This window comes from Nicotiana sylvestris, chromosome 4 (assembly GCF_000393655.2).
Source record: "Nicotiana sylvestris chromosome 4, ASM39365v2, whole genome shotgun sequence".
In the NCBI taxonomy this organism is placed as follows: Eukaryota; Viridiplantae; Streptophyta; class Magnoliopsida; order Solanales; family Solanaceae; genus Nicotiana; species Nicotiana sylvestris.
In genome coordinates this window covers 38,474,469-38,618,647 of record NC_091060.1, presented here as the reverse complement: position 1 = coordinate 38,618,647, position 144,179 = coordinate 38,474,469, and the positions used below count along the sequence as shown (strand labels likewise).

The 144,179-nt window shown below is 39.1% G+C and overlaps 5 protein-coding genes across 14 annotated transcripts; 3 read left to right on the top strand and 2 right to left on the bottom strand.

The window, feature by feature from the left end:
- Positions 1–2,957: 2,957 nt before the first annotated feature.
- Positions 2,958–6,499, bottom strand: LOC138889444 (uncharacterized). Its single transcript, XM_070172753.1, has 8 exons — positions 6,023–6,499; positions 5,146–5,485; positions 4,824–5,016; positions 4,284–4,757; positions 3,981–4,147; positions 3,650–3,857; positions 3,375–3,468; positions 2,958–3,242 (listed from the first exon to the last, which is right to left on the bottom strand). The coding sequence occupies exons 1-8, from the start codon at positions 6,497–6,499 to the stop codon at positions 2,958–2,960; spliced, it is 2,238 nt and encodes a 745-aa protein (XP_070028854.1).
- A 56,060-nt stretch (positions 6,500–62,559) lies between these two features.
- On the top strand, positions 62,560–89,920 carry LOC104228914 (DExH-box ATP-dependent RNA helicase DExH5, mitochondrial). The gene is made up of 19 exons (XM_009781468.2): positions 62,560–63,095; positions 67,616–67,770; positions 67,847–67,934; positions 68,187–68,417; positions 70,279–70,374; positions 73,542–73,730; positions 73,849–74,008; positions 74,084–74,214; positions 76,825–76,992; positions 77,067–77,339; positions 77,718–77,912; positions 86,126–86,329; positions 86,504–86,573; positions 86,669–86,817; positions 86,940–87,245; positions 87,534–87,593; positions 87,675–87,827; positions 87,964–88,074; positions 88,248–89,920. Exons 1-19 carry the CDS (start codon positions 62,745–62,747, stop codon positions 88,701–88,703), a joined length of 3,546 nt encoding a protein of 1,181 aa, XP_009779770.1. The 5' UTR covers positions 62,560–62,744; the 3' UTR covers positions 88,704–89,920.
- A 9,196-nt stretch (positions 89,921–99,116) lies between these two features.
- LOC138889443 (uncharacterized) lies at positions 99,117–99,548 on the bottom strand. The gene has a single exon (XM_070172752.1). It carries the CDS (start codon positions 99,546–99,548, stop codon positions 99,117–99,119), a length of 432 nt encoding a protein of 143 aa, XP_070028853.1.
- Positions 99,549–100,425: 877 nt separating this feature from the next.
- LOC104228931 (CDP-diacylglycerol--serine O-phosphatidyltransferase 1-like) lies at positions 100,426–109,612 on the top strand. 10 transcript variants are annotated; one of them, XM_070171897.1, is made up of 16 exons: positions 100,437–100,808; positions 102,420–102,620; positions 104,149–104,214; positions 104,308–104,367; positions 104,601–104,639; positions 104,864–104,954; positions 105,116–105,170; positions 105,291–105,370; positions 105,511–105,627; positions 105,758–105,842; positions 106,451–106,542; positions 107,128–107,381; positions 107,499–107,587; positions 107,681–107,852; positions 108,056–108,105; positions 109,380–109,612. In XM_070171897.1, exons 2-14 carry the CDS (start codon positions 102,460–102,462, stop codon positions 107,806–107,808), a joined length of 1,317 nt encoding a protein of 438 aa, XP_070027998.1. In that variant the 5' UTR covers positions 100,437–100,808; positions 102,420–102,459; the 3' UTR covers positions 107,809–107,852; positions 108,056–108,105; positions 109,380–109,612. The 10 variants fall into 10 exon arrangements, with proteins under 10 accessions (XP_070028000.1, XP_070027998.1, XP_070027997.1 ...); XM_070171896.1 differs by having other exon boundaries at positions 109,365–109,612; XM_070171895.1 differs by having other exon boundaries at positions 108,364–109,612.
- Positions 109,613–115,003: 5,391 nt separating this feature from the next.
- LOC138889442 (uncharacterized) lies at positions 115,004–125,374 on the top strand. The gene is made up of 3 exons (XM_070172751.1): positions 115,004–115,022; positions 123,353–124,307; positions 124,735–125,374. Exons 1-3 carry the CDS (start codon positions 115,004–115,006, stop codon positions 125,372–125,374), a joined length of 1,614 nt encoding a protein of 537 aa, XP_070028852.1.
- The last annotated feature ends 18,805 nt before the right edge of the window (positions 125,375–144,179 follow it).

Below are 144,179 nucleotides of genomic sequence, written 5' to 3'. Positions count from 1 at the left end.
GAATCATACATAGTACCTCTTAATTGCACCAGAATTGATAGCAATATCTACACATTTGCCTTCTATGTCTGTTAAATACAAAGCACCATGGGGCAACACTCTTGTCACTATGAACGGCCCCTGCCAGTTTGGGGCAAACTTGCCTTTAGCTTCAGCCTGATGAGGGAGGATGCGTTTTAATACCTTCTGGCCTACTTCGAATTTCCGAGGACGCACCTTTTTGTTGTATGCTCTTGCCATTATCTTCTAATACAATTGACCATGACATACTGCAGCCAATCTTTTCTCATTAATCAAACTCAACTGCTCGAGCTGGGTTTTGACCTACTCATCATCATCAATTTCAGCTTCTGCAACGATCCAAAGGGATGGAATCTCAACTTCTACAGGTGTAACTGCCTCAGTTCCATATACTAGTAAATAAGGAGTTGCACCTACTGAAGTGTGAACAGTAGTGCGATAACCCAGTAAGGCAAAAGGCAACTTTTCATGCCATTGCCTAGAACCTTGCACCATCTTATGAAGTATCTTCTTTATGTTCTTGTTAGCAGCCTCAACAACTCAATTTACCTTGGGGCAATACGGAGTGGAGTTCCGATGCATGATCTTGAACTGTTGGCATACCTCTTTCATCAAATGACTGTTGAGATTAGCAGCATTTTCTGTGATGATCACCTTGGTAATTCCAAACAGACAAATGATATTTGAATGAACAAAATCCACCACTGCCTTCTTGGTCATGGACTTGAAAGTTACAGCTTCGACCTACTTGGTAAAGTAATCAATGGCCACCAGAATAAACCTATGCCCGTTTGACGCTGCCGGCTCAATTGTTCCAATAACATTCATGCCCCAAACAACAAAGGGCCAAGGTGCAGACATTGTGTGTAAATCAGATGGGGGAGAATGAATCAAATCACCGTGTACCTGGCATTGATGACACTTGCGAACAAAACTGATACAATCCCGTTCCATGGTGAGCCAATAATAACCTGCTCGAAGTATCTTCTTTGACAAGACATACCCATTCATATGCGGCCCGCAAACTCCAGAATATACTTCGGCCATGATAGTTGAAGCCTCTTTAGCATCTATGCACCTTAGCAGTCCTAAATTTGGAGTCCTCTTGTACAAGATTCCTCCACTTAAGAAAACTCCACTAGCCAGACGTCGAATGGTTCTTTTTTGATCACTTGTAGCATGTACTGGATATACCTCCGACCTGATGTATTCCTTGATATCGTGTAACCAAGGTTCGCCATCGATTTCCTCTTCCACCACATTACAATAAGCATGTTGATCATGAATTTGGATATGCACGGTAAATCGACATAAGCCTTGTCCGGATGATGTAACATTGACGCCAGAGTAGCCAAGGCATCAACAATCTCATTATGAATCCTAGGAATATGTATAAATTCAACCGACCTGAATCATTGACAAAGATCATGCAGGCACTGTCAGTACGGTATGAGCTTCAAATCTCGAGTCTCCCATTCTCCTTGAATTTGGTGAACCAACAAATCTGAATCTCTCAGGACAAGTATTTCCTGGAATCCCATGTCTATAGCTAACCTCAAACCTAGAATGCATTCTTCGTACTCAGCCATGTTGTTGGTGCAATAAAATCGAAGTTGGGCTATTACAGGGTAGTGTTGCCCTATTTCAGAGATAAGTACAGCCCTTATTCTGACCCCTTTCATGTTAGCAACTCCATCAAAGAAGAGTTTCCAACCTGGCTTTTCATCATGGTCAACCTTGTCAACACACATGAGCTCTTCATCAGGAAAATAAGTCTTCATTGGCTCATATTCATCATCCACCGGATTCTCGGCCAAGGATTGGGCTTTCATCGCAGTCCTAGTCACATAGATGATGTCAAACTCTGTAAGTAAAATCTGCCACTTTGCCAGTCTTCCCGTAGGCATAGGCTTCTAAAATATATACTTTAGAGGATCCATGCGAGAAATGAGGTAAGTAGTGTAGGACGACAGATAATGCTTCAACTTTTGTGCCACCCAAGTCAGGGCGCAACATGTCCTCTCAAGCAAAGTGTACTTAACCTCATAGGGAGTGAACTTCTTATTGAGATAATAGATTGCTTGATCCTTCTTTCCCGTGATGTCGTGTTGACCCAATACACAGCCAAAAGAATTATCCAAGACTGTCTAGAGAATTAAAGGTCTTCTAGGCTCTAGTAGGACCAGCACAGGTTGATTCGACATGTGCCTCTTAATCTTATCAAATGCTTATTGACACTCGTCCGTCCCCTTGACTGCAGCATTCTTCTTCAACAGCTTACAGATTGGTTCATAGGTTGTCGTGAGCTGAGCAATGAACCTGCTAATGTAATTTAACCTTCCAAGCAAACTCATCACCTCTGTTTTGTTCTTTGGCGGCGGTAACTCTTGGATGGATTTGATCTTCGACGGATCTAACTCAATGTCGCGTCTACTAACCATGAATCCCAGCAGTTTCCCAAACATGACACCAAATGCACATTTCGCTAGATTGAGCTTGAGGTTATACCTACTGAGCCTTTGGAAAGATTTCCTCAAATCCTTGACCTGGTCAGACTGCTTCTTTGACTTTATGATCACATCATCTACATAAACCTCAATCTCCCTGTGTATCATGTCATGAAATATGGTGGTCATCGCCCTCATGTACGTTGCCCCAGCATTCTCCAAACCAAATGGCATTACCCGGTAGCAATATGTCCCCCATGGCATGATAAACGCTGTCTTTTCTGCATCTTCCTCATCCATCAAGATCTGGTGATATCCCACGTAACAATCTACAAAAGACCCAATCTCATGCTTGGCACAATTATCGATCAGAATGTGAATGTTCGACAATGGAAAATCATCCTTCGGGCTTGCTTTGTTAAGATCACGATAATCAACACATACCCTGGTCTTACCATCTTTCTTTGGCACTGGAACAACATTAGCTAATCAAGTGGGATATCGAGTGACCCGAATGACCTTTGCAGTAAGCTGCTTTGTGATTTCTTCTTTAATCTTCACACTCATATCAGTCTTGAACTTTCGCAACGTTTGCTTGATAGGAGGGAATGCTGGATCAGTTGGAAATTTATGAACTACCAGATCAGTGTTCAGGCCCGGCATATCATCATATGACCATGCAAAGACATCTTTGTACTCAAACAATGTCTTGATTATTTCCTCCTTAACTTGTGGCTCTAAATGCACACTTATCTTGGTTACCCTAACATTATCCTAGTCCCCAAAATTGATTGCTTCAGTTTCACTCAAATTAGGCTTTGGTTTTTCTTCAAATTGTTTTAGCTCTTTACTGATTTCCTCAAATGTTGCTTCTTCATCATATTCTATTTCATCATCATATTCTACTTCTTGGATTGTTATTTCAGAATTAGATTGGCTTTTAAGACTCAGCTGAAAATTCTTCATGCATGTCATGTCACTACAACCAGCATTAAAAGAACTATACAAAAGAAAAAAAAAACAAAATAAAACACTATTAAGAATAACGGAAAACGGAAAATTGCATTTCATTGAAAATAAAAGGGTAGAAGGTTTTGAACATCAAAACAAGCAAAAACTAAAAATCTGGATTACAACCCTGGAATAACCCAGATAACATAAAGGAAAACAAAGCAAACTACCAAAACTCCTTCTTGGTGGGGAGAGGAGTAGCTTCCCAATTGCTAAGCTTCACGTTTGGGCCAACAAGCTGCACATCTGCTTTACTAGAACCTTCACCAACTTCTACCATATTGACCTCATCGAACAGTCTTTGAAACCTCTTGATCAGCTCTTCATCAACATCGACCACAGGTTTTGGGATTAAGGAGGTTGGAGGTTTTTCAGCCCCTGGCTTGACAAAAGATTTAGAGATGTGTGGGACAGGCTTGGGGAGTGACCATACCTTCTATTTCAGATTTTTAACCCTTTTCACGTCCTTCTCTGTGGGCATGAATCCCAAACCAAATGTACCAAGATTCCCACTGGGGCGCACTGGATGCACAATACCCTGCAAAGATGAGCCCAGACCCTTGCCTGGCACAAAACCATTCTTCAACATTTCATTCGCAACCATGACAGACGCGGAGGATAGCTTAGGGCCTGGAATGCATTCTCCTTCATTGATCTTCTCAACGACACTGTTTCAAAAGTTTGATAGACCCATGGTCCCTTATCATCTTCAGCTTCGATAAACGGAACAATTGTGTCATTATAAGCTGACAGGTCCTCATCACCGTGCACAACTATTTCCTGTCTGTCCCACTCAAACTTCACCATTTGGTGGAGAGAAGACGGGACACCTTAGTAGCATGTATCCAAGGCCTGCCCAACAGTAAATTGTAGGAGACAGCCACATCTAATACTTGGAGTTCCATGGTGAATTCAACTAGCCCTATCGACAATTCGAGCATTATATCTCCGACAGAATCTTTACCTCCCCCATCAAAGCCTCGAACACACATACTGTTCAAGTGGATTCTTTTGGTGCCAATCTTCAATTTTTGCAGAGTAGACAGGGGGCAGATATTTGCACTAGAGCCATTGTCAACCAAAACCCTTGAGACAACAGAATCTTCGCACTTCACCGTGAGATAAAGAGCTCGGTTGTGTTCTGTACCCTCCATAGGAAGTTCATCGTTTGAGAAAGTGATCCTATTTTCTTCGAAGATCTTGCCAGCTATCTTTTCCAAGTGGTTCACTGTGATCGTATCAGGAACATGTTCCTCATTCAAAATCTTCATCAAGACCCTGCGATGTTCATCTGAATGTATCAACAAAGACAAAAGAGAAATCTGAGCTGGTGTTTTCCTTAACTGCTCTACAATGGAATAATCCTGCACTTTCATCTTTTTCAGGAGCTCCTCATCCTCTTCTTCGGTGACCGATTTCTTTACTGGCATTTGGCTATCCTTGAATGGCTTGGCTTTCCTTAATTCTTCTGGGGTGAAACATCTCCCAGAACGAGTCAATCCTCTTGCTTCATTAACTTCTTCCTCTATTTCTTCTCCTTTGTATATCACTATCACTAGTTTATAATTCCATGGAATAGCCTTGGCATCCACCACTAGCAGCTACGTTACTGGTTTAATGATGATAGGGGTAATAGGATCCCCCTTCACAACTATGACAGGCTTACTTGGAATCCCTGGTACTACCACTTTTGAACTTTCCGGACTTGCCCCAATATCTTTCGACATCCCTTTCACGACCAGCACTGTTGGATTCGAATTGAGTGAGCTCGGCTTTTCTGTCACCCCTTCAACTGTCAAGGGTGTTGCTTTGGTAGAGTCTTGAGCTTTAACCAAATTGCTTTCACTGGCCCGAATCATCATGACGGACTTAGAAGACTTCTTGGGCTCCCCATCCTTGTGAACTATTTCAATCATATGTGTCTCTTCATGGGCTGGCAAAGGGTTTTGGTTGATGTTTGGCGCGTCTGGGCTTTGGATTACAATTTGTTTTGTATCAACGAGCTCCTGGATTGCTCATTTAAAATGCCAACACTTATCTATGTCATGACCTGGAGCATCAGAACAATAGGCGCATCTTAGGGAATAATCGAGGTTATTTGGAAGGGGATTTGGTATCTTTGACTCAATCAGCCTCAAGACGTCCAACTGCCTTAACCTTTGAAACAGACTAGCATAGGATTCTCCAAGCGGGGTAAAAGTTTGTTTCCATTGTTGCCTCTCTCTCCTATACTCTGGCCTTGATCGAAAATTTTAACCAGTGGGGTTTTGATAGGGTTGTGGGGGTGGATAGGTATTTTGTGGAGCTGAGTAGATATTCTACGGAGTTGGAGCACGCCATTGCGGGTAAGGAGGGGGTTGAGCATATGACTGTGCATGGTAAACAAGGAGTTGAGATGGCCTGGCTGAGTATTGGGGGTTTTGCGAGGAAAAGTAATGTTGAGGTGGATTATATGGAGCTTGGGCGTAGGTCTGAGGTCGGGGTCGAGGATGGGTGTACTGATAAGGTGAACCTATTTGGCCATTCCATGATCCGGAGACAACCACAGCGACATCTTCCTTCTTCTTCTTGCCTAGCAAACTTCCGGTACCACTCTGGATTGCCTGGGTGGTTGCTTTTATAGCAGAATAGCTCATGATCTTACTCGACTTGAGCCACTCTTCCACAATTTCTCCCATCTTTACTACATCATTGAAAGACTTACCAATGGCTAAGATCAAGTGGCCATAGTAAGTGGGCTCCAGGGCTTGATGAAAGTATTTAACCATCTCGTCTTCTTCCATCGGAGGATTGACTCGTGCAGCTTGCTCCCTCCATCGGAACCCATATTCTCTAAAGCTTTCACTGGGTTTCTTTTCCACCTTGGTCAGATATAGGCGGTCTGGAACAATGTCTATATTGTACTGAAAGTGATGGGCAAAGGCCTGATCCATATCGTCCCAGGTGTACCACCTACTGGCGTCCTGGCGGGTGTACCATTCTAAAGCAGCCCCACTCAGACTTTGGATGAAGTATGCCATTAGTAATTCGTCTTTTCACCTCGGCGCCTCTCATTTTACTGCAAAACCCCTCAGATGAGCTACAGGATCCCCATGTCCGTCATATAAGTCAAACTTGGGCATCTTGAACCCGGCAGGCAGTTGGACATCGGGGAACAAATACAAATCCTTATAGGCCATACTCACTTGGTTTCCCAACCCTTGCATATTTCTCAATGATTGCTCCAGACTCTGTACCTTCCTAAACATCTCTTCTTGCACTGCATTCTTGGGTGGTTTGTCAGTTTCAACATGAGTCTTAAATTGGGGTGTGTAAGAGTAAGGATCTGGGACATTGAAGGTGGGCTCTGGTGCATAGTAGTGGGCATCTATAGCGGAGAAGGTGGGCTCACTAGAGGATCGGTGAAGGGCAGCTTTTAGAGGGGGTACAAAAATAGGAGCAGATGTCGGAGCAGGGTACGAGGTTATTTTGGCTGGAGGAGCATGAACAGTTTGGGCTGAAGTGCCGGGGTAGTGGTGGTAAGGGGAAAAGCCAGGTGCGTGCTGTAGGGAAAGATCAATGGTATTGGGCATCTGGGATTGAGAGAGTGGTGGAATGGAAGCAGGGTTTTCGGTGTAGTTGGTAGGGAACGAGGGTGGAGGGTGTCCCTTAATCCAGGCCTGATACATTTCCGCCATTTGGTATTTCAACCTCTGAACCTCCACTTGCAATTCCGATTCCGACTCAACAATCTCCCTTGGTGGGTCTACAACTCGATTGTCTGTTTCCTTGCTAGTCATGACCGTTTGACGCTTTGATCGGGTGTTGTATGGATGACTTGCTAGGATGCCAACAAACTAACCACCTTCCTGTTATTAAATAAAGATAACAGAGGACAACAATACAAAACCACCATGTTAGCGTTAGGTCATTTATCAAATAATAATATCACATTACGTGCAATGCACCTAGCAACAATTAACGGTTCTAAAATGGCTTTAAGGGTCGCAGGGTCATAGGGCATCATCCCGATTTGCTCATTTCGATCCTTCCTTCTCTTTCTTTTCCAACACCTCTTATCACTCTTTTCTCTTTTCTTTCTTCTCTCTTTCTTTTTCTTTTGAACCAAAAATGATTTGATCGAACCCGATGTAAGTTGCCTACGTATCATGTCTCTCATGAATCAGACCAAGCGTAGTTCTGGAAAAAGTGATGGAAAATAAACTAAAAACAAAATCTTTTTGGGATTTTTCATTTAAAAACTTTTCGATATTAAAATACAATGGGAAGTACGATAATGAAAGACATGACAGACTCAACTACACTACGACAGACTCTGACACTACCTAAAGGACTCAGTACTTCTAGACAAGAGACGAAAGTAAAAGACAACATAAGACAATCTCAAAACACCTAAATAGAATGACTCATCAAGCTGCTCCTGAATGCGACGGTCCTGGTTGGGATGATCCTGGGCTGTCCGTCATGCTCAAACTCTGTAACATGCATCATAAAGAAATACCGATGTTGGGAATAAAGGCCCTAGCGTGTGTCCCCGCATCCTGAAGGCCGACCCTAAACAAATACTGGCCATGATGTTCCACGTTTGCTGCCAATCTCGCTAACTGAGACTTTATCAACTCAAGCTTATCCCAGGGATCTTGGTCCGATGCCTCCTCAAAATCATCTATCTGAATTGCCCGACCCCTAAGTTGTGCTGGAAATGGGGTGTTGACCGCTGGTGGGACGGACTGTAACCAAATCAAGTACTCCTGAGTACACTCGGGCCTGCCAACATCCTTTACTAATGTATATTTCTTCATCTTCTTTGCATTGTTCCAGTATTGCACGTACTTGATTTCATCAGCCGCCGTTTTGCTAAAATTCATGATGTGCCTCCGAAGATTCAAAGTTGGAGGCTCCTCTTGTCTTCTACCCAATTGCCGCATTACCCTAACAGAAGTGTACGGCCTGACACACTTGAGTCCTATAGCATCAGGAAAGGCTGCATGAGGCACCCTACCAAGATATCATCCAAAGGTAGCCAAAGGTAAGCCCACAAAACATTCCCATTTGTCATCAAACCAAGGAACTCAATCCAAGCCGTGACGCCTACTGGGTATGTAGACTTAGGAGATTTCATTCTACGCTCGATGCATACCACCCGATCCCTCAAGGCACGGTCGATGGGACAAAGTAAGGAAGCGGTGTGCAAATGCTCCATCTCCACAGTTGTAGTAAAAGGTTACTTCTCTCAAAATATCTAACACCTCCCCTAACCTCACTCAGGGCTCAGTACAACTCTGCTAAGATCATCGGCACAATGGTAACATTTTTGCGTTGCTTCTCATGAAATAGTGCCATTACCACTAACTGCATAGGGGTGCTAATGTGCCTCTCATCTAATGGAAAAACCAATAATCCCAACAAAGCAAGGCTGAAATCTTCGAGGCGACGTCTTTGCCACTTTGCCTTGGTTGTGCATAACTCACACCAAAAGACGTCAAAACTATCCTGTGGTCCAAATCTAGCAAACAAATAATCCAAGGATATCCAGGACTGCTCGAGACATTTTAAATGCTTATTATCTTTCAGGCCCAGGTCGCTGAAGAATCTTGTCCTAGAGTGGTCTCGGAGAAGTATCATGTCATTGCCTATATAGCTTAAACGAGTGAGACCAGACATTTCCGCCAAGGTAGGAGTCATCTCACACTCTCCAAAACTGAAAATTAAATTTTGCGGATCCCAATAAGTCAGCATCGCCTCCACTAAGTCTGGGCGAGGTGTGATATCAAGAAGGGAGGTTAGGGTGCCCAATTTCTGCATTAACTCATGCTACTCTAACAATGAAAACATTTTCCACCACTTAGATCAATTTTCTAGGAATCTTTACTACCATCAACACTTTGGATCGAATCAGCGGGTCCATACCTGAATGAAGAGAACATGGTTAGCGACTCGGGACACTACGTGACACAACAACATTTCCTAGTGGACAAATGCAAGACACAATTTGGCTATATTTTGCAGATTGGCCTAAGTGGCTAAAAGTGACTATTAGTGCAAACTTGACAAAGTTGACCTCTAATGCATGAAAAATACTCCATTTAAAGCTTACATGACTCCAACATCCCAACGATCATGGCCTTAAAAATTACTTTGCGGAAATTGACCCTTTTTTGCAAAAATGGCTGATATTGCCAAATGTGGCTAGGGACGCAAACACGACATGGATGGACATTAAAGTGATATGACATTGAGTTGTAAAACCAAGAACCTAAGACATGGGTAATTGAACCACTTTTGCGAAAATAACCCTATTTTGCAAGAATGGTCGATGTGGCCAAAAGTGGCTAGACATGCAAATTTGACAAGAATGAACCTTAGAATTGAGAGGACACTTTATTGTAGACCCAGGGCTCTAAGACAGGAGATAACAAACTACTTTGAGAAAATACTCCTACTTTTGCAAAAACGGCCGATGTGGCCAAATATGGCTATACATGCAAGATTTGGTTACGACCCCGGAAGCCAAGAACCTAGGACCTACTAGGAAGACTGGACCCTATGTGAGTTACCTACGTATCCCGCCCCGGAAGACGAGAATCAGGTTCGCGTAGTTCGGTAAGATTAGATAAGGGATAGAATTTTAGAAAAAATACATCCAATTTGCAAAAACTATATTTGTGTCTTTTTAAGAAACGATAGAAAATGTAAAATCTTTTGGATTTTCTTTTTCTCCTTTTTTTTGAATTTTTGGAAAATGATGAAAAATGTAAAATATTTTTGGATTTTCTTTTTCTTCTTTTTTTTTGTTGAATCTTTGGAAAATAATGGAAAAGTATAAAATCTTTTTGGATTTTTTTTTCTCTTTTTTTTGAATTTTTGAAAAATAATGGAAAAGTGTAAAATCTTTTTTTTTTGGATTTTTTTTTTCATTTTTTGATTTTTGAAACACTATGAAAGAAAAATGTGAGTGAGCCCTACTTGCTTCATTTTTCACCATTCTTTCCCAAGCATCAGTCCGTCAAATGACCTTTTTACCCTCAAAGATGCAACATGTATCACATTGGATGATTAAATGTCATTTTGGCCACGGGCCCATTTTGACAAAATTTGGACAGGCTTCCTACAAAGGGACACGGTACCTGGGCCGAGCCCTACTAGGTCTATATGACATGATGCAAATAAACATGACCAAAAGGTTGACCTAAGTTTGGGGTTCACTAACGAGGCAATTCGGGGAAGCGTATGGTCGATGGTGGCTGCTCAAGCTTTCCACCAACTCCATACGTCTGACGGCCCCCCTCCTAAAATAAGGGTGACTCAACGAAGAGTTCGTGTACGCGACACGTACTCCAAGACTTGTTGCAGAAAGAATTGATCGGGTAATGCATATGATGACAGTTATAAAGCAGTAAACACATAAAGCAAAAATTGTAAACACATAAACAACTAGCAAATAACAAAATATAAAAACATAATAAAAATTAAGAAAAGCTAATGAAAAAACATAAAAACCTCAACCAAATATTCTAAAAGCCAACAAAACCAAGTACTAGCATGAACCCGCAAGTCCGCAGCAGAGTCGCCAGAGAATGTCACACCCCATTTTTAACAGAACCTTCACTAACCCTCTTATTATAAATAAAAAGATTTAGTAAAGCTTGAAAAGGGTTTTTAATTAAAAAGTGACAAAATTTGTATTCAAAAGGAAAATAACTCAGAGTCGCCACCTAACATTTGTTTCGGTGTGCCAGGTCACCGTTTTTTTAAAAAAAATAATTTTTCCTTTTAAAGCACTTAGGACTCCAAAACTAAGTCTGCACCAGAGATTCGAGTAAGGGGGTTCATTTGACTCGGGAAGAAGGTGTTAGGCACTCCCCAAGTCCCCTGAAAGTCACGGTTGCGTACTCGATCTAGTTGGCTTTTAAAGTATTCAATTGAGGTAGAAAACACAGAAAAAGGAAAATAAACACACAAGAGGCTCGAGGTCGTCCACCACCTAAGTAAAGGAAAAATAAAAATAAAAATACTACAAGTTTCTTCACTTCGGGGCATACCCCTGAAAATAAATATATACAAATCCCTCGGGGCATTCTCCGGATAAATTTAACTAAGGGGACGACATCTCACCTCTAACTAACAAAAATCATAAGGCTTGCCTACCTAAGCGTGGTCGGCTTAAGCATGCTCCTAGTGATCAATGCAATAATATAACTAAGATAGAAATAAAATTAAAAATAAAAATTAAAGCGTATAACAGTTTTAATTGTGTTTGGCTTTTCCCCCATTCCCACAACCTATCGAGATTCAAAGAGACATTTAGACAGTAACACATTAATTATTTATGAACAACCAATAATAGAAAGGTGAGGCACAAAGCAGAACTTCTAACCAAATATTTGCATTTCAATTTTCAAATCGGAAATGTAACTTCAGAATTATATAACATAGATAGTAGTTTTTCATAGGATCAATTAAGTGACAACTATCACATATAATTACCCTTGATAACACCACATAAATTAAGCATTTACCAGATTTTCATTCTATGACAGCAACACAGTTTATATTCGATGGCACCACATAAATTAAGCATTTCAGTTTGTACGTGCATAGAATAAATATTTGCATTCAGTAACACCACATAGAATTAAAGCGTATAACACAGTTTGTATTCTATGACAGCAAGCACCACATTTGTCTCAAGATAACAGAAAACTTTGCATTAAGGCAACATCTACAAGAACTTCACATAGAAGACAAGTGAATAAGCAAAATTCAAAACAGATCTTCATGGTCTAGGTACGTTCATGTGACAAAATATTGTTCTCACTATTGGCTTCAAAGAAATAAATGTTGACTCAACTTAGGCATGAAGTGAGATAACTTTTCAAGAGTAGTTTAGCAACAGAGTCTATGGATTTCAATGATGATAAAGACACTTCCAAACCAGCACATAAATTCATTCATTCTTTTTACCTAATATCCTAGAAAGAGACAACAACCTCCTTAAACATCTATCTATCTACCAAAGATGTAAAATACGCCGGACATACTGTTAAAAAGTGGTCCATGTATTAAATCAGATTTAAGCAAATCCCCAGAAGAAACCAAGTAGAAACAAGTAGCCACACTCACATGAAACAGCAAATCAACGGTCACTAGCTATCACTATTCACTTAATCCATTCTTAAAGGTTCTCTTGAAGCCATGTTTCATAACAATTCAGATTAAGATGAGGAAAGAAAATAGACATGCTAAAGTCGAATCCTCCTTAATATTGATAAAATAATCGTCGGATACAAAATTTCGACTCCAAAGGAAACACACGACAGAACCGCACCGAAACTTCGAGCAAAACCTCGGAGGTTGCAATTGACAAACAGCGATCAACTCAAATCCAACTTGACTCCATCAAACTCCATAGTATTGAAATGAAAATCCAGAGGCAGAAGTAGAGAACAAAAATGTTTCGATTTTTTTCAAACTTTTTTTTAAAATTTTTTTTTGAAAGTGAAACCAAGAAACAGAAGAAAAACCAAAGAAAAAAAGAAGAAGAAGAAGATCCCTGAAGCTCAAAATTAAACCCTAGTTTTTCCTTCAATCTCTCTCCAGAATTTTTTTTCTGTCCAGATCCTCAAATATATAGTTCACTCTCAAATCTTCTTCCTTCTTCAGCAAGAAATCATGTGGGGGGACCTCAAACAAAAATCCGAATCATCCTTTTTGCAAACAAAAATCAGAAAATGGAAGTCTTGGATCAAAAAGTTAATCCAACGGCTCCCATTTTCCAACATCTATCCAAGAGATCTGAACTTTCGTTTAAACAAAGTAAAATAAGGGAAGAAAAACGCGTGAATCTAATACTAATGATGAGGGGGGACCATGAGGGGACCAATGCCTACGTGGAAGGGTTTTCCGGTGGGTTTGGAGGTGTTGTAGCGCGGCAGAGGTGAAGAGAAGGGTGTGATGTGGCTGCTTTAGGTTAGTCTCCTTAGGGTTAGGGTTTGGAAGATATGGCTTTTATCTGGTAAGGGATTTAACATGGACCTTTGTATTAAATTAAATCACTGGCTAGGATTAAAAGGGGATTTTGGGCAGGTCGGTCTGGTAAGGAAGTAGGTCGGCGGATTGGGTTCAGGGGTGTGGAGGTGTTGGGCCAAGGGTTACCCGAAATTGGGCTCTTTTGGGATAATTCAATGGAGAAAAATAAAAAACTGAAAATTAACTAGCCCAAAACTTTAGTTTTTCCCCTCTAAAATAATATAAAGTTCCTTCATGAAGATGCAAGAATTAGAATAAGCTATATTATAATATGAAAGTATATATTTTAATATATCATGTTTTATATAAATTAAAAAATGAGAGTGAAAACCATAGTAAAAACAAAAATATAGGGCTATAAAAATATTAATAACCTAAACTAAATAGAAATAAGGTAAAACATGAAACTATATATATATATATATATATATACATATATATATGTGTGTGTGTGTGTGTGTGTATTTTTTAGTTTTTGTGCCCTAAAAATAGAATTAAAATTAGTAATAAAGTAAAATCCTATAGAAATAAACTCAAATAAATATCCTAAAAATGCTAGGACTATTAGAGGTGATTCTAATGCGGGAGTCAAAAATTACATGTCTACACTATTGATTCAAGTTGTTGTTGAGGTTCCTAAGTTGGAATCTCCTTCTCTACTGGCTCTTCTTCCAGAGGATAATCTTCATTTGTTTCCTCCTCTGCTTCTTTTGTAGGAAAAATAAATTTTCCCTCAAACTCCACCTGCTTAGATGCACTCTCATTTTGTTTGGTATCTTCTGTTACCTTATTTACCATAGCAGATTCATCAAAGGTAACATCCTTGCTGAATATTACTTTTTTTGTCATAGGACACCATAAGCGATATCCTTTGACTCCAGAAGTAATCCCCATAAAAATAGTCTTCTTTGCCCTTGGATCCAATTTTGACTCTGTCACATGATAATATGCAGTTGAGCTAAATACGTGCAAAGAGTCATAATCTACAGCAGGCTTTCCATACCATTTTTCAAATGGTGTCTTGCCATCAATAGCAGCAGATGATAAGTAATTAATGAGGTGACAAGCATATGTAATTGCCTCAGCCCAAAATTCTTTGTCCAAGCCAGCATTGGACAACATACACCGTACCTTCTCCAGTAAGGTCTGATTCATACGTTCTGCCCCTCCATTCTGTTGTGGTGTATGTCTGACAGTGAAGTGTCGGACGATGCCATCATTTTCACAGACCTTATTGAAATGATCATTTTTGTATTCACCTCTATTGTTTGTGCGAATACACTTGATCCTCCTGCCTGTTTGATTCTCCACCATCGTCTTCCATTTGAGAAAAATTCCCAACACTTCATCTTTGCTCTTCATTGTATACAGTCACACTCTTCGGGAAAAATATCAATAAAGGTTACAAAATAGTGCTTCCCACCCAATAAAGGTGTTTTGGAAGGACCACAAATATCAGAGTGTACATAATCCAAAATGCCTTTAGTATTATGGATCGTTGTACCAAATTTAACCCTTGTGTGTTTCAGATTTGACACAATGCTCGCAAAACTCCAAGTTGCAAACCTTTACTCCCTTTAACAATCCTTGATCTGATAGAGTTTTCAAGGATTTTCCTCCAGCATGTCCCAAGCGCATGTGCCATAGCCTGGTTGTTTTTGCCTCTTTTTCGTCACTGGATGTCATTGTCGCTATCCCAATAAATGTACTAACGCGATAACGGTACATGTTATTGTTTTTCCGATTGGCCTTCATTACCACTAGTGCACCGGAACATACTCTCATCACTCTATTTTCTGCAATGATTTTGAACCCTTTTGATTCTAGGGCTCCCATAGAGATAAGATTCTTCTTCAAATCCAGTACATATTGAACATCTTTTAATGTTCTGATCATTCCATCATGGTTCATTAATCGTATTGAACCAATTCCATATGAGGTAAGAGGGTTGTTGTCCACTGTGTGAATGAATCCATATTCTCCTTCTTGAAAACCCACGAACTAGTCCCTGTTGGGACACATATGATAGCTACAAGCCGAGTCCATCAACCATATGTCTGATGATGTTGATGACTCTATTGTAACTAATGAGAAGTCTGAATCATCACAATCAACTACATTTGAATCCATAATGGCCTTTCCATTATTATGTTTGGCCTTATGCTTCAACTTCGGACAGTCTTTCTTCCGGTGCCCCTTTTCTCGACAAAAGGCACATTCATCTTTGCTAGGTCTAGATCTTGACTTGGATCTTCCCTTCCTTGTCCTCGTTTGATTTTGAGGACGACCCCTCATAACCAGTGCTTCTCCTTCTCTGCCCTTCTGTTTTTCTCCCTTTCTTTGTTCATAGTTGTACAAAGCCGAACAAACTTCTCTAAGAGAAATTTCGTCATTTCCATGGAGTAGAGTAGTTTCAAGGTGCTCGTACTCATCAGAAAGTGACCCCAACAACATCAAGGCCAAGTCACCATCATCAAAAGTTGCATCCATATTTTGCAAATTTGTGACCAACTTATTGAAACTGGTGATATGTTCATTCATCGTGGTACCAGGAACATAGGTGAAGCGAAACAGTCTCTTCTTCATGTACAATTTAGTTTGACTATTTTTCTTCAAAAATTTATTCTCCAGTGCTTTCCATAATTTAGTTGCAGAAGTTTCCTTTGTGTATGGATATTTCTGTTTTTTAGCAAGGTAGGATCGAATGGTACCGCAAGCAACACGGTTAATAATTCTCCAATCTTCTTCTCCAATAACATCTGGTCTTTTTTATTCAATGGCAAGATCTAACCCTTGTTGAAAAAGGACTTCTAGAACCTCGTCTTGTCACATCCTAAAATGTCCTGACCCATTAAAAATTTCTACCGCAAATTTCGCATTTGACATAATTCTTGTCATAATCGAAGATGCCAATGATGACGTATTATTGACACTTGATGTAGATTCTTCTTGTTTGTTGTCTCCCATCTTTGACACAAATATTATTTAATAGCTGACGACACAAATCAAGATTATTTCCTTTCTTGTGTAGAAGATCAGACTAAACTGCAACCACAGAGCATACTCAGACAAAACCTTGACTCAGTTACCAAGATAAATTTTTTCTGATGTGGAAGATCAGACTATGCTGCAACCACATAGCATACTTAGAAAGTACCTTGGCTCTGAACCAATTGTTGCGGAAGCCAAATGTATATAGTATGAATGAGTCACAACTACTATATCAAAAATTATGACAACCACCAAATAATAAATAAGACAATAAAGTAACAATAAAAGGAACACCAGAATTTACGAGGTTCAGCCAATTTTGCCTACTTCCTCAGACACAACAAATATTTTATTTCACTCCAAAAATACAAGTGAAATAATACTAAAGAGAGAAGATACTATGTCTTAAGAAGATAAGAAGGCAAATGAGAGGTGTGTTTAAATCCTAAACATTTGGCCTTCTTTTATAGGGTGAAGTACCAACTAAAATTTGTACTTTACCGATGTGGGAGTTCCGCCACTCAACAGTTTCTACATATAGCTAGAAATGTATCATTCTGTTCTGGACATGCTAAAAATTAAACTATTTATTATATGTACTTATATTGACTTTGAGGGGCTAATAGTATTCTGTTTTTTCTTGTAAATGTTAATACTCCCTCCGTTTATTTTTACTTGTTCACTATGAACTTTGCACAACCTTAAAAAATAATAAATAAAGTGCATCATTTATCATGATACCCATATTAATTGATATATATTTTTAATGAATTTGATAAAATAATTTGAATTGAGTAATTAATATTATGGGTATAACAGGAAAAAAAAATTGTCTTCTCTTGATATGCTAAAAGTAATAAGTAAAAATGAAAATCTATTTTTAGAATACTGGACAAGTAAAAGTGAACGTAGGGAATATGTTATAAAGAAAAAAATGTGAGATTGTCTAGTTTATGTGTTAGCTAGGATACAAAGATCCCTTAAAACATTTAGTTGACTAAGAAATAATCTCATGGACAAAAGAGGTGTATACACACAACATATGCATATTTAATATTATGAGTTTCTTTATTTTTCCTTTGTAGAATATAAAGCATAAATTGCAAAACGATTATTAGTTTCCAAATAATTAATAACTTTCTATTTGGGGCTTATGTACCTCTTTTTGCATGGTGAATTCGGAAGGATTTGTTTTCATTTGCCAACAACTCTTCCATTTCAGCAAAAACATCAAGAATATAATTGTAGGAATTTTTATCTCCTATAGCAAAGGTTGACACCTTATTTATTTTAAATAAATACTCTTTTAAAAAATTATATTCTATTGCTACCTTTTTGATTTTTACAGCCAAATATTTATTTATGCTTACCTCCTACCCTTAAACTATAAAATACTCTTTGTGTTATTTTTCTCTCTCATTCTTTCAGATTTTTGCCGCTTTCTTCTCCTCTTTTTCTTCCTTGTTATTTCCTTGTACGCCACCAAAAACCTATAAGCTTTCTCCTTCTTCTAGCTTTCTATTTTCAGAAAATCAGAAAAAGCCCCAAATTAAAAAAAATGGCATCTTTCGCAGAGGCATCACCGGGGAACGAAGCAGCAGGGGCAAAGATCTTCAAGACCAACTGTGCTCCAAATTTTGAAAGTTTCGAATCAGAATCGCGGCCTTCTTGACGAGACGACATTAGGGTTATTCTTGAACAAAGACGATGGAGTTTGGGCTGAGCAACTTGAAAGAGTTGAGGGTTTTTGCTCGACGGCGGATTCGCCGGAAATTAGGGTTTGTTCTTGAACAAAGACGGCAGAGTTTGGGGCTGAGCAACTTGATTTTTTGTTAACATATTTCAATGTATTTTCAAATATCACGCTGTATTTTCAGGTTTTTCATTGTATTCATTATTTTTTTCAGTGTAATTCAATGTATCTCGCTGTATTCCATGTATTTCATTGTATTCACTATTTTTTTTCCCTGTATTTCAATGTATCCCGCTGTATTCTATGTATTTCATTGTATTCACCGTCTCGCTATATGCCATGAATGTCTTCATATGTTTTTTTTAATTAATATAATTTATGTTTTCAGATGTATTATATAATTTTTCTGAAGATTGCTATGTTTTTAAGGTATTTTTCGGTTGAGAATCTTTTTTATAACTGGAAATACAAAATTTGTGTGTTATAATTGAGTTTGTTGAGTTATATTAGGAGTCTATTATGTTAATTGACTCACTTTCCGTTTAAAACAGTGTAATCCCCTGTTTCACGTCGTGAATACAGTCGAATACAATAATCTGTCTAGTTGTAATCCCATATTTCACGCCATGAACTCGAATACACTCGAATACAACAACTGATTAGCTGGACTTCCCTGATTCACGCCTATTTTTGCTATTGCATTCATGAATACAGTAGCTTAAATACATCTAATACATCTTATAACAACATAAAACGTATCTACAATTCGTAATATAGCAAATGGTATCTATAAATAGCTAATTACCACTAAAAGATAGTATTTTATGAAAATTTCTGATAATTGTATGGTAGCTTCAAGCATGGGGGTAGCTGCTTCGATGCATTTATGTCGCATCTGTTCATTAAGAAATTCCAACCAAATCAACGTTAAGACATTCATTGAATATGTCAAAGTAGTTTAATTTTGTTGGATTGTTTTGGGAATAAAAGATAAAATCTTGGTAGATAGTGATCCTGTAAAAACTTCGTTCGAGGAATAAGTCAGACCGAGTCATTTCTCAAGAATATCGAAACTTCAGAAAGAAAAAGAATGAAATGAAGGATAAATAATGTATATATGTATTGAATACTATAGTAAAACTTCACCTCTCAATGGCATCCGTGAACATGTTAAGTTCATCCAGGGTTCCGTATACATCATACAAGTCGTCCAGTATGGAGGCAAGGGAGATTACTTTGGTTGTAAATATTCGAGCGCGATAATATTGAGGCTCAAAATATATTCCTAATACCCAAAAATACGCTTCTACCACACGATTTCGAGCAAATGGAAAATTCCTTTCAACATCATTTTCTTTCCACCACCTGAAGTGAAATGAAATTTAAAGAGTAAATAATAAATACTAGTAAGAATCACATACATGAAAGTCAGCCCACTCTCAAAGAATTTCACAACAAAACGTAAAAAGCATAAATTAGTTACGAAATTTTGTTAATCCGTCACTAATCTGTTGCTAAATAGCTCATGGCTAGTAGGCTATTTCGACAATTTTTACTAAATAAGATTAGTTACGAATTTTTGTTGTTTAGCAGCAGAATTTGACCGTCCAAATTTCGATTTTTTTTTTTTTGTAGTGTTTAATAATTCATTTAGTATTGAAGACGTACCTTGTTATACCACTTAGCTCTTTCTGATGTACCTTTTGCAGCATGTTGAAATCAAATCGTGCAAATTGTAGTAGCAATTCATTATGCTGAGGACTGTCTTTATAAATATTTATATATTGCCTTGCTGCTACTCTTGTTAAAGTTCTGCGAATTGGCATCTTTTAGGCAGGAGCTACTTGTGCTAGAAGGAGACCACTCAAGTTAGGTATCATGAATTTTAGTCGAGTTGTAGTGAAAGCTAATGCTTTTTCTAAAACATTCTCTCCATCAACTCCAAGATGTGCTGCTTCATACAAGCTCAAAATTCCTTTCACATTACTTGCCAATGCTTCCTTGAATTTTCCTTCGTCGTCCATAAATTTTCGAAAACATCTAATTCACCATAGAAGAAACAATAATTTAGCAAATACTAAAGTCATTTACATATTCCACATTCTGGCTTTAGAGTACTGAGTGTCAAATGAACGAGTTAAAATAGGCTAAGTTAATATAAACGGGGAGAAATCAAAAATAGTCAGATATACAAGTGGTCATTTTTCAAAATAGCCACAGTTTCAAAAGTAATCGAAATTTAGCCACTTTTCATGTAAAGATAAATCTGAACGAAAAATTGTTCAAAATCCGAAAAATACTCCAGCATAATATACTGGAGTTCAAGCATAAGTATATTGGAACTCCAGTATATTATAATGGAGTTCCAGCATAAGTATACTGGAACTCCAACATAATATAATATACCGGTCGAGCATAATATGCTGGAAGTTCATACACAGGTGCTTCAATCTCCAATATATTATGCTGGAACTTTCTGCGTGTTGAAGTTCCAGTATATTATGCTGGAAGTTCATACACAGATGCACCGATCTCCAGTATATTATGCTGGACTGGTCCCTGTTGCAGCAAAATAGTGGCTATTTTTCAATGACTTTGCAAACGCTGGCTATTTTTATGCTGGAAGTTTATATACAGGTGCTCCAATCTCCAATATATTATGCTGGAACTTTCTGCGTGTTGGAGTTCCAGCATATTATGCTGGAAGTTCATACACAGGTGCATCGATCTCCCGTATATTATGTTGGACCGGTCCTTGTTGCAGCAAAATAGTGGTTATTTTTCAATGACTTTGCAAACGCTGACTATTTTTGAATGACCAATCCGAAAATTGGCTAGCTCGTGCTATTTTTACATATAAACTTGCACAAAAGTTACTTGGGTTGATGGACTTGATTAAAATGGGCTGAAACGGGTTATAACTCAACCTGTTCAATTCTTACCAAATATTATAGATTTTTTTCTTTATTATGGCTATATAACATATCAAATAACAAATATTTTCTTAAATATTCTAACAAGTTTCTCGTGGGTCAATTTGAATTACAAATCGGTCCAACTTTTAGATGGGGTAAATTGGTAAAAATAGCACGGTATAGCCAGTCTTCGGACTGGTTATTCAAAAATAGCCAGCGTTTACGAAGTCAATGAAAAATAGCCATTATTTTGCTGCAACAGAGACCGGTCCAGCATAATATACTGGAGTTCGGTGCACTTATGTATGAACTCCAGCATAATATACTTGCTAGAATTCCAAGTTCTAGTGTACTTATGCTGGAACTCCATCATATTATGCTGGAGTTCCAGCATACTTATCCTAGAACTCCAGTATAATATATTGGAGTTCAAGCATACTTATCTGGAACTCCAGTATAATATACTGGCGTATTTTCCGGGTTTTAAACAGTGTTTTCGCTCAAATTTATCTTTACATGAAAAGTGATTAAATTTCGATTACTTTTGAAACTTGGCTATTTTTGAACGACCAGTTGTAAATCTGGCTATTTTTGAATTTCTCCCATTGGGGGAGCCAAAATAGGTTGAATTGGACGAGTTAAAATGGATTGGATTAATAAATGATAAGCGGATAATGTTTTCATGGTCTAATTTTTGCTAGAAAATCCACACACTGTAGTTGCCTCCCAAAGTAATAGTCGGCGAATATGTATTTTTTGTATATTAATGTTTAATACATATATTTTGTACATAATGAGTGTATAATTTTTACATATTTAATTAAAAGATGTAATTATTTTTTACCAACCATCCAAATGCGTTAAAAGCCCAATTTTGCCACCCTAGTCTAGAGCAAGAAGTTACTAACCGCATGAGACGTTATATCCAGCTTGTCTTAGTGATCGAAATCGAAGAGCAACAGTCTCAAGCATATTATGGTCATCATCATTCTCATCAAATTCACTGCTGCAACTGCTGTAGATTTGTTTAAGTGATTCCTCAATTTCGTTTTCAAAATGATACGATACTCCCAATCGTTGGATCATGTCAATCAACTCTAATTTTTGTGTGGATATAGCATGATCTGATACTAGCATCTTCTTCACCTCTTTTTTAAGCGGTTCAACTTCTTGCTCCTCATGAGGATAAATTTCCTTCATAGGTAGTAATTAATTAGTTAAACAAGAGTCTGAGTTATACATACTATCAGATTATTTTTACTTATTGTAGCAAGTATTATTCTACTTTTAAGATTATTCTCATGGTTTATGAATATTTACCTGTAAATATTCTTTGAGTGACCTGATAGTGTAAAAAATTTATTACTAGAACCTATGAATATATGTTTGAGGAAACATAACTCTTTTTTTAATAAAGAAAGAAGGGGGTGGGGGTGGGGGTGGGGATTTCTTTGCAACCTTAATTGATTTATTAATCTTTATAACTACAAAACATGCAGAGGTTACCTAAGACCTAGATATCTTATAAAGGAGGTGTTGAAAAAATAACAATAAAAGTTTAAAAATATATTATAGAAGTAACATGCATTTTTCCCAACAAATAACATGCATTGATTATGGAAATAAAGTAGCGCAGTTAATTATAATAATTTTGTAATGTCTTTTATGAACAAATAAAAAGAGAAAAAAACAAGCAAAATTAAGAATGATATGCTATATGTTAATTAATTACCGTAAGGGAAGAATCATATGCAAGGAAATAGTCACCCCAAACACTTGGATGATAATCTACAGACCGACGAGCTGATTTAGCAACATTATTGTTAATCTCCATTTTCTCTATTTTTGGTCCCAGATTTTTAGCTAGACTTGATAACTAATTGACTTGTGTATATTATGTCTTCTTTCATGCTACTTATATTAATTTTGTAAAATATTTTTTAGGCCAAGTTGAAATATTATTTCTTATATGCAAGAAAAGATAAGCTATTAGACTGTGATATTTTTTGTTTTACTTTAGCCCCTAACAAACTAGTGATTGACTGTGTGATGACCCAAAAGGTCATCTCGTATTTTAGAACCCAATTCAGGGTTCCGTGGCCTTTAAACCCTCATTTTCTTTCTCTTTGATTTGCGTGCGCAATCCGGGCGCGTTTCCGGAAAGCCCTTATGTGAAATTTGAAAAAAAAAATATTAAGTTTTGCCTTTAAAATTGATTTAGGTTGACTTCGATCAATATTTTGAGTAAACGGATCTGGACCCATGTTTCGACGATCCCGGATGGTCAGTAGTAAAATATAGGACTTGGGCGTATTCCCGAAATTAAATTCTGAGGTCCCTAACCCGAGAAATAAATTTTTGAAGAAAATTATTAAACTGAAAACATAATGGTTTTTAGAAATTGAATAATGTATGAACTTCTTGGTACCGGGCCCCTGTTTTGGTTTCGGAGTCTGGTACAGGTTTAATATGGTATTTAAGTCATGTCTGTGAAATTTGGTGAGAAACGGAGTTTATATGACGTGATTCGGATCCTCGGTTGTGAAAATAGAAACTTTAAGTGTTCTTGAGAATTTCATTGATTTTGATGCTAAATCCGTAGTTTTAGGTGTTAGTTTAGCGATTTGATCGCACAAGCAAGTCCGTATGATGTTTTTTAGACTTGTGTGCATGTTTGGTTTAGAACCCCGAGGGCTCTGGTGAGTTTTGGATAGGCTACGGGGTGATTTACACTTAGAAAATCTGTTGTGTTGCTGCTTCTGGTATGCTGACATTTTGTGCTTCGCGTTCGCGAAGCAACTCCCGCGAACGCGAAGTGCAAACTGGGCTGGGGAGGGTTTTATTCTATGCGAACGCGAGGTTTTGGTCGCGAACGCGGAGCACTAGGGGATTGCTCTTCGCGAATGCGACCGACCATACGCAAACGCATAGTGTAATGGAGGTGGTTGGAAGAATCTCTGAGTTGTTCTTTGCGAACGCGGTCCCAGGCCCACGAACGCGATGGTCAGGGAGAAAGACTATCGCGAACGCGAAGGCCCTTCTGGTTGCAATGCACCGCGAACGCGACAGGCCCCTCGCGAACGCGACAGGCCCCTTGCGTACGTGAAGAAGGCATGTTCAGTGTTTTAAAAACAGAACTCAAAGCGGGAATTTGCCATTCTTTCATATTTTCAAAACCAAGGAAGCTTAGAGGCGATTTTCAAGTGACAAGTTCTTCCCCAAATGTTGGTATATGATTATAAACCACTTTCTTTCAATTACCCATTGCATTTCATCAATTCTCATCTTAAAATCTAGGGTTTTCATGGTAGAAATTGGGGATTTGGGTAGAATTAGGGCTTTTTTATAATTGAGATTTAAACCTCGATTTGGGGTCGGATTTCGAAACTAATTACATATTTGGGCTCGTGGGTGAATGGTTTTGGTCCGAACCTCGAGTTTGACCAAGCGGGCTCTGGGTCGGTTTTTGACTACTTTGGGGGAAAGTTTGGGAAAACTAAATTTATGCCTTGTAGTTGATTCCTTTAGCAATAATTGTTGATATTGAGTTAATTGTGGCTGCATACAAGTAAAATGGAGGTGGAATCTAGAGAAAAAGTGGCATTTGAGGCTGAGTTTGGTCGTGAAACGAGGTAAGTATTGTGGCTAACCTTAGCTTGAGGGATTAGGTATTGTTGCCTTACTTGCTACTTGTTTAGTTGTTGAGTACGACGTATAGGTGAGGTGACGAGTATCTGTACGTTGTTGTCCGGTCATAGCATGTGAGTGAATCTTATACTTGTGACTGTTGTGTTTCTTTATACGTACTATTCATGTTTAAATTGGTTATTCATCATGTTAAACAAGTCTTATTATGTTTTCTGGTATTGGATATTTGTTGAGTATTGACTCAAATTGAGATTTATATTGTGAAGTCAAATGTTGAAACGAGGTTGTTTATTGATGATTCCCTTGTTGGGTTGTTATTGTTTCTGCTGTTTGGGTGAGAAAGCATGTAAAACACGAAGAGTGATGCCGTGAAATATTTTGTGAGCGAGTGATAATGTACGAAGGGTGATGCCGTGCAATTTTTTGTGAGTGAGTGATAAAGCACGAAGGATGATGTCGTGTCGTATTCTGATATTACTAATGCACAAAGGGTGATGTCGTGCCATGATTATGAGAGAGTTAATGCACGAAGGGTGATGTCGTGCTATTTCTATTGTTTCTTATGGTAAGGACGAGAGTAAAAGCACGAAGAGTGATGACGTGCACGTAATTGCTGTGTCATTACTTTCGTTGGTTCAAAGCATGATATTTATTGTGTTTCTGTACTGTACTATTTTCAGAATATCCATAGTCCCCTCAGCATGTTTTCCCCCTTACCGTTATTATCTGTTAAATTTTCGTTATTGTTATTTTTCTCGTATATGATTTAACTGCACATATTTATGTTATTTGTTGTGTCCTAGCTTCGTCACTACTTCTCCGAGGTTAGGCTCGGGATTTACCAGTACATGGGGTCGATTGTACTGATACTACACTCTGTACTTTTTGTGCAGATCCCGGTACTGGATCGCACTGATCAGAGTTTGGGTTGCTGCCTTCAGTCCATAGGAGACCCAAGGTAGATCTGTCGGTTTCGCTGTCACGACCCTGACCCCGAATCTGGTCGTGATGGCGCCTCTCGTGAAGACAAGGCCAGCCAGTTAAATCCAATTCACTTTTTAAAATAGTTAATCAACATAAAAATAGTCTAACCATGATTTAAATGTACTAAATAGCGGAAAATGTCCAACATAGCCCTAACCGGGGTGTCACAAGTCATGAGCGTCTATAGGCCATAATACAAGTCTGCTAAATCCATAAACTAGTACAAATGTTTGAAGGAAAATAGAAATGATAAAAGAGTAGAGACACGGGGCTGCGGAAGTCAACAGCTACCTCGTAGTCTCCGAACGCTCACCTGAAACTGGAAAGATCAGCACTCGGGAACGGTACCAGCTACGCCTGAATCTGTACACAGGGGTGCAGGGAGTAAAGTGAGTACTCCAACTCAGTGAGTAACAAATGTAAATATCAACTGAAAGTAAGAAAACACGTAAGGCACAAGGCATTCTATAATGAAGCAGTAAAACCATTTAAAAGCAGTAAAACAGTGGAAAGTCAAGTAAAATCCTCTTTCAACAAGTAAACAAGTAATTGACAAGTAATTAAGATAAAGCAACCAAATAGAAGTTCGCCCCTCGGGTGCAGTATCATCGCATCCGCCCCTCGGGCAACATCTTAGAACAATAACAGCCCCCCGGGCTCAATCTCACATCACAATGGGTACTCGTGCTCACTGGGGGTATGCAGACTCCTGGAGGGGCCCTTACGGCCCAAGCGCAATAACAAGCCATCTCCTGGCATCAAATCTAGGCCCTCGGCCTCATATCAATCAAGCCACCTCGTGGCGTATATATCTTAAGCCCTCGGCCTCAAATCAGTATCAGTGTTTCCTCACAACTAGGCCATCGACCTTACTCAGTCAAAAATACTCACAAGCCCCTCGGGAAATAGTAAAAGAGTATTTCTCAGCCCAAACATCATTTAAAATATTATTTAAATCTTAAAACTGAGTAAACATGGCTGAGTAGTAAAACGGTGGAAAATAACATGACTGAGTTCAAGTAATGAATCAAAACAATGAGGTTTGTAATAAAAATTCTTGAAGGGTTCAAATAGTTGGCACGAAACCCAAATATGGCATTCAGCCCAAATCATGATGATAGCAAATAAGATTCAGTCAAATACGCAGTAAAATCATCAATCGGGACGGACCAAGTCACAATCCCCAATAGTACACGACCACACGCTCGTCATCAAGTGTGTGCCTCACCTCAATATAGTACTATGATGTGCAATCCAGAGTTTCAAACCCTCAGGACATCATTTACAATCATTACTCACCTCAAACCGGCTAAATCTCTAGCTCACGACGCCTTTGCCCCTCGAATCGGCCTTCACGCGCGTTGAGTCTATCCAAAATCAGAATGAGGACGTCAATATATGCCAAGGGAACAAAGCCCAAGCGAAAACAATCAATAAAGGGCACAAATCCCGAAATTACCAAAACTCGACCCCCGGGACCACGTCTCGAAATTCAAAAAATTTCACATCAATAGATTTCTTATCTCCCCACGAGTTCATACATATCAAAAGTTCTCAAATTCGACCCTAAATGGTCCTCCAAATCCCCAATCATAAGTCCAAAATTCCAAGCCCTAGTTCTTCCATTTTTAGCTTAAGTTTCCATGATTTTCTAGGTAGAATTCACATAATAATCGAGTTTTAAGTCCGAAAATCTTACCTCCCGACGATTCCCCTTGAATCCATCTTCAATCTCCTTCAAAAATCTCCCAAAATGGCCAATTATGGAGGAAATGAGCCCCAAAATCGCGGACAAGACGAGTTAAAAACATTTTGCCCAGGCCTTAATTTCCTTCTTCGCGAACGCGGTCAAACCCTCGCGTTCTCAAAGCACAAACTCACTTTGACCAATGTTTCCTCTATGCGAACGCGACACGACCATCGCAAACGCGGTGCTTCCTCTACCTTACCCATCGCGAATGCGCTCACTCTTTCGCGAACGCGATGAACACTTGACCTCGAACTCATCTGACCCAAATTCCTCTACGCAATCGCGAAGACCTTCTCGCGAACACGATGCACCACTTCCCAGCCATCCGCGAACGCGAAGCCCTTCTCGCGAACGTGAAGGCTTAATCCTTGCCTTCCTCAACTGTCTCTTCGCGAAGGCGAGGCTCCACTCGCGAACGCGAAGGGTAAAATCCCTGCAACAGCTGAACAAATTTTTCTGCAATTTTCTAAACTCCAAAATGATCCGAATGACCACCCGAAACTCACCCGAGGCCTCCGGGACCTCAGCCAAAAGCACAAACATATCCTAAAACCTTATTCAAACTTGTTCCAATCATCAAAACACCTCAAACAACATCAAATCACCCAAAACACATCGGATTCAAGCCTAAATTCATAAAATCTTCCGAAATACTCTTTTGATCAAAAACTCAACCAAACCATGTCCGAATGACCTGAATTTTACACACACATCCCAAATGACACAATGAAGCTATTGTAACTCTCAAAATTCCATTCGGACCTCTATATCAAAATCTCGCCTATCAACCGGAAATCGCCAAAATCTCAACTTCGTCAATTCAAGCCTAAATCTACTCCGAACCTCCAAAACCCATTCCGGTCACGCTCCTAAGTCATAAATCATCTCCTGAAGCTAACCAAATGATCGGAACTCATATCTGAGCCCTCTAACACATAAGTCAGCATTCGGTTGATTTTTCCAACTTAAAATTCCTTAAAAGTGACTGTGTCTCAAACCTTACCAAAATCGTTCCGGATTCGCCGACCAACCCGATACCACAAAACACAGATAGCGAAGCATAAAGAAGCAAAAATGGGGGAAACAGAGAGGTAACTCATGAAACGACTGGTCGGGTCGTCACATCCTCCCCAACTTAAACAAATGTTCATCCTTGAACGAGTCAAGAAACATACCTGAAGCTTCGAATAGGTGAGGATATCTGCTCTGCATCTCCCGCTCGATCTCCCAGGTAGCCTCCTCCATGGGCCGACCTCTCCACTGCACTTTCACTAAAGCTATATCCTTTGACCTTAACTTTCGAACTTGACGTCCCAAAATAGCTATTGGCTCCACATCATAGGTTAAATCATCATCCAACTGAATCGTGCTAAAATACAGAACATGAGACGGATCCCCAATATACTTCCGGAACATAGAAACATGAAATACCGGATGCACACTCGACAATCTGGGTGGAAAAGCAAGCTCATAAGCCACCTACCCAATCCTCCGAAGCACCTCAAAAGGCCCAATGAATCGAGGACTCAATTTCCCTTTCTTCCCAAACCTCATACCTTTATGGGTGAAACCTTCAACAGAACCTTCTCACCAACCATGTAGGACACATCTCGAACCTTTCTATCGGCATAACTCTTTTGCCTTGACTGTGTTGTACGAAGCCTCTCCTGAATCACCTTCACCTTCTCCAAAGCATCATGCACCAACTCAGTCCCCAATAGCCTAGCCTCACCAGGCTCGAACCAACCAACTGGAGATCTATACTGTCTCCCATACAAGGCCTCATATGGAGCCATCTGAATACTCGACTGGTAGTTGTTGTTATAAGCAAACTCTGCAAGCGATAGAAACTGATCTCATGACCCTCCGAAACCAATGACACAAGCACGCAACAAGTCCTCCAATATCTGAATAGTGCGCTCGGACTGCCCGTCATCTAAGGGTGGAAAGTTGTGCTCAACTCAACCTGAGTACCCAACTCTCACTGCACAGACCTCCAAAACTGCGATGTAAACTGACTGCCCCAATCTGAAATGATAGAAACTAGGACACCATGCAAACAAACAATCTTCCGGATATAGATCTATGCCAACCGCTCTAAAGAATAAGTAGTACACACAAGAATGAAGTGCGCGGACATGGTCAGCCGATCCACAATTACCCAAATAGCATCGAACTTCTTCAAAGTTTGTGGAAGTCCAACAACAAAGTCCATAGTGATCCTCTCCCACTTCCACTCAGGAATATCCATCTGCTGAAGCAAGCCACCCGGTCTCTGATGCTCATATTTTACCTACTGACAATTGAGACACCGAGCTACAAATCCCACAATATCTTTCTTCATTCTTCTCCACCAATATGCTGCCTCAAATCCTGATACATCCTCGCGGCACCCGGATGAACGGAATACCACGAGCTATGAGCCTCCTCTAGAATCAACTCCCGGAGCCCATCCATATTGGGCACACAAATCTGGCCATGCATCCTCAACACCCCATTATCACTAATGGTCACATCTCTAGCATCGTCATGATGAACTCTATCCCTAAGGAAAAGCAAATGCGGATCATCATACTGGCGCTCTCTGATGCGATCATATAAGGAAGACCGAGAAACCACACAAGCCAATACCCGACTGGGCTTCGAAATATCTAACCTCACGAACCAATTAGCCAAGGCCTGAACATCAACTACAAGAGGTCTCTCCCCAACTGGAATATATGCCAAATTCCCCATACTCACTGCCTTTTCGGCTCAAAGCATCGGCCACCACATTGGCCTTTCCCGGATGGTACAATATAGTGATATCATAATCCTTAAGCAACTCCAACCACCTCCGCTGCCTCAAATTGAGATCCTTCTGTTTGAACAAGTGTTGGATGCTACGATGATCAGTAAACACCTCACAAAACACACCATACAAGTAATGTCTCCAAATCTTCAACGCGTGAACTATGGCAGCCAACTCCAAATCATGAACGGGGTAGTTCTTCTCATGGGACTTCAACTGACGAGAAGCACAAGCAATAACTCTACCCTCCTGCATCAACACACAACCAATCCCAACTCTCAAAGCATCATAATACACGGTATATAAACCTGAAGCTGATGGTAAAACCAACACTAGAGTTGTGGTCAAAGCTGTCTTGAGCTTCTGAAATCCCTCCTCACACTCGTTCAACCATACAAATGAAGCACCCTTCTGAGTCAACTTGGTCATGGGCGATGCTATGGATGAGAATCCTTGAACAAACCGGCGATAATAGCATGCCAAACCAAGAAATCTACGAATCTCTGTGGCTGAGGACAGTCTGGGCCAACTCTAAACCACTTGTATCTTCTTCAGATCCACCTGAATACCCTCGCTGGACACCACGTGCTCCAACAAAGCCACTGAACTGAGCCAAAACTCACACTTGGAGAATTTTGCATAGAGCTTCTCTTCTCTCAATCTCTGCAATACAACTCTCAAATGTTCTGCGTGCTCCTCCTGACTACGCGAATATACCAGAATATCATCAATGAAGACTATGACAAAGGAGTCAAGATAAGGCCGAAACACACTGTTCATCAAATGCATGAACGCTGCTGGGGCATTGGTCAGCCCAAAAGACATCACTAAGAACTCATAATGGCCATATCTGGTCCTGAAAGCGGTCTTGAGAATATTCAAGTCCCTGATTTTCAGCTGGTGATAACCTAAACGGAGATCAATCTTGGAGAACACCCTCGCTCCCTGAAGCTGGTCGAATAAATCATCAATGCGAGGCAAAGGATACTTGTTCTTAATTGTTACCTTGTTCAATTGCCTATAATCAATGCACATTATCATTGTGCCATCATTCTTCTTCACAAACAGAACCGGCACGCCCCAAGGTGACACACTAGGCCAAATGAATCCCTTATCTAGGAACTCTTGAAGTTGATCCTTCAATTCCTTCAACTTCGTTCGTGCCATACGATATAGCGGAATAGAAATGGGATGAGTGCCCGGCACCAGGTCAATACCAAAATCGATATCCCTATCTGATGGCATGCCCGGTAGGTTTGTAGGAAACACATTGGGAAAATCCCTCACAACTGGAACAGAATTAATACTGGGAGTCTCAGCTCTGACATCCCTCACAAATGCTAGATATGAAAGACAACCCTTCCCAACCATACGCTGGGCCTTTAAGAAAGAGATCACTCTACTAGGAACATAATCAGTCACACCTCGCCACTCGATCTGTGGCACACCCGACATAGCCAATGTGATTGTCTTAGCATGACAGTCCAAAATAGCATGACACGGAGATAACCAATCCATGCCCAAAATGACATCAAAATTCACCATGTTCAATAGCAATAGATCCACTCGGGTCTCCAGACCCCCAATAGTCACCACACACGATCGGTACACACGGTCTACAACAATAGTATTACCTACCGGGGTAGATACATGAACAGGTAAAGCAAGAAACTCACAGGGTGTACCCAAATAACGAGCAAAGTATGATGACACATAAGAAAAGGTGGAACCGGGATCAAATAATATAGAGGCATCTCTGTGGTAGACTAAAACAATACCTGTAATAACAGCATCTGAAGCAATAACATCGTGTCTGCCTGGGAATGCGTAGAAACGGGCCTGACCGCCCCCTGATCGACCTCCCCCTCTAGGCTGACCCCTAGCTGACTGACCCCCACCCCTAGCTGGTTGAGCGGGTGGTGGTGAAGAAACTGGCGCTGAAGCCGATGACTGACCCCTCTGCTGGGATGAACTAGCAACACGACGAGGACACTACCTCCATATATGGCCCATCTCACCACGCTCATAACAACTCCCAGGTGCTGGAGAAGGGAATAGAAGGGAACCCCCCGCACCGGAGTGACTAGCAGATGCACTCGGCATAGAAGAGCCCTGAACTGATGGAACATGGGTCAAACTCTGAGCTGGAAGGGCGTTGAGTGATGACTGACCCTACTGAGATCCATGATAACCATGACCCGAAGACACCCCATGATAACCTGGGTGAGCTGGTTAAGCAGACCTGAATGAATGGCCTCTACCGTGCTGAAACTGACCCCTCGAATGAGCACCACTGTAACTACCAGATCCTCGAGGCCTCTTGGCCTTCCTCTCCTCTCGCTCCTGGTGACGAACAGACTCAATCTCACGGGCGATATCCAAAACCTCCTTGAAAGTAGCACCAATCACCCTCTCCTTGGTCATGAGAATACGGAGCTGATAAGTAAGACCATTAACAAACCTCCTAATCCTCTCTCTACATGTTGGGACCAACCAAATGGCATGACGAGACAACTCAGAGAACCTTAACTCATACTGCGACACGGTCATCTCCCCCTGACACAACCACTCAAACTGCTTATGCAGCTCCTCTCTGCGATACTGCGGCACATACTTCTCCTGAAAGAGAACGGAGAAATGCTGCCAGGTAAGGGGTGCTGCACCAACAGGCCTACGCCTCTCAAAATCCTCCCACCAAGTGAAAGCAGCTCCTGAAAACTTATAGGTGGTAAAAGCGACCCCGCTGGCCTCCAGAATACCGGCAGTACGGAGCATCCTCTGACACTTATCCAAAAAAACCTAGGCATCCTCGCCCTCTGCGCCACTAAAGGTCGGAGGCTGCAATCTACCAAACCTCTCCAACTTACGCTTCTCATCCTCCGGCATGACAGGAACCACATAGTCCTGAGAAGCTACAACTGGCTGGGCTGGATGTGCCCCCGATGTCTGAAGTCCCTGTACGACCTGCTCAGGTGTGCGAGCGGCGGAAGTCTAATTGCCTCCCCCGGTCTGTAGCTACGACTGTAGTGGCTGAAACCGCCTGAGCCAGGCCAGTGCAAACTGATAAGATCTGTGCCAAGGCCTCCTGAAGACTCGGAATCACGATGGGCACAACTAGTGCCTGAATGGGTGCTGCTGGAGTATCCATAACTGGAGCCTAATCCTGAGCTGGGGCAGCTGGTGGATCTACAGGTGCTGCCCTCGCTACTTTGCCTCTACCACGACCACGACCGCGTCCTCGGCCTCTGGTGGCCTTAACTGGTGGCACTCGTGGTCGTCCACCCCATCCGATAGAGCGTGTCCTCACCATCTGTGAGAGAATAGAATAACAAATGTTTAGTGCTCGGATCAACAAGTTCGGACGACAAGAATTTCAAGAATGTGAGGTTTTTCCTAAAGGTTTTGCAGCCTCTCGAGGATAAATACAGACGTCTCCGTACCGATCCGCGAGACTCTACTAAACCTGCTCATGACTCGTGAGATCTATGTAACCTAGGCTCTAATACCAACTTGTCATGACCCTAACCTCGAAGCCGGTCGTGATGGCGCCTCTTGTGAAGACAAGGCCAGCCAGTTAAATCCAATTAACTTTTTAAAACAGTTAATCAACATAAAAATAGTCTAACCATGATTTAAATGTACTAAATAGCAGAAAATGTCGATAAAATGCCGAAATATACCCGATAGAGCCCTAACTGTTGTGTCACAAGTCATGAGCGTCTATAAGCCATAATACAAGTCTGCTAAATCCATAAACTAGTACAAATATTTGAAGGGAAATAGAAATGATAAAAGAGTAGAAACACGGGGTTGCGGACGTCAACAACTACCTTGTAGTCTCCGAACGCTCGCTTGAAACTGGAGGGATCAACACTCGAGAACGGTACCAGCTACGCCTGAATCTACACACAGGGGTGCAGGGTGTAAAGTGAGTACCCCAACTCAGTTAGTAACAAATGTAAATAACGACTGAAAGTAAGAAAATACGTAAGGCACAAAGCATTCTATAATGAAGCAGTAAAACCATTTAAAAGCAGTAAAATAGTGGAAAGTCAAGTAAAATCCTCTTTCAACAAGTAAACAAGTAATTGACAAGAAATTAAGATAAAGCAACCAAATAGAAGTTCGCCCCTCGGGCGCAGTATCACCACATCCTCCCCTCGGGCAACATCTCAGAACAATAACAGCCCCCCAGGCCCAATCTCACATCACAATGGGTACCTGCACTCGTTGGGGGTATGCAAACTCCTGGAGGGGCTCCTTACGTCCCAAGCGCAATAACAAGCCATCTCCTAGCATTAAATCTAGGCCCTCGGCCTCATATCAACCAGGTTACCTCGTGGCATATATATTTCAGACCCTCGGCCTCAAATCAGTATCAGTGTTTCCTCACAACTAGGCCTTCGGCCTTACTGAGTCAAAAATACTCACAAGCCTCTCGGGCAATAGTAAAATAGTATTTCTCAGCCCAAACATCATTTAAAATATTATTTAAGTCTTAAAATTGAGTAAAACATGACTGAGTTCAAGTAATGAATCAAAACAGTGAGGAATTTGTAATAAAAATCTCTGAAGGGTTCAAATAGCTGGCACGAAGCCCAAATATGGTATTTAGCCCAAATCATGATGATAGCAAATAAGATTCAGTCAAATACACAGTAAAATCATCAACCGAGACGGACCAAGTCACAATCCCCAATAGTACAAGACCACACGCTCGTCATCAAGCGTGTGTCTCACCTCAATATAGCACTATGATGTGCAATCCGGGGTTTCAAACCCTCAGGACATCATTTACAATTATTACTCACCTCGAACCGGCTAAATCTCTAGCTCGCAACGCCTTTTCCCCTCGAATCGGCCTCCACACGCATCGAATGTATCCAAAATCAGAACGAGGACGTCAAAATATGCTAAGGGAACAAAGCCCAAGCGAAAACAATCAATAAAGGGCACAAATCCCGAAATTACCAAAACCTGACCCTTGGGCCCACGTCTCTACATTCAGAAATTTTGACATCAATAGATTCCTTATCTCCCCACGAGTTCATACATATCAAAAGTTCTCAAATTCGACCCCAAATGGTCCTCCAAATCCCCAATCATAAGTCCAAAATTCCAAGCCCTAGTTCTTCCATTTTTAGCTTAAGTTTCCATGATTTTCTAAGTAGAATTTACATAATAATCGAGTTTTAAGTCCAAAAATCTTACCCCCCCCCCAACGATTCCCCTTGAATCCCTCTTCAATCTCCTTCAAAAATATCCCAAATGGCCAACTATGGAGGAAATGAGCCCCAAAATCGTGGACAAGACGAGTTAAAAACATTCTGCCCAAGCCTTAATTTCCTTCTTCGTGAACGCGGTCAAACCCTCGCGTTCGTGAAGCACAAACTCACTTTGACCAACTTTTCCTCTATGTGAACGTGACACGACCATCGTGAACGCGGTGCTTCCTCTACCTTATCCATCGCGAACACGCTCACTCTTCCGCGAACGCGATGAACACTTGACCTCGAACTCATCTGACCCAAATTCCTCTACGCGATCGCGAAGACCTTCTCGCGAACGCGATGCACCACTTCCCAGCCCTCCGTGAACGCGAAGCCCTTCTCGCGAACACGAAGGATTAATCCTTGCCTTCCTCAACTGCCTCTTCGCGAACGCGAGGCTCCACTGGCGAACGTGAAGGGTAAAATCCCTATAACAGTTGAACAGATATTTCTGCAACTTTTTAAACTCCAAAATGATCTGATTGACCATCCGAGGCCCCCGGGACCTCAGCCAAAGGTGCCAACACATCCTAAAACCTTATTCAAACTTGTTCCAATCATCAAAACACCTCAAACAACATCAAATCAAAACACGTCGAATTCAAGCCTAAATTCCTAAAATCTTCCGAAATACGCTTTTGATAAAAAAACCTAACCAAACCACATCTGAATGACCTGAAATTTTGCACATACATCCCAAATGACACAATGAAGCTATTACAACTCTTGGAATTCCATTCTGACCCTTATATCAAAATCTCGCCTATCAACCAGAAATTGCCAAAATCTCAACTTTGCCAATTCAAGCCTAAATTTACTTTGAACCTCTAAAACCTATTGCGGTCACGCTCCTAAGTCATAAATCACCTATCGAACCTATCCGAACCATCGAAACTCACATTCAAGCCCTCTAACACATAAATCAACATCCGGTTGACTTTTCCAATTTAAACTTCCTTAAAAGAGACTAAGTGTCTCAAACATTACCAAAATCGTTCCGGATTCGATCCGACCAACCCGATACCATAAAACACGGATAACGAAGCATAAAGAAGCAAAAATGGGGGAAATGGAACGGTAACTCATGAGATGACTTGCCGGGTCATCACATTCGCAGACCCTGGTCCCCTTCTCTCTATCTTAGTTTCTTGTTTCTTTTCATTTCGAGAACATATATATTTCTTTTAAACCAATATTTGTAGAAAATTCTTAGAAGTTCATGGATTGTGATACCAGATCTTTTGGGTAGTCGTGTATTAGTGTTTTAAACTGTTACAAAATTTTCGCACTTCATATATATTTAGTTTAAATTATCATTAATTATTATTTTGTTAATAATTAACATGTTAGAACTGTATCTGTTGGCTTGCCTAGCATTCTAAGAGTTAGGCGCCATCATGATCCTGACGATGGAAGATCCAGATCGTGACACGTTGTTATCAGAGCACTAGGTTGCCTAGGCCTCATAATTCACGAACAAGCTAGGTAGAGTTTGAGGGATAGGCATGTAGACGTCTGTGCTTATCCCCCAGAGGATATAAAATTTAGGAATAACTTCACATCTATTCTTCTCTATCATGTGAATTTATTTTTCAATGATAATTGAACTTATACTCTATTCTTTTGCAGATGGCGAGAACATGTACCGCTTCATCATCTGATCAGTAGCTCAAGACCCTAGTGATAGCTCCTACGAGGGGCAGACGACGAGGCCGAGGTTGTTCTAGAGGCCGAAGAAGAGGCAGGGCACAGCCTAGAGCTCGAGCAGTCGCACCAGCAGTGGAGCCTCAGGTGGAGTTTGATGATGAGGTTCCAGCTCAGACTGTTCCAGCAGGGTCAGCTCAAGTTCACGAGGGGTTCATCGCTACCTAGTACTTCATGATACTTTGGTCCGTCTAGTGGGCCTTATGGAGAGTGTAGCTCAGACTGACATATTTCCTGTAACACCAACTGTCTCTCAGGCTGGGGGAGGAGCCCAGACTCCCGCTACCCACACTCCGGAGTAGATGGATCCTCAGTTCCACACTCCAGTAGCTCAGCCAGTGGGAGTAGCTCAGGGGAGTGATCAGGGGTTTGACAATAGGCCTCGTTATTCTATAGATTTAGTGGTGCCTCGTCTGGAGGTAGGGATTCTTTTGGTAGAGTCCATCCTCCCAGGCTATTTCATTCAGCACTTCAAGCTTCTCACGGTGCTTCAAGTGGTCGTGGCTCTCATATACAGTATTCTAATCAGCTACCCTACAGTACATCACCAGCTTCTATTAGTGCACCTCCGCTCCAGAGTTTTCAGGGTGGTTACTCAGGCCGTCAGGGTTAGTTTCAGGGTCATCAGTCGAGGTCTTGTTATACTTGTGGCGATCCGAGGCACATTGCTAGATTTAGCCCTCGAGCATCGAGCAGTTCTCAGCATCAGGGTTCTCGTGCCATGGTTCCGGCACTGGGTGTTCCATCGCCTACTCAGCTAGCCAGAGGTAGGGGTCAGGCAGCTAGAGGTAGAGGTCAGACCGCTAGAGGTGGAGGACAGCCAGTAGGAGGCCGTCCCGGGGATATAGTTTCGAGTGGTAGGGCCTAGACCCGATGTTATGCTTTCCCAGCCAGACCGAGACTGAGGCATCCGATGTCATTATCACAAGTACGGTTTCAGTTTACAGTAGAGGTGCTTCAATTCTATTTGATCAAGGGTCTACATACTCCTATGTGTCATCTTACTTTGCTTCGTATTTGGTTGTGCCTCGTGATTCTTTGAGTGCTCCTGTATATGTGTCTACACCGGTGGGTGATTCCATTGTTGTAGATCGTGTCTATCGCTCGTGTGTGGTTATTATTGGGGGTCTTGAGACCCATGTAGATCTCCTACTTCTTGATATGGTCGATTATGATGTCATTTTGAAGATGGATTGGATGTCACCTTATCATGCCATATTGGACTGTCATGCCAAGACCGTGACCTTATCCTTGTCGGGGTTTCCTCTATTAGAGTGGAGAGGGACTCCTAGCCATTCTAAAAGTAGGGTTATTTCTTATATGAAGTCTCGGCGTATGGTCGAGAAGGGGTGTTTGGCTTATTTGGCTTATGTTCGTGATTCCAGTGCGGATGTTCCTTCCATGGATTCCGTACTAGTTATTCGTGAGTTTCTAGAGGTATTTCCTACTGACCTGTCGGGGATGCCACACGACAAGGATATTGACTTTTGCATTGATTTGGCTCCGGGGACTCAGCCCATTTCTATTCCACCATACCGTATGGCCCCACCAGCGTTTAAAGAATTGAAGGAGAAATTGCAAGATTTGCTTGATAAGGGCTTCATTAGGCCAGTCTCGCCTTGGAGTGCGCCAGTATTGTTTGTAAAGAAAAAGGATGGATCAATGAGGATATATATAGATTATCGGCAATTGAAAAAAGTCACCATCAAGAACAAGTATCTGTTGCCGAGGATTGATGACTTATTTGATCAGCTTCAGGGTGCCAAGGTGTTTTCGAAGATTGATTTGAGGTCTTGCTACCATCAGTTAAGGATTAAGGAATCCGATGTCTCCAAGACAACTTTTTAGACTCGGTACGGGCATTATGAGTTTCTAGTGATGTCATTTGGGTTGACAAATGCCCCAAAAGCATTCATGGATTTGATGAACCGAGTGTTCAAGCCCTATTTGGATTCCTTCATGATTGTTTTTATTGATGATATCTTGATCTACTCCCGCAGCCTAGAGGAGCATGAGCAACATCTTCGAGTCGTTCTTCAGACTCTGAGAGACAGTCTTTTATATGCTAAGTTTTTGAAAAGTGAGTTTTGTTGAGTTCAATTGTATTCTTGGGTCACGTTGTATCAGCAGAGGGTATTCAGGTGGATCCTAAGAAGATTGAGGCAGTTAAGGACTGGCCTAGACCCACATCAGCTATAGAGATCCGGAGTTTCTTGGGCTTGGCAAGTTATTACCATCGGTTTGTGGAGGGGTTTTCATCTATAGCAGCCCCGATTACCAGGTTGACCCAGAAGGGTGCCCCATTCAAGTGGTCAGACGAGTGTGAGGCGAGCTTTTAGAAGATCAAGACAACTTTGACTACGGCGTCGGTGTTGGTATTGCCTATAGGTTCAGGGCCATATACAGTATATTGTGATGCATATCATATTGGACTTGGTGCGTTGTTGATGTAGAGTGGCAAGTTATTACATATGCTTCGCGATAGTTGAAGATTCACGAGAAGAATTATCCAGTTCACGACTTGGAGCTGGCAGCCATTGTTCACCTACTGAAGATCTGGATGCACTATCTACATGTCGTGTCGTGTGAAGTGTTCACGGATCACAAGAGTTTGCAGTCTTTGTTCAAGCAGAAGGAGATAAATTTTAAGAGGATGAAGTGGTTGGAGCTATTGAAGGACTATGATGTCACCATCTTGTATCATCCTGGAAAGGCCAATGTGGTGGTTGATGCTTTGAGTAGGAAGTCGGCTAGTATGGGTAGCCTCGCATGTATTCTAGTCGGTGAGAGACTGCTTGCTTTGGATGTTTAGGCTTTGGCCAATCAGTTTGTGAGGTTGGATGTTTTGGAGCCCATCCATGTTCTAGCTTGTATAGTCGCTCGGTCTTCATTATTTGAGTGTATCAGAGATCAGCAGTATGATGACCCTCATTTGATTGTCCTTAGGGACATAGTGCAGCACGGAGATGCTAAGCAGGTTACAGTTGGAGATAATGGAGTTTTGAGGATGCATGGTCGTATTTTGTGCCTAATATGGATGGACTTCGTGAGTTGATTCTAGATAAGGCCCACAGTTCCCGATATTCTATTCATCCAGATGCCGCTAAGATGTATCAGGACTTGCTGCAGCATTATTGGTGGAGGATGATGAAGAAAGATATTGTTGCATATGTAGCTTGGTGTTTGAATTGTTAGCAAGTAAAGTACGAGAATCAGAGACCTGGTGGTTTATTTCAGAAGATTGAGATTCTTGAGTAGAAGTGGGAGCGTATCAATATGGACTTCGTTGTTGGACTCTCACGGGCTCAGAGGAAGTTCGATGTAGTATGGGTCATTATGGATAGGCTGACTAAGTCAGCGCAGTTCATTCCTATGGTAGTTTCCTATTCTTCAAAGAGGTTGGATTTATATCTATTTGATCGTTCGTCTCTATGGTGTGCCCATGTCTATCATTTCTGATCGAGGTATGTAGTTTACCTCGCATTTTTGGAGGGCAGTTCAGCATGAGTTGGGTACGCGGGTCGAGTTGAGCACAGCATTTCATCCTCAGATGGACGGATAGTCCGAGCGTACTATTTAGATTTTGGAGGCTATGCCCCGCACATGTGTTATTGACTTTGAAGGTTCTTGGGATCAGTTCTTGTTGTTAGCAGAGTTTGCTTACAACAACAGTTATCTGTTAAGCATCTAGATGATTCCTCATGAGGCATTGTATAGTAGACGATGTCAGTCACCGGTTGGATGGTTTGAGCCGGGAGAGGCTCGGTTATTGGGTACAGATTTAGTACAGGATGCCTTGGATAAGGTTAAGATCATTCAGGATAGACTCCGTACAGCTTAGTCCAGGCAGAAAAGTTATGTTGATCATAAGGTTCGTGATGTGGCATTCATGGTCGGAGAGAAAGTGTTGCTGCGGGTTTCGCCCATGAAGGGCGTGATGAGATTTGGGAAGAAGAGCAAGTTAAGCCCTAGGTTAATCGAGCCTTTTGAAATCCCTGATCGAGTGGGAGGATTGGTTTACAGACTTGCGTTTCCGCCAGGTTTATCAGTTGTGCATCCAGTATTTCATGTGTCTATGCTTCAAAAGTATCACGGCGATCCATCCCACGTGTTAGATTTCAGCAATGTCCCGTTGGACAAGGACTTGACTTACGAGGAGGAGCCGGTAGCTATTCTAGACCAGCAGGTTAGTCAGTTGAGATCAAATAGTTATCCTTCGGTTCGTGTGCAGTGGAGAGGCCAGCCTATTGAGGTAGCTACCTGGGGGTCCGAATTCGGTATGCAGAGCAGATATCCCCACCTTTTCTCTAGCTCAGGTACTTTTCTATGTCCGTTCGAGGACGAACGGTTGTATAGAGGTGGAGAATGTGATGACCCAAAAGGTCATCTCGTGTTTTAGAACCCAATTTGGGGTTTTGAGGCCTTCAAAACCTTATTTTTCTTTTTCCTTGATTTGCGTGCATAGTCCGGATGCGTTTCCGGAAAGCTCTTATGTAAAATTTGAGAAAAAAGTATTAAGTTTTGCCTTAAAAATTGATTTAGGTTGAGTTCGGTTAACATTTTAAGTTAACGGACCTGGACCCATGTTTGGACGGTCCCGGAGGGTCCATAGTAAAATATGAGACTTGGGCGTATGCCCGAAATTGAATTCCGAGGTCCCTAGCCCGAGAAATGAAATTTTGAAGAAAATTGTTAAACTGAAAATATAATGGTTTTTAGAAATTGAATAAGGTTTGAACTTCTTGGTGTCGGGCCCGTATTTTGGTTCTAGAGCCTAGTACATGTTTAATATGGTATTTAAGTCATGTCTGTGAAATTTGGTGAGAAACGAAGTTTATATGGCATGATTCGGACCCTCGGTTGTGAAAATAGAAACTTTAAGTGTTCTTGAGAATTTCATTGATTTTGATGCTAAATCAATAGTTTTAGGTATTATTTTAGTGATTTGATTTCACAAGCAAGTCCGTATGATATTTTAAGACTTGTGTGCATGTTTGGTTTGGAACCCCGAAGACTCGGGTGAGTTTTGGATAGGCTACGGGGTGATTTACACTTAGAAAATCTGTTGTGTTGCTGCTTCTGGTATGTTGACATTTTGTGCTTCGCGTTCGCAAAGCAACTCCCGCGAACACGAAGTGCAAGCTGGACTGGGGAGGGTATTCTTCTACGCGAACGTGTGGCCTTGGTCGCGAATGCGGAGCACTGGGGGGATTGCTCTTCGCGAACGCGACCGACCATAGACAAACGCGTAGTGTAATGGAGGTGGCTGGGGGGAATCTCTGAGTTGTTCTTCACGAACGCGGTCCCAGGCCCATGAACGCGATGGTAAGGGGGGACAGACCATCGCGAACGCGAGCAGCTCATCGCCAACACGGAGGCCCTTCTAGTCGCAAAGCAACGCGAACGCGAAGAAGGCTTGTCCAGTGTTTTAAAAACAGAACTCAAAGCGGGAATTCGCCATTCTTTCATATTTTCAAAACCAAGGAAGCTTAGAGGCGATTTTCAAGAGACAAGTTCTTTCCCAAAGTGTTGGTATATGATTATAAACCACTTTCTTTCAATTACCCATTGCATTTCATCAATTCTCATTCTAAAATCTAGGGTTTTCATGGTAGAAATTGGGAATTTGGGTAGAATTAGGGCTTTTTGTATAATTGAGATTTAGACCTCGATTTGGGGTCCGATTTCGAAACTAATTACATATTTGGGCTCGTGGGTGAATGGGTTTTGGTCTGTTGACCAAGCGGGCCCGGGGTCGATTTTTGACTTTTTGGGGGAAAGTTTGGGAAAATTAAATTTATGCATTATAGTTGATTCCTTTAGCAATAATTGTTGATATTGAGTTAATTGTGGCTACATACGAGTAGATTGGAGGTGGAATATAGAGGAAAAGCGGTATTTGAGGCTTGAGTTTGGTCGTAAAATCGAGGTAAGTGTTGTGGCTAACCTTAGCTTGAGGGATTAGGTATTGTTGTCGTACTTGCTACTTGTTTAGTTGTTGAGTACGACGTATAGGTGAGGTGACGAGTATCTATACGTTGTTGCCGGGTCATAGCATGCGAGTGAATCTTATACTTGTGACTATTGTGTTTCTTTATACATATTGTTCATGTTTAAACTGGTTATCCATCATGTTAAACAAGTCTTATTATGTTTATTGGTATTGGATATTTGTTGAGTATTGACTCAAGTTTAGATTTATATTGTGAAGTTAAATGTTAAAACTAGGTTGTTTATTGATGATTCCCTTGTTGGGTTGTTATTGTTTCTGCTGTTTGGGTGAGGAGGAGTGTAAAACACGAAGGGTGATGCCGTGCAATATTTTGTGAGTGAGTGATAAAGCACGAAGGGTGATACCGTGCCATATTCTTATATTGATAATGCACGAAGGGTGATGTCGTGCTACGATTATGAGAGAGTTAATGCACGAAGGGTGATGTCGTGTTGTTTCTGTTGTTTCTTATGGTAAGGATGAGAGTAAAAGCACGAAGGGTGATGTCGTGCACGTGATTGTTGTGTTATTACTTTCCTTGGTTCAAAGCATGATATTTACTGTGTTTCTGTACTGTACTATTTTCAGAATATCCATAGTCCCCTCAGCATGTTTTCCCCCTCCCCATTATTATCTGTTAAATTTTTGTTATTGTTATTTTTCTCGTATATGATTTAATTGCACAGGTTTATGTTATTTGTCATGTCCTAGCCTCATCGCTACTTCACCGAGGTTAGGCTCGGCATTTACCAGTGTATGGGGTCGGTTGTACTGATACTGCACTCTGCACTTTCTGTGCAGGTCCCAGTACTAGACCGCACTAATCAGCGTTTGGGTTGCTACCTTCAGTCCACAAGAGACCCAAGGTAGATCTGTCAGCGTGCGTAGACCCTGGAGTCCCTTTCCCTCTATCTTAGTTTTCCTGTCTCTTTTCATTTTGAGAACAAATATATTTCTTTTAAACCATTATTTGTAGAAAATTCTTAGAAGTTCGTGGATTGTGATACCAGATCTTTTGGGTAGTCATGTATTAGTGTTTTAAACTGTTATAAAATATCTACATTTTATATTTGTTTACTTTAAATTATCGTTATTTACTATTTTGGTTAATAATTAATGTGTTTGAATTGTATCTGTTGGCTTGTCGAGCATTCTAAGAGTTAGGCACCATCACGATCCCGACGGCGGATGATCCGGGTTGTGACAAGTTGGTACCAGAGCACTAGGTTGACTAGGTCTCATAATTCACGAATAAGCTAGGTAGAGTCTGAGGGATCGGTACGGAGACGTTTGTGCTTATCCCCTAGAGGCTATAGAGTTTAGGAATAACTTCACATCTATTCTTCTCTGTCGTGTAATTTGATTTTTCAATGCTAATTGAACTTCTACTCTGTTCTTTTGTAGATGGCGAGAACACGTACTGCTTTATCAGCTGATCAGCAGCCCGAGCCCATAGAGGCAGCTCATACGAGGGGCAGACAACGAGGTCGAGGCTGTACTATAGGCTGAGGCAGGGCTCAGCCTAAAGCTCGAGCAGCAGCACCAGCAGCGCAGCCTCAGGTGGAGTTCGATAATGAAGTTCCGGCTTAGACCGTTCCGGCAGGGTCAACTCAGGTTCCCGAGAGGTTTATCGCTACCCGGTACTTCAGGATGCTTTGGTCTGTCTAGTGGGCCTTATGGAGAGAGTAGCTCAGACTAGCACATTTCCTGCAGCACCAGCCGTCTCTCAGGCTGGGGGAAGAGCCCAGACTCCCGCTACCCACACTCCGGAGCAGATGGCTCCTTAGTTCTAGACTCCAACAGCTTAGTCAGTTATTGCGGCTCAGGCCGCTGGTGGATCATCTATATCTTATGAGGCTTTGTTGAGGTTGGATAAATTCACCAAGCTTTTCCTGGTTCATTACACCAGGGTAGCTTCTGAGGACCCCCAAGATTACCTTGACCGCTGCCATGAGGTGTTGCGGAACATGGGGATAGTAGAGACCAATGGGGTTGACTTTGTTATATTCCAGATATGGTGGAATGACTTTGTGTCGACTAGACCGGATGGGTCACTTGCCTTGACTTGGGACCAGTTCTCTCAGCTATTTCTCGAGAAGTTCTTTCTTGTTACTTAGAGAGAGGACTACCGCATGCGGTTCGTGCATCTTCAATAGGGTTCTATGATTGTCACTCAGTACGAGACTAGGTTTGTTAATTTGGATTGTCATGCTCTTCTTATACTCCCCACCAAGAGAGAGAGAGAGAGGGGGGGTGAGGAGGGACTCGCTCAGCCTATCAGATTGCAGATGGCTAAGGAGATAGGGAGCGAGATTTCTTTTCAGGTTGCGGCCAATGTGGCCAGGCGAGTTGAGATAGTTTTAGCTCAGTGGAGTAGTTAGGGGTCTGACAAAAGGCCTCGTTATTCTGTAGGTTCAGTGGTGCCTCGTCTGGAGGCAGGGATTCTTTTGGTAGAGGCCATCCTTCCAGGCCGTTTCATTCAACACTTCAGGCTTCTCACGGTGCTTCAGGTGGTCGTGGCTCTCATATGCAGTATTCTAATCAGCTACCCTACAGTGCATCACCAACTCCTATCAGTGTACCTCCGCTCCAGAGTTTTCAGGGTGGTTACTCAGATCATTAGGGTTAGTTTCAGGGTCAGCAGTCGAGGTCTTGTTATACTTATGGCAATCCGAGGCACATTGCTAGATTTTTCCCTCGAGCATCGAGCAGTTCTCAGCATCAGGGTTCTTATGCCATGGTTCTAGAACCAGGTGTTCCATCATTCGCTCAGCCAGCTAGAGGTAGGGGTCAGTCAACTAGAGGTGGAGGTCGAGTATAAGAGGTGGAGGTCAGACCGTTAGAGGTGGAGGCCAGCCAATAGGAGGCCATCCTAGGGATATAGTTCTGAGTGGTGGGCCCCAACTCCGATGTTATGCTTTCCCAGCCAGGCCCGAGGCTGAGGCATCCGATGCTGTTATCACAGGTGCGGTTTTAGTTTGCAGTAGAGATGCTTCAGTTATATTTGATCTAGGGTCTACATACTCATATGTGTCATCTTACTTTGCTTCGTATTTGGTTGTGCCTCGTAATTCTTTGAGTGCTCCTATATATGTGTCTACATTGGTGGATGATTCTATTGTTGTAGATCGTGTCTATTGCTCGTGTGTGGTTGTTATTGGGGGTTTTGAGACCCATGTAGATCTCCTACTTCTTGATATGGTCGATTTTGATGTCATTTTGAAGATGGATTGGTTGTCACCTTATCATGCCATATTGGACTGTTATGCCAAGACTGTGACCTTAGCGTTGCTGGGGTTGCCTCGATTAGAGTGGAGAGGGACTCCTAGTCATTCTACTAGTAGGGTTATTTCTTATATGAAGGCTCGACGTATGATCAAGAAGGGGTGTTTGGCTAATTTGGCTTATGTTCGTAATTCCATTGCGGAGGTTCCTTCCATGGATTCCATACTAGTTGTTCGTGAGTTTCCAGAGGTATTTCCTATTGACTTTCCCGGGATGCCACCCGACAAGGATATTGACTTTTGCATTGATTTGGCTCCGGGCACTCAGCCCATTTCTATTCCGCCATACCGTATGGCCCCACCAGAGTTGAAAGAATTGAAGGAGAAATTGCAAGATTTGCTTGATAAGGGCTTCATTAGACCAAGTGTCTCGCCTTGGGGTGCACCAGTGTTGTTTGTAAAGAAAAAGGATGGATCAATGAGAATGTGCATAGATTATCCGTAGTTGAACAAAGTCACCATCAAGAACAAGTATCCATTGGTGATGATTGATGATTTATTTAATCATCTTCAGGGTGCCAAGGTGTCTTTGAAGATTGATTTGAGGTCTGGCTACCATCAGTTGAGGATTAGGGCATTCGATGTCCCTAAGACAGCTTTTCGGACTCGATACGAGCATTATGAGTTTCTAGTGATGTCATTTAGGTTGACAAATTCCCCAGCAACGTTCATGGATTTGATGAACCAGGTGTTCAAGCCCTATTTGGATTCCTTCGTGATTGTTTTTATTGATGATATCTTGATTTACTCCCACAGCCGAGAGGGTATGAGCAGCATCTTCGAGTCGTTCTTCAGACTCTAAAAGACAGTCAATTATATGCTAAGCTTTCGAAATGTGAGTTTTGGTTGAGTTTAGTTGCATTCTTGGGTCATGTTGTATCATAAGAGGGTATTCAAGTGGATCCTAAGAAGATTGAGGCAGTTAAGGACTGGCATATACCTACATCTGCTACAGAGATCCGGAGTTTCTTGGGTTTGGTGGGTTATTACTGTCGGTTTGTGGAGGGGTATTCATCTATAGCAGCCCCGATGACCAGGCTGATCCAGAAGGGTGCCCCGTTTAAGTGGTCGGACGAGTGTGAGGTGAGCTTTCAGAAGATCAAGACAGCTTTGACTACGACATCGGTGTTGGTATTGCCCACAGGTTTGGGGCCATATACAGTATATTGTGACGCATCTCGTATTGGATTTGGTGTGGTGTTGATGCAAAATGGCAAGGTTATTAGATATGTTTCATGGCAATTGAAGATTCACGAGAAGAATTATCCAGTTCACGACTTGGATCTGGCCGTCATTGTTCACGCGCTGAAGATTTAGAGGCACTATCTATATGGAGTGTTGTGCGAGGTGTTCACGGATCACAAGAGTTTGCGGTATTTGTTCAAGTGGAATGAGCTAAATTTTAGGCAGAAGAAGTGGTTGGAGCTATTGAAGGACTATGATATCACCATCTTGTATCATCTCGGGAAGGCCAATGTGGTGGTCGATGCTTTAAGTAGGAAGTCATCTAGTATGGGTAAGCTTGCATATATTCCAGTCGGTGAGAGACCGCTTGCTTTAGATGTTCAGTCTTTGGCCAATAAGTTCGTGAGGTTGGATATTTCGGAGCTCAGCTATGTTCTAGCTTATACAGTCTCTCGTTCTTCATTATTTGAGCATATTAGAGATCAGTAGTATGATGACCCTCATTTGCTTATCCTTTGGGATACAGTGTGGCACAGAGATGCCAAGCAGGTTACAGTTGGAGAAGATGAAGTTTTGAGGATTTAGGGTCGTATTTGTGTGCCTAATGTGAACGAACTTCGTGAGTTGATTCTAGAGGAGGCCCACAGTTCCCGGTATTTTATTCATCTGAGTGCCGCTAAGATGTATCAGGACTTGCAGCACCATTATTGGTGGAGGAGGATAAAGAAGGATATTATTGCATATGTAGCTCGGTGTTTGAATTGTCAGCAAGAAAAGTACGAGCATCGGAGACCTGGTGGTTTATTTCAGAAGATTGAAATTCCTAAGTAGAAGTGGGATCGTATCACTATGGACTTCGTTGTTGGACTCCCACGAGCTCAGAGGAAGTTCGATGTAGTATGGGTCGTTGTGGATAGGCTGATTACGTCGGTGCATTTCATTCCTATGGCAGTTTCCTATTTTTCGAAGCGGTTGGCAGAGATTTATATCCGTGAGATCATTCGTCTCCATGGTGTGCCTGTGTCTATCATTTCTGATCAAGGTATGCAGTTTACCTCGCATTTATGGAGGGCAGTTCAGTGTGAGTTGGGTACGCGGGTCGAGTTGAGCACAACATTTCAACCTCAGATGGACGGACAGTCTGAGCGGACTATTCAGATTTTGGAGGATATGTTTTGCGCATGTGTTATTGACATTGGAGGTTCTTGGGATCAGTTCTTGCTGTTAGCGGAGTTTGCCTACAAAAATAGTTATTATTCGAGCATCCAGATTGCTCCCTATGAGGCGTTGTATGGTATACGGTGCCGGTCATCGGTTGGATGGTTTGATCCGGGAGAGGCTCGGTTATTAGGTACAAATTTAGTAAAAGATGCCTTGGATAAGGTTAAGATCATTCAGGATAGACTCCGTACAGCTCAGTCCGGGCAGAAGAGTTATGTCGACCGTAAGGTTCATGATGTGGAATTCATGGTCGGGGAGAGAGTGTTGCTTCGGGTGTCGCCCATGAAAGGCGTGATGAGATTTAGGAAGAAGGGCAAGTTAAGCCCTATGTTAATTGGGCCTTTTGAGATCCTTGATCGAGTGGGAGATGTGGCTTACAGACTTACGTTTCCGCAAGATTTATCAGCTGTGCATCAAGTATTTCATGTGTCTATGCTTCGGAAGTATCACGATGATCCATCTCACTTGTTAGATTTCAGGGATCCGGGCACATGGGCCCGAGGGCAATTTTGTTAACTTTTCGATCGGGGTTAGGAATTGTTATAATTCAGGTCGTAATGAGTAATTGAACGTATATTAATGGATTTGCATAATTATTGGCTAGTTTTGGGGCATTGTGCATCGATTCGAGTCTTCGGAAGAGTGTGGAATGTCGGTTATGGATCTTCGGAGTGAGGTGAGTCTCCTTTCTAACCTTGTAAGAGGGAATTGTCCGCATAGGTGAGTTAATTGGTTATGTGCTCCTATTTATGGGGGGCTATGTACGCACGAGGTGATGGGTCCATGCGTAGCTACTATTCTGCTATTGTCCGGGTAGTCTAGGACCCAAAAGCATGATGTACTTGGAAATATTTGTAATCCTATTGACGGTTTAAATTGCTTAAATTCTATCGAATTGGTAAGTGAATTTCTAAAAGGATTAAACTTCATTTTTCTTAAATTATTAAAAAAAGGAGAATTTGGATATTTCTTTGGATAATTATTCCATGTTGACTTCTTGATTGACTGTCTGTATGTGTTTAATTTCGGAACGGGCTGAATGCCTCGGCAGATTAAATAGATGCATCTATAGTTCGCGACATTTGACCCTCTGGTAGTGCACAGTTTAAATATTGTTGGATCGGGTCATACGACCTCAGCATGATTTGCGCATGCTTGTATTGCTTGCCTTGAGATTTATTGATATTGATACTTTCTCTCCCTGACTTGAGATAATTGAAAATTAATAGATCATGAACCCGAAGACTTTTAAAATAAGAAGGAACTTTTACCTGTTTGTAACTTATTTGAAATTACTGTCGTTCTTAATAAATCCATGATTATTCGCATTAATAATATATTACTATTGGACCACTAGTAAGTGTCGAAGTCGACCTCTTGTCTCTACTTCTTCTAGATTAGACGGGATACTCATTGGGTACACGTTGTTTTCGTACTCATACTACACTTGCTGTGCATTTTTGTTGCACGGGTTCATATGTGGCTAGCGACTTAGTGGCATAGCGGCATGGTTGATATGGAGACTTAGGTGAGTTGCATTTTATTGAGACGTCCCGCAGCCAGCAGAGTCTCCTTCAGAGTATTGTACTATACTTTCATTTCTGTCCACCTTGTATTTCGGACAGTTACCGTATTTTATTTCATTCCCTAGTAAATGCTCATGCACTTGTGACATCGGGTTCTGGGATGATTATGGGGTATCTTGTATTAACTACTTAACATTCATATTTGATTTGAAATGATTATCTTTTACTAGTCAAATTGAAGGAAAATTATAGTTTTCAAAATTATTAAATCGAGAATTTAATTAAGTATTTTGGTTGGCATGCCTGATAGTGGTGTCCAGCGCCATCACGACCCTTAGTGGATTTTGGGTCGTGACAACATGGTATTAGAGCACTAGATTCCCTTAGGTCTCACGAGTCATGGGCGAGTCTAGTAGAGTCTTGCAGATCGGTACGGAGACGTTTGTACTTATCTTCGAGAGGCTACAGGGCTGTTAGGAGTACTTCCCTTCTTGATTCCTCATCATGCAGTTTGATTCCTTTGAGGCTTATGTCTTTGTTTCTTTCCAACTCAACCTTATACGACGTGAAACGCTTGTTATAAATCGAAAATTGGAGGATTGTAATGGTACTACAGATGTGGTGCGGGATGTTTCTCCCAGTATAGTTGGTTGGGCTATTATCGTCGCCTTGCGGAAGGATTTTTTTATCATTTCGGCGCGATAGTTGTGCTTCTAAGAGCTTAGAGGCTATGCACAGGTTGCTATGATGCTCACAATTGGTTATCGCACAGTATTGACTTGATGATAGGGTACTTGCCTATGTATTGGGCGGTGAATGATTTGAAAGGAAGTCTACTCAGTGCACGATTCAGAGATCTAATATTTCATTTCCGGTGGAGGAAAAGCAATTGGCCTGTGAATGTCCAGATTCTAGGTGCTGGAATAACAAGACTTGGTATCTTCGAGCATGGTGGAATTTTTCATCTGCAATATAGTGTCGTCGTCCTCGATTGTATGTGTTAAGTTTGTTGGTGTTATGGTCTTCTGCGATTCGCCTTTGGGGTAAGATATTGTGAAATAATATTGGAGAAACGACTGTTAGATATCGTGGGGTATGGTGGTTCAGGATTGAATCGGTGTTTCTAATGTTGACAGCTCGAGAACGATTTTCTTCAGGAAAGTTTAATTTTAGTAGCGATTTGAGGGTTCAAGTGCTACGAAGATAGATTTTATTTAAGGCAACTGAATAGCGGAGGATGAGAAAAGGATATGTGGGAATGTCAGGTGGTGGTTAAAATTTCTAGAAGGCCAGTTATAAAAAGTAAAGATTGAGTAGTCGATTAAAGGGGTGAGTCCTGCCAAAGTGGGAGAGTGGCAGAGTTGTGTGAGGGCTTTGTGGTAGGATGACTACGCACCTTAAGGAGAGTTTGGGATGATTTGGTAATTTTAGTGATTTGTGATTGGGGTCTACAGAATTAATTTGAAGTATGGGCTATTATGCGGCAGGAGATTTGATATAACGGGAATGAGCTGCTTGAAATGAAGAAGGATACAACATAACTTTGAATTGGAAGGATGTTGCCGCACATTTAATTGATGTCCATGATGGGTGAATGGACTTGTGCAGCTAGAGGGTGAGCCCGGACTCAGGATGGGGTATTGATGTCATAGTGATTGTACCCCGTGCAGTAGCATTGGAAGATGTCGGGAAGTGATTTCCATAGGTGGGTTATTCCCTGTGAGCAGGTTAGCGGTCGCGTGGTTGGCAAGGCTTCTGCGAAGAATTCTATTGGTCGTACAACAAAGAGATCGGCCATGCAAATGGGATGATGATTCAGAGTATAAAAGGGGCTTTATAGGAGGATTTCGAGAATTTTGGCGGTTGATTGCGCAAGGTTATGTCAATAAGAGATAAAAAATCCTAGTAAATTCCAGAGTTGTGTAATAGTGGCTTCAAGCTAAGCGGGAGAGTCCCACCACCTATGATTGGGTTGCATGGTTAACTACTTGCGAGGTTGTTGGTTATTAGCATATTAATGGGCTATTTCAGCTACGGGAAAAGAACATAAGTGGTAATTTGAGCGAAGGAATTGTTAAAGGTGTGCTATGGTTGGCCTTATTGGCTCATGTTCAGACTTGGGAAAGGATCGGGATTTATGCATCTATAGATGCGGGTTTCAAGGGAAGTGATTCTGCCGGGTGCTTCGTCGAGAGGGCATTCATATGCTAGAAGATTCATGGAGTTGATTATATTTGGGGCTAAGTCAGAGCGGGTGGCTCTCAACAACGGTCCTAGTGGATTCAAAGGGGTAAAGTGTGGTGCCTAATGATTTTTAGCCTATGGGTACGGTTAGAATCAAGCCTTTGTAGCAGCTTATAAGAAGAGGCCTACAATGTTTTATGATGTTTTGACTTGCAGTGCAGCATTTGGGAGGTATGAAATGGTTCGTGGGATTTGAGACAGCATAGTCTCGTGATTCAAGGTCACTCGGGATGAGTGCGGATGGAGTGTGTTATGTGTTGAATGGGGTTATCACTATTTCTAAGGCAATCAAGGATAAATTGGGAGAAGATAGACTGGTTAGCCATAGTTGAGTTGGCATATTGGTGGTAGTGATTAGTTCCTTCAGCGTGATCAGTTATGCAAGTGAATTGTGACGGTACGTGGGAGGCTTGTCGGCCGCTGTAATTGATATTATTCCGAAATATTCTTCTACTATGGCCTGTCATGTGTAGGTGGATCCCTAAAGGGCTATGGTGGCTTAGACCACTACTTAGAGGTTTGTATATTCTACAGTTATGAGAATTTACCTGTGTGTTGCTATGGTTCTCCTGAAGTGAGTTAAGTGAAATATTTTATATGATGAAGTGTTAATCTATTAGTGGTTCCGGAGTTATGATGAAAATCGTGTTCTATCGTATATTAGCATGTTGGGTGCTGTGAGTGGTTTGGAATTTGAAGTGTGAGGATCAAGGTCACAGTTCGGTATTGACAAGGATGTCACGAGCTCGGATGAGTAGGAAAGGAGTTTCGATGTTTAAGGTAAGTTGGTATTGTCTTTAGCATCATCTGAGATCAGTGTTTTGTGAAAAGAAAAGGTTTTGCATCCTGGTTAAGTATTCTTGAAGCTCTTTAGTGTTAGTGTGGTCGGTGGTTTGGATGTACAGACCTGTCATCTGTTACGGAATAGTTGTGGGAGTGTGCCCCACGGGAAGGTTGTATAAGTGTGACATGTAGTCACTTGATTGATTGAAGAGTTAAACCAAGTATGAAAATTGTAGTGATGTCGTTAAATTGAGAATTGATGCCTGGAGGGCACTCGGTTTATTGGGTTGTGGTCTGTGAAGGATTACTCCGGTTATGATGGTTGTTCTTGTGCGTTATGAGAAAAGGGGGTGATTATAGACCCATGAAAGGTTATTGGCCTAGTTCGGTGTGATCAGAATCAGCTTGAGGTCTGTGGATGGATTTAAATGTGAATATAGGCTCTATATCAGGCCAGATGTGTTCATTTCAGCAATGCGCTCCTTATGGAAGAGTAGTCGGGGTGTTATTTCGTCGTCAGTTATTTCATGTAATGATGTATTGCGCCATGTGAGTCTTGTGTGATGGTTCTTGTCAGGAGTATAGACCCAATGATTTATTGGTTCGACAGTTGGTTATGAATTTCTACACATCTCTTCCATCGAGGCAGTATTGTAAGAGTTAGAGCAAGACCTATGTATATCATGGGGTGCAATGGGAGCATCAGAATCGTGGAATTTCGACTAAGTTGATCAGAGGATGTTATTGTGGTCCTGTGAGTAAAGTGGTGCAAGGTGTGAATTCAGCTAAGGCATGCAGTCATGTTTTGGTGTTGCGTGTAGTTATTGATACGGTGAGCGTATGTTGGAAATAGGCCTGGCATAGAATTTCGGATGTTGGAGTTGGGCTCTAAGGCTTATTTGCTTAAGCGAAAAAAGGATTTCTTCAAATTTATCGAGCTAGGGTACCCAACTGAGTTGTGGTAGCACGGGTAGGTGCTCGAGGTGTTAAACAGTGATTTCAGACTACTTTAGTATAGTTCTCAGCACGTTCGAGGACGAACGTATGTTTAAGTGGGAGAGAATGTAACGACCCGATCGGTCGTTTTGAGCTCTAGCGCATCGTTCAACAGTTTGAGGCCATGAGCAACTTCACTTCAGGTATTATGACTTGTGCGCACGATCGGAATTGAATTCCGGGAAATTCTAAGTTGATTTGGAAAGAGAATTCTCATTTCGGAAGCTTTAAGTTGAAAGAAATGACTAGGGTTGGATTTTTGAGTAAACGACCTTAGAATTGGGATTCGAAGGTTCCAGCAGGTTCGTATGATGATTTCAGACTAGGGCATATGTCGGGATCAGGTTTTGGAAGACTAGGGAACGTTGTGGCGCCTATTTTGGAAGTTAGCATTTTGGAAGAAATTTCATAAGTTTGGGTTGAAGTGAATTTGAGTGTTATCAATGTCCGTTTAGGATTCCGAGTTTGGGAGTAGCTCCATATGGTGATTCTGGAGTTGGGAGCGCGATCAGAAGTGAATTCGGTGGTCCGTAGGTCATTTTGGATCTTCCAAAATTTTAAGGTTTTTGAGAAGTTTGACAGAGAGTTGACTTTTTGATATCGAGGTCGGATTCCGATTCCGGAAGTTAGAGTAGGTCCGTAATGGCAAATATGACTTGCGTGCAAAATTTGAGGTCAATCGGACGTGATTTGATAGGTTTAAACATCGAAAGTAGAAGTTTGAAATTCTTAAGTTCATTAAACTTAGATTGGAGGTCGATTCGTTGTTTTAGTGCTGTTTGATATGATTTGAGGCCTCAAGCAAGTCCGTAATGTATTTTGGGACTGGTTGGTATGATTGGTTAGGGTCCCAGGGGCCTCGAGTGGATTCCGGGTAGTTAACGGATCGGAAATGGAATTTTGGAGAAGGCTGAAGTTGCTAGTTGCTGGTGTAACCGCACCTGCGAAACTAGGGCCACAGGTGCGGAGCCGCAGAAGCGGCTTTTGTGCCGCAGAAGCGGAAATGGACGGCTAGGCTGGGACCGCAGATGCGGTCATTTTGCCGCAGATACGGGACCGCACCTGCGGAAGAAGGAGCGCAGATGAGGAAGTTGAAGGCCTGGGGGAAGACCGCAGAAGCGGCAATTGGTCCGCACCTGCGGGACCGCAGAAGCGGTCAATAGACCGCATGTGCGAAAGGACTGGAGGCAGTGAGTGTTTTAAAAATCGGAATTTGGCAATTTTCTCTCATTTTTCTCTTGGCTTGGGCGATTCTTGGAGGGTTTTAAGAGGGGGTTTTCATCATCAACGATAAGGTAAGTTATCCCCCCCCCCCTATCTTGAGTTAAATACATTGATTATGTACGGATTTGAGCATGAAATTTGTAGAAACTTGGGATTTGAGGGAAAACCTAGAAAATTGATATTCTTGGATTTTGAACACGATTTTGGGTATGAAATTAAGAGAAAATCATATAGTTGAGTTCATGAGTTTATGGGTAAACTTTATCTTTGAAAAATTAAGGAATCTGGGCACTTGGGCCCGAGGGCAATTTTGTCAAAATTGTTATAAATCGGGTTGTAATGAGTAATTGAACGTATATTAATGGATTTGCATAATTATTGGCTAGTTTTGGAGCATTGTGCATCGATTCGGGTGTTCGGAAGAGCGTGGAATGCCGGTTATGGATCTTTGGAGCGAGGTGAGTCTCCTTTCTAACCTTTAAGAGGAAATTGTCCCCATAGGTGAGTTAATTGGTTATGTGCTCCTATTTGTGGGGGCTACGTATGCACGAGGTGATGGGTCCATGCGTAGCTACTATTATGCTATTGTCCGGGTAGTCTAGGACCCAAAAGCATGATGTACTTGGAAATATTTGTAATCCTATTGACGGTTTAAATTGCTTAAATTCTATCGAATTGGTAAGTGAATTTCTAAAAGGATTAAACTTCATTTTTCTCAAATCGTTAAAAAAAGGAGAATTTGGATTTTTCTTTGGATAATTGTTCCCTGTTGACTTCTTGATTGAATATTTGTATGTGTTTAATTTCGGAACGGGCCGAACGCCTCGACAGATTAAATAGATGCATCTATGGTTCGCACCATTCGACCCTCTGGCAGTGCACAGTTTAAATATTGTTGGATCGGGTCGTACGACCTCGACATGATTTGCGCATGCTTGTATTGCTTGCCTTGAGATTTATTGATATTGATACTTGCTCTCCCTGACTTGAGATAATTGAAAATTAATTGATTATGAACCCTGAGACTTTTAAAATAAGAAGGAACTTTTACCTGTTCGTGACTTATTTGAAATTATTGTTGTTCTTAATAAATTCATGATTATTCGCATTAATAATATATTACTATTGGACCATCAATAAGTATCGAAGTCGACCTCTCGTCTCTACTTCTTCGAGATTCGACGGGATACTCGTTGGTACATGTTGTTTTCGTACTCATACTACACTTGCTGTGCATTTTTGTTGCACAGGTTCATATGTGGCTAGTGGCTTAGTGGCATAACGGCATGGTTGATATGGAGACTTAGGTGAGCTTCATTTTATCGAGACGACCCGCAGCCAGCAGAGTCCCCTTCAGAGTATTGTATTATACTTTCATTTCTGTCCACCTTGTATTTCGGACAGTTACCGTATTTTATTTCATTCCCTAGTAAATGCCCATGCACTTGTGACACCGGGTTCTGGGATGATTATGGGATATATTGTATTAACTTCTTAACATTCATATTTGATTTGAAACGATTATCTTTTACTGATAAAATTTAAGGAAAATCATAGTTTTCAAAATTATTAAAACGAGAATTTAATTAAGTATTTTGGTTGGCTTGTCTGACAGTGGTGTCCGGCGCCATCACGACCCTTAGTGGATTTTGGGTCGTGATAGAATCACACTTGGCTTCGATAACCTCATACCCCAAGCTTTTAGCTAATTCTACACCTACAATCATAGGCTCATATTCAACTTCATTGTTAATCAATTTCACAATTCTAGTTGATTGTGTTATTATGTCACGGGTGTTTTTTTTTAAATATAATGCCTAACCCAGACCACTTCGCGTTGGAGGCACCATCAGTGAATAGGGTCCAGACCCCAAGTTAGTCCCCAAGGCGAGTAGTAATTCTTTATCGATCTCGAGAATTATGGCCGGTGTAAAATCAGCCACAAAGTCTGCTAATATCTAGGACTTTATAGCTGTCTGGGATTTGTATTAAATATCGTACCCACTAATCTCTACGACCCACTTTGCTAGTTGGCCTGAGAATTCGGGTTTATGCATAACATTTTTAACGGGTACGACGTCACATGCATAGAGTATGATATTGAAAATATGAATTTAGTTTCCTAGATGCACTTAGCAAAGCAAACGCCAATTTATTTTAGGAGTGGATACCTCGTCTAGGCATTACCTAAGGTTCTACTAACATAATATATAGGAAATTGAGTACCTTCTTCTTCCTGAACCAGGACACCACTTACTGCTATCTTGGACACTGCCAAATAAAGGTATAGTTGCTCGTTCGCCTTCAGGGTGTGAAACAAAGGAGGGATTGACAAGTATTATTTGAGTTCCTCCAAAGCTTTTTGGCACTCCGGGGTCTAGGCGAAGTTGCTCTTTTTCTTTAGTAACGAGAAAAATCGGTGGCTTTTATCTAACGACCTGGAAATGAATCGGCCCAATGCGGCTATTTGTCTGGTCACTCTTTGCACTGCCTTGACGTCGTTAACCATAGTGCTATCTTGTATGGCCTTTATTTTATCTGGGTTGATCTTTATTCCTCGGTTAGATATCACGAAACCAAGGAACTTGCCCGAGCCGACTCCGAAGGCACACTTCTCTAGGTTCAACTTCATCTTATATTTTCTTAGTATATAGAAGATTTCTTGCAAATGCCTCAAATTGTCCTCCACTCACAGGGACTTAACTAACATGCCATCAATATAAACCTCCATTAATTTCCCTATTTGTTCATTGAACATTCGGTTAACTAGGCATTGGTATGTGGCACCGACATTTTTTAACCCAAAGGGCATTAAATTATAACAATAAGTGTCGAACCTAGTTATAAAAGAGGTTTTCTCTTGGTCCTCTGGGTTCATCCGTATTTGGTTGTACCCGGAATAGGTGTCGAGAAAGATCAACATATCATCTCCTACTATTGACTCGATCATTCGGTCGATATTAGGCAAAGGAAATAAGTCATTTGGGCATGCTTTATTCAAATTCTTATAATCTACACACATTCTAAATTTCTTTCCCTTTTTAGGTACGACCACTATGTCAGCTAACCAATCCGTATATTTGACTTCCCGAATGAAACCTATTTTTAAAAGTTTAGATACCTCGTCCTTGATAAATGTGTGTTTGACCTCGGACTGTGGCCTCCTCTTCTGTTTAACCGAATGAAAGCTCAGATCCAAACTCAATTTGTGAGTTGTTATCTCCGGTGGAATTCCTGTCATATCTAAGTAGGACCAGGAAAAACAATTAGCATAACTGTAAGAAAATCAATGAGTTTTTTCCAGAGCTTGGGGGTCAGCCCCGTGCCCAGGTATACCTTTTTATTCGGTAGATGCACAAATAGTATAACTTGTTCTAGTTCCTCGATTATTGACTAGGTTGCGCCAGTGTCATCAGGTGCCATGAAGGATCTTGGGACCCCTGAGTCATCTTCCTTATTTGTTGGATGTTCGTACCATTTTTTTCGGCTCGGTCGGGGTCGAGACCTGTGATTGCTATTTGGTGCCTTTCTCTTTGATTGGTACCGGGATCACTTCCTCGACAACGAACATCTCCTTTGCAGCCGGTTATTCCCCGTGAACCATTTTGATTCTATCTAGGGTTGGAAGTTTCAGCATTTGGTGCAAGGTCGATGGTACTACCCTCATTCTATCAACACACGGTCTTCCGAACAAGACATTGTACCTTATGGCCCCTTGATCAAATAGAACTTTGCTTGTTGAGTGGTTCCCGCCGTGTTGACTGGTAGGGTTATTTCTCCCTTTGTTGTCTCGCATGCCATATTAAATCTGTTTAGCACCCGGACTACTAGCACGATCTAGTCCAATAGCCCAGTTGCTCTACGACTCTCCATCGGATGATGTTGGCCGAGCTACATGGATCAATTAACACACGCTTAACTTAAAATTTATTAATAAGTATAGATATAACCGGTGCATCATTGTGAGGTTGAATGATGCCCTCAGCATCTTCGTCACTAAATGAGATAGATCCATCCGGAACATAATCTTGACTTTGTTTTTCTCTTGTGATGGAGACTTTGGTGCGTTTCATCATCGACCCTTGGGGAACGTCTACTCCTCCGATAATCATATTAATCACATGTTGGAGTTCTTCCTACTCGACCAGCTTGTTTGAGTCCCTGTTGATGAAATGGTTTTTGGCGCGTTCGCTTAGGAATTCCTGAAAATGCCTATTATTGAACAAACGAGCCACTTCTTCTCTCACTTGTCGACAATTATCGATTCTATGACTGTGAGTACCGTGATACTTGCATATCAAATTGTGATCCATTTGTGCCAAATCAGACTAAAGCGGCCTTGGCCATTTGGTCTCCTTGATGCGATCGATGGCTGACACTATGCTTGTTGCATCTACGTTGAAGTTATACTCCTACAGCCTCGGGGAATCCCTGACTCCGAATGATCTGTCAAGCTCGTTCCTATTCACCAACCCTCGATTGCTCGGGCCCTAATAATTGCTTCTGTCGTTCCTGGTCAAATTGTGACCACGTCTATTTCCTTTCCTATTTGAGTTGTAAGGCTGGTATCGGTCTCGAGGCGGCCTCGACTACCGATCTACTACTCTTTTAGACTTGTCTTTCACTTTACCGGGATAAAACTGTTCACTTTACCGGGATAAAACTGACCCCGATAAATCCCCCAATTAGTCGTCCTCGACTTTTATCTTTGACCGATACATATTGTGAACATTGGACCAGGTAACTGTTACCAAATTTTGCTTCAGTTGTTGAGACGCAACCAAACTTTGGGGGTTGAGGCCCTTAGTAAATGCCTAAACGGCCCAATCGTGCGCAACCGGCGGTAACTGGTAAGTCCATTTGTTCCATATAGAACCTTGACAAAAATTCCCGGAGCATTTCGTTGTCCCTCTATTTGACTTTGAACAGGTCTGATCCCCTCGTCTCAACTTTAATGGCTCCAGTGTGAGCTTTAACAAAGGCATCTGCAAGCATAGCAAACGAATCAATAGATTTTTGAGATAAATTATGATACCATATCATCGCTCCCTTGGACAGGGTTTCTCCGAATTTCTTCAGCAACACCAACTCAGTCTCATCATCCTCGAGGTCGTTGCCTTTTATAGCGTATGTATAAGAGGTCACATGATCATCTGGATCTATGGTCCCACTGTATTTGGAATATCGGGCATTCGAAACCTTTTCGAAATCGGCTTTGGTGTCCCGCTCGGGGGGGAAAGGCTTTTGAATGAACCTTTTGATATCCGGTCCCTTCACTATCGGAGGTGCCCCTGGAATCTGATCAACCCTCAAGTTGTAAGTTTCCACTTTCATATCGTTTGCCTCTATCTTCTTTTCGCCGAATTCTACACATTTTGTTAGTGCCTCTAGCATTTTCATCACCACGGAAGTTTTCCCGGATCCAGACCCGTTGGGCTCGGTGACAACGCGTTCTTCCCTCTAGGTATCTTCTTCAACCCATTCGGGTTCAACAACGTTGTTTGCGTGATTTTAATTTTGCAGTTGTGGTATGACAATTTGTTGGGCTTGCAACATCTCAAAAATCAAACGTAAGCTAACTCCATCGCCTCTCCCTTCGGGTGCTTCACGATCTGATTACCAAGGTGCCCCGTGAATGTTGTTAGTGGGATCAGTCGGTAGGTTAGTGTTGACAGCAACCTATAAGTTGGCATAGACCGGATCAGCAACTGGTACGCCATTAGGGTCGACAAAGGGTACATTGTTGCTCGGCAACCCCTTGTTATTTTCACCGTGATGGCCTGATTTGGCGTCAAAACTTAAGTGAGAAGATTGAGAGGCTGACATATTGAATAGTCCTGAAATCAAACTTCAAAGAACAAGTGTAAAATAGTGTGTGTTATCAAGATTCGTATTAAATCATCACTATTATCCTTAGCCCAACGGTGTACGCCAAACTATTTACCCCTTAAAAATAAATAACAATTAAATTTGTACACATTTTAAAGGATATGTGGTTTAATTTAACACAAATAATCCAAGAACAGTAAATTGTTGAATTGAAATAAGCCAGAATAATCAAACCAAAGTGACACAATAGTTAAGTCTTACGTTTAGCTTAAATGCCAATGATCAATCTTGATTGAGCCCTCGAGATAGAGCTCAGATCCGAATAAATGAGTAAATAACTGAAGAACGCTTAAATCGATTGCTGAGAGCTAAAAAAAATTTATTGCCTTGTTATGCGTGAAAAAGTGAGTCCGAAAAATAAAAGGGTCTTCCTCATTATATAGTAGAAGAGATTTAACCCTAGTATAAGTCTAAATGAAGTACAAACCTTTTTCTTCCTCCTTTTCCATGAAAATAAGTTCCGCAGTCAATATCGAGTGTGATCCGCGCTGCAATATCCAGCTGGTGGTGGATATTTCGACTTCTCGTTTGTCTCCTTCAACCGCCTTTCCTTTACCCTCGTTTATTCATCTCAGTCGAGCTTGTTTTCCTCCGGGTTCGACCATGCTCGAGACCCGTTATATCATTTGTCCGTTCTTGATTTTGATTTGTGGGTATCTTTGGGCTCACCCGAGCTAGTAACAGGTAACGTCATTCCTTGTTTCATAACAAAAAATTGGAGATAACTCTATCCTTGATTATACCCGTATATAGTTATAAAAAAACAGAGACAAAATTTAAATGGCATCCAGAGAAAATAACTATTTATTGTTCCGCTAATAAACTACTGTTTGTGTTGGAAAAATGGAATCCAAACATAATTTTTTTTAAAGTAGTATGTTTTTCAAATGAACGCATATTCACGGAATAATTTTTTTTTTTTTCTTGACTCGTTTTTCGACATTCTCCCAAAGAGTACGTGGGCCTCAACTGTTTCAGCAAACAAGCACGTGCACATCACGGGATTAACTTTCCTTCCTGAATTTACACATCATCATCATCTTCAGTTCCATCTTTCCATTCTACAGCCTCTGCTCTCCGCTGATCGCCGTTGCTATAAGACGGAGCTCCGTTACCTTTTCTATCGGAGTTGACCCGGAATAGTTTATGAGCCTATATTCTTTCCAATTTTTCTCACATTACAGAACCCTTATTAAACCCTTGAGCATTCCACCACCGTCGTGGTCGTTGACGATGAAGGACCGGCCGCCGCCGCCGTCATCCGTTTACGTACCTCCACATCAACGCCTCCTCCGTTCAGTAATCACTGCTGTTCCGCCACAGTCCGGCGGCTTCCGTTCTACAGCAATCGATCCCAAACCTATTCCGAACGCTCAGCAGCAAATTCAGCAGCCACAACAAATGCGAGTGCTGCAACAGAAGAGAACTTCACGATTTGATGAGGTTTTACTTTCTCAGGAAGTTTCCGCTTGTGATATTGACCTTACACCCTATCAGGTAGGTGAGGCTTCTCTCGGCTCGTCTGTTTGTAGCACTTTGAAGTTTAATGATGTTAACAAGAGAACATTTCCATAATTGCAAAAAAAAAAAAAAAAAATTAAAAAAAGTACTATGCACGTCTCATTATAGGTGATGGTGTTTGAGCTGGAGGCGGAGCTAGCATTTGAAGTTTATGGCTCTAAACATGCCACCCAACTCATATCTGTTTAGTTAGTGGGTTTGCAATTAAGTATTTATACCTATTTTGTGGATTTTCAAATAAAAAATAAGGTTTAAGCAAAAGCTATTGGGTTGGTCCATACCCACCCGTGAGCACTGAGCAATACTCTACCTCTGCCCCTGGGTTGAGCAGACTATGAGAAGTCTAAAATTAAATTGTTTCTACAGCCTAAAAAACAGCCTTAAAAAAAGTGTCACATAAAGTAGAACTGAAGAAAATATTCCATAATAGTGAACACCGCTGAGAAAACTTCACCGATGCAAAACATATCATAGCTATATCATAGCCACTCTCAAGTTCGAATAAAGGAGGAGTTTTCCTAGCTTGACGATCGACTTAGAAGGTAGTCATATACTATCATGAATCTTCTAACTATTTGATTCTTTGGGACGTGCTCCCCTAGGCATGCATTACATAGATATCCAACTTAAGTGGTGAATGGACAAAGAGTTTCAATAAAATGGCATGAATAGAGTCAATAGGAAAAATGCCTGAGTAGAGTACAATGTATATATAAGATTCATATAATTGACCTCAGCTAGTTTGAGATTGAGGTATAGTTGATTTTTCATATGCTCTTGGGGTCCTAACTCAGTTTTTGGTATGCTTATACCTATCAGTTTTTCCACTATTTTGGGCTGTGCTTGAATCACTGTATAATGTTTCAATTTGACTTAGTAGGAACAAGTTAATTGGGCTTAAAATGTGGAAATCTCAATGATGGCATAGTTTTTATAAAAACAAGATGATTGTATAGTTTCAATTAGAATTGAATTATTGCCCAATTTCAATCAAAACTCATTTTTGAGCAAGTTAACTCAAATAGTGTTTTCATTTTCAATGGTATGTAACTCAAATTTCCATTATAGTAGTAATGCAAATTTACTTGAGTAGCTTACATCATATAAGGACCTGTTGTTTTTAGTTTAGTGGTGATATGCATTAGTACAGTCCCTTGAACAATGAACATTTCATCTTCGTTGGGGAATCGAGGAATGCCGACAGTCACCATGAAGTAAGTAATTGTAGGGACATTGAGATCGATGAAGTCATGGAGGCAATGCGTAAGATGAGAAGGGGCAGAGCTACCGGGCCAGACGAAATTCCGGTTGAACTGTGGAGGTGTGTGGGTAGAGCAGGCTTGGAATGGCTTACTGCATTGTTTAGTGTTATATTCAAGACTAATAGAATGCCTGAAGAGTGGAGGTGGAGTACAATGGTCCCGTTGTATAAGAACAAAGGTGATGTCCAGAGCTGTAACAACTATAGGGGCATCAAATTACTAAGTCATACCATGAAAGTTTGGGAGAGAGTGGTAGAAATGAGAGTGCGAAGGACGGTGTCTATTTCAGACAACCAGTTCGGGTTCATGCCGGGACGATCTACCACAGAAGCTATCCACCTTATTAGGAGGATGGTGGAACAGTACAGAGATAAGAAGAAGGATCTCCACATGGTGTTTATTGATCTGGAGAAAGCGTACGATAAGGTTCCTAGGAAGGTCTTATGGAGCTGCTTAGAGGATAAAGGGGTCCCGAGTAACTATATTAGGGTGATTAAAGACATGTATGATGGAGCTAAGACTCGGGTTAGGACAGTAGGAGGCGACTCTGAACACTTTCCAGTTATTACGGGGTTGCACCAAGGGTCTGCGCTCAGCCCATTCCTATTTGCCCTGGTGATGGATGCACTGACTCATCATATTCAAGGGGAGGTTCCATGGTGCATGCTATTTGCTGATGACATTATTCTAATTGACGAGACAAGAGGCGGCGTCAACGAGAGGCTAGAGATTTGGAGACATGCTCTTGAGTCTAAAGGTTTCAAGTTGAGTAGGACGAAGACGGAATACCTCGAGTGCAAATTTGGAGTTGAGCCGACGGAAGCGGGAGTTGAAGTGAGGCTTGACTCTCAAGTCATTCCCAAGAGAGGTAGTTTCAAGTACCTTGGATCGGTTATTCAGGGGATCGGGGAGATTGACGAGGATGTCACACACCGTATAGGGGTGGGGTGGATGAAGTGGAGGTTAGCGTCGGGAGTCTTGTGTGACAAGAAAGTGCCACCGTTACTAAAAGGTAAGTTTTATAGAGCAGTGGTTAGGCCTGCCATGTTGTATGGAACTGAATGTTGGCCGGTAAAGAACTCACACATCCAGAAGATGAAAGTAGCAGAGATGAGGATGTTGAGGTGGATGTGCGGGCATACAAGGATGGATAAGATTAGGAATGAAGATATTCGAGAGAAGGTGGGTGTGGCCCCCATGGAGGACAAGATGCGGGAAGTAAGACTCAGATGGTTCGGGCACATTCAGAGGAGGAGCACTGATGCACCGGTGAGGAGGTGTGAGCGACTGGCTGTAGTGGGCACGCGGAGAGGTAGAGGAAGACCTAAGAAGTATTGGGGAGAGGTGATCAGACAGGACATGGCGCGACTTAGGATTACTGAGGACATGGCCCTTGATAGGGAATTATGGAGGTCGAGCATTAAGGTTGTAGGTTAGGGGAGAGTGTGAATATTTCTACAGCACAATAGAGGGAGACTATCCAGTTAGGAGTTAGACTAGGAATGTCATTGGTCGTCTATTGATGCAGGGCTTTACCTTCTAGTTGTACTATACCAGCCATCTATTTCGTATTTCGTATTCTGTATTTCATATTTCATATCTCTTATATATTGTTGTTATTTTTATTACGCATTTTTATGGTACTAATATATCATCTCCTATTGCTTTTTTGAGCCGAGGGTCTCCTGGAAACAACCTCTCTACCCTTCGGGGTAGGGGTAAGGTCTGCGTACATATTACCCTCCCCAGACCCCACTTGTGGGATTATACTGGGTCGTTGTTGTTGTTGTTGTTGTGGGTCTTAAATTTTTTACTTCAGTCTTCGTAATGAACCCCATATATTTTGTGATGAGTTAGACCTATGTTGCAAGGCTCTCCAAAATGCTGCCACACCCATGTTGGATCCTCCAAAAATATACTACTTTTGGAGGATCCGTCATGCACCCGGCGAAACCGGCGACATTTTCGGAGAGTCCAAGCAACATAGAGGTAGACAACCATATCTACTTATCAAGTCAAGGCCTAATATAGAGCTTTAAATCTATGAAACCCGACATGCGTGGGGATGTATTCGAGGGTCATATGTACCTAAGCACTGAATTGCACTGGCAAGCATCAGATGCATGCTAACTTGGTTTAGGCATGGTTGTTTTCTGATGCTCGAACCTTTGTTGTTCAGGCATGTAACAAGATATGAATTACGAGAATGTTTAATTAGAATTTCTAGGCTACTGTTATTAATATAACGACGAATAAAGTTTCCATTGCCAACACCTACAACTCTGTTCCTTAAATAATTGGTATGTGGTGCATTATGAGTTTGGTTTGTTTAAATAAGTAGTATCAATAAAATTGAAAAATTAAATCAGTCCATTCCTCAGCCTCTTCCTCATTCTATTCTGAGCTATTTTTTGGCTCGATGATTTTGTGCCCTAGTATGGCTCTTCCTCTTTTTCTTCATGGACCTTTTAACTCTTCCATTTCCTTTTCAAGTTCTCACTCTCTTTCTCCTCCTCATCGTCTTTCTTCAATGGTCAGTGCTTACTGTTGCTAGTCCTCTCATAAGACGTGTTTAGTTACTTGTCGTGATACATGCCGAATTATCAAGTAATATGCTGACCAGTGGTAACACTGTTTTTTTTTCTGGAGTTAATAGCTTGTTTTAATGCTGGAACTGGCTGCAGTTATATTCTTATTCAAACATTTGTAGCAATTAGCTGAAAAATGGAGTACAACCTTTCAAAACATAAAATTGGTTTTAGTTTGCACCTCTCCAGTAAGTTGCATCTGAACTAAAGAGTTTCCATGCTCCTAATGTTATGTGTCAACTTAACTACATGTTGTCAGCATTTTTCTATTGCTGAATGATGGAATCACTGCTCTGGAACATCAATGTACCCTTAGATGATAGGCACACATTGTGGAGACTAGAACTTGTCAATTAATCTGAACGACTCAACCGTAACCCATAGGTTTAGGCGTGAATGGCATACTTGTATGTGGAGCATCCTTGACATGAATGAGGTTTTTAAACTTTCTTTTTAGATCTGATGATGAAGTTTTTATACGTGTCGGAGAATTATTGCTTTGTCATGGAAAATAACTGACCGCGTCCAGCTACTTTCACTTGCATGTCTATGTTAAGGCCTGCATGCATTTACAGCAAATTATTCCAGTATGCTTGTATCACAAATATATGGCACCTGACCATTCTATAACATAAATGGATTCCAGGGTGCTGCCATATCTGACAACACTGAAGCATGGAAATCGAAGCTCACTGCTCTGTTACGCGACAAGGATAAACAAGAGGTGCTCTCAAGGGAGAAAAAGGATAGGCGTGATTATGAGCAAATAGCAGCTTTAGCGAGCAAAATGGGTTTATATAGGTATCTTTCATCAGAAAGTGTCTTGTTTATAGATTTGTTTTGGTACAGGACTTTAAGTTGCCACCACCCTTTGCAGCAACCTATATTCAAAAGTAGTTGTTGTCAGCAAGCTTCCATTACCAAACTACAGGTTTGATTTGGATGATAAGCGTCCTCAGAGAGAGGTATGTTGTTGACGGTTAGATCTTGTTATTCAGTAATTTAAATTCGACTCAACACAAATGCTTCCACTTCTATTTACCTTTTCTTATTTGATTATCTTTATCTAGATTTACATTCCTGTTGCTTCCCACTTGGTCAGCCTTTATTGGTTTTACATGCTTGTTTCCTGTATACCCTACTCTCCCCCTTTCTGCCTCTTTTTCCTGTTCTTTATTTCCTTAATGATACGATTGCATCCTTCAAATAATTGTCAGGTGATCTTGCCTCCGGGGTTGCCAAGACAAATAGATACTTTTCTTGGAGAATACTTGTCTCATAAGCCAATGAGCGTGGCTGTACTTTCACGATCAAGCAGTAATGGTAGCATAACTACCGATGAGGGTTTATTTGAGCAGCCAGAGTTACTCCCTCAAAGTAAGGCTTCCATGGAGAACATCCTTTGGCGTAGGAGCATGCAAATGCGAGCTGAGCAACAAACTTGGCAGGTTCAATCACCTCAAAAAATTTAGAGCATATTGACGTCTGTGCAAATTAAAAATGATCTCCCTCTTCCAGCCTTTTGTCATTTCTTCAAACAAGATACTTAGTTTTCGTGGGCTACTTTCTATAGGCCAGACATTACAAGTGAAGTTTGCTGCCTGAAACCTATGATGGAGTGAGATTTAAACATGCAACAACTATACATTCTTCTTAATTTGTCTGGAGTCTGGACTAAGCAATAAAAATAGGTGTTGAGATTGCATTCTTTCCAATAACATGCTAAAGGTAAAACAAATACATGTAGGTTGCATGCTTTAATCAAATACTATAGAGTGCACGAGAATAAAGTTACACTAGCTGATCTGTCGGAATGTGTGTAGATACACTGCATGTAGTATTATCTTGCCAGGAGATTCGCACTATATGATATTGCAGGGGCAGAACTCAGTAAAGGCACTTTCTTCTACCACAGTTGAATTTACTATTGCTGGAGTAGCCCTTAAAATATCAAGAACATAATTAGCAAGTAGTATTGGTTTTTGTTTTTTCTGCACGTCTTCTTTGAATTATTGTCTTTTCTCTAACTTCTCAAAAAAGGAAAAAAAATGTTGTTCACTTGCTGTTTTCCTCTGACCTGCTACGGTGAGAGATAGGATATTTGTGTACTTAAATATAACTTGCAAAAGTTATCAGTGGTATGTTTTAAAAAATTAGGACGCAACACACTCAAGTCCAAAGGTATAATGTTGTTTATTCAGAAGTCTTTCTTTATGTTTATCCCCAAGAGTTTATACGTTACATTCCCAGTTAGTTGAGAAAATACTAGCAGTTATAGTATATAACACATGATGACCTTGCTTTTGCCTTCATTTTTTTTCTTCAAGATGCCTCACTTTTGATATGCTGATATCTTCTCATTCTTTCTCCAGTGTTTCTCTTTTCTTCCGTTCAGGGGCTCACACTTCTTTGTTTTAGACTGTACTTCAATTTCTTGGTTCTACCAGAAACACATGGGCATTCAGATAATAACAATTAAAAAAAACAAAAAATTGGCACTCAGTTAAGAAGAATATTAGTCATCTTTGCGTTTTGGAGATTTTTGATGCTCAGATAGGAACAATATCAATCATAATTGAGTTTTGAGATCTGATTCATAGACCTAACTAATATTATTGAGGACTCTGGTTTAGTTATAGATGTGACAAAACTTTTGGTTTAGAGTCTTAATTTAGGAAGCGTAAAAGCAGTCAGTAGGTGGTCAAAACTTTAACATAAACATTGGCGCTAGCTGTAGCTCGCGATTTGTGAAATGCTTTAGTTCATATCAAAGCTTAGCACTGATAGAGAAACTAAGAGGTCCTTGTTCAAGGCGTCAAACAAAAGCCCCCATAGGTCTTCAATTGAATGGGTCTTCAATTGAATGGCATAAACAAAAATGGAGTTTCTTTAGTATTAAGAGATTTCTTGATGCAAACCTATAATACCCGCATTCATAGGAAAAAAACTTCCAATCTCACTATATGTCTGATAACTTTAGTGACGAATATTAAAATCTTTTTATAAATGAATTTCTGAAAATTTATATAAATGGAAATCCAATCTCAACTGTCTGTAGGGAAAATAGTACGTGCTAGAGTGAGTAAACAGTCTGCTGTCACTTCATTCCTTTGACCCTTTTGCACTAGATTTTTCCTGCACTATATGTTCTTAATACTGTATCTCCACAGTTTGTAACTTTTTATAGCTCCTTTTTTTGTACTGGTTATTTCTTTTTACAAGGTTAGTAAAATTTTCTAAGTATCTTTGTTGTTTTTTGTTCTCCCTGTGGAAGGTGGATTCATGGGATAACATTCTTGTTTGTTATAGGAATCACCAGAAGGTAGGAAGATGCTGGAATTTCGTAGTAGTCTACCTGCATATAAGGAAAAAGAAGCAATATTAAGTGCCATTTCACAAAACCAGGTATGTTAGATCTTGAGAATCTATCCTCAACCTCGTGGAGTGTCGTAGCTGTCAGTGACAGGTCCCCATGTACATCTTATATTATTGGTGAAGGAGAAAAAGAGCTTCTTTTGATTCTGTTGTTTTTATGATACGTTTGAGGTGTAAGATCATAAAATATGTGGTTGTGAAATATCATCAAACAGTATTCTCATATATTTAACCATTAACATTCACTAAGGGCAGTTGGTGGGCTAGCAAGACATCCCACGATTAGAATCCAAGAATGAAGGATTATAATCAGGACACTAAGTGGTCGTTTGTACATGGAATAAGGATAATAATCCCGGGATAAAATTTGGGATTAACTTTATCCCATGTTTGGTTTGGGGTATTAGCTAATCCCGGGATAACTTTTACACTAAAATTGTGGGATTAGCTATCCCATATAAAGGTGGGATAAGGATATCCCACCCCATGGGATATCTTGGGATATCCCACCATTGTACCAAACGATGCCTAAAAGTAGTATTACTTTCTGTCTAATGCTAGGTTTATTGGACAAATAACAAGAAAAATTGGCAAAAATCCATCTCGACATTCAATTTGAACTCGAATTAAATTTCAGTACCAAAATACTCTTGAAACAACTTTCATTTACAGTTGCAAAAGCTTTTCTACAATATTCTTCTTCAAACTAACTCTATCTCAACCCTTTGACACGACTCTCATAAAAATGCTATGTCATCCACAAATTTTACGAAGCAAAAAATCTAATATACAGCAATAGTATAACATACAAAACCTTACATTATAAAAAAAAGCAATAGTATAACATAGAAGGGGAAGATACGGAACAATTAGCAACGTCGTAAAAAACTTGAGCATTCAACCCAAGACCTTGATGCAGCGGGTGGAATTGCTCAGAACTATTATTAATCCCTATTGAACCCATACACGGTTTGGGACAGTGTCAGTGATACATATCTAACACTTTCTGACATGTGTAACTGGTTCTACAGAAACATGAGGTAAAAAAGTTTATCTTTTGTTTTCGTTTTTGGGCTTGGCTCAACATTTAGAAAAGCGGATATGGAGCATAGAGTATAGGAGTGAAGAATAGACAGGAGCTGAGAGAGGAGGGCATTGAGAAGTGAACTTGGAGTTGAGACAGGACCTGAAGTGGATTTAGTAGCTCAAATGGTTGGGATGGGAGAGAGAAGCTCATGCTTATAAGTGGCTGATATAGTGAACATGAGGTAATGTACAATTGGATTAGAAGTGGAGAGAATGATCGTTGTAATGGACTTGCATGTGGAAAATGGGCTTACTGAAGTTCGGTTCTAGTACCATGCAAAAGAGTCTGGTTGTCCTACCCAAAATATTAAGGTAATGGGAGTAGATTAGGATCATAAATTCCTTTAGAAATTCTTAGAAATGATGTGGGATAGTTATATATATCAATAAAGTAAAATATTGGATAGTTGTATATCTCAATAAAGAAAAAACAAGAAGAGATAAGAGCAGGGCTGGCTCTAACATTGTAGCTAATCAGGCTTGTGCCTTAGGGGGCCCCATTTTTTACAAATAATAGGTTTATAGGCATTTAAATAAAATAAAATTTACTACTTTTAGTACAAAATATTTCATATAAAAGAAAAGTAATTTTTTATAGATGTAAATAAAGTAACCGTTTGGCTTACTTAAAAATAGGTAGTATGAATATCTTTTCTAACGTGTGAATTAGAATTGATTTGACAAGGAAAATAGTACAAGTAGAATATACTATATACAATCAAATAAAAAGGCTTTATTTTTTTTTCAAATATTTATATTGCTTATAAAATAATGTTAACAATTCCTATAACAGTTGCGTCAACGGAAAGAAATTTTTCAAAATTAAAATTGAAAAAATCTTAGCTAAGATCAACAATGTCTCAAGAACGATTAAATGAGTTGGCTATATTATCAATTGAAAAGGAATTATTGGAAGAAATTGATTATAAAAAAATATTAACAACTTTGCATCTCAAAAAAGCTAGAAGAATAGACTTCAAATAAAAATATATATTATAATCTTTTAGAAAAAAATTAGGCCTCATGCCCACAATTGTACTTGAGCCGCCCCTGGATAAGAGGGAATTGTTGCAAACATAAAATAAATGGCAAAAAAGACAAATGAAGCCAGATAGAGGGAGGGAGAGAGAGAGAATGAGATTATGGATAAGAAGGCGATTGTGAAAGGTAAGAGAGAGGGCAGATGACATGCATTTGCGGGATAGGGGAGGGAAAAGAGGACAAGGGTAGGAAGGAGAATAGAGGCACATGGTTGAAAGATGGACAGTTAGGGAGGGTGAAGGAGAAGATGTGAGGGCAAGAGTCCCAAAGAGGGTGGGATTGGAGATTTCTCCCTAGTGCAGTGAGAGAGAGAGAGAGAGAGATTGAAAATTGTGCTAGAGTTTGGTGTTGGCCTATTTATAGGTGAGGGTCAAAATAATCTCTTGAGACCCAATCCCAGGATAGTTTTCCCGACATGATCGTTCCCTCTTTTGGATGGAGTATTACCGTGGATTAGCAATCCCAAATTAGTCCAGTCACAGTTCATTGTTTATCCAGTTCCATATCTGGCACCAAATGTGAGATATCTGGGAAAGCATTCACATACCGTCGGAGAACCAAAATTTTCTGGCCAGGCATAAAGCAGATGAGGGGCGAGGAAATGGGAAAAATGATGCATGAAATGAAAGGAGTATGTTTTGAAGTATGTCCCAGCTTTGTGAATCTCATCCTTTTACTCACGGATTAAGGGGTGTGGCTTTAGCAAAGAAGTAATACATGAAAAGATTTACATCATGCAATGAATCCTCCTGGTGAAGAATAAAGATCGAATAAGATAGCAAAGTGCAGTTGTTGGAGCCCTTTGAAGTTCTGTCAAATTCGTCTAGCATTCTGGTAACTCCATTACTGGGTGTTAGTGTTGTCTGCCAAATGACCTCTCTGCTCAATTGAAGAGTGGTGTGGCCAGCTCTTAGCTTGATAAACTATTTTTTATTTAGGAAACTAATGAAGCTCAGAATTGAAGGTGTGAAAGAAAACATGAAATAGCTGAATGCCTTGGTAAAGATTTGATTTTTTTGAAATGTATCCTGATGATGCTAATATTAAGAAAAGCTTTTCCGTACGCACAGGTGGTTATTATCTCAGGTGAAACTGGCTGTGGGAAGACCACACAGATTCCCCAATTTATTTTAGAGTCTGAAATTGAGTCTGCTCGCGGAGCCATGTGCAGTATCATATGTACTCAGCCAAGAAGAATATCTGCTATGACTGTATCTGAAAGAATTGCTGCAGAGAGAGGGGAGTTGTTGGGTGAAACAGTGAGTTTATGTACTAGCAAATTAACTACCAACACATTCCATCACACGTTATCTCTTTGCACAACATTCTGACTGAAAATTTGGAATACGTATTCTGTCTTCTTTGATGTCTCTGTAGGTTGGATATAAAGTGAGGCTAGAAGGTGTTAAAGGGAGGGATACTCACCTCCTCTTCTGTACCACTGGTATCTTGTTGAGAAGACTACTAATTGACAGAAATCTGAAGGGCATCACACATGTAATTGTGGACGAGATTCATGAACGTGGAATAAATGAAGGTATATTTTTGTTTTTAAAGAGATTGTGAAGTTCATGAAATCTGATTTTTAACAATGAAGTATGTCTTGTACCAGATTTTCTGCTAATAGTTCTAAAGGATTTAATCCCTCGCCGGCCTGAGTTAAGGTTGATTTTGATGAGTGCCACCTTAGATGCAGAGCTTTTCTCTTCATACTTTGGTGGGGCTCCGCTGGTCCACATTCCGGTGAGTAAGTTGGTTGGCTAGTTGTGTTTTTAATTGATGTGCAGTATTAATTTCTGCCAATGGTCCTTTTCTACTGACACTTGTTCTATTACTACCTGAATTCCAATTTATGTGGTGAGACATAGTCTGACTACATGGAAAGTTTAAGGTTAATTTGTCTTGTATATTATACTGGTAGAGTAGTAAAAGAAAATAGTAAAACAGGTGTTTTGTATAAAAAATGCTAAATAGTAGTTAAAAACTTAGTAGAATAAGGAAAGAATCATAAATGTTTAAATTTGAATAATGTGAATAGTTGAAGTTTGCGAAAGTTGTTAGAAAAATATTATTGCTAAGTGTTTCTCTTCATAAAGATGTTTCTGTCTGAGATTTGCTTCCTTTTTTATGTATCTTGCTCATGAGATTTCTCCTTTTTATCAGTTAAATTACTTCCTTTGCTCCAATTTTTGTGTCACTCTTCTATTTTGGACATGCAAAATGTAGACAAAATTCCTTTTTTATACATATCACAACTTTCATGAATTCAAGTACTTTAAATTATTCAAATTATAAACTTTGATATGACTTTTTCTATATTGAACTAACTTTTCAACCAATACTGTAATATTCTCTTGCACTATTATTAATAACCAGTCTAATCAACATCTTAAACTCCAGATCTATCCAATTTACCCTCATATGGAATTAGATATAGTGAGTACTTCATTAAAAATCATTGTAAAAGAATGAAAATATCCGAGGACGTCTTAAAATAGAAAGTGTAGCATATAACCTGAGACAGCGCAACAACTTGTGCTTGTTGGTAGGCACTGCACTATTAACGATACTCCTTTGTTGAGAAACTGTTTTTAATTTCACAAGGGTCATGTGTTAAGCTCCTTTGCTAGTTGAGCATTGAAGATAACAATTAGGTCCCTTATCAACCAAAGAAAAAAGATCACAATTAAGTTATGGTTATTGACGTGAAAGTTTCAATCCTGAAGTAGATTCTTTTTAACTCTTGGTGAGAGGTTCTGCTCCCATCGTCGCTTGATGGGTGCATCAAGTCCTCCATTTGCGGAACCCTTAAGTGTCTCTCTCCTTTGCGACATGCACCATTCGCTGCTCAAGAAAAGCAATGAACTAGTGTTGGCAAAGGCATCTAATGGGAAATGATGTGGGTATTTGATTAATTTAGCAAGCCAGTTATAACTATCAATAAGTTTATTAACCCAGAAATAACTGCTAGTTCTTCATTTGGGTGTTCAGTTCTTGCTAAATGGTTTTCTATTCCCATTTGAAGTCTACTTTGTTTGTTGAGCTTCTATAGTTCTTTTATTTGTAGTATGCATTCTTGTTTTAAATGTACTTACTGTTGTGAGATGGAGAGCCGATCTTTCAATTTCTTCGGACTGATATACTGCTCTGTTGCTTTTTTCAATAAATCCAATATCATCTTTCCTAGAAATCCGAATTGTCAACGGTTGCTTATTACGCTGTAGAAATCCTTTTGGAATCTGATTATCACTATGTTGCATTCATGAGTCAGTGAGTCACTAAGCTTCCCTTTATCTTTCTTTTTTTTTTCTTTTTTTTTTTGTGATAAAGGAAAAAGAACAAAGATAAAGGAAGCTATCTCTGGTATCTATAAATAGCAATTTCATAAAGGAGATGAAATGAGGGCAGGTCTGATTACATTTGGTTACTCAATATAAATGTAGTGCAAACTGTTTTGATCCTAATGAACATTAGATGGATTGATCTACAACCAATTGTTTTATTTAACCTATTGAAATGTTTGCCGCTGATCGTGGATATAATATGCAATAGAAAATGACATGCAGAATTCACTGTTCAAAGAAATCCTAGAGAAGAGATTGCTAAGAGTATCCCTATCAACATCTGCGGAGACCAGGTTAAAGTTGGGTCTGTCTACCTCCTTTTGTGTGGTTGGGTGGTGTAATATTTATGTAGGCTTCTTGTTATGCTGCTACAAATCAAATTAGATGGTAAGGTTTTTTCCGATGAGAAGTCAGAAGTGTATAAATCTAGAAAGATTACTCGCTACCTTATCCGAAGAAAAAAAATCTGGAATGATTACTTGCATGAAGGGTTTTGACAATATCAGTTGAGATTGGGATTCGATCAGCTTCCCTTTTTGCTGTGCTTATTTTGCTTAGAGAAGACACAGATCTTCTCAGTTGCTAAAAGGAATAGGAGTGAATTTTTCCGGTTCAGGATGTGGGGTTTTTTCTAGTTGAGTATGTGGTAGTTCATTTCTTCTCTTTCTAGGTAGCGCATCTGTATGTTTAACATCATCCGTGCTTGCTATGTCTTAGTTAAGGCACCAAGCAACAAATACAGATTCATCTTTTCTTCCTCGACGCAATTTGATCCATACTTCCATTGCTTCCACATTGTTTTGTGGGTATTTGGTTAAAGTACATGTCAAATGCATTATGTGGTGATGGCTCATTTAAAAAAAATAGTATTATGTGTTGATGGGGACGTTTAGTCTAAAATTTTACTTTCTTCATCAGTGAATTTCTCTTTTTGCTATCCTTAAAATTAGGAAACTCATGAATAGTTGGAGTGCTTTAAGTTGAAAAGTTTTTCCATTGTGTCTATTAGGGATTTACATATCCCGTTCGCACTCATTTCCTCGAAAATATTCTGGAGATGTCGGGATACAGATTGACGCCAGACAATCAGATTGATGATTATGGTCAGGAGAGAACGTGGAAAATGAACAAGCAAGCTCCAAGAAAAAGGAAAAGCCAGATTGCTTCTGCTGTTGAGGTTTCCAACTTAAAAGCAACTTCCACAGTTTTCATTTGCTACAATTCCTGTGCTAATATATTCTTTGTCGTCAGGATGCCCTCAGAGCTGCTGATTTCAAAGAATTTAGCCCTGTGACACAGGAGTCTTTGTCTTGTTGGAATCCTGATTGTATAGGCTTCAATCTTATAGAACATATTCTATGCCATATTTGTGAAAATGAAAGGCCTGGTGCTGTTTTAGTTTTTATGACTGGTTGGGATGATATAAATTCTCTGAAGGATAAGCTACAATGTCATCCTATCTTGGGAAATACCAGCCGTGTTTTATTGCTGGCATGCCATGGTTCTATGGCTAGTACGGAGCAGGTAAAGAAATTTGCATTTATCCTTTTACCTTGCATTTGCTTTACATGCTATATTTTTCTTACATGCAATTGTTAAGAAAATGTTTTCTGTTACTAATCTGAAATTACAATATAAGCATTACTAGTCATTCATGTTCTCTGTCCTTAAACGTTTGGTAATTTGTTATTGTGTTCTGCCCATTAACTGGTGATTTGATGCTTCTCCTGTCTATCAATACGATGGCTTTTCTTACCTTTTGACTTGTTAGATTGAGCGGTTCTATAATTCACTAATTCCTACTTCAGAAAATAAAAAGGAGTTCACAGATGTTAATTTTCCAGTTTAACATCTAAGTTCTTTTTGTGTTGCTTACTCATTACTCGCGCTTCATGCATTTAGAGGTTAATATTTGACAAGCCTGAAGATGGAGTGAGGAAGATAGTGTTGGCTACAAATATTGCTGAAACCAGTATCACAATCGATGACGTAGTTTATGTTATTGACTGTGGCAAGGCAAAAGAGACGTCATATGATGCACTTAATAATACTCCTTGTTTGCTTCCTACTTGGATTTCAAAGGTTTCAGCTCGACAAGTAAGGCACTCTACTTTTCTTGTCCTTTTGTTTCTTAAATTTCTTTGAAGATATGGTTGTGTATGTGCTTTATAATAAATTGTTTGATTCATGCTTAGAATTTTGTGATGGATTTTCTTTCCCTAGCTCAGTGTAACATTCTGGCAGGGGAAGGGACGCATGCACATAGGAAGGAATGCCTAATAGCTGCAAATAGATAGATTGACTAGCAAAGCAATAATGATGCCCATGGAAACTTTTAGGTCTTTCAAAAATCTATCAAGTACAGTGATTATAACAATGTATCATCATATGCTTTGTGAATCTACAAAACTGTCAAAATATCATAAATATCACATTTCGATCCTCATACAAGAACCTTTTCTTTGATGAATGGCCTGTGCTTTGAAGCACGTTTCAATTTTAAGTTCAGATTTGACGAGTACTTTTTTAACCTTAGGTTTACTTCATTCCAGGAAGTCCTTGGATCCAGGGAGTCTGATAATTTTTGGCTTATGCCACAATTTACTGTATGGGATCTTCTAGCTGCATCTCTACCCAAGGAATTAAGATTTTCAATTCTATTTGAATTCCTGCTTGTCTTGGAAGTCAATCTTCATAGTCTATATTTCGTAATAGCCCTTTTAAGAACCTGTGGCATACTAAAGATGCATATTTACTTCAGTTTAAGGTAAAGCAAATGTTCCGAGTATGATGGTTCTCGGTGAAGCTTTGTTGCTCCCTTGTATTATGCACCTTAAGTCATGGAGTTCCTAATCGGATTGTTAGGTTATGCTTCATTTGTTCCTTGTCTAATTTACTATTGACGTCTATTCAAAAGCTGTGAAACAGGAACAACATTCTGTGTACTTTCCCTGGTTTTATGCTCCAAAGCATCATCCATGCCCTTATACCAAGTTACAACAACAACAACAACAATAACCTAGTGTGGTCCCACAAGTGGGGTCTGGGGAGGGTAGGATGTACGCAGCCTTACCCCTACCTTGGAAGGGCAGAAAGACTGTTTCTGATAGACCCTCGGCTAAAGGAGGTGAGAGAAGCCCTGGTAGCAAGTAATAGCAAGACAATAATTAGAAAACTAAATCGAAGATAGCAACAGATAATACGAAAGGGGTACTGATAACAAGTAGTAGCAAGATAACATATTTAGAAAACTAATTTCGAGGCAGCAGGCGAGAATATGAACGAAGTACTACTAGCAAACTACGGAAATATCAATGGCAAGTAACAACGAAACGAGACATGCGAATATAGCAAACTAAGGAAAAAAGGGTACCGTACTAGCGCTAATATTATCGAGCTAGAGAAGACAAAGGGAGACGCACGACTACCTATTAACCTTCTACCTTAATCTTCAACTTCCACGCCCTTCTATCTAGAGTCATGTCCTCGGTTAGCTCAAGTTGCGCCATGTCCCGCATGATCACCTCTCCCAAGACTTCTTTGGCCTATCTCTACCCCTCCTCTCAACTCCTAAGGCCAACCTCTCACATCTCCTGACAGGGGCATCTGTGCTTCTCCTCTTAACATGCCCGAACCATCTCAACCTTGCCTCACGCATCTTCGCCTCCACAGGGGCCACTCCCACCTTATCCCGAATAACTTCATTCCTAATTCTATCCAACCTAGTATGTCCACACATCCATCTAAACATCCTCATTTCCGCTACCTTCATCTGCTGGATATGGGAGTTTTTGACTGGCCAACACTCTGCCCCATACAACATAGTCGGTCTAACCATTACCTTGTAGAACTTACCCTTAAGTCTCAACGACACATTCTTATCACACAAGACACCGGAAGCGAGCCTCCACTTCATCCACCCTGCTCCGATACGGTGTGTGACATCCTCATCTATCTCCCCATCCTTCTGAATTATAGATCCCAGATACTTGAAACTCTCTCTCCTGGAAATGACTTGCGTATCGAGTTTCACATCCCCGTTTGCCTCCTGGGTAACACCGCTGAACTTGCACTCCAAGTGTTCTATCTTGATCCTGCTCAACTTGAAACCCTTAGACTCCAGGGTATGTCTTCGTACCTCCAGCCTCTCGTTACGCCACCTTGCGTCTCATCAATTAGGACTATGTCATCCGCAAATAACAAGCACCAAGGCACCACCCCTTGAATGTGATGTGTCAAAGAATCCATCGCCAAGGAAAACAAAAACGGGCTAAGTGTTGATCCCTGATGCAACCCTATCTCAACCGGAAAGTAATCAGAGTCTGCTCCTGCTGTCCTAACCCGTGTCTTAGCTCCATCATACATGTCCTGGATCACTCTAATATACGCTACAGGCACTCCTCTAGCCTCCAAACATCTCCATAGAACTTCTCTAGGGACTTTGTCATAGGCTTTCTCCAGGTCAATGAACACCATGTGCAAATCCTTCTTCACCGCCCTAAACTACTCCACCAATATCCTTACAATATGAATGGCCTTAATGGTCGACCGTCCCGGCATGAAACCAAACTGGTTCTCGGAAATGGACACACACCTCCTCAACCTCCCTTCAATCACCCTCTTCCACACTTTCATCGTATGGCTTAACAACTTGATACCCCTATAGTTGTTGCAGTTTTGGACATCCCCTTTGTTCTTGTACAACGGGATCATCGTACTCCACCTCCACTCTTCGGGCATCTTTTTCGTCCTAAAAATGACGTTAACCACCTAGCAAGCCATTCCAAGCCCTCCTTACCCACGCTCTTCCAGAATTCCACCGGGATTCGTCCGGCCCCGTCGCTCTAGCCCTACTCATCCTGCACATAGCCCCTACAACCTCCCCTACTCGTATACGTCTACAGTACCCAAAATTTCGTTGCCGCTCCTAGTACTCCAACTCCCCCAGCACAATGCCCCTATCTCCCTCTTCATTCAAGAGCCTATGGAAGCAAGACTGCCATCTCTGCCTAATCTGTGCCCTCTCCAATAAAACTCTTCCCTCCTCATCTTTTATGCATCTCACTTGGTCCAGATCCTTGGCCTTCCGCTCCCTCACCTTCGCTAGCCTGTACAACTTCTTGTCCCTGCCTTTATCCCCAATTTCTTCGTGTAGACGACTAAATGCGGCGGTCTTAGCCGTAGTAACCGCCAACTTTGCCTCCTTCTTATACCCCTCCCTGTTAGCACTCTTCTGCCCCTCGTCTATACTCTCTACTAGCTTCAAATATGCCGCTTTCTTGGCTTCCACTTTCCTCTGAACCTCTTCGTTCCACCACCAGTCCCCTTTATGGCCACCAGAAAAACCCTTTGAGATCCCTAACACCTCTCTCGCCGTCTCTCTAATGCAATTTGCTGTCATAGACCACTTACAACTCGCATCCCCACTACTCCTCCAGGCCCCAATAGCCAGCAACTTCTCCCCCAACTCCTAGGCCTTGTCCTTAGTCAATGCACCCCACCTGACCCTAGGTATACCAGACATAGCCCTCTTCTTCCTCGTCCACCTGATCTCTAAGTCCATAATCAAAAACATATGTTGGGTCGTAAGATTCTCATTCGGGATGACCTTGCAATCCGTGCATAAACCTCTATCACATTTCCGGAGAAGTAGATAATCAATCTGGGTCTTGGCCACCGCACTTCGAAAAGTTATCAGGTGCTCCGCCTTCTTCGGGTAACACGAGTTAGCGATCACTAGCTCAAAAGCTTTAGCGTACTCTAGCAGCGAAGTACCTCCTCCATTTCTATCTCCAAAAGCGAAGCCACCATGCACATCATCATATCCCCAAGGCGACCTCCCAATGTGGCCGTTAAAATCACCCCTATAATAAGCTTCTCGGTGGACGGTATACCTCATACCAACCCATCCAAATCTTCCCAGAAGCGTCTTTTAACCTCCTCGTCCAAACCCACCTGAAGCGCGTAAGCACTAGCTACGTTCAGAGTATACCCTCCCACGACTATTTTAATGGCCATCAACTTGTCATTCACTCTCTTAACTTCAACCACTAGCTCACTTATATCCTTATCAACTAAAATGCCTATCCCGTTCTTCCCTCTCACCCTCCCTGAATACCACAACTTAAAACCATCCGCCTCCCGAGCCTTGTTCCCCACCCATCTAGTCTTCTGGACACAAGCTATGTTAATCTTCCTCTTATGGAGTATCTTTGCTAACTCTATAGACTTCCCCGTTAGAGTCCTTATGTTCCATGACCCCACTCTCAACCTAGAAGGTGCCTTACCCCCTGCCACCCTTGCCCTCTAACCCTCGCTCCGCCCGCTCCCCTCGAGGACATGCCCTCACTCTATCATAGTTCGGTGCGGCCACTAGACCAGCACAAAGCTACAAAAAGATAGACTAAACAGAAACCTACCGGTACACAAGGTGCTAATAAGGGATCCGACTAAGAAGGGACCAACTATGTATTGGCTATAACACTAAGGAGAAAGACAGAGACCGATATAAGCAGACAAGTCTAACTAAATATGATTTAAACAAGATACTGTAGATGTCAAGGATACCGTCAAGCAAAAGGGAAAAATAAAAAAAAAAATACCAATATCAATATCACGAATACCAGATATAGAACGAAAGAACCTGGGGCAAGTTTTCCTGAAGTTTATCGGATCTGCTCAATAGCACTGATAGTCCTGCTGCGTCCCGCTGTAAAGCTGAACGGGAGTCGCCGGAATTAATGAAACTTGCCGGAAATCTGTACACACGCCGAAAAATGATTTGTCCTCACCGGAAAAATGTTGCACCTGTCCAAAGAACAGAACGCACCCCCCCCCCCACACACACACACAAAAGGCGGGAGAGAGAAAGGGAAAAAGAGAGAGCGAGGAAGAAGGAGCAAGGGTCGCCGGAAAATGCAGAACAGGAAGAGTCACCGGAAATCAAGGGTCGCCGGACTTGATGCAATTCTCCTGCACACGCACGTCCCGACTCCGGCGGCGAGAAGGGCCTGAAGCCACCGGAAAAGAAGAGAAAGAAGAAAGAGGAGAGAGAGAGGACGGAAAGAGAGAAGTGAACTTACCTATACCCGCCCCTGCGGCGGCGACGGCAAAGCATCAAGATGCCGGAGTGTAGCTACTGTGTTACTGTTGCGGGGGGTGGGGAGTGGGGGAGGGGATTAGAACGTTAGGCAAGAACGTTAGAAGGGGGGGAGAGAAAAGTCAGGAGAGAGAAGGTCGATCAAACATGGTAAAATGGATATTGCCCTTGTACCAAGTTAATATGTAAAAATTCAGCCATAAAATGAGTCCTTGTCAAAAAAAAAAAAAATCACGCAGTCGAGTCATGTAACTATTCTTTTCTTATTTGTTGAATGTCAATATTTAAGGAAGACCTTTGCACTTGATGCTTTGTCTATGGCAATTGTTGTGATATTAAGTCTTGCCAAATACACCTAGTGCAAATATGATTGAAGCTGCAGACCTTACCCCTACCCTGAGGGGCAGAGAGGCAGTTTCCGAAAGACCTTCAGCTCAAGAAGGACGATAAGAGGCGATATATCAGTACCATCAATAAAAATCATAGAAAAAATTAAAAGCATCATAAGAACCAGGAAATAGATGGAAAGCACAATAATAACCAGTAAATAAAGCCCGGCTCTAAGAGGAGCGAAAGAGTAGTGAGAACTCAATACTAACCACTAGCAGTCTAAGACTAAATCCTAACAGACTAGCCTCACTCTGGTGCGCTGTAGAAATATTCACAACTACCTCCTAACCTACAACCTTAATGCTCGACCTCCACAACTTCCTGTCTAGGGCCATGTCCTCGATAATCTGAAGCCACGCCACCTCTCCCCAATACTTTTTAGGCCGCCCTTTACCTCTCCTCGTACCCACCAGAGCTAGCCACTCACACCTCCTCACCGGGGTATTAGGGCTTCTCCTCTGAATGTGCCCGAACCATCTGAGCCTTGCTTCTCTCAACTTGTCATCCATGGGGGCCACACCCACGTTCTCCCGAATATCTTCATTCCTATTCTTATCCATTTTAGTGTGTCCGCACATCCATCTCAACGCTCATCTCTGCTACTTTTATCTTCTGGATATGTGAGTTCTTAACTGGCCAACACTCAACTTCATACAACATGACCGGTCTAACCACTGCTCTATGAAACTTACCTTTTAGTATCGATGACACTTTCTTGTCACACAAGACTCCAGACGCTAACTTCCACTTCATCCACCCTACCCCTATACGGTGTGTGACATCCTCGTTGGTCTCCCAATTTCCCTGCATAACCGACCCAAGGTACTTGAAACTGCCCCACTTGGGTATGACCTGACAGTCAAGCCTCACGTCAAATCCCGCTTCCGTCGGCTCGACGCTGAACTTGCACTCTAGGTATTCCATCTTAGTCCTGCTCAACTTGAAACCCTACTCAAGGGCCTGTCTCCAAACCTCCAGCCTCTCATTAATGCCACCTCGCGTCTCATCAATCAGAACTATGTCATCAGCAAATAACATACACCATGGCACCTTCCCTCGAATATGGTGTGTCAGTGCATCCATTACCGGGGCAAATAAGAATGGGCCGAGCGCAGACCCTTGGTGCAACCCGATAACAACCGGAAAATGCTGAGTCGCCTCTCACTGTACTAACCCGAGTCTTAGCTCCATCATACATGTTCTTAATCACCTTGATGTAAGCAACCGGCACACCTTTTGCCTCCAAGCATCACCATAGAACCTCCCTAGGAACCTTGTCATACGCTTTCTCCATATCAATAAACACCATGTGGAGATACTTCTTCCTATCCCTACACTGTTCCACCAACCTCCTAATAAGTTGGAAAGCTTCCGTGGTAGAACGATCCGGCATGAACCCTAACTGGTTGTCTTCCTCACCCTCACTTCAACCACCCTCTCCCAAACTTTCATCATATGACTCAGTAATTTGATACCCCTATAATTATTACAACTCTGGATATCACCTTTGTTCTTGTACAACAGAACCATTGTACTCCACCTCCACTCCTCCGGCATCCTATTCGTCTTGAAAATAACATTAAACAATCCAATCAGCCACTCCAAGCCTGCTCTACCAACACCTCCAAAATTCACCCGTAATTTCATCGGGCCCGGTAGCACTGCCCCTACTCATCTTAGGCATAGCCTCCATGACCTCCTCAACCTTAATGCGCCCACAATACCTAAAGTCACAGTGACTCTCGGAATGCCCCAATTCACCTAGTACAATATTCTAATCCCCTTCTTCATTCAGAAGTTTATGAAAGTAGGTCTGCCATCTCCGCTTAATCTGGTCCTCTCACATCAAAACTCTGCCGTCCTCGTCTTTGATGCACCTCACTTGGTCCAGATCCCGAGTCTTCCTCTTTCTCGCCTTAGCCAGCCGGAATAACTTCTTCTCCCCGCTCTTGTCCCTAGTTTCTCGTACAGACGAGCAAAAGCCGCAGTCTTAGCCTCTGTGACTGCCAGCTTCGTCTCCTTCCTAGCTACCTTATACCTCTCAATGTTCGCTGTCCTCTCCTCCTCGCCAGTTCTCCCTACTACTGCAGGTACGGCGTCTTCTTCGCTTCCGCTTTACCTTGGACCACTTCATTCCACTACCAGTCGCCTTTGTGGCCACCAAAGTAGCCCGACGAGACCCCTAACACCTCTCTCACCGCCTTCCTAATACAGACCGCCGTCGTCGACCACATAATGCTCGCGTTCCCACTACTCCTCCAAGCTCCCATAGCCGATAACCTCCCTTCCAACTCCTGAGCTTTATCCTTAGTCAAGGCACTCCACCTGATCCTCGGACGTCCTTATACCGGCCTCTTCTTCCTCCTTATCATAATACCAATGTCCATCACCAAAAGCCTATGCTGTGTCGCGAGGGTCTCACCCGGGATAACGTTGATAACCTTGCAATCCTTACCAAGAACACGAATTGGAAAAAAAGAAAGGGAATTGCTTAGAAAATTATATTATTATAGCCTATGAAAACACACTCATCACACACAGACACGCAGATAACAAGGCTCAATACTCGGCCTTGGTAAATCATGGTTTACTGGTAGAATGATATGACTCAAAATATGTGCAAGACCACAAGGATTTTATTTCACTTTATTTTCTGTCAATCTTTTTTTGTTCATGACAAGTTTTTACCATGTTATGACATGTGCTTGGTACAAGAACTTTCTGTTTCTGTAAAAAGTTCTCCCTTTTCATGCTAATAATATTTAGATTACTGCCTATAATAATTTAACCGTATGATGTTGTTTACTCATGCAACTGATAGAGAAGGGGAAGAGCCGGACGTGTTCAGCCTGGAGAATGCTATCATCTCTATCCCAGATGTGTGTATGATGCTTTTGCTGATTATCAATTACCAGAAATTCTGAGGACCCCTTTGCAATCCCTTTGTTTGCAAATTAAAAGTTTAAAACTCGGTAGCATCTCTGAGTTCCTTTCAAGGGCTTTGCAATCCCCCGAGTTATTAGCGGTAATGCTCATTCAGATTTGTTGCTCTTACTTCTGTATTTATGATATTATAACAATTTTATTATTCTTACAGTTTACTGGCATATGCTGTAAGATCAGACCATCTCAAAAATGGTACAAGTTCATTCTTTGCTTGTTGCTGTAAGTGAAGTTCTTCCTTTTGTTTTGCTGATAGGTTCAAAAAGCTATTGAGTATCTGAAAATTATTGGGGCTTTAGATGAGAGTGAAAATTTGACTGTTCTAGGTATGAAATTTGGCTGTTGTTGAATCATAATCATATTCAAGTCTAACGATTTAGTCCTCTGATTTTTCTTTGTCTTTGCTGTGGTTCAATGACAGGACGTTACTTAACAATGCTTCCAATGGAGCCTAAACTCGGAAAAATGCTTATACTTGGTGCAACTTTGAATTGTTTGGAGCCGATATTAACTATCGTTGCTGGTCTTAGTGTCCGAGATCCCTTCTTGACACCGCTTGACAAGAAAGATGTAAGTCAAGCCTTCCACTTTGCTGTCAAATCATCGTTTGATTCATCTTCATTAGTTGGGTCAGACATACTTTCTTTGAGAAACCAGTAATCGTTTTGAGACATGCTACCTCTTGTTTTCAGCTTGCGGATGCTGCTAAGGCTCATTTTTCACGCGATTATAGTGACCATCTTGCTCTTGTTCGAGCATATGAGGGATGGAGGGATGCTGAAAGAGACCTAGCTGGATATGAGTACTGCTGGAAGAATTTTCTGTCTGCACAGTCTATGAAAGCTATTGATTCTCTTCGCAGGGAGTTTTACTCTTTGCTGAAGGATACTGGTCTTGTTGACAGCAATAATACCATCTATAATTCTTGGAGTTACGATGAGCACCTCCTTCGAGGAATTATCTGCTATGGGTTGTATCCTGGAATCTGTTCTGTCCTGGTAAAACCTGGTGTCTTTCTTTATTTGCTTCAACGTAGTATCTTAGGGATCTTATTCCACAGTTAGTCTCTGCCATTTTATTCCCTTTGAAACAATCTGGACACTAGCATTTATCCATAGTTACAGATGTATAATCCTATATTAGTGAAAGTGCCCTCTTGGGATGATCTTAATCTTTAACTACCCCCCCCCCCTATACACAACCACAAAAAAAAAAAAAAAAACTTGGTAGTGAACATTGAAGTATCCCTGCTTCGGATGGTGGTACTGATATTAGTGCTTTTGCAGCATAATGAGAAGTCATTTTCGTTGAAAACAATGGAAGATGGTCAGGTGCTTTTACACTCGGTGAGTATGCTACCTGCGTATTTGGTGTTCTTTAATTCACGTCACATTGATTTAACTCTCTCTTTCTTGTTATATACAAAGAACTCCATTAATGCCCGGGACTCCAGGATACCATATCCCTGGCTGATTTTCAATGAAAAGATCAAAGTAAACTCTGTCTTTCTCCGGGATTCCACAGCTATCTCCGACTCAGTGCTGCTACTATTTGGAGGAACCATCTCAAAAGGGGAAGTGGTGAGCTCCCATCTTGCCCTCCTTTGATCCAAGATCCTGAAGGAGAATTTTGTGTACATATGCAACTCCAAGTCTAAATTAACCTGCTTACTTATATATTCTCTTGTTGATTGGAATGATTTTCTTCATTTCACAGGACGGTCACTTGAAAATGTTAGGTGGATACTTAGAGTTCTTTATGAGCCCTACTATAGCAGAAATGTATAGAAGTCTAAGAAGAGAGCTTGATGAGTTAATTCATACTAAAGTAAGTCATTGTTTACTATCTCCGTTTGTCTTCAATTCTGCTAATGGATTTTTGCACAATAGATGCAATGCTATTGTGATTTGTGCCTTCTCAAGTCTGAAGAAGTGCAGATTTTGTTGCTTTAACATTTTTTGAAATAATTGTTAATTGAAGTTGACAATTGGTATGTACAGCTCCTGAATCCTAGGATGGATGTACATAGTTATCATGAACTTCTGTCAGCAATACGGTTGCTTATCTCAGAGGATCAATGTGGTGGCAGATTTGTTTTTAGTCGTCAGGTTTTACTAACTTCCAAGCCATGTGCTGCAGCAGCACCACCAGCTCCAATGTCAAGGACAGAAAGTGGTCCTGGAGGTGAAAATTCTAAGTCTCAGCTACAGACGTTGCTGAATCGAGCAGGGTATGCAACACCAACGTACAAGACAAGGCAACTTAATAACAATCAGTTTCAAGCAACTGTAGAGTTCAACGGGATGCAGATAATGGGACGGCCTTGCAACAACAAAAAACAAGCTGAAAAAGATGCAGCAGCTGAGGCTCTGCAATGGTTGTTGGAAGGGCACCGTGCAGGTCCTGATTACATTGAGCGGATGTCTCTGATTCTGAAAAAGAGCAAGACAGCATAGATGAGTTGGGATTAAAGCAGACGTCACAAACTGGCACTAGTGTGATGCTTGGGACAGCCTCACTTCCTTGGTTTTGCTCGGGATGAGTTCATAGGAGCATGGTATTTTGGCAGCTTTACAAATATACACGAATATGATATGCAACCCATGAGCAATCATAAAGTATGCCTACTAATGGCAGACTGATTTTCAAGTCTCATGAAAATGCGCGGTGGGCTCAGCAGCATAGACTGCCTCTGAAATCTGAAATAAAACTAGATCCGAGGGGCAGGGGAACAATTTTGGATCTCTTGGCTTCTTTTGACTTTGTCCTAAGTATGCCTTTTCAGCTGCTCAGCCTGGTCATCGAGGGAATGCACCCGAAATTACAACATTTTAGCAATGAGGAAATGTGTCATATATTTGCGAAGCAAATCAATGCTCTGGCATTGTTAAACGCAATGATCAAGTTTATCTTTATCCTTTTGTATATATTAAAGGTTTATGAAATCATTCCATTTTGCTATTAATGGCTGCTCTGAGAATTTTGGAAGGTCAGCTATCTGGAATTCTCTTTTCATATGCTTTTCCTTAATGGGTCCGGTGCCTGTTGGTTACATCTCGAGGCTATTTGACTGCTCACTGATGAATATACGCAGAGGCGAATCAAGAATCTTAAGCAATATCTGTGGAGTATCACTACATCTATAATTCCTTTGCAGATATAGCTGTCAGTCTAACATAAGTATGTACGTTTTTTAGAATTGTTTTAATATACGTGTGTTTGCATACAATTTTCAAGCTGAAGCCAACGAGTTTGGAGTGCGGACTTTCCCAAACAGCTGCAACACCCATGTCGGATCTTTCAAAAATCACTACTGTTGGAGAATCCAACACGCCCCCACCGGCATTTTAGGAGAATCCGAGCAACGTAACTGCTGATAGGCTGCTTGAATATCGTTAAGTGCTCAAAATGCTAGCACCAGCATGAGCCTGCAAGTGCAAGTGGTTGGTTGCATGTACAAGTTATTATGATTTGTAATTCCTACCTTTTCAGCATTTTCAAAGGGTGTCAGGTTCATTCTACTAGGTAACACTAAAAACTCGTGTAGTTTTATGGCTAGAAGTAGACTCTTACGAATTTTCTCTCCTCTCAACTTTTCAAGGAAATCGAATTGACAACTTATAATCAATCTATTCAAATGGTACACGTGTCATTGATTTTAAAGGAGGGTCAATTTTGTGTATGATACCTGCAATGAGTTTCAGATGGATATTTTCTTTGTTATCTTAGGTCTTGTTAAACTCCATTGAGTAAAGCTTGTGAATTTTGATTCTTCAGAAAGTGCAAGTATGACGTTGTTTCCTGTATTAAGTCAGATACTTTTTGAATGCTATAGAAATTGAGCAATCCCGAAGGTCCAGTGCAGATTACCACCTCCTTCTTCTTCTTCTTTTGGGCAGAAATGTATACTTTTTTCTTTCATTTTTTTTTGTGCGAGTAGTTGCACTTTTGGTGAATTTGATTTTTGTTTTTATGGTACGTGTACTTTCGATCCCTTTAAATAGATAGGATGTATGCTATATGTTGATTACTATTGTTACCCCTAAAAATATGAAATGAAAGCATAAACTAGTATTTTATAGTCAGTCATGTGGTTTAGCCACTAATAAGAATCAATCAAATTCAACTCACCTGACTTCACAAATGGAAGGTTATAAGCTTAATTGACTGAAGGTTAAATTTAATAGATATCACAATTCCAGAATTGAAATTTGTCAGTAACTTAGGGACTATAAGCGCAATATTCCTTTTATTATAGTATGTTTCAGAATTGAATAATGCATTTTGAATTGTTGGTTTGAAATTGTAATTATCATTGTCAAGAAAACGAAATGAGGAAAAAAGCAATGGACAAGTAGAAGACCAACATCAAAATATCACATATTTTCACCTGTCCCAAAGTCTTTTGAGGTCTAAATTAATTGCTTGTCCAATGCAAGTTCCATATTTCAAGATTGGCCTAATAGCACCTTTTGAGAGACAACAGTCACATAACGTAAACCAACTTCTAGTTCATCTCGTGTTTCTAAGTATTCACTACTTTAACTAGGGATAGGGATGGACCACCCCCTTTTATAATATTCTAATGTTTATTTTTATTTTTAAATAGGACAAGGTAAAAACGAAAACAGTCCTCGAAATGCGACATTTGATCTAGCTGTTGGAATCATGCGGTTAGATTAGGTGTGAATAATGTTGAGAGAAATGGAATCTGATCATATGAGTTTGAGACAGCCAGGGAAGTGTCTGTTCCTTGCTGTCTTTCAACACCTTAATTTTTTTAATTTTTTTTTTTTTTGCAAAATCACCTTTCTTTGCCGTCGTAGGAAGTCTTGGAGCAACAATAAAGTTGTATTCGTGCGATTTATAAATCACAGGTTCGAATCATGAAAACATTCATTAATACTTGCATTAGGTTAAGCTGTCTATATGACACCCCTTGGGGAACAACCCTTCCATCATAATGCCTTTTTTTCCCACCTTTGTTTGCAATTCTAGCATCAAACCAAAGGTAATATTAACTTAACATTCAATTATAAAAGGGCATAATTAAGCATCTTTAGCAAGGTGAAGTGCTATGATAGAGAACAAACCTCTCTACAAGAGCATTATTTGTTCCGAAATTTTTTTGTTGCTACGGTGAAGTGTTATGATAGAGAAGATATATTATAGCATAACATAAAAAATTGATTCTAATAAAAACTCGATCGTTATAATGAAGTGCTTCTGATCGTACTATATCTACCTTTTGTGTCAAGACCAAATAAGTTTGGGACGAGACTATTATATTTGTCAACTTGCTGTTTTGTTTTGATATATGGGTGATGGCCACATTTAGAATAGGGTCACATTCATAATCATGAAGTTAATTCCAAATGACAACCCTATAGTTAAGAGTCACATCTTCATTTGAGATGATACTAAAGCTTAGGCAAATACCAAACAAAAGGACCTCCTCCTTTCTCCTTCATCTATGCATGTTCTTCCTTTTTATTGAAATTGAAGTTTGTGAATCATTTCTAGAGGTATAAAAGTTACAAATGAAAAAGTCAAATAAGAAAATAATAAAATTGAAAAACAGTAACAGAAAAAGGAAATAAAAGAAATATTATGTAGCTAGGAATGGTTAGAAGATAAGGTGTAACAAGAAGATACAAAAGAGCTCGTGGATCAAAGACCACAATTCTCTACACACTACAAGTGTTCAAATACTCAAACATTTTAATATAAGTTTCAAGTATTCAGGATCAAGAACGAAATGAAACCAAATATAAGGCATTCGTAATGAATAGATCAAATTCAAATCAAGCTCTAAGACGTTTAAATTTATCTTAGAAAAAAATAATTTGAGAAATTATTGATTGTTGAGATTCAAACTCGTGAAATTATAATTTAAATTAAAAGTCTTGACTATTAGGACAAAATGTATGAATCAAACAGGTAAATTTTTGAACAATTTAAAATTTAAAAATATAGCGCTCAAAACTTGTAACTGATAAAAAAACTTTTTCGTTTCTAATTATTCCCTTATTCTAATGCCAAATCAGACAACGAAAGAAATTTTTTGCCATTTTCTCTTCTTTACTACGCCTATATGCTATATTTTCTTGTTTGAATCTTATCCATGCTTGTTATAAATGACAAATTGGGAGCCCTAAAATAAAGAAACCTGACAATGGTCAAATTTCATTAACAGGGGTAGAAAGGTTGTCAGACTGAAAAACTAATTACTTAATTAATTAATTTTGTCAGTCGAAGATTTAATAATACTACTAGTATTAATCCGTTTCATTTTGGCCAATCATTTGGGATTAGCAGTTCAAGAAAAAGGCACCATTAAAGCTCTAAACCTAAAGTCATTAAAGCTGACAAGCTTAATATAGATGATTTTAGGTCCATTCAACACTTTTATACTATACTTTTTTATTATTGTTGTTGTTATTAATGTACGGAACAATTTGCTTCACCAACTTAAAATCACTAAAACCTAAAAATCTAGATTTTATTATCTGGTCCACTAAATTATTTGGTGAAAAATAATACTCCTATATAGGGTTGTGCATTATTTGGGATAACCCGAAAATCCAAACCGATCCGTGTTATTCGGATTAACTTAGATTGGATTTTAGCTCTTTGGATCAGATTTCGGGTCTTTAATTTATTATTTTGGATATCAGATCGGACGCGGTTTGGCTCAATTTACATCCAAACTCATCCGGAACCCGAAATTTATATTTTACATATAAAAGTGAGGGGTGATCTTAAAAATTCTGAGGTTTGTTTGTTATTTCTCTCACTGTTTTTGCATTTTCTTTCCTTTCAATTTAGTAGTTCTCTTCTACCGGAAAATATAAGTGTGCTTTCAGATTTAACTTTTTTTTTTTACCAAAATTCTGGAAAAGAAGAAAAGAGAAAAGCTTAATTTTGAAATTATGTTTCTAAAATATTATTTAATTTTTAATTTATCACACCGATTAATATTTATTACTTAAGAGAATAGAGTTTTAAATGGAAAAAAGAAAATTGCTCAACTCTTTTTAAGAGGTGAAATCACAAAATAGAAAATCTATATTATTATAAAAGCATGAATACAATGTTGGTTTACAAAAATATCCTTATAATATTAAGCATAATAACTTATAGTAAAAGGATATAACCAAAATTCTAGATATTAGCTTTGTAATCCTATTAGTTTTAGGATATAATACTACACGTTAGAAATCTTTCGTGATGAATCCCACAATCTCACCTAACCTATGAGCATTAAGTTGGCACAATTAAAAAAATTTAGTAGTTTCACGCCAAATATTTCAAAGAATAATATTCTATAATTTCGGACTTCACAAATATAGTTAGAATATAAAAATTAAATTGATGTATATGCATTAGTTTATTTCTTAAGCATTTAAAACATGAAAACAAAAACACGTCAAAGAAAAGTGCTCTAATTTGATCGAGATATATATACATATATAGGACATATCTCTTATTCGGGTAATTTGAAGTTCCTATTACTAATTTAATTTGAAAAATTATTATAATGTCCCATTACTTATATAATTTGATAATGTATTATTTTGTTCAAATTTATATAAAAAAAGTGTCTATATCTATCTATATCTTTTATATATTATTATAAAAGCACGAATATAATATTGATTAACCAAAATAGCCATAAAATATTAAACAGAAGTACACATAGGGAAAGGACATAACTGCAATAGCCTATTTTTTGGATTACAATACCTTATATGTTAATTTATTTAATATTTAAGATTTGAAAATTAGTAAAATTTTGTCTATTACATTCTTATTAAAAAATATTTAGGAAAGTTTAATAAAATCAATTTCATAAGGATCTCCGTATTGGCAACACACTCCCACTTCATAATTTCCAATACCAAAAAAAGATAAAAGTAATGTTAAATTGATTGCATAAAACGTTGAAATTGAGAAAAATAAATTCCCACGATATATTTTTATATTATATTTGAACTATTTTCCTAGTCAAATAATATTTTTTCTTATCAATTTTCGTGTAATATTGAAAAATATACTAGTTATTAAACAACAATTGAGAAATATTTAAGAATATTTAAGAAAGATAAAAAAATGATTCGTAAGAGTCAATAGCAGTAATGATTCTGCAAATATAAAGATCTAAGAGTGAAATGTTAGATCGATCTTTTTACTTTTTGAAAATAAAATTTATGATGGATAAAATTATAATTAAGATTAAATATTCAAAAGAAGAGATGAACTAATATTAAGAATCTAATTAACATAAAATAAATTATTTCTTATGTTAAGACCAAATAATTAAATCTTTCAATTAATTATTTAACAAGAGAATCCAATTCAATTATTTTAAAATTCATCATACGAGTAAAATTATTTTTCAAGTTAAAAAAAATCTTAGGGTACATAAATTTATTCCATAAAAAGAGCGTTAGAGATTAAAAAAACTAGATCACAAAGTAAAAAAGGTTAGCATAGTATTAAGAATCAAATTGTCATACAAGTATCTAGGGAAGCACAATCAAAGCTAAATCTTAAACAAGAACAAGCTTTCAAGACTATATTATAAAGAGTCGACTCTGGTATAGGGGGATTATCCTTTGTAGATGCCTCCGACAGAATCAAAATAATTTTTCTATGTCGTCTATTACTTGCAAATATCATACCAACATGCATGATACTGTTAGCAATAATAACAAGTGTTGTACCAACAAGGAGTATGAGGTCACTCACTTTAGATTTGATATATCTCTTCAAACAACTGAAATAAGCATCACAAATATAACAAAGCAGAGCAATGGTGCTAAATTAAAAGGAAAGCATAATTGATAATATGGGATGAAGCGCTTATGGCTAAGTGTCAAATGATCGAAATAATGCCCGGAGTTCTAGAGATATATTAAATATCAATGAACTGTTTGGTGAAAACTAATGATTTGGACGGTGATTTCTGTCAAGTACTACCAGTAGTTCCAAAATCGACGAAAGAAGAGACTGTACTACCTTGCCAAAATTATACTTATGGCATCAAATGAAAAAGATTCAACTGACAAGAAATATAAAGTAAAAACGAATCCAGTATTCGGTGACTTCTTGCTTCATGGCGGAAACAAAGAAGAGCATCCAATTAAAGATGAATTTGGTTCTTCTAAAACACTTAGTTATCAACCCTAATGGTAATGGTAGTGTATTTAATAAAGGAAATATTTCCATCATTAGATTAAAACGCAATTTGTGCAAATTGCATGATAGAAATTAAAAAGTTATTTTAGCTAGCAAAAATGAATATGTTGGTCAACTAAATAAAAAAGTTGATTGCGAAGTTTTATGGTAAAAATAAAGTATTTTTCAGTTTTTGACTCAGTAGAAAATGATATCAACAATTATTACCAAGAAGAATACTTAAATACTTTAATACCAAATGACCTTCTACCATACAAGTTTGTTGTCAAGTTTATTTTTCCTTATCTATGTTAATGTCACGTATATATAATAGACTAAGTTAAAATTAATTTTTCATTGCATATAGATTGATTTTGAAGAAAAATATGCCCGTCATGCTACTGAAAAACTTAGATCCGCTGAATAGCTTATGTAATAGCACATGGATGGTATTTAAAAGTTTTTACAATAACGTCATACATTTAAAAATTATGATACTGATCAATATGTTCTAAGTATATTTTATCCCCGAATTCAACTTTTGTCTTCCTAAACTAAAGAATATACTTTAAATTTGTGTGTAAATAATTTTCGGTAATAAATAAAACACAAAGGCAAACATCCTAAATATTTGACTATATTTACCGCATTTTATTTTCTTACACGAACAACTATGTGTTGCACTTTCAAGAGGGATATCAATATCGACAACAAGAGTTCTGGTTATGGCAGATCAACCAAAGTATTAGAAGGAAACATACACTAAATAACATCGTCTACAAAGAAATGTTCAGTAAGATACCATCACATTAAATACTTTTAAACTATAATACATAATTATCTAACTAACATGACTAAATTGATTATTTATGTAAGTTCTGATGATGTCCTTTCATTTTGAATTAAGGTATTATGCTAATGTAATAATATTTTTTGATATTTAAATAATTTAAATGTTTAAACCATCATGTGTCATTATTAACGTGTAACGCACGTTTATAAATACTACTAGAAAGAAATTAAAAGGCTAAAAAAGAAATAATAAATTATTGAAAATGACCACTTGAGCAGTGAGTTGACGAACAATAAAGGGTTGTCTCTTTCTGTTTGGAATCTCTTGTTTTTTCATCACCGTACAAAAGAGAGCTTGCTTTTTTGTCTACAGATAAATATTAAATATTAAGCTTACTTCATTCAATTTTAACCAAAAAAACACTTCATTCAATGGATTTTGGGCCCATTGCAGTAAAGTTGAAAAACCTGGGGGGGGGGGGGGAGCTAAATCTATTATTTTTGTTTTTGTTTGCACTTTCTTTAATTTCAAAGAGCAATTTATACCTACATAACATTAATATGCTTCCTATCTGAGAATATCCAAAAGAGTACTTTAGGTACGCAATAATTTAATGGTACCTAAAAAGGTCATACTCTAATAATAATTAATTAATACGTATTTTATTAATTATTTACTTAATCGTAATAAATTAACATGATTCAATGCATGCACAAGAAGGTTTTCCATAGATACTTTATTGGTATCAATAAAGATTTTTGTATGCAATAGGTCATTGGTGCGAGCAAATACTTGTATCTAATTAAGCACCAAAACTAATAAGTGGATGGCATGTGATTTATACGTAAATTTTATCAATTAATTATAAATTTACATTATCATAGTATTTATTTTTATTTTGCATATTTTACCCTTATTGAGAAGTTTATATAGCAATACAAGTGTCATAGCTCACAAGGCTTTTACCTCATAAACTTTTAACATTACAAACTTCAAAATACTGAATCAAACTACCTTACAACAACGACGACCCAGTGAAATTCTACTAGTAGGGTCTAGGGAGGGTAGTGTGTACGCAAACCTTACCCCTATCCCGAGGGGGTAGAGAGGTTGTTTCCGATAGGCCCTCGACTCAAAAAGACGAAAAGAAGACAAAAAATATATGTTCGTACCATCAATAAAAATCATAAAAAGAAATAGCAACATCACAAGAACATAGATAAAAAGATAAACAATAACCAGTAGATAAAGCTCGACACTATGAAGAACGAAAGAGTAATGTAAACTCAACATTAACCACTACCATTCTAAGATAAAATCTAATAGACTAGCCTCACTCCGGTGCGCCATAGAAATATGCACAACTACCTCCTAACCTACGACCTTAATACTCGACCTCCACAACTTTCTGTCTAGGGCCATGTCCTCGGTAATCTGAACTTTCGTCATGTCCTGCCTGATCACCTTTCCCCAATACTTCTTAGGCCACCCTCTATCTTTTCTCGTACCCACCAAAGCCAGTCGCTCGCACCTCCTTACTGGGCATTTGGGCTTCTCCTCTAAACGTGCCCGAACCATCTGAACATTGCTTCCCGCAGCTTGTCATCCATGGAGTCATGCCCACTTTTTCCTGAATATCTTCATTACTAATCTTATCCATCTTAGTGTGCCTGCACATCTACCTCAACATCCTCACTTATGCTACTTTTATCTTTTGGATATGTGAGTTCTTAACTGGATAACACTCAGCCCCATACAACATAGCCGGTCTAACCACCGCTCAATAAAACTTACCTTTGAGTATCGGTGGTACTTTCTTGTCACACAGGACTCCAGACGTTAACATCCACTTTATCTACCCCATCCATATACGGTGTGTGACATCCTCGTCAATCTTCCCATTTCCTGTATAATCGATCCAAGGTACTTGGAATTGCCCCTCTTGGGGATGACTTGTGATCCAAGCCTCACGTCCAATACTGCTTCCGTTGGCTCGATGCTGAATTTACACTCTAGATATTCCATCTTAGTCCTGCTCAACTTGAAACCCTTAGACTCAAGGGCCTGTCTCCAAGCCTCCAGCCTCTCGTTGACGCCGCCTTGTGTCTTATCAATCAAAAATATGTCTCAGCAAATAACATACACTATACCACCTTCCTTGAATATGGAGTGTCAGTGCATCCATCACCAGGGGCAAATAGGAATGGGCTGAGCGCAGATCCTTGGTGTACCCTATAACAATCGAAAAAAATGCTCTAAGTCGCCTCCCACTATCCTAACCCAAGTCTTAGCTCCATCATACATATCCTTAATCACCATAATGTAAGAAATGACACACCTTTTGACTTCAGACATCTCCATAGAACCTCTCTAGGAACCTTATCATACGTTTTCTCCAGATCAATAAACACCATGTGAAGATCCTTCTTCCTATCCTTGTACTGTTCCACTAATCTCCTAATAAGATGGATAGCTCCTGCAGTAGAACGCCCCGGTATGAACCCGAACTGATTGTCTAAAATAAACCCAGTCCTCCCCACCCTCACTTCTACCACCCTCTCCCAAACGTTTATAGTATGACTCAGTAATTTGATACCCCTATAGTTGTTACAACTATGGATATCACCTTTGTTCTTGTATAATGGAACAACCGTACTCCACCTTCGCTCCTCTGGCATCTTCTTCGTCCCGAAAACAACATTAAACAACCTAGTCAGTCACTCCAAACCTACTCTACCCACACACCTCTAAAATTATACTCCCGGTAGCTCTGCCCCTACTCATCTCATAGCCTCCACGACCTCCGCAACTTTAATGCGCCTACAATACCTAAAGTCACGGTGACTCTCAAAATGCCCCAATTTACCTAGCACAATTTCCCGACCCTTTTCTTCATTCAGAAGTTTAGGAAAGTAGGTCTGCCATCTCCGCTTAATCTGGTCCTCCCCATCAATACTCTACCGTCCTCGTTTTTGATGCACCTCACTTGGTCCAGATCCCGAGCCTTCCTGTCTCTCGCCTTGGCCAGCCGGAATAACTTATTTTCTCCGTCTTTATCCCCTAATTTCTCGTACAGATGAGTAAAAGCCGTAGTCTTAGCCTCCGTGACCGCCAGCTTCGCCTTCTTCTTAGCAACCTTATACCTCTCACTGTTCGCTCTCCTCTCCTCCTCGCTAGTGCTCCCTACTAACTTCATGTACGCCGCCTTCTTCGCTTCCACTTTACCTTGGACCACTTCATTCCACCACCAGTTGCCTTTGTGCCCACCAGAGTAGCGCGACGAGACCCCTAACATTTCTTTCGCCGCTTCCCTTATACAGTCCGCCATCGTCGATCACTTAATGCTCGCGTCCCCACTACTCTTCCAGGCTCCCATAGCTGATAACCTTCCTCCCAACTCCTGAGCTTTATCCTTAGTTAGGGCACCCCACCTGATCCTTGGTCATCCTCGTATAAACCTCTTCTTCCTCCTTACCATTATATTGACGTCCATCACCAAAAGCCTATGTTGCGTCGCGAGGATCTCACCTAGATTAACCTTGCAATCCTTGTACAACCCTCTGTCACATCTCCTGAGAAGAAGATAGTCAATCTGAGGGAGTAAGATATTATATATATATATATATATATATATATATATATATATATATATATATATATTTTCTTATCTTAATTTATCACTCTAAAAAATAATAGATGGTGGGTATAAATTAATTCTTACTATATTGTTCCTTTGCCAATTTAGGGGTCGTTTGGTATGAGGTATAAGAAAGTATAAGGATAGTATAAAAATTTAATACCACCTTAATACCTTGTTTGGTTAGCAAACCAGGTATAAGTTATCCCGGTATTAATTTTAATACCAGGATAACTTATACCTTATAGAAGATGGGGTAATTAACACTGGTATAACTTATACATTCTTCTTAGAAATTATGCAATTGTCATTCTTAGTACAACGTATCAAACAATAAATAAACAACAATCCCAGCATAACTAATCCAAGCATAACTTATCCCAATATAACTTATACCGATATAAATCATATTCCAACCGAACGACCCCTTAAAGTACTATATACTCCTACTATATTTTTTGTTTAAAGAGTACTTTAGGTATGGAAAAAGAAAAATTAAAAATCATGCAATAAATCCAAAAGGGAGGTATGAAAAACAAAGAAAGGTTGAAAATCTGTCATTTGACCAATTGTACTTTCTCTCTGTTTTTCTCTCTCACCGCCTTTTGGCCGCCTGTGAACTGCCAGACCAACTGCAGAGAAGAGAGCCCCCCCCCCCCCAACCCCTCCTTTCTTCTTCTCTCTCTCTTCCCCTTCACCTTTTTCTGTATATATATATATATATATACATATCGTAACCTTTTGTTTTCCTTTTTCGTAGTCTATCATTTCTAATCCTTCTTCGTCTCCATTTCTATTAAAGCCTCTTTCCTTTTCCTTGAAATCTTAAATTAACTATTAAACCCCATCACATCCCCATTCTCTTATCGCCCTCCTTTGTTTGATCCTACCCCTCAAATTCATCTCTTCATTCAATCCTACGACTCTAAGGATTTGTCAGCTTTTCTCTACGTAAGTTACCTCCTATTTTTAGCTACTGTTTTCTATCTATAAATATATTTATATGTATGCTCCTTTTATTTCGAAAAAGATTGAACGGTTTGAAGTACAAAGTCAAAGCATTTAATTTTGGTATGTAAATGGAATGGAGTATTGATTCATTCATTTGATGTACTAATAAAAGTTGCCGACTTTATTAATGATTGGATAAGTCTTGACAGAATAGAAGTGAATGATAGAGTTATTTGATTCTCAAAACAATGAGTGCCAGACAGAAAAAAGTGTATTAATAGGTTAATGTATTATTGGCATTTACTAATGTATCAAATAATGGGTTCTTCTCTCTTTAGCCGTTACACTACCTACTATTACCTATTTGTTGTTGCCATATTTGGAATTCGTCATTGACATGTACTCTTAACTATAGTATAGTGATAAGAGTGTGTATAAAGGCATGTATTATATATTCATTGAGTTGGTGTAAAGACCGGAAACTGGTAAGTTTTGTACCACTATACTCTACCCCTACTTTGCAAGAGAATTTTGAGTTATTTTGAATTCTGGGCTTTTGTTATTTTCTTCAATTTGTGATTTTCCATTGCAAGCTGGATACCCCACTTTCATTTCTTTACCGAGAACTGAGTTGTTTCATCAACTTAAAGAAGAAGATTAGGTGTTTTATCTTTCTATCTCTCAGGCTTTTATGTCCCAAGTGTTGACGAAGAGTCAACTTTTATTTGATTAATGTGATTATATCGCTATTTGTTTGTGGTTCTAGTAAAGAATTTTAGGTATGGAGTCTGTTGGTTTGTTCGCAATTGTTTCCATTAGTGATTTTTCTGTCTGTTTTGATTGTAATGTTCCTGTAATAGCCAATTACATTGACTTCTTTTGATTTTTGTATTAAAATGGCTATTGTGCTTTGTGGGGTTTGTTGCATTTGCTTATTTGCTTCTTTCTTTATGTAGTGCGTTCAGTCACTTCTTGTTTTACCGAAGATTTTTGTAGTTTTATTCTGATAGTTGCTGAAGATAAGCTCTCGCACAATAGACCCTTGTGGTCCGGCCCTTCCCCGGATCCCGCATATAGCGGGAGCTTAGTGTACTAGGCTGCCCTTTCTTTGAGGTTGCTGTTTAATTTTCATGCTTCCGAGTTCTCTCTCTTTAGAGGTAGGTTATATACAAAAGGAAGCCAAAACAATATAGGAACAAAAGGTTCCATATTGATTTTTTCCCCTTTTTGTTTGAGGTTGACTTTCTAGTATAGTTTTTAGTGTAACACATATTAGTCAAATAGAATTTTAGGCAAACATGAGATCGTTTTGATTCCTATCTTTAGTTCGTCGTGTTCTTTGAGATTGTTTTTTCTGTTATTTACCTCTTCGAATCACTTATGTCCTCATCTTTGTTTGTATTTTATGGAAGGAAGTCTCCTTATTCTGGATTGTGTGATTGTCTAGGAAGGTACATCTTGGGACTTGCATAAGTCGATATGAGTTTTAGCTCAATAAGAATGTTCTTTATTTGTGATATCTGCTGGCGTGCTGTTGGCTTTCCCATTATCTGCTTCTGAAATCGTCTACGTTGACATGTAACTCTGGACCCATTGATATTTTGTGTGCAGTGAAGGGGCTGAAGGAGTTGAATTTGGTGAGGCCAGACATATGGAACCTAATGGTTACAGAAAGGGTAACAAAAAGAATCTTGTTACCCTAAATGGTAATCACAGCCCGTTGAGTATAGATGAGGAGCTGGACCCGTGGACAGCTTGGGCATACAAACCTCGTACTATTACGTTGTTGCTTATTGGTGCATGTTTGCTCATGTAAGTTTCTTAGTCAACAGGCTCTATAAATCTTAGTTTATAAAATTTAGGAATTAGTTCTTTCTTGACTGATTCGTCAGACTTCGATGAAGCTCTTAAAAGGTTTCTAATTACTGTCTTATTTTCAGCTGGTTCTTCTAAAGTCTATATCTTGAATCCTGTCTCATCAAGTTTAATTATCTGCAGTCTATCTATTACTTTGGATATTAACGTAGGTAGAAATTGAGCTACATTAAATTTTGTTAGATATTTATTTTCTATCCCTCTTATCTGAGGTTCTCTTGGAACGGAAATACGACCACATTTTCCTGGGTTTCAGCACTCAGTCTGTTTTGGTTGTTTGAAATCTTTAATTATATATGAAGGAGAAGTAAAGTAATGATGAAAGAAAACCCAACCACATAATAACAGTCCCTCCCGTAAAATCCCCATTTGACAGGACCAGTACTCTTATAATACATGTAGAAAGTTTTCTCTGTTCAAATGAATTTTGGGGCAAGCTTCTTTCCGACCAGACTGACCTGGCAAAAATTATCTTCCTATAGATAGCTCCTTTCTTATAAAAAGATATATAATGAGAATCAGCTGAAGCTTATTCAAGATTGATCTTTCTTATTCGAGAGTCTTATCAAACTCTCTGCAACTCTAGGTGCGACACAAGTAGTAGTGACTGAAAGAGTTGATGGGGCATGATCACGATTATAAACATCCGATTTGGTTTAGGGATTTAGGGACTAAGCCCGTTGAGGAACTGAGATGATTCATCGTAGTCTTGGTATGCCGGGTATGTCTTTGGCCAAGACCAGGGATTGGCGAATCAGTGGCGGTTATCTTTTTTTGGGCGAGCTGCGGAGCTACTTTTTCTTTCTTTCATTCCATCTGTTGCTTGATTGGTTAAAGAGAGAGCTTTGATAAGACTGTTCCACAAAGAGTGTAGCTAAACACTTCTTGATAAGTCTATCAAATTGTTGATCTAAAGATTCATGGTGGATATAGTTGTGTCAATCTTGTGATGTGGTCCCTGGTTTCTGAAATCTGACTGCCAATTTTCATTCCATAATTCCATTTCAGGGATCTGATCACTTTGTTGACATTATTTTCTATTTCGTGTTCTTTTAATGTACATCTTGGTAATTAAATCAATATGACCTCCTGAGCACAGCATATGACATGTCAAAGACATAGGAAAAATCATTAACTTTTCCTCTTTTCTTTGATTAGTCATTTGATAGTTCTCTTCTACAGGAAAATATAAGGGTGCTTTTCATATTTTACTCTTTCTTTACCAAAATTCTGGAAAAGAGAAAAAACGCAGTTGCTCTGGGGTATTATTGAGTGATATTGTGACACAGCCAAAGCATATAGCACACTTGGGCTATGAATCCTTACTTAGTGGTTATTGATGCTTTATACATTTCTTGTTCACTATTTCCTAGAATTTCCTAACTTTTGAAAGCTAATGCGATTTGATGTTGGACATGAGTTTATATGTGTATGTTCTGACTTGCTTATGTCATCACTATTGCAGCTGGGCAAGTGGAGCTCTTGATCCACAAAGCACTTCATCCAGTGACGTTTCTACTTCTGTGAAAAGGTTTGCCATTTTAAGTACATTTTTATCCAATCATTTTTCTTAATCATGTGTGAGAAATTGAAGTAATTGTTTTTTTTCCCCTTCATCTGTTAGGGGCATTTGGGCAATGGTTGCTGTTTATCTTGCCTACTCTTTGCTGCAAGCCCCCTCAACGTAAGTTTTCACAATTTATTTGTCTAAGAATGTACGGTTTGATTTTTTTGGGTATTTTTGTGTTAAGACTATTTGGGTGTTTCTATAGCCTAAAAAAATTGAGTTAGTGGTTATTACTGGCATGAATGTCTGTATTGTTCACCATGCGAGCAGTGAAAGGATTTACCCGCCAAATTCTGATACAGGAGCACATGTAGAATTCTTTGGGTGATATTCTCTCTTCATTTTGACAGGATTCTTTATGGAGCTTCTTTTACTCAATTCTCAACTAGGCGAGTCCAGGAAGTCGTGTTCTTAAATTTTATTTTCTTCTTTGAACTTGAAGATGGAATTTTTCTACCATGTAATTGTAAACTAACTTGAATTTTCCTCTGGCTTTAAATGTGTGGTTGAGAATTCACCTGATTTTCTCCTTGTGGACCTCAAAGAGCAAATTTATGTGGAGTTTGTGGCAATAGCTTTCTACCCACTTAATTTTTTCAGTTCTTTCTTACAGGGTACTTATTAGACCACATCCTGCCATTTGGCGCCTGGTTCATGGAATGGCTGTCATTTATCTTGTTGCTTTGACATTTTTACTTTTCCAGGTGGGTTGGTAAGCAGATGTCGTTTCTTATTACCCGTGGTGTTAATCAATCAGTAGCTTTAGTTTCTTACATCTCTGTTTTCTTATTATATTTATTCATGTGTTGTTGCAGCCATTTAATTAAATTGTGAATATGAAAACTCTGTTCCTTTCTTTTCTCAGAGGCGCGATGATGCTCGTCAGTTTATGAGATATCTGCACCCTGATCTTGGTATTGGTAAGGATTTTGATCTACTCGTAGAAAGTTTGTGGTTCAGTTCATGCAAGTCCGTTCTGTTCATATGTTTTGCATGTTTTGCTTGTAGCATAGCTAAGACCAATTTGACTTGCTATGCAGAACTTCCTGAAAGATCTTATGGTGGTGATTGCAGGCTCTATGTACCTGAAAATCCCATGAACAGGTTTAAGAATGTCTATGTATGGTTTCTCTTTGCACTACTTTTTACCTCCTCAATTTTTTCTTATTTATTAATTTTGGTCTGCGTGTATGCATTGAGCCTACTAAAAGTAATAGTCTGGACTTTGCGACATCTCTGAGGAGTGTATTTACTTTGTAGGACACATTATTCGATGAGTTTGTTCTGGCTCATATATTAGGGTGGTGGGGCAAGGCCATCATGATACGTAATCAGCCTCTTTTGTGGGTCTTGTCCATTGGGTTCGAGTTGATGGAGGTCAGAGCCACTATGGCTTCTTTCAAATGCTTTAAGCACCGGCTTTTTATTTTTAAATACGACCATCTTAGGCAAGTGGTTAACTGATTATTTTCCTTGTTATAACTTATCTTTACACTGCTATTTTCAGCTTACTTTCCGCCACATGTTACCAAACTTCAATGAGTGTTGGTGGGACAGCATTATTCTGGATATATTGATCTGCAACTGGTTTGGTGAGAAATTTAGAGCCATTCTCTTGGGCTGTTATGAGATGGACATATTTGGACATGCTTATCTTAATTGATGTCGTATGCTTCATTATTTGTCTGATGAATATTTATGTCGCTACTATATTGTTACATACATTTGAGACAGAACAGTTTAGTGATGATTTAAATATATTTATACATGTGTTGTGTGTGGACAGTGTTGTATATAACATGTATATGCTATCAGAACAAGCCATAAAGGACATGCCACATCCGAGCAATGATGCAATTATATTATGGACAATGTTATTGGATTGGGTATCAATTGGCACATTTAATGTCATTCTTGTAGCCAAATTTCAAGAACCAGTCTGAAGATTAGAGAAAAAATTATTAAAAAAATTTGTGATGCCAAGATGGTGTCCAGTCTTCTTAGATGTTATTTCACTACCATGCCTCAATATGATACTTGCATGTTAAGTGAAATTACAAGGGGTGGTTATAAGAAACAATTAATTTTTATTATATGCATAGCTATCTTATCTTATGGTATGTCTGGTTATGGTATTGTTTTGACTTGTTCTTTAGATTGATAAAATATACTAAAACTTTACCTTTTTGGTTTCCTATAGGCATCTGGGCTGGAATGCGTACTGTTCGATATTTTGATGGAAGAACATATGAGTGGGTTGGTATAAGCCGCCAGCCAAATATTATAGGCAAGGTGTGTCCCTTCAACTGTATACCCTGGTTGTAAAAGTGTGTCTGTTTTGAGTGTTATACGATTTGCTTGTTTGCATGTTCTTTCTCTATGCTTAAAGATAACTGACATTATAATTGTCTCATACAGTTTATTTAATGCGTTTGGTGTTGAGACATCGTAATACTGCAACATTTGAGCAGTTTGTTGACAAATGTCTTTTGCCTAGTGTCTTTTGCCTCCGCTAGAATTTGAAGCTGAGACCTCATGGTTCTCGCCCACTTCATTGTCCACTAGGCCACACCCTTGGGAGCACATGCAGTTACTCTATGTTCTGTACTTCAAATTAATTCAACTAGTTTGGAGTTGGAGTTAAGGTATAGTTGATTAATTGATTGATTGATTTAGTTCTAGTTGGGTACATGGAGCTTGGAGCTTTTGGCACAAAGGTGTCACTGTAAAGTGTTTGAGTTAGTTATTGTATATTATGTATCTGACTTCAGCACTACAGTTCTTCCAAATTTCATTGGAGGAATATGAAAAGTTTAGTCTGACAGCCGTATGAATGGTTTTTCGTTAGACATTTATAGCTTCCTTTTGGTTTTGTAGGTCAAGCGAACACTTGGGCAATTTACTCCAGCGCATTGGGATAAAGATGAATGGCATCCCCTCCTTGGTCCCTGGCGATTCCTTCAAGTTCTCAGTCTCTGTGTTGTGTTCTTGACGGTAGAATTGAATACATTCTTTTTAAAGTTCTGCCTTTGGGTTCCTCCCAGAAACCCCCTAATAGTGTATAGGTTGGTTCTGTGGTGGTTACTTGCAATACCAACAATTCGGGAGTATAATACTTACCTACAGGACAGGTAAATCCTAGTATTTTATTGCAAGAATTATGAATTGTAGTGTATTTTTCTTCCATTGTCTGGCAGCTGTTTTCTATGTGTTTCACTTTTTCCCCCCATACTCCACATTATAAACAGGAAACCGGTGAAAAAGGTGGGAGCATTTTGCTGGCTTGCACTAGCAATCTGCATTGTTGAACTCCTAATCTGCGTCAAGTTTGGACATGGTCAGTACTCCACTGCATTCTGAGTTCTCATTTTGGTGTATCTCATTATTTTGTGTATTTACAGTTATCTCATCCCTTTCTGCCATCTTTCAGGATTATTTCCAGATCCCATGCCTAATTGGCTAGTAGTTTTCTGGACATGCACGAGCATTGGCCTTGTGATATTTTTGGCTGCATGGTCATGTCAATTACACCGTACAATGAGGAAAAAGCAGCAATGAGTTTTTGCAGTACCTCCATTCTTTATTCCTTTGTGCTATTTCGGGTAACCAACCGTCTTGTAAATACTGATTACCTTTGAGCTGTATATGCTGTCTTCCTAGGTTAGGTTATACAGTTGAAAAATGTAGTGAATCGGAATTCATTATGGTTAGGTCATAGGTTGGTAGATACCCTGTTTCACTTTTTGTGCTGCCTCAGTCTTGCAGGCTCTTTTTTCCCTTCCGTTTTTTATAATTTTTTTTACAGGTGTACGTTGAAAGTGTTGCCAAATTTAAATTTCAATTCTATATTCCGAGGTACATATTTTCCCTCTCCTCATTGCATTTGGGCTTCATTATTCCCTTTCAAATTGTGTCTACTTTGCATGTAACGGTGTAGGACTCGCAAAAGTTCTTAGGTAATCTTAACCATGTGTAGCTGTAGAGTCTATCTTATATTTTGATTACCCCTTTCAAGGCAAAGGCGAAACTAGGATTTGTGTTTATGGGTTTCGCTTACTAGGTTTTGGATAAATTATTTATATATAATAAATGGTTTTTTAAACATAAATACAGTGTTTGGGCAGAAGTTATTGGGTTCGGCAGAACCCATAGATTGAGCTAGATTGAGCTGTAGCTCCGCTCCTGCTCCAAGAGCTATTGTTCTCTCAAGGAGTAGTGAGTTTGTGACCATGTAAGTTTCTAAGAACTGCCTTAGCCAAAAGGAAACACCGAGACTCACAATTTTATTTGTATATTAGCTGAAAGCCTTTGTTCAGAGTTAGAAGCTTAGAATTTCCTCAAAGAATACAAGGAATGTAGACATCAAATGTACCTTCCCATACTAATTCGGATCTCTTTTTGATTCAACAAATGATTGGTTTGTTAGATTCTTGTTAAACAAAGTTATAACAAAGTAACCTTCTCTAGTCAAATGGGGTATAGGTCAAGATGATTTTTATACGTATTTTGCTTTGACCTCTAGCTTCTATCTAACTTATTTCACATTAATGGTTTATTTTCAAAATCACTTCTCTTTGGCTGCAAGTGATATAACTGATAAAATGATTCATAACTGATTAGCATCTAACGCATGACCTTCAAATCATATTTCACGTATTTAGCTGTTTCATCCAACTTCTCCATTATTCAATATAGCAAAAAGAAAGCACAAGTCCTGTTGCGCAGTGTTGTTAAAGGTGCGCTTAAAGTGCGCTTAAGCCCTGAAGCGAGACTCAAAACATGTTGAGCGCTTTGCCTCGCTTTGTGGGCGCTTCAGTGTCGCATCAAGGCTCTAAGGCGTACTTTTTCTCGCCAATGAGTGTAATCTTGAAAAGGCGGCACTAAATAATTGATGTTTCACTTTATCGTAAATTTTTCTTTAAAATTTCTTTGTTCATATATTTGTTATTCACGCTTATAATTATTGTTCTTAGACTACATATACATATTTTTATTTTTTTCTCCAGTTGCGTCTTTTTTTATTAAAGTTCATGCTTTATTTGTACTTTGAGCTTAAAGCCCCAACGGATCTTAGAGCTTTTTTGCGCTTTTCGCCTTTGATAACACTGCTGTAGCCTGACCTCTTAAAGATATAACTTCGATGGCAACTTTGGATATGCTCTGAAACAATGAAGATTAACAGAATAGGGATACTAATAGAGTGAAGACCCATCAGAATTCTGCATATTTGCTTACAGTATTTGTAATTTTCGTAATGTTTGACTACCTAGAGATGTTCAAAGAAGAGCAACATTTTTTCCTCGGATGTAAATTACATATATTGACAGTGTAAAATTTTACACAATCAATGTATTTTAATACCTCCCTCCCATCCCAAAACCAAGTATATGACCAATATATTTGGGGTTATTACGTAGACCAAATCTTAACTTTAAAGACTCAACAAAAAGAGGAAAAAAAATGCGAGTCGGCGAATTTTTTATCGGATCCAAAATTTATGGGTCCAATGCATATTACTTGTCAAGTGAAAAAAAGGGAAATTACCAGCTATGTCCATTTATAAGTAGCTCATTATATAAATTGGCCAATTGATAAAATATTACTAATATTAGCCAATTAGCTATTTGTAGCAAAAAAATATCAAATTTTTGCTTTGTTTTGAGTGGGTGTTATTAGAATAGATTGGGCACAACTTAAGGAGCTTGAATCTCAGTTTTGGGATGATTTGGTGAAGTTTTGAGGTGGTTTGAATTGAAAATTCGAAGTAAAAGCTGAACATGAAAAAAATTTATGTGTATCACACTGTTTATCATTTATGTATCACATATGTATCATCTTTGTATCAATTGTGTATCACATGTATATCCATGTATACCTGTGTGTGAGATACATGCGTGATACATGTTTGATACATGTGTCGCAGAAGACTTTTTTGAACTCGATTTAATTACGAATTTTGATACAAAACCAGTCCAAATCACCTCCAATCTTCCTCAAATTTTGTATATTGACTTATCTTTATATTTTCAATGAATTTCAACTATATCCATTGAAAAAGTTCCTTTTTTGTTTAGATTTTTGGAATATTGTATAGATTTTTATATTTCATCACCTTATTTGCTACCCCGTCCATGAAATTTCCTTTCCGCCTTGTATCTAATGTTGCTAATCACGCTTAAAAATATGGAAGGTGATTTTTGCGTGTGATTCTTTGATAGAAAGAACCCTATTATTTGGTTTATCAATTTTTGTTGGCTAGTTTTGGTAAGTCTATGACTAATGGCTAGATGTTGGTAAGTCGAGATTTATTTGGGATATTTGTGTAAGTTTCCCGACAAAAAATTGCGTGGTGTGCAGGAGCGACCACACGAATTTTGGGGCCTAAAGCCAAACTTTATGAGGGATCTTAACTTTTTAATTTTTTTTAATTATTTATTTGAAGTCTATATTTTAGCTTTTCTTATATACAATGTTATTAATAATTTTCTTATAATCAATAACTCCTAATAAGTATTTCTCAATTGATATATAACTAATCCATTTAATCTTTCTTGTGCCATTGTTGTTCTTAGGTAAAATTTTATCAATTTTAATTTTGAAAACTTCTTTCCATTGAAGCAACGTCAACATGCGTTATTAACATTATTCCATAAGCAATTTAGGCACTTTGAAAAGAATTAAATATTTTTATTTGATTAAGTGTATTAATTAAACTGTTATCTTCTAATTGTACTATTTTCCATAATAATTTTAATTCAGAAAATAAATCTAAACCATCAATATCGAATTGATTATTACATTTTAAGGAACATTCATGATTAAGGCAATATTTTTTTAAATTTTCAACATCTAGTGATATTAGTTTTTACTGCTAAATAGAAAACCAAAAATATTTTCATATGCTTTGAATTGTCCAAAACTATTTTGAAGTGAAAAAATAGCTTTGTCTATTATGTATAAAAGTAATCAACTCTAAAGGATTCTTTGAAAGATTTTGAGATTTCATTATCAATATTTGTATCAAATTGTTACTTCCTATATATCACACGTTTCTTACGAAATTCGGGTTCGATATTTATTTCAAGTGCAATTTTCTTGGTAGAAAGAAATCAAACTTTTTCACTGTACAAAACTCTTTTTTAAACTTATACATAATCTATTAGGTGTAACAAAAAATGGAGCCCCCACAAATACTGGACCTAAAACGGTTGCTTTATTTGCTTTATGGAAGGGCCGCCCTGGTGATGTGTTCCCTAATGAGATTGGGTTTAATTGAATGTTTTTGTAGTTGACGTATTTTATAAATGGATTTCGCCTCCTTGCCCGTCATCTCCTTCGTCTCCATATCTTCTTCACCAAGAATACCATAATTCGTTAATTTTGGTAACTTAAATTCTTGTTCGGGGTCTGAAATTCGAAGTTAATAGTTTATTATATTTTTTTTGGTAATAAATGATTTATTAAAACAACAACATACTAAGAACTATTACAACGAGAGGTCAGTTTAGGTAACATAGTGCCTACACTGTCTCTTTCCAGTACATGGGAAATAAAAGCGGGAGGGAAAGCATAAGTTTGCAAAATACAAAAAATGTCCAAATTACAACCATTTTTAGCTAATAGGCCCGCTACTCCATTAGCCTCTCTAAAAACATGCTTCAAAGGTGGATCATTCGCCTTCTGCAATAGGTACCTACAATCGTCAATCAAATTTTGATAAAGACAATTGTTAGACTTACGAAGATTGATTAGTTCCAAGCAGTCAGTCTCAATTACTATTGGGATGAGGTTTTCCCCTAGTGCTAATTTGACTCCATGAAGAGGGACCAGGATTTCCGTATATATGTTAGTAGCATGTTCAATTCTCATATTGAAGCCCATGATCCAATGCCCCTACTATCCCTGAACACCCCTTCTAATCCTCATACCCCTGGGTTCCCTACACATGATCTATCAACATTTAGTTTATAAAGTTCGTAGTGGGGGGCTCCCATTTTACGAAAATGGTTTCTTGGGAGGTTTGAAGCCTAGGTTTTTTGCTAGAAAGGTGTATTCAATAGTTTCGCTAATGGGTTGGCTTATGGAAGGGGGGGGGGGGATTTATTTCCTCGGAAGAGTATCCCATTCCTGATGTTCCAAATATACCATAGTAAGAAAGGAAGAAAGTCTGCCGATAATAAGTGGTTATTGAAAGTTTTTCTTGAGGCAAGATGTCTTTTAAGCCAATTAAACATGGAGTCTTTATCAATAGGGTTCAGAGAAAAGTTGTGATCAGTTCTTGTTTGTGCCTAGATAGATCTGGAGTAGCTGTATCGGAAGAAGATATGTTCAGTGTTCTCAGTCTCCATGTTATATATGCTACAAGTATCGATATGGCATACCCCCGTTTTGGCAAGCATTTGTTTTGTGAGTAGCCTATCCCATATGACTGTCCATAGGAAATATTTTAATTTATTTAGGGAGTTTGTTTTCCAGAGCCAAGAGTAGTTTTTATTGTTATTGCTTTTGTTGTCTGAGATTGCTTATAAGCAGCCTTAGTGGAGAAGCAGTTATATCCCTTAGAGTCCCAAGCATAGGAGTCTGTTGCGGGCATAATTTGTTTTATGTAGTTGCTATTGATTTTTGAGATTATTTATGGGGGAAGTTCAAAGGATAAATCTCTTAGGTCGAATATTCTATTTTTGATAATACTGGCGAGTTTTAGGCTTAGTTCCTTAGCAGGGATGAGACCTTGTATATAGTCCCTATGGTTTCCTAGTTGATTGATCCATTTGTCTTGCCATAAATTAATGGACATCCCATTTCCCACTAACCATTTGGTATTGACATCGCAAATGATAGAGCCCTTCCTAATAACTTCCCAAGTGTGAGACCCTAAATGTTTGCTTTTCCTATGATCATATTTGCTAGATAAGGTTTTGACCCATAGAGCCTCTTTCTCTTTTTTATATCTCCAAGTTAATACCGCATTGAAGGAGAAATTTTTCCAGTGGGTGTTAGGAATGCCCAAACCACCTTGCTTCTTAGGCATTGCGACTATGATCCATCTAACAAGGTGGCATTTCTTTTTTCCATCTGTGCTACCCCATAGGAAGTTTCTTTAGATCGAATCTATCTTATTGAGGTTTTTTTGGGGAGATCATATATATGCATAACATGGTTGGGGATTGCGTCTAAGGTTGCTTTGATAAGGGCTGATTGAATGGCCATATTTAGGAATTTTGTTTTCCAACCTTTTAGTCTAGTATTCATAGTTTAGAATGAATTGGAAATCTTTTTTGGTAGGTTTGCATTGGGAATAGGAAAACCTAGGTATCTTCCAAAGTTAATGGTATATCTCATTGAAAAGCAGTTATTAATGTGATCTTTGTAGTCCGTAGGGGTATTTCTAAAGAACCAAATTTTTGATTTCGCAAAATTGGTAGATTGTCCTGAAGCTCCACAGAATTTGTTGATCGTGTCTATAATCAAGTTGTAACTTTTTTGGTTGGCTTCATCTAGGAGAAGAAGGTCATTTGCAAAGAATAGATGGGATAGCTCCGGGCTTTTTGGAGATATTTTGATTGGTGCCCATCTACAACAATCTATTTCGTGGTTAATCAATCTAGAGAGCATTTTCATACATATGATAAAGATATACGGGGATAGTAGGTCTCCTTGTCTAATACCCCTTGAGGGCTCAAAGAATTTAGTTTTAGAATCGTTGATTAGGATTGCTGTGGTAGTGGTAGAAATGCAGGACATTATTATTTCAATAAAGTCAGGGGGAAAGTTAAGGGAGATGAGTGAGAATCTAACAAAAGACCATTCAATTTTGTCGAAGTCTTTTTCTAGGTTAATATTGATCATCATTTTTGTTTTTTTACCTTTAGTTTTTTTGAGGTGGTCTAGTACCTCATTCATAATTATGGCATTATCTGAAGCTCTTCTACCCTTGATAAAGCTAGTTTGTGTAGGGTGGATGAGATTGGCTAGGAAGGGCTTAATACAATTAATAATTATCTTAGTGACGACTTTATAAGCCGTGTTGCACAAGTTAATGGGTCTAAATTGCTTAATTGTTTCAGCATTTTGGCATTTGGGGATAAGGCAAACAAATGTGCTATTCATGCTTTTAAGCATTCTTTTGGACTTGAATGAGTCTTGGCAGAAATTTATGAGATGTTTGCTTGTCTCCTTCCAATATTTCTGGTAAAAGAAAGGGTGAAGCCCATTTGGTCCAGGAGATTTGTAGGGTTTAAAAGAATCCAGTGCCCTTTTTATTTCTTCTACTGAGGGGATACTACTTAGGTATGGGTGGTCTCGGTCTCTAATTTTTGTGTTGTAGGCCATGTAGATATTATTAAGCATGGATTGCTTGTGACCTGAAGAGTAAAGGTTTTTGTAATAGTTAATAATTAGATCCTTGATGAGGTTGTGATCTTGGAACCAGTTCCCTGCTTCATCTTTTAGACAAAGGATTCTATTCTTCCTTCTTCGTTGCATTATGGTAATATGGAAGAATTTTGTGTTTGCGTCTCCGTCCTGAATCTACTGCATCCTAGATTTTAGTTTCCAAAATTCCTCCTCTTGCATGAGTACTAAGTTATACTCATTTAGGAGTTCATTCTCAAGATTTATGAGGAATTGACTGTGGGGATAATTCAGAGAATTCTGGATACCCTTTAATCTAGCTAGGCTTTTATTTTTTCGTTTAAAAATATTTCCAAAGGTGCTTTTGTTCCATTCGATTACCTTAGTAGAGAAGTTGTCTATGGCTTTGGTTATATCAGGTTAGTCTGACCATGAGTTGTTGACTAGGGTTTTAAAAGTGGGATGAGATAGCCACATGGACTCGATTCTAAAAATATTATTATTAGTGGAGAAATTTTTGTATAGATCTAATTTTATTGGACAGTGTACTCTAGTTAGATGTTTGACGCTAGCTTCCTGAAATAGTCCGTGTTAGTTATGCATCCATCAAGTCGTTCCATTATTAGATTTTTGCAAATTTTTCTTTTGTTGGTCCAAGTATATTTTGGACCCTTAAACCCTAAGTCTATGAGTCCTCAATGATTCATGCAATCTAGAAAGTGGGAGATTCGATTATTGTTTACGTGCAATCCTCCGAATATTTTCGAGGCGTGGGTGACTTCATTGAAGTCTCCCGCTATTGGCCACGACCCTTTGTAGTTGTTATCCACTATTTTAAGGTTTTTCCATAGGATTAGTCTTTCTTCTATAAGTTACTTGCATAAATAATAGAACATAACCAATTTTTTATTGAGTTTCGTACCTTTACCATGGAGCGTATCTCTTGGTCCGTACCTCCAATTTGATCTACTATAATGTCTCCATTGTTCCATATGAGCACGATGCCACCCGAGTTCCCATTGTCAGGCATTTGGATAAGGCTTGAGTAGCCAAAGTCTTGCACCAAATTATGGTGATCTTCCAGTTTCGTTTCCAGTAGGGCTACAATGCTTGATCTATGGTAATCCAACATTGCCCTAAATGCTCTTCTAAACTTTGTGCTACTTACGCCTCTATAATTCCAGATAATCATATTCATGCTTGTGTTTCTGGTTGAATCTCCTCTTTCGTGGCTACTAGTAGGGCTTAGGTTGCTCATCAAGCTTTCCCTATGTGTCCAGTAGTGAGAGAAAATTGTTGGCAGTAGCACCACTGCATGCTGGTACAATCCTGGAGGGTTTATCTTCTTGATGAAGATGCAGTATTTCCTTAAATCTACTGGGCAGCTTAAGATGAACCTTTTTTTCTTTTCTTGCCTTGAATACTATTATTTTTGGGTATCGCAGCACTCCGTGCTCCACTATTTTTTCGGTTGGTGCATCTTTCTTTTCTTCCTCCTCTTCCATATGTGTTTGGCCCAAGTTCTGCGAGGGAAGTGGTGTTGCTGCTTGGCGCGTTGGTGTTGAGAGGTTGTTGTTGTTGGGGTTTGGGTTCAGGCTGGTTTGGTGATGTGTTTGCTGAGTTGGTGCAGGTTGGAAGGTAGGGGTTGGAGTTAGAGTATTGTTAAGGTTCAGGTAGAGTTGTAGAGAGGTAGGTTTGGATTGGATAGGTTGTGTGTGGTGTGTTGAGCCCATGTTTGAAGGCTCCATGGAGATGGATGTGGGTCTGAGTTTAGAAACATAGGGGACGGGTATGGGTGAAACTGGTGGGTGTTCATCGATAGCCGAATCATTACATTGTTTAGGCCTAGTTGGAGACCCTCCGCTACTATCTGGGCTAGGTAACTTGGATCTCCTATTTGGACTATTATATCTCTCCCCTCTAGTTGTAGGCTTATGTTCAAGGCTTGGCCCATCAGTCCCCATTCCAGCCAAGGTTGGGGTGCATGGTCTGGTTGAATGGGCCTTGTGGAGAAGATCATTGGTGTTTGGGGATGATTCACTTGCTGGGGTCTTGTCCAAACGTTTCTGCGAAGTATGAGGAACCTCGTGCTGTGGTTGTTGGGTAGGAGTCTTGGCATTTTGGATTATTTCTTTGTTATGCTTTGTATCTTGTAGATAAGAGAGTTAGAACCTTTGTTTGTAGATATTGGGGTAGTAGTGTAGGTTCCAGTGTAGTTTGGATCATTTGATCATGGTATCTGTTTGATTCTTCCTAAGATTCAAGTTGTCTTGTTCATTAATGAGATTTTGACTTGGGATTGACAAGGGGTAAAGTTGATTTGTACTATGATTATTTCCTAACGGGCTAATATGGTTCTGGGTGGGGGTGATGTTCATGCTTTGTGGGCTAATAATGTCTAGCATTAATGAAGAGTATTGATTAGTTTTAGGGATGATAGGGTCTATGTCCATGGTTTGTTTTTTTTGGCTTTCTCCTGTCGGCGCATTTAGTGAAGAACTTTTTGGGTTTTTTTTTGTTTGGGAGGCATTAATGTCCAAAGGTTTTTGTGAATAAATGTTAGGAGCATTGATAAATGATTCCTTTCTTGGATTATCCTCTATATGGCCCAATGTGGAAAGAACTGAGGCATCAACTTTTCATTGATGTTGATGCCTAAGGTTTTTGACGCACAATCCTCTTTTTGGGCAGAGTTCACGTTGTTTTTGGTTTGCATAGTGTTGTCCTTTAGGTTTAGGGTATTGTCCGGTAGGTAGTTTCTGATTGTATCCCTTGTCTGTCTATGGTTATTTGGTTCTAGTTGGCTTTGGGCAATGGCAGTGGTCGATTTTTTCCACTGATGCAACTTTGGATTAGGGGTTTTGCTTGGTATCCTCTTGGAATTCTCAGTCTTTGCTAAGGTTAGGTGTATTATTAAGAGTTTTTTTGGTTTTTCTTTAGTGAGACACTATGGTCCATTGATCAATTTTTTGTGTAATAGCCTCCATTGCGTTTTTCCTGGGGTTACCTTCTTCCGACTATATTAGGTTTTGGTATGGGCAAATATTTTGGTTATGTCCTAGTCTTCCAAAATTTGTGCATAGTAAGTTGAATCCTTCGTAGGTAATTTTCTAAATGTGTTTGCCAATCACAATGTAGGTTTTGAGTGGTTTTTCTATGGGCACTAATACGCAAAGACAAGCATACTTTCCTTTCATAGCGGATTTGGTGCAGGCATCTATGCGAATTAGTTACCCTAGCTTTCCTCTAATATTTTATAGTATGTCGTAGTCGTAGAATTCTGTAGGTAATTCCGGGAGTCTTGCCCATATTGCTAAGTATGTTAGCGCATCTTTAGAGGCTACAAATCTGGGTTCCCATTTCCTCACTATGAGAAATTGATTTACAATGAACCAGGGGCCTTCATGGAGAGATTTATTATAATTTTATTCCTTGGTAAATTTTATCAGGTAGTAGTCGCACCCTAGGTCTACGTGGGATAGAGTTTCAGTTGGTCGCCAGATCGCATATAATTTTTTTTGGAGGAATTGGTAGCCCACTCTTCTACTAAACATTTTTATAATGAGGGCGTTGGTCTAGTTTTTGTAGATATGTTCCTTATCCAAGGAGGCGATTAGGATGAAAAAATTGGGGTTTGGGTAGTTGTCTGTTTCGTCTTCAGGTTCATATGAATCCAGGTTTTGTTGCATTATTACTTGGCTACAATCTGGGCCAGTGTTCGTACTAGATATTAAGGTGTCCAAGAAGGATATCTTATTAGTGTTACTGTTACTAGGGTTATTTTCCTTTCCTAAACTTTCCTTAGGGTGTTGGTTTACGCTAATTTCCATGTATGTTGGGGGGGAGGGGGGGGAATTTGAGGTGTGCATGGGATTGGGACAGAGCTGGCTAACCCTTCAAGTATTGTTTGGGGCGTCTTTTTTTCTTCCAAAGAGGGAAGGTTTGTTCTAGTTTGGACTGGTTCGATAGTGTTGTGTGTGTTCATTGGAAGGTGATTGTTGTACTTGAAGGAGCTTTAAACGATTAATGGGTCATTTGGTATGAGATATAAGAAGGTATAGGGTGGTATAAAAATTTAATACCACCTTAATACTCTGTTTGGTTAGCAAACCAGGTATAAGTTATTCCGGTGTTAATTTTAACACGGAGATAACTTATACCTTATAGAGGGTGGGTTAATTAGCACCGGTATAACTTATACATTCTTCTTATAAATTATACAATTGTCATTCTTAATACAACATACCAAACAATGAATAAACAACAATCCCAGCATAACTTATCCTAACATAACTTATACCGACATAACTTATACCGGCATAAGCCCTATTCCAACCAAACGACCCCTAAGGGAATAAGGGAGATGGAAAGGGATGGAAGGCAAAGGTTCCTTAGAGAGAGAGAGAGAGAGAGGAGAACATCTCACTCTAACCCATCTCTTTTGGAAAATTGTTTATTATGTTAAAATCATTTGAGTGTTGATTATTTATGCTTATACTTTTAGTTTAAACACCGATTTAGTGTTGATTAAATTAAGATCGAGCATAATTCGGGAAAGATACTAATAATCTAAGTCACATTTAGGGGTAATTTAAGGTATTTTGCCCATTAGAAACTTTGATGGAAATATTGGATAAGCTCTAATGGCACAAGATAGTGAATTAACAAAACGTGAAGATTGATTGAGGGAAGATCACAAGAATTCTGCACTTTTGCTAACATTTGTAATTCTCAAAAAAACAATTGAGTACCTGTAGGGGTCGTTTGGTTGGAAACAAGTTATTTTGGGATTAATTATTTTGGGATTAGTTATCTCGAGATTAGTTATTCCATCCTCCCATTGGGATAAATAAATACTACAATTTCAAAATAACTAATCCCGGGATTAGTTATTTTGAAATTGTAGTATTTATTTATCCCAATGGGAGGATAGAATAACTAATCTCAATCAAATATGGAATAACTCATTTCAAATTTAATCCCGGGATTAATTATCCCTTATCCCTCCGAATGATGTGGAGTCTTACCGATCTTTCGCTGAATGCTAACCTCGTCTACTATGAGGGCTCATCAAACTGATTGTCTATACTTGCACGCACGAGTGCAGCGTCCCCAACAAAAGGACGTCAATACGAATAATGTACTGAGTATGTAAGGCATAACTGAAACATAATAGTAAGTCAACATTAATTAAGGACGTGGAAGAAACATGGAGTAAAGGACTCAACCTGTAAGTTTGGATAGCTCTGTAAATCATGAAATATTTATAATGTCATGCATATGCGTGTAAATGTCATGTAATGCATAATTTTGTATGTACATAATATCATCAAGCCTCTGAGGGCATCCCATCATATCATCTCAGCCATTGTGGGCAAAATCATCAACGTATACCAGTTGATCAGGTAGTGATGCGTATATAACGCGGTAACCTTTTTATTGGCTTTTTTTTTTTTTTTCATTTGAGCACCGTGACTTTCAGTTGTGAAAAAATGTAACGAGAATACCTTTGGCTGCTAGAAGTTAACATCTGCATTGATGTCCAAAAATTTGGCCAGCAGCAGTAGTAAATGGAAATCTGAGATTCGCTTCACAAAAGAAAGATTCTTTGTTCGATTGAAATGATCTTTTAATGCTCTCATGCTCACTGGAAGATTCCTGTTTTAAATAGGAAATGATGTAGGCTTATAGATTAATTGTCAAAATTGGATGTCACATACTAGAGTTTTCTCTCTCTTTTGGCTTCAAGACAGAAAACATAACACCACCTAGCACCATATCTAGGGGTGTACAAAGAAAACCGACAAATCGCACCAAACCGATAATACGAGTTAAACCGAGAAAAAAAACTCGACTATGGTTAAACCCGATCATAATTGGTTTGGTTTGGTTTTAACTGAAAAAAATTAAACCGAAATCAAACCAACCCGACATTACATATATACTAGTTTTAAAAATATTTTATACATAAAAATAATTATTGTAATGTAATTTATAAATATAATTTAAACTCTTTAATACTTCTCTCTTTTAATGTATTATTTCAAGCTTGGACTTAGAACTTTTGAATGGTCAAATATGTTTTATAGCCCATAAAAATTAGTAACTCAAATAAAGCCCGAAGCAAAATCAAATTAATACTAATTCTAACAAAAAAAATTCAATTCAATACTAGAAATGACAATAGTATTGGATATTTTTTTTTAGTTTTGCATTGATTTAGATAGTGAAAATACATAACTCACTTTTAATATTATTTAGTCATGTAATTAATACTTAGTACTTATTAGTCGTACTTATTTTAACATGAATTAGTACTTTTAGATTATGTTTATTTTATTATGGATTATTAATTAGCAATATTTATCTTATGCAATTTGTTGAGTATTTTAGTATAATCATGACTCATCTCCTATTATTTTGTATCATTTTTATTGGGTAACATCTTATATAGTTTTATCCTACTAGGACCTAAGAAATATTAGAGTACAAATTATAAATTTTATGCTATGAAGGTTTTGTCGGAAAAAACCCGAAAAACCCGAGAAAACCCGTGATTAAAAAACCCGACTTTTGTTGGTTTGGTTTGGTTTATAAATTTAAAAATCTGAGACAATTGGTTTGGTTTGATAATTAAAAAATCCGAATCAACCCGGCCTATGTACACCACTATTCTTAACTATTCAGAAAGCAACTTGATACGTCAAATGGCACTTAAGATGTATGCCACGTTTTCATAAATATGCAAGAGTCACTTAGTTTAGGTTATAAGGCTGTGAAAGATTTGTCAATCTTATCAAATAATTAATTAATTAAGTAATATTTCGCTATCCAGTAATTAATTAATTACCCGCATAATTAAGAATTATCTCAAATTACTTAAAATTTTATTTATTTTTAATACACTTTATACAATTTACTATAATACACTTTACTATCATGGTCATGTGGTACTATATAAAATAAATACATATACTATTCTTTAAAACATCCATGTAAAACTACATATATGTATATTTTATCAACTTCTAATTTTTATAATCTCATAAAAATAGTTTAAATTTTTCGTACGCTTAATTCTTACAATTGTAAAAAGATAACCTTCTTTTCTTATGAGAAAAAAAATAATTTCTATCTTTGCAACAAAGAAAATCTCATAAACTTTTTCATATTATGTGTATAATTTAAAATATATTTAAAAATAATAATATTAATAACTATATAAAATCATATTTTTCAACCTTTTTACAAAAACATTCCAGTCAATATAAATAGCATCCCTTTTTAATCATATGTGTACATCTTCATGTATCACATACCATTCTCCCGTAACATTAAGCCTAGATATCTTAATTTTTGTATTTAAGCAGTAAATGCACCATCAAAGACACTCTACTCGTCTATGATAACCCCTCAGAACAACCACAAACTACTTTTGATGAATAAATATAGATTTTAACAAGTCAATTTTTGGCAATGTGATCTTTCTATGTGCTTTGATAAAGGAAGTATCTCACCTAATCTCAGCTCTACTTTATTCCTCTTATGCTGGATGACGTGGAGTTTATGTATTCTGCCCTACTTCTACTAATCCCAAAAATCTTACTCTCTAGTATGCATCTCCAAGGTCCAAACTTTTGGTGGAACTCCGCTAGTCTCTTCAATAAACACAATACTGTCTACCAATAGCATATATCATGGAATTATATTTTTATTTTTTTAGCTCATTCATGACCGGGTAAACAAGTACGGGCTAATTGTATATACATCTCTTCACATTGTTCTCACACTTGCCTTAGAGATTGTCACCACCATCACTCGATAAATGATTGAGAAAATGTAAGGAATCCATGTAATCCTCCAAAAGTTATTAAATTTATGGGGTCTTATGGTCACAAATCCTCTGTGAAAAAGTACGGGATGTAACTGTATTGGGGAAAAACTGAGTCTGAATATTGAAGATGACGTGTCATGACACGTGGACTGGTCAAAAGGTCAAAACGCAATAAATAGCCAAGAGGCACGGGAGAAAACAGATAGGGGGAAGAAAACAACATAGGTGTGAACCGTTACTCAAATAGGTACGAGTCTCGTACCTATTCGAGTCATTTAAAGACCGATGATCGGAAGAAGTTGAAGATACGAATCTGATGACGTAAAAGAGTCTAGATACAGCATTAAATATCAAATACGTTAGAATATTTGAATTAAATAGAAATGATTGTGTAACGTTTCTTTTAATGTCATTTATTGCTCATAATTGTCTCATTAAGACAAAGGCATTACATCTTCTCCTAGAATCAACTATAAAAGGAGAAGGACTCAACATTTGTAGACACGAAATATTATCGAGATTACGCTGAAATACAAAACTACTTATTCTCAGAAATCTTCTATTATTTTCGTCTCCAGATTATCAGTAACCCGAATTTCTCTTTATTTCTAGCTTTGACCAAAGACTCAGATTTTTGGTTAAACAAATTGGTTCCGTTACCGGAAAACTAATACTCTTTTCTTTTAAGCTACATTCTATCCGTTGTTATCATCATGTCAAACAACAATAACAACAACAACAATAATAGTGAAAATACCTTGGGAAACCATGAAAATCAAATCCATCAAAATCAAGGAGATTTACAGAACATTGACGTGGTTCCCTCCCCCCAAAATTCACCACGTCAATCTCACGAAGGCACTCCTGCTCCTGAATCTCGTGCTGATCAACAAGAGCAATCTGAACATTTTGAAGGGGCAGATGAAGCTTTACAAAAAATAATTGATGCAAGGGTTAGCAAAACTCTTCAGGCTCTAGTTAGTCGATTACCTGTTGCACCACCCACACCTACACCTAATAATAATACATTGGAGAATCCTCGTTCTGGCCTTGTTAATTCTGGAGGAACCCTCAGTGAACCACAGGAAGGAGAACCAGGTAATTCAAATAATTCTCATTTGCAAAATTTATTACTAACTTTGCAGAAACAGCTTAAGGAACATAATGAGCGCATCGAGCAAATCCCTGGAGTTCCCCCTGTAATCAAAGGAGTGGATGTGGATAAATACTCACAACAACCTTGGAAACCAAGTACTGCTCCCCTTCCAATCCCTAAAAAGTTCAAAATTCCTGATATCTCGAAATATGATGGCACAACAGACCCACGTGATCACGTAACTGCATTTACTACAGGTGTAAAAGGCAACGACTTGACCAAGCAAGAAATTGAATCGGTGTTGGTCAAGAAATATGGAGAAACACTCACCAAAGGTGTATTAACCTGGTATTCTCTTTTACCTGAAAATTCTGTAAACTCTTTTGCTGAGCTTGCAAATTCTTTTATTAAAGCACACTCAGGAGCTCAAAAGGTTGAAAAAAGAATGAAAGACATTTTCAAAGTTAAACAAGGGGACACAAAGTTGCTTAGAGATTTTGTTGATAGATTCCAACGTGAGAGGATGACTTTGCCTCGTGTACCTGATAACTGGGCTGCAATAGCTTTTGCAAGCATCTTAAATGACAAAAGTTTAGAAGCCACGAGAAGACTTAGAGAAAGCCTTCGAGAGTTCCCTGCAACCACGTGGAATGACGTTTATAACAGGTATAATACGAAGTTGCGAATTGAGGAAGATACCGTACCTCAGTTTCATCATGAAGAAAGGAGCAAATCCAGGAGATCAGAAATAGAAAAAAGATCAGGTAAAAACAGGTACGATCCATACATGGGTCCTGCAGAGAATGACTCATGGTCAAAGCAGGATTCAACGATATGATCAAAAATCGAGGAACAAGGAATCTGGTTCTTCATCAAGGTTCAGACATGATCGAAACAAACAAGAGTCACGAGATGATGACAAAAGTTTAAAGGCAAGGTTCGATGGATATAACTTTAATGTCACTACCTCCGAGCTCGTAGCTGTTTTGAGGAGCATGTGAGATAAGGTACGATGGAAAAAAGAGATGCGGTCAAATCCAAATAGGCGCAAGCCAGACCATTGGTGCGAATTCCACAATGATCACAGGCATAAAACTTCAGAATGTAGATTCTTACAAAGTGAAGTGGATCATCTATTGAAACAAGGGTATCTCACTGAGTTATTTAGTGAGAAAGGTAAGCAAGCCTATATGAAAAATAGGCAAGAGACACCAAAGCCTCCTTCACCCAAGAGAACCGTGAACGTTATAAGTGGGGGAGAAGATATTCACGGTGCAACATATACAGCTTCCAACAAGGTTTCTAAAGTAATGATAACACACGGGAAACGGTTACGGCAGGTTTTAGAAAACGAAAGTATTTCTTTCGATGATGCAGATACCGAAGGAGTAATGACCCCACATAACGACGCACTGGTAATATCTTTACCTGTACATGATACTAATGTAAAACGAGTTTTGATTGATCCAGGAAGTTCCGTAAATATTATACTATTAAGAGTATTACGTGAAATGCAAGCTGAAGACAAAATGATACCTAAGGCGCATACCTTATCCGGGTTCGACAATTCAAGTGTGGTAACAAAAGGAGATGTAATTCTAATAATTTTTGCTGCAGGTGTTGTTAAAGAAACTAAATTTCAGGTAGTGTATATGGAAATGGCTTACAATATGATCATGGGGAGACCTTGGATTCATGATATGGATGCTGTCCCATCAACTCTACATCAAGTTATTAAATTCCCATCACCGTGGGGAATTTACCAAATTCGTGGGGATCAACAGACATCCAGAAGTATCAACGCTGTAACAGATACGAGCACCGTGAATAAAGAGAAATAGCAATTACAGGAAACAGTTGAAGGTATCAAGGATCAAACCTCAACTGAACAAGAAAAGACAGATTTAGACTCGAGACCTGATACAATTCAAGAACCTGAAGAGAATGAAAATGTCAAAACAACAATTGAAGAGCTCGAGGCTGTGATATTATTTGAGCAGTGGCCTAAACGGAAGGTTTATGTTGGAGCCAATCTAAGCTCAGACATGCGAGGTATGTTGATTGAATTTTTAAAAGCTAACGTGGACTGTTTTGCTTGGTCCCATGCTGATATGACAGGGATACCACCGGATGTGATGACTCACAAACTAAATGAAGACCCATCCTTCACACCAGTAAAACAAAAGAAAAGAAAACAAGGAGCTTTCAAAAATCAGGTGATTCAAGATGAGGTCCAAAAGCTATTGAAAATTGGGTCAATCCACGAGGTAAATTATCCTAATTGGTTAGCAAACACAGTTGTTGTACCTAAGAAAAATGGTAAGTGATGGGTTTGTGTGGATTATACAGATCTTAACAAAGCCTGCCCAAAAGATTCTTTCCCTTTACCGCATATAGATTAGTTAATTGATGCAACTGCAGGGCATGAACTTTTGAGTTTTTTAGATGCATATTCAGGGTACAATCAAATTAAAATCTACCCCAGTGATGAAGAAAAAACTTCTTTCATCACAGACAGGGGGACTTACTGTTATAAAGTAATGCCCTTTGGTCTCAAAAATGCTGGAGCAACCTATCAAAGGTTGGTCACCAAAATGTTCCAAGAACATTTAGGAAAAACCATGGAGGTATATATAGACGATATGCTCGTCAAAACCAAGCATTATCATGATCATATTTCTCATTTATCTGTTACATTTGAAATTTTACGAAAATTTAATATGAAACTCAATCCAGAAAAATGTGCATTTGGGGTTGCCTCAGGCAAATTTTTGGGTTTTCTCGTTTCTAACCGTGGTATTGAGGTAAATCCTAGAGGATATCCCTGATATCCTTACGAGTAAAAAAGAAGTCCAAAGGCTAACGGGAAGAATTACAGCTTTGGGGAGATTTATTCCCAAATCTTCAGAAAAATGTTTTAAATTTTTCTCCGCGCTCAAAAAGCAAGATTATTTTGAATGGAACTAATATTGCCAAAAAGCCCTTAGAAATTTAAAAGCTTACTTGTCAAATCCACTACTATTGCAAAACCAAAAGAAGTAGAAAAGCTACTCATCTATTTGGCCGTGTCAGAAGTTGCGGTAAGTGTTGTTTTAGTCCGTGAGGACCAAGGTAAACAATCTCCTATCTATTATGTAAGCAAGTCTTTATTAGATGCTGAAACACGATATCCACAGCTAGAAAAATTAGCATTAGCTTTGATCATGACATCTAGAAAATTAAGACCTTATTTTCAATGTCATCCCATTGTTGTAGTTACTACTTTTCCATTACGAAACATTTTGCATAAACATGAATTGTCAGGGAGGTTAGCAAAATGGGCTATAGAATTAAGTGAATACGAAATCATTTATCAACCTAGGACTGCTATAAAATCTCAAGTATTAGCCGATTTCGTAGCTGATTTTAGCCAGGGGATGCATTTAGAAGCAGAAAAAGAATTACAAGTTTTTAATGGTGCAAACCCGGGGACTTGGATTTTATTCACTAATGGTTTGTCTAATGTAAAAGGAGCAGGCCTAGGGATAGTTCTCGTACCACCTACGGGTGAGACTATTAGACAGGCTATAAAATGTCATTCTATAACTAACAATGAAACAGAGTATGAGGCTGTAATTGCAGGTCTAGAATTGGCACGAGAACTCGACATAACACAGATTATAATCAAGAGTGATTCTCAACTCGTGGTCAATCAAATGCTGGGGACTTATACAGCCAGAGAGACACGAATGCAAGAATATCTCGAAAAGGTACGGGAACTAATAAAGCAATTCCAAACTTGGAAGGTAATGCAGATCCCAAGAGATGAGAATGTGGAGGCAGAGGCTTTAGCTAATATCGCATCTGCAACAGACGTAGCAAACGACGCAAATGCTTCAGTCGTGCATTTATTTCATTCTGTTCTCGAACCTGATAAGAACGAGGTAAATTTTAATCATTTAACATGGGATTGGAGAAACGAAATTATTGTTTTTTATAGCGCGGAACCGTGCCTACTGACAAAAGAAAAGCTTATGCACTTCGCAAAAAAGCTGCTCGTTACTGTTTACATCAAGGAAATCTTTATCGAAAGATGTTCGGTGGGCCATTAGCAAGGTGTCTCGGACCTTCCCAAATAGAATATATGATGAGGGAAGTACATGAAGGACATTGTGGAAATCACGCATGAGGAAGGTCACTGGTAAAAATACTGATTCGAGCAGGGTATTATTGGCCTAAAATGGAAGAAGAAGCAAACAGTTTCGTGTCCAAGTGTGATAAATGTCAAAGATACGACAATAATATGCATAGACCAGCTGAGTTATTGCACCCTGTTATAGCCCCGTGGCCCTTTATGAAATGGGGAATGGATACCGTAGGTCCATTGCCACAAGCAAAAGGTCAGGTGAAATTTCTACTTGTACCTACAGATTATTTCACTAAATGGGTAGAAGCAGGAGCATTTAAACAGGTATGAGAGAAGGAAGTTAAAGACTTCATTTGGAGAAATATAATATGCCGTTTTGGAGCACCAAAAGAAATCGTGTGTGACAACGGTCCGCAATTCATAGGAGCTCAAATCACTAAATTTTTCCAAAGTTGACAAATTAAAAGGATAACATCTACACCATACCATCCAGTGGGTAATGGACAAGCGGAATCCATAAACAAGGTCATTATCAACAACTTAAAGAAAAGGTTACAAGATTCAAAAGGTAATTGGCCTGAGGTATTACCTGGAGTATTATGGGCTTATCGTACAACGACAAAAACAAGCAAGGGAGAAACACCATTTTCAATGGTTTATGATGCGGAGGCCTTAATTCCAGTTGAAATAGGAGAACCGAGCACACGGTACGTTCAAGCAACGGAGGAATCAAATGATGAAGAGATGCGGGTGAACCTTGATTTGCTCGAAGGAAGAAGAGAAGCTGCATTAATAATGATGGCATCACAAAAGCAAGTAATTGAACGGTATTATAACAGGAAAGCACGCCTCAGATTCTTTAAAATTGGGGATTTCGTGCTTAAAAAGGTGTTCCAATCTACAAAAGCTGCTAATTCAGGAAAGCTAAGTCCAACATGGGAAGGACCCTACAGAGTTCGTGACATTGCGGGAAAAGGAGCATACGCGTTGGAGACAATGGATGACAAAGTTCTACCCTCGCATTGGAATGCTGTCCACCTAAAGAGATATTATTTCTGAGAAAGTACCTACGATCAGGTATCGCTGTATTAGAATTTTTCTTTGAATTGTTAAAATTTTACTAACGATTTTAGATGCTAGGCAAAAACCCTAACTCGTGCCAAATGATGAGTCACGACCTGCACGGCAAAATGGAATATTCTAAAATTCCCAGCCCAGGGTTACAAATTAATCTGATGGAAATACACACGGGTTAGGTAGTCTTCATCTTTAATCGCACCTCCGAGTCCCGTATGTTTCTCTGTTTTCAGGAAAATGGACCAAATTGTGAGAAACAAACAAGTGCTCGAGGCTTCATACTTTAGCGCTCAAACACTTGGGGGACTGCATATTGTACACAAATACGTGCGGTAAGACGGAGACGTAAATCGAAACAAGTGTCGAGCAGAAGTTACGGAACCTCAGCATTCATCATTGTGTTCTTTCCTATCAAAATAAAGGAAGATACAAAACATTCATCATAGTGTTCTTTCCCATGAGAACAACGGAATCACCTCTCAAACCCTTCCTAATACATTAAGATAGGGTCATGATTATGTATTGAAACATGTTATAAGGAAAAACCTTGTTGAATAGTATTTACTTTATAAAAATCTATTACAAGAAAAACAGTTACGAGAAAGTTATAGATGTATCTCAATACATGTAATATTCAAAAGCTTGTCCAATTTCATGAATAAAAACTTGTCAAAGTTGTTTCAAACAAAACATGTGTGTTCCTATTTCTTTCATCGTATTATAACACCATTATGAAGTTGAGACGTCTTCTTCATTAAGTGTCGATATATAAAAGGGCCCTCTTTTATAAACCTCATGTTAATAAGTCATGAGAAGAATCATAAAGCATTTTCAAAGGATAAAATTGCTAAACTATTCTATAAGTCCTAAGTAGATAAGGAAAAGGCAAGAATAGAGCACATTGAAGTACTAACAAACTTCTTGATATAATTAAAAAAACTAAGTAGAAACTTAGTCAACAAAAAGTTTATACAAGTGCCCCATTATGATAACTGGGGACTTTCACCAAAAAATCCCTTAAAAAAATAACTAAGGGATAAAACCATCATCCAACAAAGAAAGTAAAAACAAAGTCTAGAAATTTAACTGGTCACTAAAGGGGTTGGCACATCAGAAGTTGCAATATTAATTTCACTTTCAGAAACAGTCATAGGCACGGTGACAACTTCTGAAGAAGCAACAACAGGAGCGGTTTCAGCTGGGCTTGAAGTGTTAGGTTCAACGAGGGGAGCAAGAGTCACGGAAGTTTCAGCTTCCATATACTGAGTTGTAGAAATTTCACCCTCGGGAGCTGGAATTGCAACATCTTCAACTTTAACTGCCACAGCAACGACTTCGTCATTTACAGGTTCCTTAGCCACGGGAGCTTCAATTGCTGGAGAAGGAAAGTCAAGTGATTGTTGGGTTCTTTCAATGGTTTCTAAAACTTTGGCCAGCTCTGAGTCTAAGTCAAAGTTTTCTTGTCTGGCCTCCATTAAAGCATCACGACGAGAGTTTAAGAAAGCCTAACTCAACTCTAAATCAAACTTCTCCTCAAGAAGTCCATACTCCCTTTCCCACATAGCAAGATCATTCTTTAACACTTGATGTTCAGCTAGATGAGAATCACGGGAAGCTTCAAGGGAGGCATGAGAACTTTCTAAGGCATGTACTTTGTCAGAGGAGATCTTTAAATCAGCTTGAACTTGAGTCAAGTTCTGCACTAATTCTCCTGCATATTCTTCTTTCTTGTTCAAGAGTGCCTTGAGTTCTCTGATTTCTTCACTTGACTTTGATAACTGTTCTGAAAAGCAACATTCAAGGCGCTCCTTGTCTTTTTCAAATTGACTTGAAGAAGCTTTGGCAACTGCTAACTCAGAAGTCAGACTTTGCTTTTGCTGCTCCAGGTGATTTCTACTCTCTTGCAATTCTTCTATAGTTCCCTGAGCATTCTCAAACTACTCTTTCCAATTATCTACTTCTAGCTGGGTTCCCTTGGCTATTTTCTCAGCCTTGTGGATAGACTTTTCAGACTCACGAGTTTTCTTTTCCAGAAGGGAAATTCTTCCCATCAATTCTGTACCAATGAGGTTAGCCTACAGTGACAACTCATAGAAATAAGAATTTAGAGATAAAAAAACTTGTTAGTAAGTAAAGAAAAAATACCTTCAAAGTAGAATAAACTATGTCATTCATCAGAGTTAAGCAACTGTGACTGCTCATCTTCTTCTTCTCAATATCTCCAATCAAAGGCCTAAGCCAGGCATCTGCTCCACCAGACATCCTTAAAAGACTGTTATTAGCAGGAACTTCAAGTGTAACGCTCCTCATAGCCAAGCTTCTGCTACTGGAACCCTCCTCTGCATGTTGAACAGAGGGAGGGGGAGCTACAGAAGGAGGAGCGGTAGAAGAAGTGAAAATAACAGGAGTCAAAGGACTCGAAACAGGTAAGGGAGCAGAGACAGGCAAGTGAGCAGAAATAGATAAGGGAGCATGAACAGATAGAACGGGTGAGGAAGCACTTGAAACCAGCGGAGGAATAGAAGGAATAGGAACAGAGGAAGAAAAAGGAACTTCATCTAAAACTGGACCTAGTTCTCCACTTTCAAAACCACCAAAAAAGAAACGTTGAATAGACTCATTGGTGTACCTCGGAGTGGTTTCATCATCAGAAGGAATATGAACAGGTTCGGTAATAGAGGCACGAACAAGGGTAACTACAGCTTCATCCTCGGAAACGATGCGTCTCCTAACTCTTGGTCTAGCTATTAAAGAGGTGTCTTCATCTTCATCATTCTCAGAATCCTCTTCTACAACTTTCCTCTTTGATAACGTAGCTTGAGTTCTCTCCAAAGAGAGTGAAGTACTAGAAGAGGCTCGAAGGGCAATAACTACTTCAACTGTCATTCCTCGAATAGCAAATCCTGACAAAAAGAAGGATGAAAAAAGTTAGAAACAAGAAAGGACTTAACATACAAAAAAGCATAAAGAGATGCATACCGCGAGTTTTCATTTTCCAACCATGTAAATTGGAAATGGATTTCCAAGTTCTTGCCTCCATAGGCACGGCTTTCAAGATTGAATATACCCAACCACAGAAATTAGGAACGGGTTTCACATCTCCCATAGTTGCTACAGAAAAGCAAAAAGAGATGAAATTATAAAAGAAATTGAAATTCTTAAAGATAGGTACGGTAAGTAAAAAAAAACTTACGTGCAAAGTTCCACTTCTCAGGGAAGGGGATATTTGTTTCACCCACCAAATCAACTATGTGTACAACAACATAACAAGTGTACCACCCACGATCCTTGTCATCTTCAGGGCTTACCAAGACCCTTTTACTTCTTGCAGTTAAAGTAAAAACCCCATGGCGGAATAATTTGGGGTGGTAAAGATGAATAAAGTAGGGGAAGGTAAAGCTAACATTGACTTTTACAGATAAGTACCTCAAACAAGCCACTGCTCTCCATACAAGGGGGCCAATTTGTCCCAAACAAATTTTGAAAAAGCGACAGAAATCAAGTATAACTGGGTCAATAGCAGGAATAAATCCCAAAGTGAAGGGGTAAGTATAAACAAAAGAAAATCCAATCCTAAAAGAAGATATTCTTTGGTTTGGATTAGGGATCACTATACGAAGATCACTTCTCCAGTTGCAATCTTCTCGAACAATAGAAATCAAAGGTTCAGTGATTAGAGAAGGAAAAATGTCAGCTTTCTCTAAATTAACAACTTGTTCACGAAGAGATTTTCTATCATTCTCAAAGGATAAGTTATTGGGTACTATTTCCTCAACTAAATGCTCTTGAAGAGGCTCAGAAAGTTCTTTACCTTTAGAAGAGGATTTCTTAGTGATAGAACCTCTAGAAATAGTGCCAAAACTAGAAGAAGGAGTGATGGAACCAGAGGAACCACCACGAACGGATCCTAGGCTACGAAGCCTGCCACCTCTACGCCTTCTATGTCTTACAGGGGCGTTGGGGAAGCTATCAAGAATTGGGATTCTCTTAGGGTTAGGATTCGGAGACGCCATTACAGAGAAAGGATGAACTAAAGGAAAAGAAGGTTAACTATGTAAATAATAGCAATCGTCAAACAAAGAAGTGTAATGATGGAAAGCCTATAATAAAGGCAACTATCACTTCGTGAATAGAGGGGATGAAGAAGCCTTGAAAAAAAGGCTGTAGAATTACAAAGCCAATCAGAAGGTGACACGTGTGCAGAGCATTAAATAGAAAAGACAACTGAAGCGTCAGTACTGACATAGTATTGATTACGGCGAAAATTCCTTTTTCGTGAAGATCCACTTCCCAAATATTTAATTGATAAATAAATGGAAAGTGGGGGGACTATCTGTATTGGGAAAAAACTGAGTCTGAATATTGAAGATGACGTGTCATGACACGTGGAACTGGTCAAAAGGTCAAAACGCAATAAATAGCCAAGAGGCACGGGAGACAACAGATAGGGGGAAGAAAACAACATAGGTGTGGACCGTTACTCAAATAGGTACGAGTATCGTACCTATTTGAGTCATTTAAAGACCGAAGATCGGAAGATGTTGAAGATACGAGTCTGATGACGTAAAAGAGTCTAGATACAACATTAAATATCAAATACATTAGAATATTTGAATTAAATAGAAATGATTGTGTAACGTTTCTTTTAATGTCATTTATTGCTCATAATTGCCTCATTAAGACAAAAGCATTACATCTTCTCCTAGAATCAACTATAAAAGGAGAAGGACTCAACATCTGTAGACACGAAATATTATCGAGATTACACTGAAATACAAAACTACTTATTCTCCGAAATCTTCTATTATTTTTGTCTCCAGATTATCAGTAACCCGAATTTCTCTTTATTTCTAGCTTTGACCAAAGACTCAGATTTTTGGTTAAACAGTAACATAAATTCTCCATTTTTCTTGTGTTTTCTAGTTCTTTTTGTTCTGCCTGTTCTAAGATCTCCATTGTTTCTTGTCTTTCTATTGCTTTTTGAAATTTCCTTTTCTAAGATTTAATCCAAATACATCTATCACTTTATAAGCCCATATCTATCAAGGAAAACATATGTATATTGCTATTAAATTATAAGATGTTATAAGAAAATAATAATGATTAATTAACAATGAAACTTACAAAAAAACCAGTGTAACAACCTCCTATGGTGTAAGGTTGTGTATTCTTCTTTTTTGAAATACTTGTTTCTACCTTTTTCTTCCGCTCCTTTGCCTTTTTGATGAAGGTATGTGAACGCCTAATTTTTGATCATGCTTGAACTTTTCCCACTCTTCCTTACTAAATAAACTAATCACAACACAAAGTCAAAAAGAGAGGAGGAAAAACAACACGAAAGAATGGGAGATTTACTTTTGAAAAGATGAAAAATAACAAAAGTCAAAAAGGGAGGAGGAAAGAGGGGGACAACATGAGAAAAAAGGGTCATCTTTTGAAAAGGAGGAAAAGAACGTTGAAAAAATAGGAAAGAATTTTGAAAAATTGGAAAATCAATCTGAGAAGGAGAAAAATGGAGCACCTAAATTTGATTATTTTTGGATCGTAGCTTCACCACGTTTTTTTTTCTTTCTATTTTTTGGTTCTTTATATCAATCGGCAAAAAACAACCTTCAAGAAGGAGGACACTCTATCTTACATTACAGAGAGATATACACACAAAAAGAGAGAAAAATAAGTAGCTATAGGATCCTTTAGCAGCTGAAATTTAAGAGCTTTGTGATTATTATTTGAGTGCAAAACCTTTGAAAAAGAAAGAAAGAAAGATTCCTTAGGCATTTGTGAAGTTGATAGCTACTAGTTTCAAGAATCTTTGTTGAGTTTTTGGGCTGTTCTTAACATTTGAGTTGCTGCTGTATGTTGCTGCACTGCTGTATTTTATTATTCTGCAAACCAGGTAACTTTCAAATTCTTATATTGCAGATTCTTTGTGATAATAAGAAAGATTTGATCCCGATCTTGATTGACGGAACATGTTAGATCCGATTATTTATTGCTTCAAGATAAATGTTATATTAGTCTTATTATCATGTAAATCTTTTAAAAATTAGTTAAATTAACTTTTCTCCTTTATGTATGTGATTGAAATTGCATTCTTTTAAGTTTACTTAGTTTAAGGAAAAGATAAATACCTCATTTTTAACCATGCTTGTTTAGTTTGAGATCTTTTATGTGAATTAATTTTAAGGTTCATGTATAATTAGTTAGAAATATTATATTAGTCTTTAAGAAATAATTGATCAAGGAGACAAAGAGCAAATATAATAGTTAACATATAAGTCTCGCTTGTGAAAAACAATTTTAGTTTGGACATTAACGTGAAGAAGAAATTTCGGCTTAGAAGAATACTCTATATTTTGTCATTTTGTGTTGTTTTGGTCTTTGAGGTTTTAAAGCAACATGGGTCAAATAATGTCACGATCCAAAATCCATTAAGGGTCATGATGGCGCCGGACATCTCTGTCAGGCAAGCAAACCAAATTACTTAATTAACTTCTCATTTTAAATACTTCCGAAATCACTTCTTTTATAAGTTTAAACAATACATAGTAAATTCCTCTGAATAAATAATGAAACATTTAACAACTTTTAAAATTTCTGAATAAACCCATAGACATCCCATAACTCGGTGTCACAAGTACATGAGCAATTTCTAAGAAATAATGTAATACAACAACCGTCCGAAATACAATATTGGATAGAAAATAAATACAGTAATCTGAAAGAGACCCTGCTGGCTGCGGGTCGCCTCGAGAAGTGCAGCTCACCTAAGTCTCTGTATCAACCATGCTGTCACGCCCCATAGGCCATTAGAGACGCATGCCTGTGCAACAAAAATGCACAGAAGTGTAGTATGAGTACGAAATCAACGTGTACCCAATGAGTATCCTATCTAATCTCGAAGAAGTAGAGATGAGATAGTCGACTTCGACACTTACTAGTGGTCCAATAATGATATATTATTAATGCGAATAATCAAGGATTTATTAAGATTGACAGTAATTTCAAGTAAGTCATGAACAAGTGACAGTTCCTTTTTATATTAAAAATCTCAAATTTATAATCCAATAGTTTCCCATTTATTCAAGTCGGGGAGAGCAAATATCAATCCCAAATAATCTCAAGGCAAGCAATACAAACATGCGCAAATCATGCTGAGGACGTACGACCCGCTCCAACAGAAATGTAAACTGTGCACTGCCGAGGGTCGAACGGCTCGAACCATAGATGCATCTATTAACTCGCTCGGGAACTATCCTGCTACGCGGTCAACATAAAATAAACAAATACCCTGCCCGCGAATCATACATGCGACGCAGGTACACATAGAAATACATGCTCAAACAACCAATTAAGGATTTATCGGGGAACATTTATCCAAATGAAAGCCAATCCTCTTTTAACAATTTAAGAAAATGAAGTTTAATCCTTTTAGAAATTCATTTACTAATTCGATGTGATTTAAGCAATTCAAGCTGTCAATAAGTTTACGATTAATCCAAGTATAACATACTTTTGGGTCCTAGACTACCCGGACAATAGCATAATAGTAGCTACGCACAGACTCTCATCACCTCGTGCGTACGTAGCCCCTACAAATAGGAGCACATACCCAATTAACTCACCTATGGGGATAATTCCCTCTTACAAGGTTAGAAAGGAGACTCATCTCGCTCCGAAGATTCGTAACCGACATTCCACGCTCTTTCGAAGACTCAAATTGATGCACAACATTCCAAAACTAGTCAATAATGATACCAATTCATTAATATATACTCAATTATTCATTACAATCCAATTTATAACAATTCCTAACCCCGATCAAAAAATTAACGAAAACGCCTTCAGGCCTACGTGCCCGGATTTCCAAAATTTTCGAAGAATAAGTTTACCCATAGCCTCACGAAATCAAATATATAATTTTCTCTAAATCCCATACCCAAAATCGTGGTCAAATTCCAAGAATATCAATTTTCTAGGTTTTCCCTCAACCCCCAAGTTTTCTACAAATTTCATGCTCAAATCCATATAAAATCAATATATTTAACTCAAGATAGGTGGGGTTAGCTTACCTTATCGTTGTTGAAGAGAATCCTCTCTTCAAGCTCTCCAAAAATTTCCCCAACAAGAGTAAAATGGAGCAAAATGGCCAAAACCCCCGATTTTAACACCCTCACTACCTCAGCACTTTCCGTACCTGCGACCCCACTACTGCATCTGCGGTCCTTCCCAAGCTGCCCTTTCTCCGCATCTGCGCCTTCTCCACACCGCATCTGCGGCCAAACGATTGCATCTGCGGTCCCAGCCCTTTTCACACCTAACCGCTTCTGCGGTTCAATTCCTCGCTTCTACGGGGCCACTTCTGCGGTGAACCCTCCGGAGAAGCGGTTATACCAACAACCAGACCCCTTCAGCTATCCAAAATTCCAAATTTCGACCCGTTAACCACCAGAATCTATCCGAGGCCCTAGGGACCCCAACCAATCATACCAACCAGTCCCAAAATACATTACGGACTTGCTCGAGGCCTCAAATCATATCAAACAATGCTAAAATCACGAATCAACCTCCAATCCAAACTTTATGAACTTTAGAATTTCAAACTTCTACTTTCAATGTTTAAACCTATCAAATCATGTCCGATTGACCCCAAATTTTGCACACAAGTCACATTTGACATTACAGACCTACTCCAATTTCCGGAATCGGATTCCGACCCCGATATCAAAAAGTCCATTTCCGGTCAAACTTCTCAAAAACCTTCAATTTTCTATCTTTAGCCAAATGACCCCAAAATGACCTACGGACCTCCGAATTCACTTCTGATCGCACTCCCAACTCCAATATCACCATACGGAGATACTCCTAGGCTCAAAATCCCAAATGGGCATCGATAACACTGAAATGTACTTCAAGCCAAACTTATGAAATTTCTTCCAAAATGCTAAATTCCACAATAGGCGCCAAAACACTCCCGGGTCATCCAAAACCCGATCCGGGCATACGCCCATGTCCGAAATCATCATACGAACCTACTGGAACCTTCAGATCTCGATTTCAAGGTCGTTTACTCTGAAATCCAATCTTAGTTAATTCCTTCAACTTTAAGCTTCTGAAATGAGAACTCTCTTTCCAAATCAACTCTGAACTTCCCGAAATTCAATTACGACAATGCGTACAAGTCATAATACCTGAAATGAAGCTGCTCATGGCCTCAAACTGCTGAACGATGCGCTAGAGATCAAAACGATTGGTTGGGTCATTACAAATAAGCTAAAATCTTCAAGCCCAATGATAATAGAAAGTAAGATGGCTTTTCTTTAAAATCAATAATTTGTCTTTTGTTAGATAAAATAAGTGACCCAACATGAAAGTTTAGCAATAACTTACGTAGATTTAATGTCCAGCATTAGTTAAAAAAAATATTTATATATTTTTAATAGTATTTTTTTTGTCGAATAAGTAATAGTAAAAAAAGGAGTTTAAGCTTTCTTCATAATTATTTTTTTACGTTAGGCAACTAGTAGGCGCGTTTTGACAATTTAATATTATTCAAATATTATTTATTTATTTTTATTTTAATAAATAATAGGGACATAGGAAAAGCATAAAAATCAAATAAATTACAGTTTACCCAAAATTAATTTAAGCCAAATGTAGTCAATAAAGCGACCGTGCTAGAATCACGGGACTCGGGGAATGACTTACACGTTCTTTCCGGTCAATAGAATTCCTTACCCGAACTTTATTTTTGTAGACCAATAAAAATAGAGTCAAATTATCCTTTGACTAGGGATTCAAATAAAAGGTGACTTGGTATACCCAAAATCAATTCCAACAAAGATGGCAAGCACAAAAAGGACAAGACACAACTGGGAAAATAATGAGGCAGATATTCAGTTCGAGGGAGACATATACCGTTATTCTCTAATGGAAATCACAAGTCCTACAACATGGATAACATACAGCTGCCTATTAGCACCAGTGATGCAGACACAAGCAGAACGAAAGAGGAGCTCAAAAAACTGGAATAAGGCTGAGGATGATTACTCGTTAGGAGCAAAAGGCATAGAGGCGTGGGTGCACAGACCAAGAGATATGCTTCACAATGTAGATAGGCACCTTGACACAATAAAACTAGATCCCTTACGGACGATAGATATATTAAACAAATGCAAAATGTATTGGCAAGTGCAATTCGATCGCATGCTACTGTTTTTAACTTGGGATAGGCAAGACATTGAGCTATGCCATCAACAGTTTTTGGAAATACAAACTCATGTATCAAAAAGAGCAAAAACATGTGAAGCATGGGTTCAAATACCAAACAATGAAGTTGATAATGCAGACAAGCACATTGGGTTATTAATCTGGGGTCTTGTGCAGTATATATTAAATTCATGGACCATCTTTCCATTTTGCAAAACAAAACACACGAGAGGAGCACATGACAGATGCTGGGCAGCCATGTTCGAAGGAAATAGTCTCTTCAGCTTTCAATCATATGCAATCATAAGGGATCTATCACAAGTAAGTGCGAGCATTTTTTGCAACTCTTATTTACAGCGGAGGATCAATAGGGAATATTCAAGCAAATACCACCAACTAATCGGGGCAGAGACAAGAATTCGAGTACAAGGCTTGGAAGTAATATTTTCGAAGTTGGACTCAAGAGATAAGCTGATGTATGGGCTACAATACTATATCAATGCGTATATTAGTTCATATGTGATACCAATTTTGATTTCACTACTCGCTATTGGTATTAGGTACTACGTAACAATCATAGGTTATTATTTCCATTTTGCAAGACCTCCAGATATTGTACGCTTTGTTTGTACAATACCTACGGAGATTGTACCCTTCGTATTGTATAATTTTGTTTTTGTTACATATAAAAATTAGCCCTGGGCGCTTACCTGGGGGATTACCAAAAAAAAAAAAAAATCAATTCCAACTGACGACTCTGTAAATAAAATAATCCCTACTCAAGTTTGTCACTTTAATTGGAAAAACTCTTTAACCCACAATCCATAACACCACATATCTTTTTGGAGGGGTAAAAAGGGGTGTGACAACTCTGGCGACTCCGCTGGGGATTATCAAAAAAATCGAGCTTGTACATTGACTTTATTTGCCTTTATTAATTTTTGTATATATTGTGATTTATTTGGGCTTAATGTGTTACTTATTCGCTTTTTACTACTTTGATATTGTCTTGACTGTATATATAAATTATCTTCTCTCGTAGCCCATCTGAGTCTTCTGATAAGTAATAATGTTGTGTGTGCTGACTAGCTCCACAAAATTTTCTGTCTAAGATAAGGCAAGTGTGCAGAATTGCTCCTAGCTTAGGATTTAGTCACACATGTTTAGGCCGGGAGAACCACCAGTAAAGCCAGAACCGTTCTACGGCCGGCACGCTGACGCTCCTCGGCTCGAGTTGTCCGCTCGAGTAAGCTAGTCCAGATACCTCTCCACCAGGATTAAAACCTAGAAGAACAAACCTCATGCTGGATATCCCTATTAGGTTCGCTTTATGTGCATCACGTGCATTTGACTTAGCGAAACTCGGCATAGGGGCCAGATCCGTATAAGACATGTATCCTTTTTGAGAGCATTATGTTCACTTTTGTGCTACATATTACATAATTTGGAAGGCTTACTTATATGTTGACCGGCTTTAGAAAATCAGTTGAGCGGAATTATTTAAAAAAAAACTTTCTCTTAGTTTAGCACAAATAAACCTTTCTTTACTAAGATTTTGTAGTAGTCTGGCGTGAGGTGAAAAAATTAATTTTTCATAACAATCAAAAGAGAAAAATACTCATTTTTATCGAACTACGCGGGTTTGATTCTCATCGGATGTGAGATACGTTGGAAACCTCTATCGGGTCCGGCCCCCATTTTGCAAAAGTTTTCAAAATCGGTGTGTCCATAAATTTTTTATTTTTATTTTTATTTTATTTTTTTCATTTTTTTTGAAAAAAGAGAGAAGAAAATAAAGCTTTAATAATAAATCAACAATTTTGCCTTTTTATCATTTCCATTACATCAAGTTATTAGTTTTTTTGAGCACATCTTTCTCGGAAGCACCAAAAAGCTTGTTTTCTTGAACAAATAGCGGGTTTTCTTCCTTTGCAGTAATTTTTACTATTTGTGTCCCTATGTCTTGCGCTTTTTGCCTCTATCGGGAGCGCCGAGCGACTGTTTTTTGTAAAATAGCTAATTTTTCCATTTTTATCCTTTTCATTTTTGTTGTTTGTTTTACCTTTTTTTTATGTTCGGTCATTTTACCGTGACAGCCTTGAAACCTTCCTAGGATGTGTTGAAGGTTTTTTTTACTTTAAGTTAGCCATTTTATTTTATTTAAGGGCCCCTCATGTCGTGTTGTTTTACCAATACATTCCTAGAGTAGATGTTTGCTTTCAAATACTATTTTGCACAAACTGCATGTACATATATTTTGCCTTTGAGGTTGGGCACATAGGTAACATGTCTAGGGCTCATTTCCTCTCCGCAAAATTAGTTGGGTCAGTCATTTACTTGATCATTTAGGTTTTAATTGACCAAAATTTGAAATAGGGTTATCCATAAGTGGGATTTGCGGGAGTCAAATGATCAATACATTCGAGCTTTGCGGTCTAGATAGGTCGTAACCCTGTTCTCTCCTTGTGTAGGTACAACACGAGTACGATGAGTCAACAATACAAAAAGAGACCTATGGATGAGGAGACACCACAATTTTTTATCGTCGATGAGGTACCCACACTTCTATCAATTTGGTGGAATGACATAGACGGTTATGAACAAAGACAAATAAAGCGATACTTGGGACACTTGGTTCACATAATAGAAATCAAACCAAGAAATGATGTGATAGAAACTCTAATTCCTTGTTGGGACCCGGATAACAATGTATTTCGCTTTAATGATTGTGAAATGATGCCCACACTAGAAGAGGTCGCGAGCTTCATGGGAAAAGGCCAATATCTTCCCCATGATAGACCTATCGTACCAAAAAGAGTACAAACATGCAAATTTCTGGAACTTTTGAGGATCAATCATGGAAAGTATAAGGGGTTATCCGATCGATGGGTTACTTTGAAATTCTTGTTTGACATATATAGCGATAGAGATGCTTTTGAAAACAATTTGGGTCAACTCAAAAATGACGGGGACATAGAAACATGGAAGATGCATAGGCGTTTTGCTTATATGATTGCATTTTTGGGCCGTATGGTTTTTCCAGATGTAGAGGGGCGTATCAGCATCCGATTAGATGGGGTAGTGCAAGCTTTGACTACCATGAAAAAACCCACTCTTGTCCTATGATTCTTTCAAGTTTATTCCGGGCTTTGACCAAGTGTTGAGAAGGACATAAATTTTTTGAGGGCTGCAACATATTACTATAGATGTGGATTTTGGAACACTTCTACCATCATCCTGTCATGGAGAAATTTGACCCGCATTGGTCCAATTTTGTTCAAAATCATGAAGATAGGATTGAAACATGTGAGTTTCCTGAAGGAATTGGAGCTTGGAAAGCGTTATTTATCACCTTGATTGCAGATCGAGTCACTTGGAATTACCATTGGCCTTCTGCAAAGGATGTTATTTGTGAATCCTCCCATCAACCTTTCCTGATATTAATAGGGCTCAACGGCGTCCAACCTTACGCTCCACTTAGGGTGATGCACCAGTTAGGCCGACACCAAGAAATACCACCAATAAGGGACATGAGCAAGTTCGCATATGATATTTCTTCAGAAGAGCCGGTCGATGACAAGGAAGTCATGAACAGTTGGTTCGGGGGTGGAATTTCTAAGTTTCGTAATATGGTAGAAGACCGCGAAAGAGGGGAGGTGGGCCCCGGGTACCTTGCTTGGTTTCACGACCCCTCATCATTAGCAGATAGGCCAGAAGGGTCCAACAGAAGAAGAAGTGACCACCTTGTTATACAAATGCTAAAGCAAGATCTAGACAAAGCTAGAGAAACCATCTTTCAACAACAAGCCCAATATCATTCAGATCCGGTCAGAGGTTAATAAAGACTACCGAGCTACCCTGCAGGTTATGGATAAGGACTTAAAGACCGCTCGTATGAATCTCGCATGTTTGGAGGAACAACTTGCATATAGGGTTAAGTCGGCCATAAAGAAAGCTGAGAAGGGTCGACTCTCTATAATACACAAGCTGCAAGAAGACCTGAGCATCGTCGAGGAAGCAATGCGCCAACAACAAATGGAGATAGATCTCCAGAGGGAGAAATTTGAGTCAATTAAGAATCACCAACTAGCTGAATTCGAGATGGAGAAATGTCACTATCATGAGGTAATAGGTCGGCTGCAAAATGATTTGACCGAAGACATGAAACAAAGGAACTCAGCATTGGACCGCGAGGCAGATGCACTGAATTTCGCCGATGCCCGTGGGCGGCAAATCGATGGCATGTTTGCGTTCCAGGAGAATGTTAAGAGAATGATGCTTGAGATAGCCGAGTACACTGCTCTGGGGTGCACAGATTGTGAGAAAATGAATAAGAAAATGTTTATAAAATCCGCAATTAACCTCGCTCGCCACATTGCTACAGATCTGGAGGCCCTGTACAAAGATATGTCCAACCAATTGGGGCAAAGAGCGCCCCAACCAAGATGATGTCAAGTGGATAGTCTGCAAATTTGGAGTCTTTATTGCATTCAATTTTTAAGATGTTTTAGTAGGTGTATTTTTATTTTTGAGTCTATGAGGGGTTTGTTTGTGACTTTGGTTTTGTGGAGTCTTGTTTCAATCCTGTCGTTCTGTTGTAGTTTTCTTTACGCATTTTTATTTCAATGTCTTGTACCAAAAACAAAAAAATATATATATATTGAAAACCCAAAAAGATTTTTTTTAATTTTTCAAAATGTTGTGTGTGTTTGCTTTTTTGAAGAAAAAAAAATCAGTTAAGTGTCTTGCACTTGAACTATGTAATGATCTGATTCATGCGGCGACATAATACATAGGCAACCCACAAAAGGTTCGATCAAAATATTTGTCAATGAATCTAAGTTGAGGGATCAAAATGAGGGGAGTGTAAAAAAAAAAAAAGGAAAAAAAAGAAGAAGAGAATAAGAGCGCCAATAAGAAGCAACTTAATAAGCCGGAATGAAACATGAAGCCTTCCAAAAAACATTTTAGAAATGGTGATGATGTTAGGAGCATGACATATTATGTGTAATTCATATCTATAAAATGCCTAACCCTAACACGTTTGCTGTCTCTTATCCAGTAAGTTTAAGGTGGTTGGTTTGTGGTGAATCTGGCAACACATCATTACTTTGCAAAATCTAAGGGACCAGTAGTAATGGATAACAATGGTGAAATTGAGTTGATTAGTGATAATCCCCAGGGTCAGTCAGTCGAGCAAGAGTTAGAGGAAATAAAAGAATTGAGACAACAAC

Coding starts and splice junctions, on each gene's coding strand:
- LOC138889444 (XM_070172753.1), bottom strand. CDS start 6,499: ATGGCATACTTCATCCAAAGTCTGAGTGGGGCTGCTTTAGAATGGTAC. Junction 5,486..6,022: donor AGAAGGAAGATGTCGCTGTG/GTTGTCTCCGGA, acceptor TGAGCAATCCAG/GAGCTCGTTGATACAAAACA. Junction 4,758..4,823: donor GATTATTCCATTGTAGAGCA/GTTAAGGAAAAC, acceptor TGAACATCGCAG/GGTCTTGATGAAGATTTTGA.
- LOC104228914 (XM_009781468.2), top strand. CDS start 62,745: ATGAGCCTATATTCTTTCCAATTTTTCTCACATTACAGAACCCTTATT. Junction 67,935..68,186: donor ATAAGCGTCCTCAGAGAGAG/GTATGTTGTTGA, acceptor AATAATTGTCAG/GTGATCTTGCCTCCGGGGTT. Junction 68,418..70,278: donor CTGAGCAACAAACTTGGCAG/GTTCAATCACCT, acceptor TGTTTGTTATAG/GAATCACCAGAAGGTAGGAA.
- LOC138889443 (XM_070172752.1), bottom strand. CDS start 99,548: ATGGCGGACTGTATAAGGGAAGCGGCGAAAGAAATGTTAGGGGTCTCG.
- LOC104228931 (XM_070171897.1), top strand. CDS start 102,460: ATGGAACCTAATGGTTACAGAAAGGGTAACAAAAAGAATCTTGTTACC. Junction 102,621..104,148: donor ATTGGTGCATGTTTGCTCAT/GTAAGTTTCTTA, acceptor TCACTATTGCAG/CTGGGCAAGTGGAGCTCTTG. Junction 105,371..105,510: donor ACAGGTTTAAGAATGTCTAT/GTATGGTTTCTC, acceptor TTTACTTTGTAG/GACACATTATTCGATGAGTT.
- LOC138889442 (XM_070172751.1), top strand. Junction 124,308..124,734: donor AAAAGATCAGGTAAAAACAG/GTACGATCCATA, acceptor TATGAAAAATAG/GCAAGAGACACCAAAGCCTC.